Source organism: Tachypleus tridentatus, chromosome 6 (assembly GCF_004210375.1).
Source record: "Tachypleus tridentatus isolate NWPU-2018 chromosome 6, ASM421037v1, whole genome shotgun sequence".
Taxonomy (NCBI): Eukaryota; Metazoa; Arthropoda; class Merostomata; order Xiphosura; family Limulidae; genus Tachypleus; species Tachypleus tridentatus.
This window is the reverse complement of record NC_134830.1, coordinates 153053446-153190140: the sequence shown is the minus strand read 5'-3', so window position 1 is coordinate 153190140 and position 136695 is coordinate 153053446. Positions and strand designations below refer to the sequence as shown.

At 34.9% G+C, this 136695-nt stretch overlaps 2 protein-coding genes across 4 annotated transcripts; both read left to right on the top strand.

Annotated features, from left to right (window-relative positions):
* The first annotated feature begins 37917 nt into the window (after positions 1–37917).
* LOC143254110 (neprilysin-2-like) lies at positions 37918–129885 on the top strand. Of its 3 annotated transcripts, none has more exons than XM_076508898.1 (20): positions 37918–38149; positions 88331–88464; positions 94599–94715; positions 97545–97706; positions 99736–99819; positions 102111–102322; positions 103822–104001; positions 105821–106032; positions 108654–108876; positions 110182–110280; positions 110860–110937; positions 111827–111930; positions 113071–113135; positions 120818–120869; positions 122556–122623; positions 123124–123254; positions 124060–124125; positions 124535–124630; positions 127231–127307; positions 127440–129885. In XM_076508898.1, the coding sequence occupies exons 1-20, from the start codon at positions 38085–38087 to the stop codon at positions 127537–127539; spliced, it is 2325 nt and encodes a 774-aa protein (XP_076365013.1). In that variant the 5' UTR covers positions 37918–38084; the 3' UTR covers positions 127540–129885. The 3 variants fall into 3 exon arrangements, with proteins under 3 accessions (XP_076365013.1, XP_076365012.1, XP_076365014.1); XM_076508897.1 differs by lacking the exon at positions 37918–38149 and adding an exon at positions 82648–82932; XM_076508899.1 differs by lacking the exon at positions 37918–38149 and adding an exon at positions 87025–87165.
* A 4183-nt stretch (positions 129886–134068) lies between these two features.
* Positions 134069–136323, top strand: LOC143251790 (zinc finger MYM-type protein 1-like). The gene is made up of 3 exons (XM_076503034.1): positions 134069–134449; positions 134551–134940; positions 136276–136323. Exons 1-3 carry the CDS (start codon positions 134069–134071, stop codon positions 136321–136323), a joined length of 819 nt encoding a protein of 272 aa, XP_076359149.1.
* The last annotated feature ends 372 nt before the right edge of the window (positions 136324–136695 follow it).

The following is a 136695-nucleotide window of genomic DNA, read 5'->3' as shown; positions in this document are numbered from 1 at the left end:
CATTAACCATTACTTAGGTATCAAGTAAACTGTTATAGTTCCTTATAGAGTCATTAACCATTACTTAGGTATTAAGTAACTGTTATAGTTCTTATAGAGTCATTAACCATTACTTAGGTATCAAGTAACTTCCATGTTATAGTTCTTATTGAGTCATTAACCATTACTTAGGTATCAAGTAACTGTTATAGTTCTTATAGAGAACATTAACCATTACTTGGAAGGTATCAAGTTACTGTTATAGTTCTTATAGAGTCATTAACCATTACTTAGGTATCAAGTTACTGTTATAGTTCTTATAGAGTCATTAACCATTACTTAGGTATCAAGTTACTGTTATAGTTCTTATAGAGTCATTAACCATTACTTAGGTATGAAGTAACTGTTATAGTTCTTATAGAGTCATTAACCATTACTTAGTTATCAAGTAACTGTTATAGTTCTTATAGAGTCATTAAACATTACTTAGGTATCAAGTAACTGTTATAGTTCTTATAGAGTCATTAACCATTACTTAGGTATCAAGAAACTGTTATAGTTCTTATAGAGCCATTAACCATTACTTAGGTATGAAGTTACTGTTATAGTTCTTATAGAGTCATTAACCATTACTTAGGTATCAAGAAACTGTTATAGTTCTTATAGAGTCATTAACCATTACTTAGGTATCAAGAAACTGTTATAGTTCTTATAGAGTCATTAACCATTACTTAGTATCAAGAACTGTTATAAAGCCACTAACCAACTGTTATAGTTCTTATAGAGTCATTAACCATTACTTAGGTATCAAGTTACTGTTATAGTTCTTATAGAGTCATTAACTATTACTTAGGTATCAAGTAACTGTTATAGTTCTTATAGAGTCATTAACCATTACTTAGGTATCAAGTAACTGTTATAGTTCTTATAGAGCCATTAACCATTACTTAGATATCAAGTATAGGTTCTTATAAGCCATTAAACTGTTATAGTTCTTATAGAGTCATTAACCATTACTTAGGAGTTCCATAGATTTCAACCATCAAGGTATGAACTGTTATAGTTCTATAGAGGCATTAACCATTACTTAGGTATAGTCAAGAATACTGTTATAGTTCTTATAGAGTCATTAACCATTACTTAGGTATGAAACTAAGTTAACTGTTATAGTTCTTATAGAGTCATTAACCATTACTTAGGTATCAAGTAACTGTTATAGTTCTTATAGAGTCATTAACCATTACTTAGGTATCAAGTAATTAACAATAACTTATTGCTGTTATAGTTCTTATAGAGTCATTAACCATTACTTAGGTATGAAGTTACTGTTATAGTTCTTATCAGAGTCATTAAACCATTACTTAGGTATCAAGTAACTGTTATAGTTCTTACAGAGCCATTAACCATTACTTAGATATCAAGTAACTGTTATAGTTCTTATAGAGTCATTAACCATTACTTAGGTATGAAGTAACTGTTATAGTTAACCATTTATATGTAGTTACATTAACCATTACTTAGGTATCAAGAACTGTTAATTTATAGATCCATTAATCATTACTTAGGCATTATAGTTCTTATAGAGTCATTAACCATTACTTAGGTATCAAGTAACTGTTATAGTTCTTATAGAGTCATTAACCATTACTTAGGTATGAAGTTATTGTTATAGTTCTTATAGAGTCATTAACCATTACTTAGGTATCAAGAAAACTGTTATAGTTCTTATAGAGTCATTAACCATTACTTAGGTATCAAGAAACTGTTATAGTTCTTATAGAGTCATTAACCATTACTTAGGTATCAAGTAACTGTTATAGTTCTTATAGAGTCATTAACCATTACTTAGGTATGAAGTAACTGTTATAGTTCTTATAGAGTCATTAACCATTACTTAGGTATCAACTTTATAGTGTTATAGTTCTTAGATATCAAGAGACTGCATTAACCATTACTTAGGTATGAAGTTACTGTTATAGTTCTTATAGAAGTCATTAACCATTACTTAGATATGAAGTAACTGTTATAGTTCTTATAGAGTCATTAACCATTACTTAAGTATCAAGAAACTGTTATAGTTCAAATAGAGTCATTAACCATTACTTAGGTATGAAGTTACTGTTATAGTTCTTATAGAATCATTAACCATTACTTAGGTATCAAAACTGTTATAGTTCTTATAGAGTCATTAACCATTACTTAGGTATCAAGTAACTGTTATAGTTCTTATAGAGTCATTAACCATTACTTAGGTATCAAGAAACTGTTATAGTCCTTATAGAGCCTTTAACCATTACTTATGTATGAAGATACTTTTGTAGTTTTTATAGAGTCATTAACCATAACTTAGCTATGAAGTAAGTGTTATAGTTCTTATAGAGCCATTAACCATTACTTAGGTATTAAGAAACTGTTATAGTTCTTATAGAGTCATTAACCATTACTTAGGTATCAAGAAACTGTTATAGTTCTTATAGAGTCATTAACCATTACTTAGGTATCAAGTAACTGTTATAGTTCTAATATAGTCATTAACCATTATTTACGTATCAAGAAACTGTTATAGTTCTTATTGAGTCATTAACCATTACTTTGATATCAAGTAACAGTTATAGTTCTTATTGAGTCATTAACCATTACTTAGGTATGAAGTTACTGTTATAGTTTTTATAGAGTCTTTAACCATTACTTAGATATCAAGTTCCTGTTATAGTTCTCATCGAGTCATTAACCATTACTTAGGTATGGAGTTACTGTTATAGTTCTTATAGAGTCATTATCCATTACTTAGGTATCAAGAAACTGTTATATTTCTTATAAAGTCATTAACCATTACTTAGATATCAATGAACTGTATAGTTCTTATAGAGCCATTAACCATTACTTAGATATCAAGTAACTGTTATAGTTTTTATTGATTCATTAACCATTACATAGGTGTGAAGTTACTGTTATAGTTCTAAAAGAGTCATTAACCGTTACTTAGATATCAAGTAACTATTATAGTTCTTATAGAGCCATTAACCATTACTAAGATATCAAGTAACTGCATAAGTTCTTATTGAGTCATTAACCATTACTTAGGTATGAAGTAACTGTTATAGTTCTCATAAAGTCACTAACCATTACTTAGATATCAAGTAACTGTTATAGTTCTTATTGAGTCATTAACCATTACTTAAATATCAAGAAATTGTTATCGTTCTTATAGAGCTATCAAAACTCTTATAGTTTTTATAGAACCATGACTTAGGTATCAAGAAACTGTTATAGTCCTTATAAAGCAATTAACCATTACTTAGGTTTCAAGAAACTGTTATAGTTCTTATCGAGTCATTAACCATTTATTAGGTATGAAGATATTGTTATAGTTCTAATAGAGTCATTAACTATTACTTAGGTATGAAGTAACTGTTATAGTTCTCATAAAGACACTGACCATTACTTAGATATCAAGTAACTGTTATAAGTCTTATAGAGTCATAAACCATTACTTAACTATCAAATATCTGTTATAGATCTTTTAGAGTAATTAACCATTACATAGGTATGAAGTAACTGTTATAGTTCTTATAGAGTCATTAACCATTACTTAGGTATCAAGCTTCCATCAACCTTAGGTAAACTGTTATAGTTCTTATAGAGCCATTAACCATTACTTAGGTATCAAGAAACTGTTATAGTTCTTATAGAGTCATTAACCATTACTTAGGTATGAAATATACTGTTATAGTTCTTATAGAGTCATTAACCATTACTTAGGTATCAAGAAACTGTTATAGTTCTTTTAGAGCCATTTACCATAACTTATGTTTCACGAAACTGTTATAGTTCATATAGAGCCATTAACCATAACTTACGTTTCAAGAAACTGTTATAGTTCATATACAGCCATTAACCATTACTTAGGTATGAAGTTACTGTTATAATTCTTATAAAGTCATTAACCATTACTTAGGTATAACCATTAAATTAACTGTTATAGTTCTTTTAGAGCCATTAACCATTACTTAGGTATCAAGAAACTGTTATAGTTCTTATGAGCCATTAACCATTACTTAGGTATCAAGAAACTGTTATAGTTCTTATAGAGTCATTAACCATTACTTAGGTATGAAGTTACTGTTATAGTTCTTATAGAGTCATTAACCATTACTTAGGTATAAAAAGTAACTGTTATAGTTCTTATAGAGTCATTAACCATTACTTAGGTATCAAGAAACTGTTATAGTTCTTATAGAGCCATTAACCATTACTTAGGTATCAAGAAACTGTTATAGTTCTTATAGAGCCATTAACCATTACATAGATATCAAGTAACTGTTATACTTCTTATAGAGTCATTAACCATTACTTAGGTATGAAGTAACTGTTATAGTTCTTATAGAGTCATTAACCATTACTTAGATATCAAGATACTGTTATAGTTTTTATAGAGCCATTAACCATTACTTAAGTATGAAGTTACTGTTATAGTTTTTATAAGTCATTAACCATTACATAGGTATGAAGTAAATGTTACTGTTCTTATAGAGGCATTAAGCATTACTTAAGTATCAAGAAACTGTTATAGTTCAAATAGAGTTATTAACCATTACTTAGGTATGAAGTTACTGTTGTAGTTCTTATAGAGTCATTAACCTTTACTTAGGTGTCATGAAACTGTTATAGTTGTTTTAGAGCCATTAACCATTACTTATGTAAAAGTTAACTGTTATAGTTCTTATAGAGTCATTAACCATTACTTAGGTATCAAGAAACTGTTATAGTTCTTATAGAGTCATTAACCATTTCCTAAGTATGAAGTAACTGTTATAGTTCTTATAGAGTCATTAACCATTACTTAGTATGAAGTAACTGTTATAGTTCCTATTGGGCCATTAACCATTACTAACGTATGAAGTAACTGATATAGTTCTCATAAAGTTACTAACCATTACTTAGATATCAAGTAACTGTTATAGTTCTTATAGAGCCATTAACCATTACTTAGGTATTAAGAAACTTTAATAGTTCTGATATAGTCATTAACCATTATTTAGGTATCAAGAAACTGTTATAGAGCCTTTAACCATTACTTATCTATCAAATAACTGTTATACTTCTTATTGAGTCATAAACCATTACTTAGGTTGCACGAAACTGTTATAGTTATTATAGAGCCATTAACCATAACTTAGGTTTCACGAAACTGTTATAGTTCATATAGAGCCATTAACCATAACTTAGGTTTCACGAAACTGTTATAGTTCCTATACAGCCATTAACCATTACTTAGGTATGAAAATACTGTTATAGTTCTTATAGAGCAATTAACCATTACTTAGGCTTCAAAAACTCTTATATTTTTATAGAAACATGACTTAGGTATCAAGAAACTGTTATAGTTCTTATAAATCAATTAACCATTACTTAAGTATCAAGAAACTGTACTAGTTCTTATGAAGCCATTAACCATTACTTAGGTATCAAGTAACTGTTATAGTTCTCATAGAGCCATTAACCATTACTTAAGTATGAAGTTAATGTTATAATTCTTATCAAGTCATTAACCATTACTTAGGTATGAAGTAACTGTTATAGTTCTTATAGAGTCATTAACCATTACTTAGGTATAAATTAACTGTTATAGTACTTATAGATCCATTAACCATTCTTAGATATCAAGTAACTGTTATAGTTCTTTTAGAGCCATTAACCATAACTTTGGTTTCAAGAAACTGTTATAGTTCTTATAGAGCCATTATCCAGTACTTAAGTATCAAGAAACTGTTATAGTTCTTATAAAGTCATTAACCATTACTTAGGTATGAAGTTACTGTAATAGTTCTTAGCAAGTCATTAGACATTACTTAGGAATAAAAAAACTGTTATACGTTTTATGGAGCCATTAACCATTACTTAGATATCAAGAAATTATTATAGTTCTTATAGAACCGTTAACCATTACTTAGTTATGAAGAAACTGTTATAGTTCTTATAGATACATTATCCAGTACTTAGGTATCAAGAAACTGTTATACTTCTTAGAGAGCCATTAACCATTACTTAGGTATCAAGAAACTGATACAGTTTTTATAAAGTCATTGACCATTACTTAAGATTAAGTTACTGTTATAGTTCTTATAGAGCCATTAACCATTACTTAAATATCAAGAAACTGTTATAGTTCTTATAGAGTCATTAACCATTACTTAGATATCAAGATACTGTTAGAGTTCTTATAGAGGCATTAACCATTACTTAGGTATGAAGTTGCTGTTATAGTTTTTATAAAGTAATTAACAATTACATAGATATCAAGTAACTGTTACAGTTTTTATAGAGGCATTAACCATTACTTAAGTATCAAGAAACTGTTATAGTTCAAATAGAGCCATTAACCATTACTTAGGTATGACGTTAGTGTTATAGTTCTTATACAATCATTAACCATTACTTAGGTATCAAATAACTGTTATAGATCATGTAGAGTCATTAACCATTACTTAGGTATGAAGTTACTGTTGTAGTTCTTGTAGAGTCATTAACCTTTACTTAGGTGTCATGAAACTGTTATTGTTGTTTTAGAGCCATTAATCATTACTTATGTATAAAGTTAATGTTATAGTTCTTATAAAGACATTAAATATTACTTAGGTATCAACAAACTGTTATAGTTCTTATAGAGTCATTAACCATTACCTAAGTATGAAGTAACTGTTATAGTTCTTATTGAGCCATTAACCATTACTAAGGTATGAAGTAAGTGTTATACTTCTTATAGAGCCATTAACTATTATTTAGGTATTTAGAACCTTAAATAGTTCTAATATAGTCATTAACCATTATTTACGTATCAAGAAACTGTTATAGTTCTTATAGAGCCTTTAACCATTACTTATATATCAAATAACTGTTACACTTTTTATTGAGTCATAAACCATTATTTAGGTATAAAGTTACTGTTATGGATTTTATAGGATCATTAACCATTACTTAGATATCAAGTAACTGTTATAGTTCTCGTCGAGTTATTAACCATTACTTAGGTATGAAGTTACTGTTGTAGTTCTAATTAAGTTATTAAACATTACTTAGGTATCAAAAACTAATATAGTTTTATTCGGGCCATTAACCATTACTTAGGTATGGAGTTACTGTTATAGTTCCTATAGAGTCATTATCCATTAGTTAGGTATCAAGAAACTGTTATATTTCTTATAAAGTCATTAACCATTACTTAGATATCAAGGAACTGTTATAGTTTTTATTGATTTATTAACCATTAAATAGGTGTGAAGTTACTGTTATAGTTTTTATTGATTCATTAACCATTGAATAGGTGTGAAGTAACTGTTATAGTTCTAAAAGATTTATTAACCGTTACTTAGATATCAAGTAACTATTATAGTTCTTATACAGCCATTAACCATTACTTATATATCAAGTAACTGTATAAGTTCTTAAAGAGCCACTAACCATTACATTGCTATCAAGTAACTGTTATATTTCTTATAGAGCCATTAACCATTACTTAGCTATCAAATAACTGTTATTGTTCTTAAAAAGCTATTAACCATTACTTAGATAGCAAGCAACTATTATAGTTCTTATAGAGTCATTAACCATTACTAAGGTATAAAGTTACTGTTATAGTTTTTATAGTTTCATTAACCATTATTTAGGTATGAAGTAACTGTTATAATTCTCATAAAGTCACTAACCATTACTTAGATATCAAGTAACTGTTATAGTTCTTTTTGAGCCATTAACCCTTACTTAGGTATAAAGTAACTGTTATAGTTCTTATTGAGTCATTAACCATTACTTAGGTATGAAAATACTGATATAGTTCTTATAGAGCAATTAACCATTACTTAGGCGTCAAAAACTCTTATATTTTTATAGAAACATGACTTAGGTATCAAGAAACTGTTATAGTTCTTATAAATCAATTAACCATTACTTAAGTATCAAGAAACTGTACTAGTTCTTATGAAGCCATTAACCATTACTTAGGTATCAAGTAACTGTTATAGTTCTTATAGAGCCATTAACCATTACTTAAGTATGAAGTTAATGTTATAATTCTTATCAAGTCATTAACCATTACTTAGGTATGAAGTAACTGTTATAATTCCTATCAAGTCATTAACCATTACTTAGGTTTAAATTAACTGTTATAGTGCTTATAGATCCATTAACTATTCTTAGATATCAAGTAACTGTTATAGTTCTTTTAGAGCCATTAACCATAACTTTGGTTTCAAGAAACTGTTATAGTTCTTATAGAGCCATTATCGAGTACTTAAGTATCAAGAAACTGTTATAGTTCTTATAAACTCATTAACCATTACTTAGGTATGAAGTTACTGTAATAGTTCTTAGCAAGTCATTAGACATTACTTAGGAATAAAAAAACTGTTATACTTTTTATGGAGCCATTAACCATTACTTAGATATCAAGAAATTATTATAGTTCTTATAGAACCGTTAACAATTACTTAGTTATGAAGAAACTGTTATAGTTCTTATAGATACATTAACCAGTACTTAGGTATCAAGAAACTGTTATACTTCTTAGAGAGCCATTAACCATTACTTAGGTATCAAGAAACTGATACAGTTTTTATAAAGTCATTGACCATTACTTAAGATTAAGTTACTGTTATAGTTCTTATAGAGCCATTAACCATTACTTAGATATCAAGTAACTGTTATAGTTCTTTTTGAGCCATTAACCCTTACTTAGGTATAAAGTAACTGTTATAGTTCTTATTGAGTCATTAACCATTACTTAGGTTTCAAGAAACTGTTATCGTTCTTATAGAGCCATTAACCATTACTTATGTATGAAGTTACTGTTATAGTTTTTATAGAGTCATTAACCATAACTTAGGTATGAAGTAACTGTTATAGTTCTTATTGAGTCATTAACCATTACTTAGGTATGATGTTACTGTTATAGTTCTTAAAAAGCCATTAACCATTACTTAGCTATCAAATAACTGTTATAGTCCTTATAAAGCAATTAACCATTACTTAGGTATGACGTTAGTGTTATAGTTCTTATAGAATCATTAATCATTAATTAGGTATCAAGAAACTGTTATTGTTCTTATAAAGCCATTAACCATTACTTAGGTTTCAAGAAACTGTTATAGTTCTTATAGAGCCATTAACATTAATTAGGTATGAAGTAACTGTTATACTTCTCATAGAGTCACTAACCATTACTTAGGTATCAAGTAACTGTTATAGTTCTTATTGAGTCATTAACCATTACTTAGGTATCAAGAAACTGTTATAGTTCTTAGAGAGCCATTAATCATTACTTATGTATGAAGCTACTGTTGTAGTTTTTATAGATTCATTAACCATAACTTAGGTATGAAGTAACTATTGTAGTTCTTATTGAGTCACTAACCATTATTTAGGTATCAAGTAGCTGTTATCGTTCTTATAGAGCCATTAACCATTACTTATGTATGAAGTTACTGTTGTAGTTTTTATAGAGTCATTAACCATAACTTAGGTATGAAGTAACTATTGTAGTTCTTATTGAGTCATAAACAATTACTTAGGTATGATGTTACTGTTATAGTTCTTAAAGAGCCATTAACCATTACTTAGCTATCAAATAACTGTTATAGTTCATATAGAGTCATTAACCATTACTTAGGTATGAAGTTACTGTTATAGTTCTTATAGAGTCATTAACCATTACTTAGATATCAAGATACTGTTAGAGTTCTTATAGAGGCATTAACCATTACTTAGGTATGAAGTTGCTGTTATAGTTTTTATAAAGTAATTAACAATTACATAGATATGAAGGAACTGTTACTGTTTTTATAGAGGCATTAACCATTACTTAAGTATCAAGAAACTGTTATAGTTCAAATAGAGCCATTAACCATTACTTAGGTATGACGTTAGTGTTATAGTTCTTATAGAATCATTAACCATTACTTAAATATCAAGAAACTGTTACGTTCTTATAGAGCCATTAACCATTACTTAGGTATCAAGAAACTGTTATAGTCCTTATAAAGCAATTAACCATTACTTAGGTTTCAAGAAACTGTTATAGTTCTTATAGAGCCATTAACAATTAATTAGGTATGAAGTAACTGTTATACTTCTCATAGAGTCACTAACCATTACTTAGGATGAAGTAACTGTTATAGTTCTTATTGAGTCATTAACCATTAATTAGGTATCAAGAAACTGTTATCGTTCTTATAGAGCCATTAACCATTACTTATGTATGAAGCTACTGTTGTAGTTTTTATAGAGTCATTAACCATAACTTAGGTATGAAGTAACTGTTATAGTTCTTATTGAGTCATTAACCATTACTTAGGTATGATGTTACTGTTATAGTTCTTAAAGAGCAATTAACCATTACTTAGCTATCAAATAACTGTTATAGATCATATACAGTCATTAACCATTACTTAGGTATGAAGTTACTGTTGTAGTTCTTATAGAGTCATTAACCTTTACTTAGGTGTCATGAAACTGTTATAGTTGTTTTAGAGCCATTAATCATTACTTATGTAAAAAGTTAATGTTATAGTTCTTATAAAGACATTAAATATTACTTAGGTATCAACAAACTGTTATAGTTTTTATAGAGTCATTAACCATTTCCTAAGTATGAAGTAACTGTTATAGTTCTTATAGAGTCATTAACCATTACTTAGTTTGAAGTAACTGTTATAGTTCCTATTGGGCCATTAACCATTACTAAGGTATGAAGTAACTGTTATAGTTCTCATAAAGTTACTATCCATTACTTAGATATCAAGTAACTGTTATAGTTCTTATAGAGCCATTAACCATTACTTAGGTATTAAGAAACTTTAATAGTTCTGATATAGTCATTAACCATTATTTAGGTATCAAGAAACTGTAATAGAGCCTTTAACCATTACTTATCTATCAAATAACTGTTATACTTCTTATTGAGTCATAAACCATTACTTAGGTTGCACGAAACTGTTATAGTTATTATAGAGCCATTAACCATAACTTATGTATGAAGTTACTGTTGTAGTTTTTATAGAGTCATTCACCATAACTTAGTTATGAAGTTATTGTTATAGTTCTTATAAAGCCATTAACTGTTACTTAGGTATCTAGTAACTGTTATAGTTTTTAAAGAGACATTAACCATTACTTAGGTATCAAGAAACTGTTATCGTTCTTATAGTACCATTAACCATTATTTAGATATCAAGAAACTGTTATAGACCTTATAAAGCAATTAACCATTACATAGGTTTCAAGAAACTGTTATAGTTCTTATAGAGCCATTAACCAATAATTAGGTATGAAGTTATTGTTATAGTTCTTATAGAGTCATTAACCATTACTTAGGTATGAAGTAACTGTTATAGTACTCATAGAGTCACTAACCATTACTTAGTATCAAGTAACTGTTATAGTTCTTATAGAGCCATTAACCATTACTTATGTATGAAGTAACTGTTATAGTTTTTATAGAGTCATTAACCATTACTTAGGTATGAAGTAACTGTTATAGTTCTTATTGAGTCATAAACCATTACTTAGGTATGATGTTACTGTTATAGTTCTTAAAAAGTCATAAACCATTACTTAGCTATCAAATAACTGTTATAGATCATATAGAATCATTAACCATTACATAGATATGAAGTAACTGTTATAGTTCTTTTAGAGCCATTAACCATAACTTATGTTTCAAGAAACCGTTATAGTTCTTATTGAGTCATTGACCAATACTTAGGTATCAAAAAACTGTTATAGTTTTTATAGAACCATAACTTAGGTATCAAGACACTGTAATAGTTCCTATAGAGCCATTAACGATTACTTAGGTATGAAGTTACTGTTATAGTTCTTATCAAGTCATTAACCATTACTTAGGATTAAGTTACTGTTATAGTTCTTATAGAGCCATTAACCATTACTTAGGTATCAAGAAACTGTTATAGTTCTTATTGAGTCATTAACCATTACTTCGTTATGAAGTTACTGTTATAGTTCTTATCAAGTCATTAACCATTACTTAGGTATCAAAAAACTGTTATAGTTTTCAGAGCCATAACCATTACTTAGATATCAAGAATGTGTTATAGTTCTTATAGAGCCATTAACCATTACTAGGTATGAAGAAACTGTTATAGTTCTTATAAAGCCATTAACCATTACTTAGGTATCAAGAAACTGTTATAGTTCTTATAGAGTCATTGACCAATACTTAGGTATCAAAAAACTGTTATAGTTTTTATAGAACCATAACTCAGGTATCAAGACACTGTAATAGTTCCTATAGAGCCATTAACGATTACTTAGGTATGAAGTTACTGTTATAGTTCTTATAGAGTCATAAACCATCACTTAGGTATGAAGTAACTGTTATAATTCTTATAGAGTATTAACCATTACTTAGGTATCAAGTAACTGTTATAATACTTAGTGAGTCATTAACTATTACTTAGGTATCAAAAAACTGATATAGTTCTTATAGAGTCATTAACAATTACTTAGGTATGAAGTAACTGCTATAGTTCTTATAGAGTCATTATCCATTACTTAGATATCAAGATACTGTTAGTGTTCTTATAGAGGCATTAACCATTGCTTAGGTATGAAGTAACTGTTACTGTTTTTATAGAGGCATTAACCATTACTTAAGTATCAAGAAACTGTTATAGTTCAAATAGAGCCATTAACCATTATCTAGGTATGACGTTAGTGTTATAGTTCTTATAGAATCATTAACCATTACTCAGCTATCAAATAACTGTTATAGTCCTTATAAAGCAATTAACCATTACTTAGGTATCAAGAAACTGTTATCGTTCTTATAGAGCCATTAACCATTACTTATGTATGAAGTTACTGTTGTAGTTTTTATAGAGTCATTAACCATAACTTAGCTATGAAGTAACTGTTATAGTTTTTATTGAGTCATTAACCATTACTTAGGTATGATGTTACTGTTATAGTTCTTATAAGGACATTAAATATTACTTATCTATCAAAAAACTGTTATACTTCTTATTGGGTCATAAACCATTACTTTGATATCAAGTAACAGTTATAGTTCTTATTGAGTCATTAACCATTACTTAGGTATGAAGTTACTGTTATAGTTTTTATAGAGTCTTTAACCAGTACTTAGATATCAAGTTCCTGTTATAGTTCTCATCGAGTCATTAACCATTACTTAGGTATGAAGTTTCTGTTGTAGTTCTTATTAAGTTATTAACCATTACTTAGGTATCAAGAAACTGATATAGTTTTATTCGATACATTAACCATTACTTAGGTATGTAGTTACTGTTATAGTTCTTATAGAGTCATTATCCATTACTTAGGTATCAAGAAACTGTTATATTTCTTATAAAGTCATTAACCATGACTTAGGTATCAAGAAACTGTTATAGTCCTTATAAAGCAATTAACCATTACTTAGGTTTCAAGAAACTGTTATAGTTCTTATCGAGTCATTAACCATTTATTAGGTATGAAGTAACTGTTATAGTTCTTATAGAGACATTAACCAGTACTTAGGTATCAAGAAACTGTTATACTTCTTACAGAGCCATTAACCATTACTTAGGAATGAAGATATTGTTATAGTTCTTATAGAGTCATTGGTAATTACTTAGGTATGAAGTAACTGTTATAATTCTTATAGAGTATTAACCATTACTTAGGTATCAAGTAACTGTTATAGTAGTTATTGAGTCATAAACCATTACTTAGCTATGAAGTTACTATTATAGTTCTTATAGAGTCATTAACCATTACTTAGATATAAAGTAACTGTTATAGTACTTATAGAGTCATAAACCATAACTTAGGTTTCACGAAACTGTTATAGTTCTTATAGAGCCATTAACCATAACTTAGGTTTCACGAATTTGTTATAGTTCATATTGAGCCATTAACCATCACTTAGGTATGAAAATACTGTTTTAGTTCTTATAGAGTCATTAAACATTATTTAGGTATCAAAAACTCTTATAGTTTTTGTAGAACCATGACTTAGGTATCAAGAAACTGTTATAGTTCTTATAAAGCAATTAACCATTACTTGAGTTTCAAGAAACTGTTATAGTTCTTATAGTTCTTATAGAGTTATCTACTATTACTTAGGTATGAAGTTACTGTTATAATTCTTATCAAGTCATTAACCATTACTTAATTATAAAGTAACTGTTATAGTACTTATAGATCCATTAACCATTACTTAGATATCAAGTAACTGTTATAGTTCTTATTGTGTCATTAACCATTACTTAGGTATCAAGAAACTGTTATCGTTCTTATAGAGCCATTAACCATTACTTATGTATGAAGTTACTGTTGTAGTTTTTATAGAGTCATAAACCATTACTTAGGTATGAAGTAACTGTTATGGTTTTTATAGAGTCATTAACCATTATTTAGGTATGAAGTTACTGTTATAATTCTTATCAACTTATTAACCATTACTTAGGTATAAAGTAACTGTTATAGTACTTATAGATCCATTAACCATTACTTAGGTATCAAGAAACTGTTATAGTTCTTATAGAGGCATTAACCATTACTTATGTATCAAGAAACTGTTATAGTTCGTATAGAGCCATTAACCATTATATACGTATCAAGAATCTGTTAGCGTTCTTATAGAGCCATTAACCATTACTTAGGAATGAAGTTACTGTTGTTGTTTTTATAGAGTCATTAACCATTACTTAGGCATGAAGTATCTGTTATAGTTCTTATTGAGTCATTAACCATTACTTAGCTATCAAATAACTGTTATGATTCTTATTGATTAATTAACCATTACTTAGATATGAAGAAACTGTTATAGTTCTTATAGAGCCATTACCAATACTTAGGTATCTAGTAACTGTTATCGTTCTAATTGAGCCATTAACGATTACTTAGGTATCAAGAAACTGTTATACTTTTTATGGAGCCATTAACCATTACTTTGATATCAAGAAACTGTTATAGTTCTTATAAAGTCATTAACAATTACATAGATGTAAAATAACTGTTATAGTTCTTTTAGTGCCATTAACCATAACTTAGGTTTCACGAAACTGTTATAGTTCTTATAGAGCCATTAACCATTACTTAGGTGTCAAGAAACTGTTATAGTTCTTATAGAGTCACTAACCATTGCTTAGATATCAAGTAACTGTTATAGTTCTTATTGAGTCATTACCATTACTTAGGTATCAAGAAACTGTTATCGTTCTTATAGAGCCATTAACCATTACTTATGTATGAAGTTACTGTTGTAGTTTTTATATAGTCATTATCCATTACTTAGGTATCAAGTAACTGTTATAGTTCTTAAAGAGCCATTAACCATTACTTAGGTATGAAGTTATTGTTATAGTTCTTATAAAGACATTAACCATTACTTAAGTATCAAGAAACTGTAGTAGTTCTTATAGAACCATTACTTAGGTATGAAGTAACTGTTATAGTTCTTATAGAGTCATTAACCATTATTTAGGTATGAATTTACTGTTATAGTTCTTAAAAAGCCATTAACCATTACTTAGCTATCAAGTAACTGTTATTGTTCTTATAGAGCCATTAACCATTACTTAGCTATAAAGTAACTGTTATTGTTCTTATAGAGCCATTAACCATTACTTAGGTATGAAGTAACTGTTATTGTTCTTATAGAGCCATTAACCATTACTTAGGTATCAAAAAACTTTTATAGTTTTTATAGTGTGTGTGTTTTTCTTTTAGCAAAGCCACAAAGACTATATGCTCAGCCCACCGAGGGGAATCGAACCCCTGATTTTAGCGTTGTAAATCCGGAGGCAGTTTTTATAGAACATTACATAGGTGTCAAGAAATTGTTATAGTTTTTATAGAGTCATTAACCATTACTTAGGTATGAAGTTACTGTTATAGTTTTTATTGAGTCATAAACCATTACTTAGGTGTGAAGTTACTGTTATAGTTCTTATAAAGTCATTAACCGTTACTTATATATCAAGTAACTGTTATAGTTCTTATAGAGTCATTAACCATTAATTTGGTAGCTAGTAACTGTTATAGTTCTCATAGAGCCATTAACCATTACTTAGGTATGAAGCAACTTTTATAGTTTTTATGGAGTCAGTAACCATAACTAAGGTATCAAATATCTGTTGAAGTTCTTATAGAGTCATTAACCATTACTTAGCTATCAAATAACTCTTATGATTCTTATTGAGTCAATAACCATTATTTAGATATCAATTAACTGTTTTAGTTCTTACAAAGTCATTAACCATTTATGAGGTATGAAGCAAGTGTTATAGTTGTGATAGAGTTCTTAAACATTACTTAGGTATGAAGTAACTGTTTTAGTTCTTATAGAGTAATTAACCATTTCTTAGGCATGAAGTAGCTATCGTAGTTGTTATAAGCTATTAACCCTTATTTACGTATCAAGTAACCGTTATTATTCTTTTCAGTCATTACTCATTACTTAGACATGCTGGACATTGCTTGAACTGTAGTTGCACCTAGGATTAAAATTTTTAACTGAATTATTATTTACGAGACAAAGTTATTCCTATACATGAAACTTAGGTCAAAATTTTTTGTAATTAGGCCCGTAATCAGAACGTACCAAAAGCCAACACATATAGTGGAAAACACAATAAGTATGCTTATGTTACTATATCTGGCGCAAAGACCCTTCCCAGAAAATGTGATTAAAAATAAGGTGTTATTAGATTAACTCTAATGTAATTTTGCATGAAACATATTTGAAACAATTATAAGGTTATTCACATAAAATACACAGACCTCCTATGAAACGTCAACAAATCATCATTCGGGTTTAGCACTGTAGAGGGAGTTAGGCTTAAATAAGCATAAATATGTATTCGTTATTATAGTATGTTACTGTACTATCTGCGTGCAAAGTAGTCGTTAGTTGTTGAATTATATTACCAATTTAAATAACTTTGTACAGCAGTAGTGTACTAGCTACTCTAGTCATTAGCCACGAGTGAAATAATATGTTAGGATGCTCCATTCTGCTGGAGTGATTTTCCATAAATAACTTAATACTTTTTTTTAATGTTGATAACAGTGTCATAATGATTATGTATAAATGCTATAACATTCAGTCTCTCTCATGTTTGTGTATATTTCGGGTATTTGTTCAACTAGCGGACATCAAAAGCGAAACGTTCATATAAACATTATTTTAGCGGTAAAGAATTTCTGTTACAAAAATCTATTTGGTACACTGCATTTCGAGAAATATTCTAAAATTATTCTGGCGCGTCAAAAAATTATTATGTAGATCTAGACTGTGTTATTGTTAGTTTAACCAAATAGAGTGTAAAGTGTCGATTCTTAAAATGAAATTATCACAGACAGTCTTGTAATAACATAGCAGAGAAGAATAATTCGTCATCTCAGTTGTTGTATTGAATCAGACTGTGTGGACTTTGACGAAAAAAAGACAATTATATGAAGCTGTGGCTACAACTGTGATAATCAGCAGTGTAATGAATATTTATATTTATGTTTGACTTGTTTTAATACATCATATTAAAACAGGTAAACTGTTTCGTTTTTTGTTTATTTCTGAAATATATCGTTAACAAGTTACAAGTACAAATGCATCTCAAGATGGCTGGTATGGGTATTAACACTTTTATTAATAAATCAGAGAACAACGTTTCGACCTTCTTAGGTCATATTAAGGTTAACATCACGGCTTCGTTATCACGAAAACACAAGTACAAAACCTGACAGTATCAATACAGCTTCAAGCTTCCAGTGTAAACATAAGCCATTGCATGACACTATTTTTAGCCAAAACAATGCGAATGTTGTTCCACCAGGAAAATGTAAAGTGTGTCGAAAACCCCAAATACCATAACCAGCTGTACTATAATTATTCAATCATACTTATTTTTAACATCACAAAAAGAAGGGTTTCGGCCGAACCCCATCGATCCCCCCATACGTACTCTATGTGTTAGGATTATAATATTGATTCAAAACTTTCTAATTTAATATTCACGAGGTTTGTCATAGAACGTAAAACAGTTATATTAAAATATTTATACTTATCGATAGACAAAGAAACAACAATTTCAATGTGAAAAATCATTGTTTTTTTCTATTGCTTATGCATTATATGACCAGTGAAAGCTTCGTACAGTCTCTGTACACATTGAATCGAAGGTTGTTTTTATACCCTTTCTTCGACCTTTCAATATCAAAAGAGTACACAGTTGTCACTAGCTTATTACTCAGGATGTGACAAAACTTAAATTCTATTTTGTTCTTTTTGTTCTGTGTAAAGTAAAACACAAATATTACACCCAGTGATTTTGTTCGTTATCTTATTCGAATTCGTTAAATTCGTTTACTTTAATTATTACTTTTTCAAAACAGCAATAGATGACACCACGAGCACGTATTACAGACGATAAGATTGGGAAGAAGGTAAAGGTGGTATTATAAAAAAAACAACAACAATAGACGTGCTTGGAAAGAGATTCTCAAAGTTGAAGTACGAATCGTCACTGTTTACTTATTTGTTATTAAGCACAGCGTTATGCTAAACGCTGGTATCGAAACCCAGTTTTGAGGGTAAGAAACCAACAAAAACATGCTGCTGAACCATGGGAGTGGAGATGAGGGAGCCACTAGCCAGTGAGTGAAGAACAGTGTTTCACTTAATAACGAGAAACCCACTTGAAAAGGAATGTATCTCGGAACGGCTGGTATGGGTATTAACACTTTTATTGATAAGGAGAGAACAGCGTTTCTTAACCTAAAAATGACCTAGGAAGGTCAGAACGTTGTTCTCTCTCTATAAATAAAAGTGTTAATACCCATACCAGCCGTTCCGAGACACATTAGCATTTTACTTAGTTTGTACGTTTCACACTAGATGGCAGTATAACGAAAGTTTGATACATCGTCGGCAAAAGTGATACAACGCAGATTTTTGTTTAATGAAATAACAAAAACGTTTTTCTTGAAACATAACTTTAATTCTCTTCTAACAAGATATCACAGAACGGGTGACAAATAAGGCAAAACAAAGGATTATGCTTTGTAAAAGAAGATAAAAAAGAAATCCTACAAGTTCCTTGATTACGGGCTGCCTTTATTTATGATGTTGTCAGTTTCTAATTCATTAATAAACACCGTGTAGTTTATACACAAAAGTAACAACTTATTTCGTGTGCTATTAAAGATTTTTTTGATTTAAACAAGTGTCAACACCAGGCCAGTTTAATTTTCCATCTTTATTTATTCGAATATAATTTTGTATTTTCTAGATGAAAAGTCAACATTGTAGCTACTGTAATTAAACAGTAATTAATTTCTACTGAGATGTCGTAGTTGATTAATTTTTAAAAGTTATGGAAAAAAAATACTTTAACTTCCTGGATTTCATATATAATTAGATGCAAACAAATGCGTTGTCGTTGTTCATATTCTATGTTTTCTCTGTTTAATTATATGTGATTTGATACGTATCAAGTAGGATATTTGTTAAAAATTAAAAATGCAGGAGAATTTGCCAGGAGATATGATATGTAGCTCATTAATGTTTAGGAGAAGCGTTTTAGTTGCTTGCTTCTGTGTGTGTGTGTGTTGGCGAGTCACAACACGACTTTAACCTGTACTCAAGTGGGGTCTGACATGGCCAGGTGGTTAGGATATTCGACTCGTAATCTGAGAGTAGCGGGTTCAAGTCCCTGTCGCACGGAGCATGCTCGCCCTCTCAGCCGTGAGGGTGTTATAATGTGACGATCAATCCCACTATTCGTTGGTAAAAAAGTAGCCCAAAAGTTAGCAGTGGGTGGTGATGACCAGCTTGCTGTCTACCCTCTAGCCTCACACTCCTAAATTAGGGACGGTTAGCGAAGATAGCTCTCGTGTGGCTTTGCGCGAAATTTACTGTATGTCTCGCTTTTAATTTGTCAGTTCAAAATAGGGGCGGATATGCACATGGATGGTCTTTTATGTAGCTTTGCGTAAGATTCTAGAACAAAGAAACTCTGCTTTAAGGGCTGTTTCCCCCGCAGTAGCCTAAACTAGAAAAATGAATGAACGGAAATAATAGATATACCAATGTCTTAACACTATTCTTACCGTCTAAATTAAAAATAACAATTCGTATCTTTGTTAGATTACTGACTTCTTTTAAATATCATTTTCTGTATCGAAAACTATATTATTGACTAACGAGCAGGACTGCCCAAGGCTTGTGGGCCATCGTTGCTTTGAATACCTGGGTTCATGGGTACATCGTAAGAGTGACGTTCTATTTCGTTTGTCTGCTTAATTACATCATAATGTTTAATGGTTTGCGTCTCATTGTCACAAACTTTCGCTCCGCACTCTGGGACCATTGGTGCATTTCAAAAGTAATTATCAAATTTCATTATTCGATTAAAGTAACCCAAGAGTTGGCGGTTGGCGCTATTGACTAGTTGCCTTTCGTATGGTTTATCGATTTAAAATGAGGGAATGGTAGGTAGATAGCCCACGTGCAGCTAGCTATACGTGAACAGTTGCGAAACAAACAAAAACTGAGACACTATGTGTGCTTGTTTGTTGGAGTTAAACTTTTATTTAAATAGGGGTCAAATGCAATATGACAAGGTTTGACCTTTCTTATACAAACAGAAGACGTGATTGACATTCGATCAGTAAAGAGATCGATTATCTAGGTCACTACAAAATGTGTACGTTGGTTATACAGCCGAAATGTACGGCCTTCTTTTTCGCCTGTACATACATACTGTTATATTGTTTTTATTCTCGGATTTCAAGCTTAAATATGTTAATGGAATAGTGTGAAACCTAATAACTTTTCAAAAACATGCACAAAAAATGCTATTTATATTATAACATATCTAAACTAGCTGTAAATCTAATGTCTAGACAGGAAAGAAGCATTTCTTTGTTCGATTTGTTTGTTTGTTTCTCGAATTTCGCGCAAAGTTACACGTCGGCTATCTGCTCTAACCGCCCCTAATTTAGCAGTGTAAGACTAGAGGGAAGGCAGCTAGTCATCACCACCCACCGCCAACTCTTGGGCTACTCTTTTACCAACGAATAGTGAGATAGACCGTTACATTATAATGCCCCCACGGCTGAAAGGGCGAGCATGTTTGGCGTGAGGGGTTTCGAACCCTATGTTGCTAGACAAGCATCCTCTAACCACCTTGAACACGCCAGGATGTTCGATTTCACTTTGCATTTCACTTACATTCTTAGTTACTTACTGGTGTCTTTGTAATTGTTGTTGTGCCCATTTGTTTTGTTGTATCTAAAGAAAGAAGTATTTATAAGATTCTAACCCAGGGCTCAGTAGTAACTTTGAGCACTTAATACGGTAAAAATCGAGTTTTGATACTCGCGGTGAGCACAGCATAGATAGCCCATTTTATAATTTTGTGTTTAATAACAAACAAAAATTAACTGGATTTAAGTTTACGCAACCCTAATTTTTTCTTTTCGAAGCCCTTGGAGAAATTATTAAGAGACACATTTTCAATTCAGCGCGAAGTATTTTTCCTTTTCCGTTAGCTTTTGAACAACAACGACGAGTGGAAGGTTAAAGACAAGCTGCAAACAACAGAAGCAGAATAACCCTGCTCCAAACACACTCATAACTATACGTAATTATATTAGTAAGTATTAATTAATTTACATGACCGAACGATCTTTGCTACTATCTTTGAAGTTGACACAGCATTTCGTACGCCAAAGAATGAAGCTCAAGGTACCAGCCCATGTAATTAATTATTTAATTAACTGTGAAAGTTTAAGCCTAAACTTGATATTTTTTTCTTTAACACTGCACTGCGTGTTCATATAAAATTAACAGAAGCAGAAATTCATACTGAAGTTTCATTTGTAAATCACTGTTATAGCTCGTTTTGTTTGTTTGTTTGTTTGTTTTAAATTTCGCGCAAAGCTACACGAGGGCTATCTGCGCTAGCCGTCCCTAATTTAACAGTGTAAGACTGGAGGGAAAACAACTAGTCATAACCACCCACCGCCAACTCTTGGGCTACTCTTTTACCAACGAATAGTGGGATTGACTGTAACATTATAACACCCTCACGGCTGAAAGGGCTAGCATGTTTGGTGTGACAGGGATTCAAACCCGCGACCCTCGGATTACGAGTCGAGTGCCTTAATTACCTGGCCATGCCGGGCCTCATTCAAACAAACTGTCAGGTTATTAATGTTCGTTTTGTTAACCAGTTGACTGCCAAGTATTTCAGCTGCTACAATACAACTCTAATGCTTCTTCATTTTGTAACTTTTTTCGTGACGCCATTTTGGATCGAAAGTGAAACAGTTTGTAAGTAGGTCAAATGCATGTATGGTTCTGACATTTGGCGTTGAAGTTAGGTATTATTGAGAACGAATTAACTCGTCCGTGGCACTATATTACCGATCGGCTTGGACGAGTTATCTCGTCTACAGCACTGAACAGGTAAAGCATAATTTTTTTAATAAGCAAAAGATGATTTATTTTGTTTCACTGCAGGTTATAACAATAAAGAATAGTAAGCATTTTACATGGTTTAGGCGGCTATCAGTCGAAGTTCCAGTAAATTAACAAAAGTAACGAATCACAGAAATAGATATTTGGACTCTTATAATTTAACATTATGTAATTATTGATATTATAGACTTACAAACAGAATGAAAAACATGACAAATTTTGAGGCCTAAAGGACAAGAAGTCATAAAGTTGATATTTCGAAAAGTGAGACACATCCTCAGTTGAAATGGTTTTAACACTACAATAGGGTGGTTGGTCTGTGGTACAGACTGCCGTCTACAATGTTAAAGACTGAAACTTTACAGGAATATATAACAAAAAGACTGAAGCAAGTTTTATTTTTGCCGTAGAAGGTTTGGAGTCAGGATTTCTTTGATGAACCAAGAGGCCTCATAATTTGTATATATAGCGGAAACTGAAGAAAAATAAGACACTTGGAAAAGTTATACCATTACCAGAGCGAGAAATTTAAACGAAAAACATCATCAAAGTTTAGAATACAAAATAGTACAAAAAATAATTTTGTAGTTAAAATAGAAGAGAGGTTAAATGTGCCAAAACGAATATAACATCACAGAGGGCGTTCACTGCAGCACCAGAGGCTTGGCATATATGTTTTAGATGTATCTAGGCTAATTAATAAAGACTTGAGCTTAGTAAATCTAATAAACAGCTTTTCGATGTTTCTTTAGGGGTGTACTCCTTGATCTAGTACATACAAATATAAGTACAGCCAACTCCATCAAGATAGATTCTTCGTTGAAAGCAGTGTACTTGTGAAGACAAACCCAACTATCCCAAAATGTCGTTCCTGAGTTAGGCCTACCAAAGTATAATTTCAGTTTAAATTAAATTAAAATGTAAATAAATAAATAAAGTTATTTTATTGTTATTAACCTATATAATACACAAAATAAACCTACTATTTTGTCTTACAGCTTTTTCGTATCTCAATGCTACATGCCAAGACTAAAGAAGAAATTTTGAAAGTGTGTTATTATATATGCATGACTCGTGAAATGACTGGAAGTTAAAATTATTCGGGCTATTGACTGTCCATCATAGTAAAACAGTTTTCGTTTCTGACACTTATATATCACTCTGAGACGAGTACTGTGTGTATACATAGGTTATTTGTTCTTTAATGGAAATATTTATCTTAGTATTTTTATATCTTCATCGTATTAACCACCACTATCAAGAGAAAAGACTAAACATGTGGTCAGTAGACATGCTAATGTTTAGTGGGAAAATCAATGTATCTTTGTTTTATTGTATTGTGTACTTTAAGGTAGTAAAATGTTGAATGACATACACACTGTATTTTGTTATCTTGTTTACTTTAGGTAAGGTAATATTGAATGATATACACACTGTATTTTGTTATCTTGTTTACTTTAGGTAAGGTAATATTGAATGATATACATGACGTATTTTGTTATCTTGTTTACTTTAGGTAAGGTAATGTTGAATGATATACATGACGTATTTTATCTTGTTAAGTTTAAGTAAGGTAATGTTGAATGATATACACACTGTATTTTGCCATCTTGTTTACTTTAAGTAATGTTGTGTGAAAAAGTGATATAATTAGTTTCATATATTTTAAACTATAAAAATGTAGTTTTTCTGATTATTTCAGATCAGCTAGTTGTGTTAACCTATTCATGTATTTTATAATGATGTGATGTTATATACCTTAATAGGACGTAGGGATTGGTTTGTTCAGGCTCTTAACGTTTCGGGCTGTGTATAAGAAAGTCCAAGACTCGAGTCTGCAATATACCTCTGAACGCGTTCCACAATTTCACCTGCATTTAGTTTAAAGTTTCCAAGTGGGCGGCAGGCACTGCAGTCCGACTGGCTCCCTCTATTTAGTAGCTCTGAACTAGCGAAGATAATATTATTTCTCAGGTTGAAAACACCCATACCAACAACAGGTGTTGTTTATATAATATCGTGCCTGCTTGGTGTATCTATTGATTAGGAAACAAGTAAAGCAACGTGGAAGGAGATATGGTTGTCATGGTTACAGTAGAAACCCGAATCTGAAAGTCTGACAGAGCAGCTTCCTCTTACAAGATCAAATTGTTCGGCATGAATTGATCCTTGATTTTCCGCTAATTGTTATTATAATTTTCTTTCCTCTCGCTACTTTGTCTCCCTTTTTATTTAACTTTGCGCTACTCAGCTGTAATCGCAAATTAATTCTTTTCCACACTCCACACACTAATCAAATCTGTTTTTTACCTGTGTTTTAAATAAGTTGTGAAAATTCAGTTGGTACCGAACTTTCTCCGGTATTTATCTACTCTGAACAACTGGTTAATATCAGGAGGTTTATGATTACAAGTTTATCAAGACCCCTTGTGAGGTATCGTGGTGACGTAAAAACTAAATACAAATTGTGTATAAACGTCATTCAATAATTTAAAAATGGCCGGGGCGCTCGACTCGTAATCTGAGGGTCGAGGGTTCGAATCTTAATCACACTAAAACATGCTCGCTTTTTCATCCGGGGGGGGGGCATTATAAAGTGACGGTCAATTCCATTATTCGTTGGTAAAAGAGTAGCCCAAGAGATGGCGATGAGTGACGACAAGCTATACTCTTAATCTGCTTAAATTAGGGACGGCTAGAGCAGACAGCCCTCGTGTAGACTTGCGCGAAATTCAAAGACAAATAAACAAACAAACATTTTAAAATAATTATGAATATGCGTAAAAACCAAACGCATTAGTTAAAAGGATCAAACATATCTTTCACCAAAAAGGGTTTCCTTGTGTGATCGGAATCCTATTCAGGTCCATTTTAAAAAAAAATATGGTAAATTTTGATGACGAGGAAACCCGCTTTGGAAAGACAAAATTTCAAGCCATCTTTAAACTGTATAAATACAGTAAAACTCTGCTAATGTTGTTTAAAAGTAACTGGTGAACCCGGATGTTTGTTAAATTCAACTGTTGATTTTGTCTACTTTAGATCTTTAAACCACAATATAACGAGCGAAAACAGTTCTAAGTATTTATTGCTCCCTTAAGACTGTTATAGGAGTATTCGCTTTTTTTTTTTGACCAAAGAATTATAGCGGAGCACGAACCAATATATCTAACACTTTACGGAAGTTCATAACATCAACGCCACAAACACACATAAATATAGAAATCTGGTGTTTGCTGGCAAATGTCTTGAGGAATGGCCATAAATATTTCTCTTAATAAGACAACATTTCGTTTCGCAGCTGCGTGTGTCTGAATTTTAATGAAACTTTGAGGATAAATCCAAAACAAGTGGGTTGTTTTTCTAACCTTTGAAAAGTGATACACAATAATCTACGACTTTAGCAATTTATGGCAAGAGTGAAGTCTTAAAGACGGTATTATGTGTGCATGCTGTGTGGTTGGATAAATAATGTGTGAAATAATCGAACTTATTGGTGAAAAATACCGATACAGACTTTCGTCAGATGGGATTACTGATTGATATTATCCTAATGCCTTTCCTCTGATCATGTTTAATGCAAACTTATTTGTTGTAAGCACACTGTAAGCTATGGAATGGCGAAATATTATAATGGTAGAATTCACTTTGGTAGAAGATGGGTTTCCGAGTTTCAAAATGGGTGGAGATGAGCCCTTAAGGTACCAAATATTCTTTACGGAGCCCTTAAGGTACCAAATATTCTTTACGTACTGTTATTTAGGTCTTGGCCTTTTTTATCAGAAGAAAACACAAAACAAAACATATTTATCATATATTTTTGTGTTAAAACATATTGAAATAGTTACAATAACTTATTGACTCCCTGTGGTATTTCTGCTAGAAACCAGGTTTTGATACTCGAGGTGGGCAGAGCACAGATGACCTTTTGTGTAGCTTTGTGTTTAATAACAAACAACAAGGAATTATTGTGACACGTGTTGCGTAACGCTACCACTGTGGCTGATTTGCATATTATAAAAATATAGAAACACAAAAGAAATGTCTTACGGCCCTGATAACTTCTACAAACATGAATGGATGGATGTTCCTGAAATGGGTCCAGATTCTGATGGGATGTAAGGAATTTTCCTGTAAATGGGTCCAGACTCTAATGGGATATGAGGAATTAGTCTGAACTAAAGAAGAACTATGAAAATTAATTCAAGGTCAAATTATAAGTAATAAGTAAGCTACAGTGACGCGTTACTGGTCATTTAATAAAAACCAAACCTCTTACCGACTTTATCTTAGTAGACACTATAAACACACTGATAATGCGTATTTTTCCACTTAAAATGCCTTTCATTGTTCATTTTTAAAGGGTTTTTGTCTAACTAAGACTTGATTTTGAACAAAAAAGAAAATAAATTATGGCATATTTTGACATTTAAAAGGTATGTGTTACCTTGATATATGTATATGTGACTTTTATCAAAACAATTGGACAAAATCATCATCGTGGAAAATATACGTCATAGAGGTCAACAAAACATCTTTGTTTGTTTATCAGTTACATGTGTTTCAGGTTATGTAACTTTTCTACGACTCATTTAAATTATTAATATTGGTTTTGGGGTATTATCAACGACGATTTAAACCTTGAATCTTCCAACAAGAGAATAAATAGTTTATAAATAAAGTTAATTTTCTAAGATGAAAATAACGAAATTAAATTTCATAGAAATTTAAGTTAGTTTCTACAGAAATCTGTATGAACTGTGCCAGCGATAACTCGCTGTAGTGCAAGTTTAACTTGTCAGAAATATTAAGCGATAATTTCTGACGAGAAATGGTTTAGCAATAACCTCGTAAGAAAGCTTTGAATTTCATCTAATTATTTCAAGTTAAAAGACAAAACCAGGAAACACACATAAATATGTTGAATTTCGCTGCTTGGAGGCTGTATAAGTAATAACAACCATCTTTATTCTTGAATTAATAGACCAGAGGAAAGGCAACTAGTCAGCGCCACCTGCCGCCAACTCTTGCCAGGTAGATAAACGACATTATACAATACATATTTTAGTGCGGAAAGGAATTTATTTTATTTTTGGCGGTAACGAGACTCGAACCACAGAAGATCAGAGTTCAATGTCCGGCACGCCTACCACTAGTCCGCCAAGTGTGAGTAGCTCAGTTTATTTTAAGTTCAATCAAAATTTCTTCGTTAGAAGGATGGAACTCATTCCTGAGGTAAGTGGTAAATAAACAGTCACAAGAGACCAGATTGTTGGATGACGCTTACAGGAAAAACACGTTTTTGTAAATGTCAGCATATATTTGCATAAATTATGTGTACATGCTCAGACGCATATGTGCAAAAACAAACCTGCGTTTAAATTAATTCTTAGTGGGCTTGTATCATCCATTGCGTAAATATTAGATTGATAAATACAGAAACGGGTGTATCATGTGTGTGTTTTCTTGCAGCAAGGTCACATCGGAAATCGAACCCCTGATTCTAGCATTGTAAATCCTAAGACTTACCGCTATCCCACTGGGGGACCAGGTGTACTAACTGAGTAAAAGTGATTTTTTTGTTTTTTTTTTTTTTGGAATTTCGCACAAAGCTACTCGAGGGCTATCTGTGCTAGCCGTCCCTAATTTAGTAGTGTAAGACTAGAGGGAAGGCAGCTAGTCATCACCACCCACCGCCAACTCTTGGGCTACTCTTTTACCAACGAATAGTGGGATTGACTGTCACATTATACGCCCCCACGGCTGGGAGGGCGAGCATGTTTAGCGCGACGCGGGCGCGAACCCGCGTCCCTCGGATTACGGGTCGCACGCCTTACGCGCTTGGCCATGCCAGACCTAAAAGTGATAAACGTCATTCCCTTTGGTGGGTCGGCGATAAGTTAACGGACTTACAACGCTAAAGTATGGGATTTAACTCCTCGCGGTGGAAATAGTATCTAGCCACATGTAATATTGCTGTAAAACAACCAGTAAGGAAAGGGTGATTATCATGATTTAGAGTCTCGTTCCGTTTAACATTAATTTCTGATCAGCCATTTTTAAATAAAAAACCTTCCCCCTTCCCCCATCCATCAAGAGTAAATCCAAACACTAATTAATATAGCCAATTTAATATTCCACTATAACTTTTAATACTTAAAATGGATACCTTCAACTGAACATCGAAGCTGTTAGCGATGTTTTCGGCCGTAATCCTAATATGTAGTTTACCTCTTCTTACAGTATAAAGATTAAGATTCAAATTTCCCAAAACAAGATTAGCAATAAGTGAAAATATGTATAAAATAGAAGAAACGTTAAAAAATACAGGAACCATAAAGAAAACGTATCCTAAGAATAAATATCTTAAATTATCTTATCCGTCGAATTCACATAATACTTGTGGAAACTTTGACAGGTGATGAAAATATTTATTACGTTACCAAGTTTTTCTGGTTTTTTTCTGAGGGACTGTTTTTAAAATCCTGAATCCATTTTGTAATCCTGGAGATGTGCTTTTTTTACATAAAAGAAAAGGCACATTTAGCACCGTGGTTATCTGACATTTTTTTTATGATCGCTATTGTTAAATCACGAGTCGCAAAATATCTTGGAAGTAAGTGATTATTATTCGGTGTCGCGAATTCTTATGTTTCTGTATAAAAGAAGACTATAAATATTTTAAGTCCTTATAACACCACAGAGTTATCAAAAATTTATAGGGGAAAAATGTGAAGGCAAGGCCAGGTGGTTAAGGCAGTCGACTCGTAATCCGAGGGTCGCGGGTTCGAATCCCCGTCACACCAAGCATGCTCGCCCTTTCAGCCGTGGGGGCGTTATAATGTGACGGTCAATCCCACTATTCGTTGGTAAAAGAGTAGCCCAAGAGATGGCGGTGGATGGTGATGACTAGCTGCCTTCCCTCGAGTCTTACACTGCTAAATTAGGGACGGCTAGCGCAGACAGCCCTCGTGTAGCTTTGCACGAAATTCAAAACAAACCAAAGTGTGACAGTTAAATTACATACAAATTTTGTAATTTGTAGAATTTCGTGCAAAGTTACTCGAAGGCGAGCATGTTTGATGACAGGAATCGACCCCCCTACAGCACAGATTGTGAATCGATTGCCCTAACCACCAGGATTTGCCAAACCTTGGAACTTTCATTAAAAAAGAAGGGGGTAATGTAGGTTATGGATCGTTCCTATCATGAAGCCATATTTTGATATTCAATAAGGATATAGGCTTGAGATGGAATCAAGTCCAGCATCTGTTTAATATATAGTTAATCCAGAATGTCATTGAGTTTGCCTCTTTGAGTTACTGTAAGCGATTTAACATTTTACTCTTTACAACCGCCAATCATCCATGGGACCCGAAAATGGCCTTAATGGTCATGTATCGGATCGAACAATCTATCATCTCGAGTTCGAGACGTGGTGATACAAAACACACATCGTATTTTCTACAGATTTGGGTGCATTATAAACAGTGACTGTCAGTTGCACTATTCGATTGGGATAGCCGCTTACCATTCTTTTCGTTCGCAGTTCAAAATTAGGGGTGGTTATATTTTAAGCCTAAGGGGTCGTTGGCTTGGTCGTTTAGCCTATTTGTACACTAGATATCGCCAGGTGAACAAACGAATGTTTAAAAGTTTATGTACGTTACTTTGTAATCATTATTTAATGGAAATATTATAACAAAACGGAACATCAGTTGTAAATCTAAGTTGTATAACTCCGAATACAATTTACCTTATAGCGAGTCATAACTCCGTTTCTTAGGGTTAGCAAAAATTAGTCATAGTTAAGAGCATAAAATTATTAACAAGTAATGGATTACGTATTCATGAACTTAAACATTCAAACGGTACCGAGAAGCAGTCACAGCGTCCCAAACTTACACGCCACTTTCGATACCCGTGGTGGGCAGAGCATAGACAGCCTATTGTGCGGTTTTGTGCTCAAGTAACAAACAATAACTCGTGTGCCACAACAGAAATTTGGCTAAGAAACATAGTTTTCTGTGAGCCACCGGTGTGTTACGTTCCCCATAACTAAAAGTCGGCCGTGACACAGCAGTGGAACACATAGTGCCAAGTGTTTTGTCTTCGAATTTTTGCCCAAAACTACAATAGGGCAATTTTCGAGTGATAAACTAGAGTGAAGGGTGTTACAGTAACTCCTACCAAATTTTGAACTACTCTAATTTGAATCTTCTCCTGTAGCCCCTTATTCCGCTGGCTCAGGGGTAAACTCGAGTGCTTATAACGTTAAATATCGAGTTTCTATACCTGCGGTGAGTGAAATAGAATAGTCCATTGTGTACTTTGCGCTTAAGAACAAATAAACATACCCTAGTATACCCAGAGTTTAGAGCAATTTATAAACGAACTTAAGAACAAATAAACATACCCTAGTATACCCACAGTTTAGAGCAATTTATAAACGAACTTAAGAACAAATAAACATACCCTAGTATACCCACAGTTTAGAGCAATTTATAAACGAACTTAAGAACAAATACACATACCCTAGTATACCCACAGTTTAGAGCAATTTATAAACGAACTTAAGAACAAATAAACATACCCTAGTATACCCAGAGTTTAGAGCAATTTATAAACGAACTTAAGAACAAATAAACATACCCTAGTATACCCAGAGTTTAGAGCAATTTATAAACGAACTTAAGAACAAATAAACATACCCTAGTATACCCAGAGTTTAGAGCAATTTATAACGAATTTTTGTTTTACAATTGTTCGCATTTCATCTGGGTTTTCGTATGCAATGAAGATTTTTTTTAGAACTTTTTTTATGACGAAAGACTAGTTTCTAATAATCCACTCTTGGAATTCTAAATGCTTTCAAGGTTTCACCTTCAAAAGACGACACAAGGTCATCTACCTTGATTATTACCGACCAGTTGAACAACTAGGGTTAAACGGGTAAACAAGCCAGTCTCTGTAAGTTATAAACTTTAAGATAAAAACTCGTTAGAGGTCGCTGAGCCCTTATTCTGTAAGTGAAGGTTGATTATTTTTCTTTGAATTTGCTCAGATATTTTGTATGAGTACATATAGCTTTATATTTCGTTATATGAATGCGAATCAGGTTTAGGACCATCAAAAGCACTGTATCTCAGAAGGGCTGTTATGGATTTTTACACTTTTATTGACAAGCAGAGACCAACGTTTCGACCTTCAGGTGGGTTTCTCGTCATCAAGAATACATCAAAAGCACTGTAACTTCATGTAATAACCAGTCAGTGTACCAATTTATCGAATGGGGAAAATATAGGGACCCATGGGGGTGATACATACAACTGGTGAATTGGTTGTTACCAAGCTCAGACGAACTATATACTAAGCCGACTGTTACCAAACTTGGCATGCACCCTTTGGACCTAAGGGTATGACTTCGGAAGGGGGAGTTAAATCCGTACACCAGCACTTATATCACTCCATGGGGGCTCATTTTAACATACTCCCCCTCCACACCCCCATGGTTCAACCATATACTTTAGAGCCTGTGGTGCGAAACATTAATCTTTCGTTGTTTTAATACAATAATAAAAGTCGAGTGCGCGTTGAAAATAAGTCCATTGTTAAGCGTAAAACTACATAATGGGATATCCGAGCTGTGTCTGGTGTGGGAATCGAACTCGTAAAACTACATAATGGGATATCCGAGCTGTGTCGAATCGAACTGTAAAACTACATAATGGGATATCCGAGCTATGTCTGTGTGGGAATCGAACTCGTAAAACTACATAATGGGATATATCCGAGCTATGTCTGGTGTGGGAATCGAACTCGTAAAACTACATAATGGGATATCCGAGCTGTGTCTGGTGTGGGAATCGAACTCGTAAAACTACATAATGGGATATCCGAGCTGTGTCTGGTGTGGGAATCGAACTCGTAAAACTACATAATGGGATATCCGAGCTGTGTCTGGTGTGGGAATCGAACTCGTAAAACTACATAATGGGATATCCGAGCTGTGTCTGGTGTGGGAATCGAACTCGTTTCTTCGTTATTTGCTCTCAAGCACATATTTTGAGTCATTCGGGGAAGGAGGGGGGAAGAAGTTAATATTTAAAAAAAAAATCTTCATCCTATAAAACTCCTACAGTAACTTTACAAAAGATAATGTTTTTAGTGCGAATTATGACGTAGGTTTGTTTGTGGTTCAAACAATATTTTTTCAACGCTTATTTTCCTGTTTTGTACCTCCTGTGCGGCAAATAGACTGCAAATGCAATCCGTGGTAAACTTGTGCTGAAAACATAGACTGCAAATACAACCTATGGCAAACTTGTGTTGAAAACATAAACTACAAATACAACCTATGGCAAACTGTGTTGAAAACACAGACTGCAGTTGCAAACTTGTCTTGAAAACATTAATTACAAATACAACCTATGGCAAACTTGTGTTGAAAACATAAAGTACAAATACAACCTATGGCAAACTTGTGTTGAAAACACAGACTGCAAATACAACCTATGGCAAACTTGTCTTGAAAACATTAATTGCAAATACAACCTATGGCAAACTTGTGTTGAAAACATAGACTTCAAATATAATCCGTGGCAAATTTGTGTCTTCTTCACAGATTTTAGTGTTTTTTGGTCCTCCTTAGCCCAGAATTGCCATATATTAGTGATATTCCGAAAAATATTGAAATACTAATTCGTTGTTCGTTTTGGAAATTCTAGGTCACTAGCGATAAAACAAAACCTGAACAGTATATCTTTGTTCTCACAATAAATAACAACAACCTCTTCGTGACAAAAACTGATTCAACTGTTGTGTGAAAATCGTACCCCGGAAGGGACCACAGGGGTCTTAATCTCTATGTTGTTGGCGGATGAACAAAAGGTTTCCAAGCGGTCATTACGTCTACTTGCTCCAGCTGTTACTCGTTGTCTGGGAAACGGAACAAATAGCACGGCACGTGCCTGAACGGAAATCACCCCATGTATACACAGCTGGAGAGAGAGATACAGAGAAATGAGAATTCAACAGCGCCGGACAGGTATCCGTCTTTAGAACGATAATGAATTGTTCTAAGTCAGTAACCTTTATTATATAACAATTCTCGGTATAAAATAAAGTTAGAATGAGAAAACAGTTCTGTTGTTTTCCAGAATGTGTAGTGCACACTGAAGAGATATAGACATTTTGGCCAGATAATAATTAAAAAAAATTGATTTCAGCTAACGTTTCGCTGTTGCGGCTTCATTAGAGCTGGTGGTACAGGAACTATTGGATGTTCCTTGTTCTACGAGATGACCGGAACTTCCGGAACCTGGGATAAGTGATTTAACTCCATATATTTGATTGATTATGGTGCAGTCTAAAAGTGATAAAGTCCGGTTAATCCAGCAGTGTTTTTAATTACAAGGACAACACGTGGAACACATTCTATAAAATTCGTTTTAGCCTGTGTCTCCAATATGTCGGGACACCCTGTATTACCCCTGATGAAGCCGCAGAAACGTAACATTGGCTGAAATAATTCATTTATCATTATCATTATCCGGTGAGTGGTGATAAAAATGTGAAAATTACCTAAGCCCAGAATGCTTGGTTGTAGTTAATTACGAAGTCACGCAAGTGGCTATCTGTGTTGTAGACGGGTATCGAAACCCGGTTTCTAGCGTTACGAGCCTTCAAACTTAACGATGATTTATTATGGCCCCAGTGGACACATACACAGTTTTAATGCCTTTTTAATACGTTTTGGTGACCCTGAGATACAAGTTCTTACTCACGCGCATGAGAAATTATTTTATAGCCAAGAAATTTATAATTAGAAAATGAATTATTTCAGTCATCTTGTATTTTATTAATGTGCTTTCGTTTATTATTAACCGCAAAGACACACAAAACGCTATCTGTGCTCTGCTCGCTGCAGTTATCAAAAACCGAATTTTAACTTTACAAGCCCCGCGGGCCCGGCATGACCAAGCGTGTTCAGACGTTCGACTCATAATCCGAGGGTCGCGGGTTCGAATCCCGGTCGCACCAAACATGATCGCCCTTTCAGCCGTGGGGGCGTTATAATGTGACGGTCAATCCCATTATTCGTTGGTAAAAGAGTAGCCCAAGAGTCGGCGGTGGGTGCCTTCCCTCTAGTCTTACACTGCTAAATTTGGGACGGCTAGCGCAGATAGCCCTCGAGTAGCTTTGCGCGAAATTCTAAAAAACTAAACTAAACTAAACTACAAGCCCTGTACTTATACCGATGAGCCATCAGGGTACGTTTTACGTTGTTTTGTTAATATTTGCTGGAATCTTTCATGTTTTATTACCTTCTTCTTTATTTTTAGGCGTAGCATTGGTGCAACTGGAACGAAATAACTATATATAGATTTTGGTTTATTAGAAAATCAAGGCGAACGGTGGGATTGGTCCTTTTTCGTCAGTGTTAGATGTTATCGATTTGCTTGTCACTAGAACTTATTACGTGTTATACGTTTCTTTGTCGGAAGCTTTTGAGAAAACCTCGTGGTACGAGGGGTAATTCAAAGAAGATTTTATTACGTCTTTAGAATGTTATTAAATTTCTGCCAACTGTGTTGGATTCTTATAGTAACTAATTTGTTCTAACAGTTATTGCTCACTGTGATATGACATTTATGTCCCTCTACCGGTAGCGACACCAGTTACTCGCCTGGCGTACAACAACAGCTGTGCTTGCCGTAATACGAACAGTAGCAATGGTTTCAGATCCTGTCTTTATCGAAAAGTTTAGGGCAAAATAATAATTTGCGACTCCTTTCTTTATTAACGTGTCAACAACAACGACTAAAAAATCCACTTCCATGATGTAATTACAACCAGTGTAACAATATGGTCATACAGTAAATTCTGCATTCACTTCTGCTTCCACGTGATATAACTGAGACATTAATATTAATATTATATAGGGCCTGGCATGGCCTAGCGCGTTAAGGCGTGCGCTTCGTAATCTGAGGGTCGCGGGTTCGCGCCCGAGTCGCGCCAAAACATGCTCCCCCTCCCAACCGTGGGGGCGTTATAATGTTACGGTTAATCCTACTATTCGTTAGTATAAGAGTAGCCCAAGAGTTGACGGTGGGTGGTGATGACTAGCTGCCTTCCCTCTAGTCTTACACTGCAAAATTAGGGACGGCTAGCACAGATAGCCCTCGAGTAGCTTTGTGCGAAATTCAAAAACCAAACCAAGCTTCCACGTGGCTCGAGATAAAACACAATAATATCTGTTATCTCTTGTATTATCCATTTATATGGCAAAAACGCTTTCAGCTGGTTCTGGAAAACCCGAAAATTAAAGTCTAATATACAGGGTTTTAATTTTGTTTAGCGATGACGAATCGTCTCTCTGGTCGGACAACGAGCAACAGTTACAGGGTTTTTAACACTGTTTAGCGATAACGAATCCTCTCACTGGTCAGACAACGGGCAACAGTTACAGGGTTGTTAATACTGTTTAGCGATGACGAATCCTCTCTCTGGTCAGACAACGGGCAACAGTTACAGGGTTTTTAACACTGTTTAGCGATGATGAACCCTCTCTCTGGTCAGACAACGGGCAACAGTTACAGGATTTCTAATACAGTTTACCGTTGATGAACCCTGTATCTGGTCAGAGTAACATTATATTGCACCACATAATCTTTTTTTAATTCAAGTAACGTTCTAGAACATTAATGTAATAGTCTAGATCCAGGCCAATAATCTTCAGGAGGTTTTAAAGCCATTTTCATAATCTGTTCATATGATGTTCATCTTCATTTCACCTACTGGTATGAAGTGCGTGAATTTACATTAAGGAACATAAACGCCATCTAGTGTGGTATGTTGGCAATTGGGGCTTAGCATGACCTGGTGATCAGAAAACTTGACTAGCAATCTACGAGTGGCGGATTCGAATCTCATCACCAAATATTTTTGCCCTTTCAGTTGCTAGGGCGTTGCATGTGACGGCCAGTCCCACCATCCCTCGGTGATAGGCTTTTCCAAGATTTGGCGGCTGGTGGTATTGATTTAGTGCCTTCTCTCTAGCCTATCACTTCCAAATTACGGACGGCCAGCGCAGATAGCCTTCGGGTAGCCATGCGCGAATTTCGGCAAAACAAACAAACTGTTTCAAAGAAGAAAATTAGGTTGCGACTAAATTTACAACTGCTGTAAATTTTCTAATTATTTTTTAAGACGATGCAAACGTACTGTGGTTAAATAACAAACGTACTGGTGTAAAATAACAAATGTACTGTGGTTAAATAACAAATGTACTGTGGTTAAACAACAAACGTACTGTGGTTAAATAACAGTCGTACTGTGGTTAAACAACAAACGTACTGTGGTTAAATAACAATCGTACAGTGGTTAAACAACAAACGTACTGTGGTTAAAGAACTGCTGTATTTTTAACGTTACCTTCACGCTCTTATGTTTGTTTGTTTTCAGTTAAAACTTCCATACGTAAGGTGGTTTTAGTATGATGTTGATTCGTTTGTTTCACCCCTTCCTTCCAGTGGCAGAGTCTGTGGATTTACACCGCTAGAAACACGTTTCGTTTGTTTTTGAATTTCGCGCAAAGCTACACTACGGTTGTCTATGCAAATCCGTTTCGATACCCGTGGTGGACAGAACACAAGTAGCCAATTGTGTAGCTTTGAACTTAATTACAAACAAACACAAAAATCTTTTATTTCTTGAGAATTAGGGTTAGCTTCTATATCCTCACTAGTGCCATCTATCTTACAAAAATATATCTGTTAAGGAATAATAATTTTTATAGATAAATTATTGCTTTTTTTACGTTTATCACTTTTTGGGCTTATTGCTTTCATTACAACATTTACACGCTCACTATAAAACGAACAACACAGCAACACTGTGCCATTTCCTCTTTCTGTGATACTCGAGTGTAATACTTGACTACGTAAATCTGTATATAAATATTGGATAAACCTTTGAAACTAGTAATTCCCAAGACGTTTAATGTTATTGCGATGTATAGAATGAAATTTGTATTACGTGCACGAGGTTTATTCTTATAGAACAAAGCCGCATTGGGTTATTTACTGCTGCGGGGATTGAACCTCGAATTGTGGTTCCGTGGACTTCCTGCCGTCCCATCTGGAGATTTACGAAATTGAAAACAAATCATTACTATGTCTGATATTTTCTGTGTTGTCGCAGGTGACTGTTCACAATCTGAACGAAATTCGCTGAATTTTAAACGCACGCACACACACATACACCTAGATGTCAGGTGATACAACATTTTAATATTGTTGCTGTCGAACATGTAACCTAGCAGTTGGATGATTTTTTTGCATGCTTCGCTACTTGTTTCTGCCGTAACCAATCGTATTCGTCTCAGCACGAGGGCGGAGCCACGGGACCATCACAAAGTAGGCTGCATGATGCCTGATCGAACAGAGACATCGCGAAGGAGAGAGAGAGAGAGAGATCGGTCGTGATACAGCTGCACCCTGAGACTACGAGCTGCTAGTAGTCCCCTCGAGCGTAAAACTCAAATCCCACCTGGACATCAACAGTTGCAACAACACGACAGACACACAACGCTTCTGCAGATATGCCGGTTAACGTCACGCAGAGTCAGCTCACGCTCACGAGCACAGCTGAGACGGAGAAGTTCAGGTGAGAAACTGTTGCTAATGCACATTATCGAGCAAACTTGTTTCTGTTAATGTTTCCAGCACATTAACCACATCAGGGATTAGGGGGGGTAGATATACTGCTTAGCATTCAGGCAATTCTTAAAACACAACAGACGAAACAGTTAAATGTGCAAAAATATATCTAAAAACTTTATTTCATCTTTTGTTCATGTTTAAATTGACGAGTAGCTGGTGTATATGCTTCAAGAGGACGAGAGCTTACACTTGGAAATTCATGAACGGTCCCTTGATGTTTTTTTCAACAAACTGCTTCCGAATGAACACACTCTTGTGAAGTTAATATTTATAAAAACAAATAATAGAAATATTAAAAGGGGCCAATCTAAAGATAAAACAAACAAGAATGTGTACTGGAATAACTGATGCCTTGAATACAATAGTTTTTATGTTTCATCTTCGAAAAGATCTGCCTGAATAACCGTCCTAATGTGCTGTGACGTCACCGTGTTTAACCTAGTAACGAATACAGATAGTTTAATATACCCTGCTTACATTCTGACTTGGAATAATGCATTGTTTCGTCAGTCGAGTACGATAGATGTTAGTAATATTTTCGGACATAATCCCAGTAATACCTTGTAGGATTCAGTCAGCTATGGATAATTATATTTGCTTTCTAATTAAAGAGACTTATGTTAACCTTAAATCTATATCAAGGTACCAATGCAGAATTAAAAAAACAACAAAACAAAAGCTTTATATAATAAAACTAAAATAATAAATATGGATATATACATATATATATGAAATATTATAGCAGAAAATGTTCATGAAAGTAGCATAAAAGAGAGAGAAAATAGTGCTTAACCTGTTTAACTAATATATAATAAACTAGTATCACAGAATGCATCAGTCTTCTTTCTTTTTTGAATGGCACGTTACTTTTTAATAAATTCACTCTTTCGAACCACATATACTAGACGTTAAAAAATCCTAATTAGCTATAGTGACAGTTACTTGAAACAAAAGACAGCAAATTTAACTGTCAAAATTCTCTCACTGTGAGCGGCTGTTTACTCACTTTTTATTCAGCCCGGCATGGCCTGGTGGTTAAGGCACTCGACTCGTAATCTTAAGGTCAATGGTTCGAATCCCCGTCACACTAAACATGCTCGCCCTTTCAGCGGGGGTGGGTGAAATAATTTCACGGTCAATCCCACTATCCGTTGGTAAAAGAGTAGCCCAAGAATTGGCGGTGGGTGGTGATGGCTAGTTGTCTTCCCTCTATACTTACACTGCTGAATTAGGGACGGCTACCGCAGATAGCCCTCGTGTAGCTTTGCGTGAAATTCTGAAACAAACAAATAATCCGATCTCACTTTTCCTCGTTTATCAGTAAGTCTCTGAACTCTTGATGTTAAAAGTAGGGTTTCGATACCAGTGATGGCCACAACAATTTCGTTTCTTTGTGCTGAAGAACAAAGAAATGTGACAGTACCTAGAAAGAGGTTTAGAGATGTAAAAAAAAACATTTTTCTTAACACTAAAAACCCCTATTAAAAATGTAGACAATTTTCGAGAAGCCGAGCTCAAACACAGTTGGAAATCTCTAAAACTGCAGATAAATTATAAAATGGGCTAACGATATAACGTTTGTACACTGTTGAAAATAATTTATTAAGCTCGCAAACTCTCAAAAGGAAGCTAAAAAGTAGTGATATAACAACGTCTGGTGGCGTTGGTTTGATGTAGTTGAGTTTCTGTTTTCTTTTTCGTTGGAGAGTGGGTGGGGGTTTGGAGAAAAGGCGTAAGATGCTTTAAGGAAGAAAGAAGAAATTACCTATTTTGTTTAGATTGTTTGTTTGTTTTGGAATTTCGCACAAAGCTACTCGAGGGCTATCTGTGCTAGCCGTCCCTAATTTAGCAGTGTAAGACTAGAGGGAAGGCAGCTAGTTATCACCACCCACCGCCAACTCTTGGGCTACTCTTTTACCAACGAATAGTGAGATTGACCGTCACATTATAACGCCCCCACGGCTGGGAGGGCGAGCATGTTTAGCGCGACGCGAGCGCGAACCCGCGACCCTCGGATTACGAGTCGCACGCCTTACGCGCTAGGCCATGCCGGGCCATTTTTTAATTTTTTTTTCGTTTAGAAAGCTCGCTCTCTCCAAACATTTCACTCTGAGTTGGTTTGTACTGTTGTAGCTTTTCACTCGGTATTAGTTTCTACCATCATAATTTTCCCCTTGGAATTAGTTTGTGCTGTTCTGTTTTTTGTTTGTTTTGAATTTCGCGCAAAGCTACACGAGGGCTATTTGCTCTCGCCGTCTCTAATTTAGCAGTATAAGACTAGAGGGAAGGCAGCTACTCATCACCGCCAACTCTTGGGCTACTCATTTACCAAAGAACAGTGGGATTGAGCTTCACATTATAACGTCCCCACCGCTGAAAGGGCGAGCATGTTTGGTGATTTTTTTTAGTGATTTTTTTTCCATCATTTCATGAGAAAATTATTTTCAACTATGAGGAGATTTAAAGGAACCGTCTTGACGTTGATGGAAATGTCTCAGAAGATAATCAAGGCTAGAATAATTGAGGTACTTATTGTGTTTGGAATCTGGAGTTGTCTCGAAAATGTCCGTCGTAGTTAAAGACATTCTGTTATTCAGTTCTTTTGAAATTACAGCCTCGCATGTCTTGATGGTTAAAGGGCGCTCCACTTGTAATCTTCATATCGCAAGTTCCAATTTCAACCTGACACGGCCTAGTGGTTAGAGGGCGCTCGACTCGTAATCTTCATGTCGCGAGTTCCATTCCCAGCTTGACATGATCTGGTTGTTAGAGGGCGCTCGTCTCGCACTTCGTGTTGCGAATTTCAATCCCATCACCGATCACGTTCGCTCTTAACGATCAACTCTGTTATTCAAATAGAGTCACCCAAGAGTTGGCGGTAGGCGATATTCAATAGCAGTCTTATCTCTGTAGGCTCTCTATTCAAAGTTAAGAACGACTAATGCAGATAGCCCTCGAGTAACTTTTGTACAAAATCCAGCAGACAAAATTGAAATTACAGGTGAACTCGAAAAACCAAGAAATCGGTTATCTTGCTTTCTAATAAACTAAAGTGATACTTTATTACAATATCCATATAGAAGCCACGTTATGCGTAGGCCATAGAATAACATTAATGCATGATACAGTTACATGAAACGTTTAATACCAAGAGATGACATAAACATACAAGTTATTCTTATTTTAATACATACAGAAAAGAAAAGAGGGGAAATACAATAGCGAAACATAAATATCCTATTCAGCGATAAAAATACAAATATTAACTAATATTAAACTACAAGAAAACGCAGGCACGTGTAACAGCGTAGCTTACTCAACGTGCCTCGTGCACCACAACTAAAATGTACAATTACTTTACGGTTTGCCATAGATCACTTGTTCGCCTTCACTGCAGTGCATGATGAATAATTGACGTCGAGCCCGCGGTCTTAGTGGGGCTTCTTTCCAGCGTTCAAGAAATAAATCACTCGGCTTGAAGCTGGTAAGCTTTAAAATTAGATTCTATAACCGAGAGAGATTAAAATGCTCCGAGATTAATCGCAATGGTCAGACATACAAACCGGCGAGGACTCTACAGAAAAGATGGAAAACTGATTCGTTTGTCATGCAAATCAAAACGCACGTGATCAGAAATTTGTAAACTTGTGGCTAGATTCTAAACTATGAGTAGAAAAAAAATTCTTTCTTTTTAATATGGATAAAAAATAACAGTCGTATAACGTGCAGTGGTGAATTTGATATATACGTATGAAATGCCGTAAAGTAAACTTCAAACTAGCAGAGGTGAGAGAAATATAATCTAAGTCTTGGTAAATGCATAGTTTACTTCTACAGGTTTTGAATACCTCCAGGGGACCAACAGTGAATTTAACCTTATCAAGATAATGTAATGTTCTCGTTAATAAAGAAATATCGAGAACTCGGAGGTCTGATTTTGTAAAAATATTTTATTTGGTGTTGGATATCTTTTGCTCTAAAACATGAATTAATGTAGTCTGAGAATATTGCTTCTAATCTGAGTTCTTTGTTTATCACTTAGTGCAGAGTTTCAAAATGGGTTATCTGCGCTGCTCTTACTGTAGGGACCAGACCTCACATTTTAGGGTTGTAAGCCCACGATCTTTCAACAGATTCTTAGGGAGGCACTTTAACTTCCGTTATTCGAGACCGTTTACAAAGTACTAACAGTCTTGAGATCTTTCGAGAACATTCGAGCTCTTTCTCAGTTTTTCGTAATATGAAGGTCGCGGGTTCAAATCCCCGTCGCACCAGGCATGCTCGCCCTTTCAGCCGTGGGGGCGTTATAATGTTACGGTCAATCCCACTATTCGTTGGTAAAAGAGTAGCCCCAGATTTGGCGATGGGTGGTGATGACAAGTTGCCTTCCCTCTGGTCTTACATTGCTGAATTTGGAACGGCGAACGCAGATAGCCCTCGTGTAGCTTTGCGCGAAATTAAAACAAAATTTTTCAATTTTACTAAACCTAAGAATCAACTTAATTAAACTTCCAACAACTTCCAGAACTGGTTTTCTTGGATGTTGTTTTGCACAAAGCTACAAGAGTTTCTGACATTACGAGCCTTCAGACCAACCGATTAACCAGAACTGGAAATATTTGTCTGTAGCAGAGGTAAATAATTACGAAATACAAATTTCTTATTTCTTCAATAAAGGATTTTCTTTTCTGAGACCCGCAGGCCTAAAAAATATAAACAAACGTTACAGTTAGCCAGTTTCATTACCAGGCTCTGCTGATTATATGAAGTTTACCTTTTGAATTTTCTGGTAATTACTGAGGTTTTTTTTGTCACTTTGTAATGTCTATTGATCACGCCTCCGCGAACTCTGTAATAAGTCTCAGGGCTTATAATGTTACGCTAAAAACGGAGTTTCGATACCTGCAGTGAATGCTTTTAGAAATTTATGTCGAACGAACTTGATCCGTTCTGTTAACCATAAAAATGTCATGACGTCATTTTGTGTATGTTGTTGTGGGGATGAGGGCGCTGTAGTCTTTAGACAACGCTTCAGGATACAAAATGTAATTACCTACTATAATGTCCAGAATAAACAAAGTTATTATGTCATCTGAAAAATTCTGTAGCGTATCACTCTTAAGGTTCTTCCACGCGCGCGTGAAAATGTAATCAAAAACCAGAGCACCTCCCCCCCCCTCCATTCGTGGCAGTATTAGTGTTTGTGTGGTGAATAAATGTATCAGGCCACGTATATATTTGTTTAGCTTGTTTTATGCGATTTTCTAATGAGTCACTGAAATGACCAACAATAACAGAAATACGTCCGTCTTTTGTCACCTGGTAGATTTATAGCTTTTCAACATATAGCGATTCAGGGATTACGAAACTTTGAGTCATATTATTGCAGTTTAAATAGTTCGTCATATTTCACTAGCAATCTCTAATTATGCATTCTAAAGAATGGTTGGATCGGGTGTGTCCTATTGGTCAACGTATCCGAACTGTGGGTTCTAAGATCTTCGTTTCATGATTCGATTTCCTGAAAACGACCTCCGTACTTTGGCAGCCATTATAAAACTGACGGTCAGGTCCCTAATGTTCGATAGGACAAGAATAGGTCAAAAGTTGACGGAAGGCTTGTTGACTAGCTATATTCCCTCTTACATTTTCAGTTCAAACGTAATGTGCGGACAGCCCTCGAGTTGGTTTTGCGCGGACTTTAAAAACGAACCAAACACCTGGTGAGTGTAGTGAAGCACAAAGCTGCACAATGAGCTGTGCTTTACACACTGCGGGTATCGAAAGCCGATTTTTAGCATTGTAAGCCTTCAGATTTACTGCTGTGTTACTGTGAGCCACCTGAAGGAAGATTATAAGGGGATCCGTCCGAGTAGTCCAACATCGTGGCTTCCATGACAACCTTCCCAACGTGCACAGATATAATTTGCATAGAAACCTGTCTCTTTCTAGGTACGTACTCTAATTCATGTATGTCCCACAAAAAGAAGGGAAAAAAAAAGAATAAATTACCCGCATATCTATGTGGATGCTTTGTTACACTTCCAAGTGTCTGGTACATACGTACTCGAAGCTTTTATGTACCTTGTCGTATTTTGATCGTGTAGCAATTCTACTACCTGTCTAACATAGTATATAAAAAATTACTTGAAAGTAGAACAAACCATTTAATGATTGTATATGAACCGTGAGTGTTTCGTGCCGAGGTTTTAGCTAACGTACAGATAAATGTGAATATAACAGGTCTTTTAAAATTTAAAATATAATTCGAAACTTTCTCACATAAAGTGACGTAATTAACACTGAAGCAAAGCGATAAAAATTAGAGATTATTTGGCTTGAATTTCGCGAATAGCTGCAGGAGGGCTATCTACGCTAGCCGTCCCTGATTTAGCAGTGTAAGACTAGAGGGAAGGCAGATAGTCATCACCACCCACCGCCAACTCTTGAGCTACTCTTTTACCAGCTAATTTTTTTTTTACAAACGAATAAGGTGATTGACTGTCACATTATAGCGCCCCATCGGCTGAAAGGACGAGCATGTTTAGTGGAACGGCGGTTCGAACCCGCGACCCTCATATTGCCTGGCGATTATTTGAAGTACAAACTTTTGAATAACATTTCATGCTGAAGTGAACAAGAGAACAAACTCACGTGGAACTTCGCGGGAACAACGTTACTGTGCTTTGGTTTCTTTGAAATTAAGCACAAAACTTAACAATGGGCCATCTGTGCTTTTTCCACCACGGGTATCAAAACCCATTTTTTTGCGTTGTGACTACGCAGACATACCGTTGTGCCAATGAAGGGGGAGGTAGGCAGCAACGTTCTTAAATCTTTGTTTATTTCCGAACTTCGTACAGGGCTAACCGAGATATAGCTCTCTATACTTTGTACTGGTAGAGTAGACAGTTAATCAGCAGCACCCACTTCTTACTCTTCAGCTGCTCTTATCTTATCGAATAATAAGGCTTAGTCATTTCTCCTATAACACATCTGTTTGTAGTGACAGGTCACAAACCATAAATCTTCGGATTCAGTATGTAGGGACGCCACACCCAACATACGCTGATAACTCAAACCGTTTTGTGCTGAGAAGGTGCGCAGACGAACTATACCATCCTTATTTTACTGCAGTTAGGCACAAAGCTGTTTGTCTGTTTGGGCTGTTTGTCTCATGGTCACCACGGGTATCGAAACCCTGATCTTAGTATTGCAATTATTCAGAATTATAACTGAGTCACAGGGGGTGGGGCCTAGACACAGTATTTCAGTGTTAATTGAGTGCTGTCTACATATTATTCTCATTACTCTATAGCACATGAGTTATGAGGGGTGTGAACAAATAACCCACCTTCGTATCGTTTGCGAAGAATTATTGTTGCTCACTGTAAACAAGTTCTATAACAACGTTTTAGGCGATGACCTCAGACTAATTGTTATTATGTATAAAAGTCATAATAACCATAAACGCTGTACATGACTGTTCATCATGCTAATAACCAGAAACTTAAGGTTTTATTTTAGACTGAATCTCATTCAGTTTATTCACTATGCTGAACCCAGCGGGTCTTTCAAAACAAGAACATTCCACATCTTAATTGAGGACCCACCAAATTAATTTGTAAATACCAAGTACCTAAACAGTAGTGTATATTTTGTATCTCCCCGACACTTTCCTAATTTGGGAACCCCTGAATTAGTCATCTTCAGTCTTAACCAATCATTCCTCTTACAAATAAACCTTGACCAATCATTCCTCTCATAAATCAACCTTACCCAATCAGTCCTCATAAACTAGCTTCGACCAATTATTCCTCTTCATAAACTGGCCCTGACAAATCATTCCTCTTAAAAATAAAATTTGACCAATCATTCCTCTCATAAATTGGCCATCAGCAATCATTCCTCTCATAAATCAACTTTAATCAATCAGTCCTCATAAACCAGCTTCGATCAATTATTCCTCTCATAAATTGGTTTTGACCAATCATTACTCTTTACAAATAAACTTTGACCAATCATTCTTTTTATAAATCAGCCTTGTTCGATCATTTATTTCGTAAATGTCTCAATGCAGATGCATACAATTGAACTAAGCACAATTATATTTTTAAAGAAAGTTAACATTATATATTTCTGTTTGTTTGTTTGTTGAATTTTTCTCAAAGCTACAAAAGGGTTATCTGCTCATAGCCGTCCTATCACCAATTCTTGGACTGCTGTTGCCAGATCAAATACTGGGATATAACTATCACTCTTATGACGCACCACACTGAGTTGCACTTAGCCTGACGTTATAAATAAAACAGTACATTTTGTTATATATATATATATACACATATGTATACATTTATTTATTAAGTATGATATACACGTATCTAATACGCAAGGAAATATATCAACACATAACGTGTAGGTCAACGTTAAGATAGGTTAAGTAATGTGTAACATGGAGGTTAGGTCTAAGCTAGTGAATGCTAGGCCTTGTGTGTGTGTGTTTTTTCTTATAGCAAAGCCACATCGGGCTATCTTCTGAGCCCACCGAGGGGAATCAAACCCCTGATTTTAGAGTTGTAAATCCGTAGACTTTTCGCTGTACTAGCGGGGGGTTAGGCCTTGAAGAAACTCATGACAAAATATTATATTTTAAGCCTAAACCTGGCTGATGTAGTCACGAAGAACATTGTTAATGAATTAATTTTTGTCAACGTTATTTCATGTCAAAATTATTGATTCCAATTATCTTTAATATTGTTTACTTGAGTGGTTCCTAATGCGACGCAATAACTAAAAGACAAGATGTAAGGTTCGAAAGTTTAGGTATAACCATCCCTAACTTAGAACTGGCAATCAGAGAAATAAAAACCAATGAGCAGCGCAATCCGCCTCTAAGGGTACTCTTAATCGAATAGCAGGGATGGCCATTGTCTCCACAGTCTTAACATCGAAGCATGTTCAGCGGCACATTGAGGCTCTAACCTAGGACCTTTTATCCAAAGCTTTATACGCTAACTACTAAAGCTTCAAGCTTTTCTTATGACATATTTCACTTACTCTGTCTTAAAGATGTAAACCTTAAGCTACTAAAAATACTGCCATCTCAAAATCGTGCTGTTTATTTAATATAAATCATTAGATTAGATTTTAAATTAATAACTAAATAATCTAATATGTAAGATAATTCGTTTATCATACCAAGAGGAAATAAAAGTGTGATTCAATCATTACGAACCTCCACGCGAGATTCCATTATATATTTATATCGTTCTAAAACACTTGAAACTGGAAGTCGTACAGATAGGCTTGTGTAAATGAAGTAAGTGCTGCAGGTTACTGACCTGAGATCTAGAGAGACACGTTTATCAAATTTGTTCCTCATCTTTAAAAGAGAACAAAAAATCAAAATATCGTTACTGTGACATAAGTCACCTTAGTGGTCATATGTTTCGGAAATTATATATATATATATATATATATATATATATATATATATACCAGATTCTTATTGTTTTATGTAACCCTAAAAAAAGGTCCAAAAGAACTAAGTTGGTTGTGTAATGACAGCTGATGCGCGACGTACATGGAAGCATAGCGAATTAATCAGTAAATGGGCCACTGTCCACGCAGTTATTTGAAATAGGAGTTTTTAGGTCATTATCGGCTCTGCTTTTTACAAAACCCAGTTACTAAGTTCGGACCAGTACTTCCTTCGTGTGGAGCACTTGAAAAGCGTGTTTGCTTGAAGCCATGCTGCTTAGCACGTGCATTTTTCAGCAACGTTTAAAACTGTCGGCTTAATATCAGGCTCGTGGCGATGGGTGCCATTTTGTCTCTCTGGTCAATAGTTCAAAATTAGGACTCTCTACCTGACTTCTAGAGGTCTCTGACCTGACAGTTTAGTCGTCCAATCAAAATTATCGTTTATTTTGAGTTCTCGTAGCACTGGTACGTTCAAAATAACTTCCTTGTTTAAAGTTTCTGCTCGGACAACAACAATAACAAACATAACTGTTGTTAAGATATCCCCAAAATAATATTAGACAAAAAAATAAACATATCGAATGAAAATAATAACTATGATAAAAATCACTAATAATATCAGTCATATCAGCTAAGCCTAAAACACTTGTGTATAGCGTCATTCTATATAAGCTAGCTGAACTAAGGAATAAGGCCCAGTATGGCCGGGGCGGTTGAGGCACTCGACTAGTCAGTCATCCGAGGTTCGTGGATTCGAATCCCCGTCGCACCAAACATGCTCGCCCTTTCAGCCGTAAGGTGTTATAAGTAACGGTCAATCTCACTATTCGTTGGTAAAAGAGTAGCCCAAGAGTTGGCGGTGGGTGGTGATGACTAGCTGCATTCCCTATAGTCCTACAGTGTTAAATTATCGACGGCTAGCGCAGATAGCCCTCGTGTAGCTTTGCGAGAAATTCAAAAACAAACAAACTTACTTAGAACCTGAACTGAGGAAAAAGTTATAGAAATACAGCAAACAGTGCATACATTCGGTATCGGCAAAATGCCTCGAATTCAAAATAAACGCCAAGAAGGAAGTGCAGCAGAAATAAGACAGAAAATCATAATAGTGAAGAATTTTCCAAAATCAAAACAAGTATTTAATAACAATGATAAACAATATTTTGTTTCATCAGATATAAAAGCAAAACACGTTTATTTCAAAGATGTTTTATCTCACAAGTGTTATAGTAAATTGTCACACTTTTATTGAAAATGCTTTGTTACATCACAAGTGTTTTAGAAAATTATCTTACGTATATTACAAGTACGGTTTTATGTCATAAATGTTTTAGTTAAATTTCGTCCCAAACAGCTCGTCTCAGCTCTGTGTCACAACAGATGATTCATAATGCGTTAAAATTATTTGAATTCCAGTACGGATAATGACCTTGTAGGTTTAATGAACATGCTTTATTATGAGTTCCTATTTGCCATCTGATTGGTATTAACGCACTTACAACTTCAATAGTGGTTATTACACATCCTGTCGGCTTACAAGATTTATGAAGTTCGTGAAGCATCCATTTCGGAGTGGAAATCAGTCATGATAGGTACACCAGGACTGGTTATCGTTTAATAATACTATAACTTCTGTTCGTTTTTCATGACTGCCTTATCGATGTTCTTTACGTCCTCTGATAGCTAGTGTCATTTTTAGCAGGCACAAGTAAACTGACGGGAAATAGACGTGATTGTGGGCAAGTAAGCTTTAGCAAAGCGACCTCTGTGGAATTTGAGATAAGAGTTGATAATCCGATGAAATTGAAAGTTAAATGAAAACACTAGAATATTACGTAGTAAGCATGACGAAGATCGTTTGACCTTATATTTCAGGTTGTAGAGGTCACAGAAACATAACACTATCTTTGTTTTTATTATCTCTTTTTTTTCTATCATCTGTTTAACACGTTAAACGGAGGTTAACACGGCAACAACTAGAAATGCACACTGCTTCTTTGAAGGCGGTTTGTTGCTTAGCTCATAACATTTGCACAAGGTTCTCTGCTCTCCGCTAGGTTTGTTTGTTTTAATTTCTCACAAATCTGCATGATGTCTGTGTGCACTAGACGCCCCTAATTCAGTAGTTTAACACTAGAGGGAAGACAGCAAGTCATCACCATTCACCGACAATTCTTAAAATACTCTTTTACCAACGAATAGTGGGATTGACCGTTATGTTTTAACACCACCACGGCTGAAAATGCGAGCATATTTTGTGTGAGGGGATTCGAACTCGCGACCCTCAGGTTATGAGTTGAGCGCTCTAACCACCTGTCCATTCTAAGCCTACCTACCTTCGGCAGTTTACGGAGTTAAAACGCTATAATCCGTGATCAGATTTCCCACAACAGACAGCCCAATCTGGCTTTGTTCTACGATAACCAGCCAACATCTCTTGATCATCGGTTCGTGTCTTTTATTGATTTAACACTAATGTTTACCATCTCTACTAAACCTTGATTTTTCTTATATTTCTGACGCTTCTTTATTTTCGGACCCCAGCTGGCACAGAGGTAAGTCTACGGACTTACAACGCTCAAATCAGGGGTTCAATTCCCCTCAGTGGACACAGCAGGTAGCCCGATGAGGCTATGTTATAAGAAAACACACACTGTTCATTTTAAGAGTAGAGAAACATACCAGTACATATGTCTTATCTTAAAAAGGTGTTATCACTGCCATTGTACATATCTGTTATTTTCTTTACCTGGTTCTTGAAACGTTTATATATCTGGTTTAATATTTAGTGGTATAGAGAAAGATGTATGTCTCATTAAACCTTATAAAAGACCCAGAACTAAGAGCAAATATTAACTTCACGCGTCATTCACTAGGCGTAAATTTCTAACTACCTACAACGAAAGCTAACAACGCACTGTCGTACCACGCCGAAGGAGTGTATATACTGAGTACTATACGTATGTATGCGTATTACCTTATTTTAAAATTTATTCTAGATTTCAGTAGTTCGAATGTTAATTTTTTTAGTTGTAAAATAGCAATTTAGTTTTTTCTTCTGACAAGTACGATTCATAAGCACAGAAAATATGAAATACCAAATTTTCTACTTTGTTAAGCCTGACTTCTTAACCCTTACCTTAGGCTTACTGTCCAAGAAACCAGGTTGTACCATTACGAAAGATAAGAAAAATCTCTTATTTTCTTCATGTCAAGCAACGTTAATCTGCGTATGTAGTTTTGTGTGTTTTATTACAGCAAAACCACATCGGGCTATTTGCTGAGCCCATCGAAGGAAATCGAACCCATGATTTGAGAGCTGTAAATCCGTAGACTTACCGCTGTACTAGCAGGAGAGCTTGTGTGAGTAAATCTTACAGTGTTTGTTTTGTTTTTGAATTTCGCGCAAAGTTACACGAGGGCTATCTGCGCTAGCCGTTACTAATTCAGCAGTGTAAGACTAGAGGAAAGGCAGCTAGTCATCACCACCCACCGCCAACTCTTGGGCTACTCTTTTACCAGTGTATAGTATAGTTTACCGTAACATTATAACGTTCCCACGGCTGAAAGAACGAGCATGTTTGGTGGAACGGGTTTTCTAACCTGCGCCCTTAGACCGCGAGTCGAGCGCCTCCTAACAAGCTGGTGATGCCAGATCCATTGCAATAGGTTCTAAACGGAATTACTGAATTGCTATAATTTCCAACTAGAAATTTAAAGAAACGTTGTTATTTTGCTAATAGGTACGTAGGTCCTGCATTATTATATGTTCAAAAATCACGCCGTTATGCAGTAGTATTTGGAAGAAAAGATCGAATTTTCAACTTTCCCGGAATGTCATCTAATGCAGGCTTAGATGTTTTCAACCAAGAATGTCATACTTCAGTGAGAACTGTGTTAAAACTCAAACAAAAAGACTGCACACACTGTGTTCTCAGAAATGTTAGGATTATTGGAATCAGAGTGTACTGAAGACGGTGGCCTCGTGCCAACTGAGCCATAGATGGGCACGACTCCACTGGCGGATGATTTTAATACACTGTTTTAATTGTCCCATCTGATTAAATAAGCGTATTCGTCTGTATCGGAAACTGGGGGAGGGAGGGAGGAGTACTGTGGTTGCTATGGTAATTCTTGATGTTTTTTGTGCGCAAATCTGTAGAAGAAAAAAAAATTTCTCTTTCTGAAGAAAAATAAAATAAAACGACGCTTCTATCATCCAATCTTCCAAGGTCAGTCTTCCTTTAAAAATTCAAGTCACGGGTTTCTTTTTCTTTTTTGTATCGTTACGTCAGGAAGATCCGAGGAAACTAATCTTTCAGGCAATAATGATTTGGAATAAACCGGAAAACAAACCTTCAGGCAATTTATCAAGAGTGAACGGGAACAGTTCGTGAATGTATATGGTAGCTTCAATTATTTTTCAACCTATGGAATGTTCACGGTGTCACGAACAAGATAATTTAATATCATTAGAGGTCGCTTCTTTGTTTGTCTTAGAGTGTTAGGCATCTCACGATTCCGACATTCGATAGAATTTTACTCGATGGCAGAAGAGAAATGAGGAAATAACATAAACAAACAAACAAACAAAACGTTCGACTGATTGATTCCTATTCTACACGGATATAAAACGCAGACACACACACACACACACACCAAAAGGCCACGCATGGCCAGGTGGTTAGGGTGCTTGACTAGTAATCTGAGGGTCGAGAGTTCGAGTCCCCGTCACATCAAACATGTTCGTCCTTTCAGCTGTGGGAACGTTATAATATAGTCGATTCCACTATTCGTTGGTAAAAGAGTAACCTAAGAGTTGGCGGTGGGTGGTGTTGCACCATTTTATACCTTCCCTCTAGCGTTACAATGCTAAATTAGGGACTGTTCGTGCAGACAACCTTCGTGTAACTTTGCGCGAAATTCAAAAAACAAACAAACAAACCAGGCTCTCTACCGTTTCAGAAACAAATCAGTTTGTAATGTATTCATCTGGAAGGGCCTGTTCGAGATTCTGGTAACATAATTTTATTTCTGAGTGGGCTATAAAGATAGAAGCAGTTTTTTTTTTTATTAAACACAAGGCTACACAATGGGCACTCTGTGCTCTGCCAATCATGGCTATCGAAACCCGGTTTCTAGCGTTGTAAGTCCGCAGACATGCTGCTGTACTACTGGGGGGGGGGTGAACGGATAAGGATTTAAATCATCTGAGAGAAAAACGTCGCTGCTGAAGTATCCGGAAAGAGAAGTTAAGACTGTGTTGATCAGCTAGAATGCTAGATGGTCTCCCCCCCCACCGAATATATAACGCTAAAATTCACGTTCCGATTCCCACCAGTGGTAACAACAAATAGCCCCATGTGGCTTTGCGCTGAAACAGATAAACATATGACTTAGGTGTCAGTATTGCTTTGTAACATTGTCTTCTAAATAGGCTTTTTACAGTCGAAGGCTAACTATATGTGCAGCTCGTGATTTCTTGACGTAGATGTAATGTCACGTGTTACGACTACCGACCGATGTTGCTAGTGGCAACTTAAGCAATTCCCTGTTGACGTTATTAGTATGCAAACAGCGACATTTCTTATTTTGTTTTTGGAGCTGTGCGCGCTGGAAAAATCTCAATTCGAAGCTGAGCATTAACATTTTTTTTTTCTCTATGCTATTTTCTTTACTTTTTACACACTTTGCTGTCAGGCTTTGCTTGTTTAAGCAAAACCGATCAAAGCAATGGACCATACCCTGATAATGACAGACCTGGTTTGTCGATCCAGGTTTGTTATGTTTCCTAATTCTTTATTGGTGTGTGTATCACTACTATACAGGTATGTTGTTATCTCTTACGAATGTGCACAAATACTTCTTTAAAACTCTGAAATGTTTGTGACTCGGGGATCGAATTCCGAATTTATAGCGCTTTTAGCTTACCACTGAACCACTAGTTACATTGCACCCTTTTATTACACGTATATTTTTTTTCCATTGCTTTCATACTAGTTTCCGATTGCAGGAGCTTCTGTATAATTTATCGGACCAAATCTTGACGCAGTTTTAGAATGCAGGGCGTCCGAAAATTTCTGGAAACACAAGCACTTCAATGAATCTTACAGAATGTGTTCCATGTGCTGTTATTGTAATTCGAAAGAGGTTAGGATTAACAGCAGGATAAACTCGATTTTCTGAAGCTTAGACAGTTCTATAACCTGAAAGGGCCCGGCATGGCCAGGCGTGTTAAGACGTGCGACTCGTAATCCGAGTAATTCCACCGGCGGAAATGGACATACCAATACTATATGTTGTTGTTGTTGTTCAGTATATTCATTCAGTCAGAACCATTATAACATGTCCTTGGTACATGTATATGGGAATTCTAAAGACTGATAACTGTTCTCACTCTGGTTCATTCAACTGTCAACAGAGGTCAGTAAAACATTACCGTAGTGTTGTCATTTACATTCTGTAATGTCATGGAGGAACTAGTTCCATAAAATGGGAAGCATGACAGAATATTTTTATGTTCCAAAACGCCTCCCAGTAGCACAGCTGTATGTCTGCGGATTTATACTGATATAAACCGGGTTTCGATACCCATGATGGGCAGAGCACATGCAGCCCATTGTGTAGTCTTGAGCTCAATTACAAACGAATGAGTGTGTTCCAAAATGTCCAATAATAAATGAGTGTGTTCCAAAATGTCCAATAATAAATGAGTGTGTACCAAAATGTCCAATAATAAATGAGTGTGTTCCAAAGCGTCCAATAATTTATGGATGTATTTCACAACGTCCAGTAATAAGTGAGTGTATTCCACAACGTCCAATAGTTAATGGATGTATTTCAAAACATCCAATAATTGATGAATCTATTTCACAACTCCCAGCTCATGCTAACACAGAAATCACCTTTCCAGAACTTGTATCCAGGTTGAGACACCTGGCTGAGCAAGTAATATCTGAAAACAAAAACAATATTCTAGTTACGAAAGAATAGGGTTTAGCATGGCCAGGTGGTTAAGACACTCGATTCGTAATCTGACGGTCACTGGTTCGAATCCCTGTCACAACAAACATGTTCCCCCCTTTCAGCAGAGGGGCATTATAATGTGGTAGTTAATGCCACTATTCATTTGTAAAGGAGTAGCCCAAGATTTGGCGGGGTTTGGTGATGACTAGCTGTCTTCCCTCTAGCCTTACACTGCCAAATTACGGACGGCTAGCGCATACAGCCCTCGTGTAGCTTTGCGCGAAATTCGAAAACAAATAAATACGAAAGGGTAAAATTTAACCATTTTCAAGTGTCACAATGATGTGACTCGCTTACAGCACTGGTATAATTTTCAAAAAATATGTGGAGAATAAAATAAATAACTTTTTACTTAATACAAAGTGTTGGCGATCAACACCCAACAAAATCTGGTTTTCTGATTGAACAATAAAACAGGTAATTTGCAGTGTACGCAAAATTCTGTTTGATGGCCTACTTTCTGAGGTGAATGTATACGTCGTACATATTTAGAAATAACTACTTCTGTTGAAACTATAATAGACCCAATTTCTAAACGGCAAATAGTTGTTTATTTAGCATTTCTATTAAAAAACAAAACAATAACAACAAACAAACGTGCAAACATGAATCAAAAATATTTTTTCTGGTATTCCTTGCGAGTCTATGGAAAAGACGACGACGATACGACACGACAGAACTAAATTATTTGTATTTAATGACGACCTAAAACAATAGTCAAAAACCGATTTTTCTGGTGTCGTACTCAGTCAACTTCGATGTGCGTAACGTTGCCAGTTCGTTATAAGCAAGTGCACTCTTCCTAACTTGAAAACTGAACGATTACGATTAATCAACCAAACCGAATCTTTCTATTCCTCGTTATTTGTGAGATATGCACACGGTATGCACAATTTGCTCCCCTCATTCCCACATTTTAGTCCAAAATCTCGGCTACGCACACACTCATACATACATATATGTTTAGGAGTATATCATTTATTTCACATTAAATTTACAGCACCATCCAGGTTTAGCCTATTTCTCTAAATTTACAGCACTATCTAAGTTTAGCCTATTTCTCTAAATTTACAGCACTATCCAAGTTTAGCCTATTTCTCTAAATTTACAGCACTATCCAAGTTAAGCCTATTTCTCTAAATTTACAACACTATCCAAGTTAAGCCTATTCCCCTAAGTTTAAAGTACTGTCCAAGTTAAATTTCCCCTAAATTTACAACACTATCCAAGTTAAGCATCTTCCCCTAAATTTACAACACTATCCAAGTTAAGCATCTCCCCTAAATTTACAACACTATCCAAGTTAAGCCTATTTCCTTAAATTTAAAGCACTGTCCAAGTTAAGCTTCCTCTAAATCGAAAGCACTGTCTAAGTTAAGTCTGTACCCCTAAATTGAAAACACTGTTCAAGTTAAGCCTATTCTCCTAAATTTAAAGCGCTATCCATGTCAAACCTATTCTCCGTTTCCGTTAGACTATATTTTGACCAGATTTTCCTCACTAGCACTAAATCACATAATTACAAGTTTTGTAACATAAAAACATTGGTTTGACTTAAGCTGATTTTTAATTAGGTATCATCACTGGTAATTTGTCGTAACGATGGACAAAGTTTTGTAAAACATCTGTTTTGCTAGAATAAATCTTGTGTACTGTGAAAACTGTTGGATTTTACTGCTGTGTAAATAAAACATCACACTTGGGTATAATCAGTTGAGTTTTTTGTTCCGTATGTAAGTGAACTACGTGTCAAAAGTTGAAAACTTTCAGAAGTTCACCTCACACTAAAATTATATATCACAGTGTTGCTTTCATAGAGCATATTTCTGTCGTGTTTAGGCTTAAGTACTTTTACTCCCTTGGGTTTTTAGTCATGTTTAATTTGAGGAGGAGTACAAGGATCTGCGCATGCGTAAGTTAAGAGAAGCTGGAAGTTAATCCCACTATGAATATGTAAAATGAAAATGATTGGTAAATTAGGTAATGTGGAATTATTTAATATTGCTCTAGGTTCTTTGAGCTAACTGAAAAGCGTGGAGAAGACAAAAGCTATTCTGCCTTTTTTACGCTCAAAAATCTCTTGCATGTCTAGTAGCCAGAGAAATAGCAGTTCTGTTTAGAAGCGAGTGATCATTCTTGCAGAGTCAAAATGTTTCACTTCTGTACAGTAAAGATTTTGTTTCTTCTTTGACACAAACATATGAGCTCTTCCTGTATTCGTTTCGTTCTCTTCCAAACAAATACTTTCGAACCTCCTGTTATTATGGTGCTCCTATGTAGATGTTGAGGATTAGTGAACCTGAACACTCAAGTAGTCATCGTACTGGAATTAGTTTGATTATAATCTGACGCTCTACAGTAAGTCAGACACAAGTAAAACAACCCAGTTTCAAACCCTGTTCAGCAATGTGGCTGCAGTGAACAAACTAAAACTGCATCTTGGTGCCGGAGATGAAAACACACTACAAATGATAACCTGGAGGGGACTGGTTCCTAGAAGAGGATCCGGATTACAAAGGATATCACTTTGTAATCATATAATTGTAAAACAATTATATACGTAACCGAAGAAGAGACTTGGTGGTCTTCTACAAATGAAGGAATTGCATCTCCAACCAAACCAACGACCTGATGTTCAAGAATAGTAATGTAATTACATATACAACCAAAAGAAGAGATCTATAGTGGTAATACAATGTTATAGATTCAAAATGTTCTAAGTTACGCCAAATAGACGTTTCGCTCTAGTTCTACAAACCCGAACATGAATCGACACACTGGCAGAGCCAAAGGTCATGGAATAGAGTTTCACATGATCATAGCAATGAAAACACCAAATAGTTTTTATTCACGTGGTTTAATATTTCAAGAATGGGGGTATACAAGTGATCAAGCTTGTCATTGATTTAAATGTTGAAGATGTTTTTTCGAAATGTGGAACTACGTTACTCTGGCCGAGTTGTTTGAGTTGGCCTACTATGTGAGGGGATGACACATATTTCTAGATAAAATCAGTTGTATGAGGAATCAGTATAAATTTGCAGGTTTCTTAAGCCTAATGCAGTAAATCTCCACGAGGTTATATATTTTTGTAGTACATTTTGGTTTGGTTTTGAATAACAATAAAAGTTATTCGAAGACTTATCTGCTCTAGTCGACCCTAACTTAGCAGTGACAGACTAGAGAGAAAGCTGCTATTCAACATCAGCTATCGTCAACTTTAGGACTACTCTTTTACCAAACGAATAGTGAGATTGACCGATACATTACAAAGTCCCCTAACTACCAGGTCATGAGAGGCTTATAGCTTCTTTTAAACATTACAGGATTCTGAAGTGTTTTAAAGTAATTATGGTTACATTGGTGTCACATACACTTCCGTAACTGTTGTATTGTTTGGTACTTCTGCCTTTGTACTATGTGTAAGTGTTAACACTAGGTGGAGTATGGATTAATTTCTATTTTTTTCCTATTTCATTTTATTTATGATGAATTATTGTGACTGTTGCTATTTAACTTGGTATTTTAAAATTTTTAAACCGAACAAAACTTTATTTGGTTCTCAGGACTGGACGCGTCCAGTCATCGTTTTTTTTTTTTTGGAGGGGGAACATTTTTATGTTCTTCTCTGCATTATTACTTGGAAGGTTTAAACTCCATACAGTTCACTAACTATTTTATTTAAGTTGTATGACCAGCCAGAGATATCTCTCCAGGAAGCTCATGCTATCGCGACTAGTGTATTCCATTAACTGTTACAGTTATAACGCCTCTGCAACTGAAAGTGAGGAGCATGTTTAACGCCTGTCGAGGCTCGAACGTTTGCTTTTCATATCCGTAGCCCGAAACGTCAAGCCCTTTACCATGCCTTGCCTTGTTGTTTAATACCCCAACCCTGCAAACGTATAACAAATTATGATTTTTATGAGGTTATTCTTTCTGGCAATTAAAAAAACAAACAAACAATAAAAACATACTAGTTTTCCATATTGGCAATATGATTTTATTAACCGCTTGGAGAATTAGCTTGAGTAGGCCAGAGCGAAATTTGAAGACGAACGGCCCATCCCAGCGTCCCCCTAGCGCCATACGTGATCTATTTAACTAGGTGAGTGCGTAACGACATATTTAACGTGAGGGATTGACCTAAAATACTAAAATATCTGCTGAGACTTTAATTTTATAATCATTCGTATCTTGTGAACAATAAAAATGCTCTATATTTATTTATTTTTAATTCGATCATAGATGGCACTATCGTTACTTATCCATTCAACAACAACAGCTTCGAAAGTATTGTAGTTTATACAGGTGTTCGGAAAGTCACTGTGCACTTATATATTTATTGCGATGTGGAACAGGTGTATCTGGGAATTATTCAGTAAATCGCTGTCGCACCACATCTGTGTATCTACCAACTGCTCGGAATAAGTGTTCGACGAGCCACACACGTTCTTCAGTTGTTAAAACCATATTAAGATCAAAATCTGAAATATGATATGATTACAAAACTACACAGTGACTTTCCGAACACCCTGTATATTCCTAAGCCTTTTTTTTTTAAACCAATATCAGAACTATGTAACGAATGTGATTTAATAAATGCCTTTATTGAATTGTGTAGAAAATTTAACATAAGGTTTATTAAAGACCTGAGATGAGATACTACGCAATAAATCTGGGTTCATAATGTAGCTATGCTGAAAGTCGAAAGTTTAAACATGGCCGATTAATCATTTGTGGATACTTTTCGACTCATGTACAAATTATCTTCGAATTTTATCGTTGATGGAGAAATTCAACATCAGATTTTGTTCCCTTTTTCGAAATATAAATGTAAATGAGTTGATCTATAGACGTGTCTTGTGGCTAAAATTCAGGTTTCGATACCCGTGGTGGACAAATAACAAATTATTACACAAGTGTGCATAAAAAATGCACGCGCAGTATAACGTTTAGTGTGAAGAAGTGTTTATATATCAATAATTATTTAAGTTTTTAAATAACTCCTCAGTATTACTGTGAGTTAAAGACTTCGTACTTCAGTTGTCCTCTAAAAACTGTTACAGCGACTCAGAATTCTCTTTCAAATCCAACCAGAGCAGCTTTCATCAAACTTTAATTTTTACTTCAAGAAGGCTTTTCATATCGGCACACGTTTATGCTTCAAACATGTCAACCTCGGTTTTGCATTTTTCTTCGCTCTTTTATTTTATTTTAAATCACAAGTACAATATTTAATACTTGATAAGGCAGGTGACGTTGTGACTAGTTTTGCCATTTAAACCCCCCTAAAATCATGTTTGGTTGTTGTTTTGTTTTTGTTAAATTTCGCCCATATTTACTCGAAGATTTCGCGAGTGATGGACCAAAGAGAAGTCAAACACTCACTGCCAACAAAAAGTGGGTTTGACCGTTACATTCTAATCCCCCACAGCTGAAAAGACGAGTTTGTGGAGACGAGATTCGAATCCGCAGCCTGTAAGTTGTGAGTAGAATGCCCTAACCACTACATCATGCCAGGCTTAATTAATGTTATTATCTCTACGAACAGAGTGAAGAATCAACGACGTCAGATCTAGAGTTGCCAGTCGAGTGCCCTAACCATACCCTTAGAATAAGGAGCCTCTCTGTTGCTGTTTGATTATTTTCAATATTTTAGTTCAGTTGATACTAAGGTTTGAACAAAATGTATCTTAGGCTAAACAAACGAGGTTTTGTTTTAACTATTGAATTTGGAACGGTTGCATAAACCACGTAACAGATGACGACCCTAGTAATGAAGTGACTTCCGTTATATGGATGTTACAAGATAATGTTTGCTAACAGAGCACCATGACATAAATACATTCGTGGTTTGGTTCTATTGTCTAATGTAGGTCGCTTAACGTTAAACGTACAACAACCGCATATGAACTTTGTTTATTTATTCGTTTAACGAAAAAGCTACACAATGAGATATCTGCGCTCTTTCCACCGGGAACAGTTAAGCCACGAATTTTAACATTGTTAGGTTCGTCATCTTAACTCTGAACCACCGGAGATTAGTATAAACAAGGATCGAGAATGAGGCACTGGTAAAGGTACTCGACTCGTAATCCGAGGGTCGCGGGTTCGAATCCCCGTCACACCAAACATGCTCGCCCTTTCAGCCATGTAGGCGTTATAAAGTAACGATCAGTTCCACTATTCGTTGGTAAAAAAGTAGCCCAAGAGTTGGCAGTGGGTAGTGATGACTAGCTGCCTTCCCTCTAGTCTTACACTGCTGGATTAGGGACGGCTAGCGCAGATAGCCTTCTTGCAGCTTTGAGCGAAATTCAGAAAACAAACAAACGATTCATTGACCATAGCCTTTTGGCGCCATCTATCAATGAACTTTTCCCGTGTGTAGACGTTTTATTGTACCGTGCCCAATACGAGTATGGAAATCCAGTTTTTAGTGTTATACGTCATCAAACATACTGCTGTACCATTTGGAGTCCTAGTTAATTGTTTCGTTTTAAAATCAACATAATCAGTTTCTTAAAAACAAAGAAAACAAGTACCTCCTGCTACACGTTGCAAAAATGATTGTTACTGGTCGTTTAACAGCAAAATCACATTGAGTTTTCTGCTGTGTCCATCACGGAAAATCGAACCTCAGATTTTAGTATGCCCGTAGATTTCTCATTGTGCCACCAGAAGATAAAAAATAATGATAACATTATCACTCAAGTGTGCAAAAACGGAGGGGGGAGAGTTGAAAGTTGAACCAGTAAGTTATTACAACCAACTCACAATTATTTAAACAAAAGCTGTTCATTCTTGAACTTGGATATTTAATGTATTCAATAATTGTGTGCTTAGCGTCATCTAGTGGTTAGCGTACTGCACTGTGAATTCAGAAGAAGCAAGGCTCGAACCGCGATACTCCACTGAAAATAGTCTGTACTCTCAATTATGAGGGTGTTATAAATACAACAGTCACTTTCGCTGTTGATTTAAGATAAAACCACGTTGATAAGACGGAGAATGCTATCGACTGATAGTCCTTCATGTGGTCCTATCTCGGTAAATCAGAGATAAATTTACGGATTTACAGCCCTAACGTGCTGGATTCGATTTCTCGCGGTGAACAGAGCGCGGATATTCCATTGTATATTTATGCAACAAAACAACAACAGCCAATCATGTGTCCAGTAATTATGGATGGATATGTCTGAATCTTGGAGAATGAAGATCTCTGACCTGTTCTTTTGACTCATGTTTCGTGTATGGTGCAGATTACACAAAATTCCAATCCAAATATTATAAAATATTAAACTTTAAGTAAATGGTGCAAATTTGGATATTGGGGTGTATTTATGAGTACTGTCTTTTTCTTAGGTTTCAAGTTAGAACGTTTCTCGTGATGTCACACAGGCGATTTTCTTTTCTTTCTTTTTAATATAACTACTGGACGTATTGAATAACTACACAATCTTAACTACAAAGGTATGTTGTTATTTTTTGTTCTTTTTTAAGGGCCATAAAACGTATCCTCAATTTTCAGTACAAGTTTCCAGCATAGTTTACAAAGACATTTAAAGTTAGGCTTTGCGTAGGTTTGTCGATCGAGATTTCATCTTACATATTTCTGTGTTGAGCGAGATGACGCTAAAACTGAGTTTTGATACTTCTGGTGAGCACAGAACCGATGTTTGATTGTGTAGTTTTGCGCTGAACAATTAAAACAACAGGAACAACCATATAAGGCAAGTGTTATCCACAGTTAAACGATTATCTTATAAAAAATACTTTAAAGAACCAATCTGTTTTTGACAGTGTGATTTTATTTTAATTTTATACGTAGAAGGACGGAAATGTGGCAGATCAATTTGTTTCAAAAGAACGTAATTTATGTACTGTTTTTTACGTAAGCCAACTTTAAGTATTTTTGTATAAGTTATAATTAAGATTCATATCTTTCAAACAGCTGGTTGACAGGTTGACACTTCAGCCATCTGTTATCAGCATTGCGTATTTTTGACCTTGGGTGAATAATTAAAGCTAAGATTACGAGAACGGACTTCTTTTTTTTTTTTAAATTACTTGTGTTTACTAGACCATGTGTTCATAAACTGTGGGTTGCAACCTCTGAAGTGGGGGTGGAGCGAATGTTAGGTTATGTCTTTAGAACTGTATTATCCTATTAAGTGGTATGTTGGCAAGAAATACAGTCAATTTATCATTTTGTGGATGTCTGATAAATGGGGGTCGCGAGCTGTTCAGGTCTCTGAAAATGTCTGTCTGTCTGAAGCTGCTCTGACATCATTCTTTACACACAGCGCGCTATTATTAATGATTTCAAAAGGTTAGAGTTTATATCACATTTCTGACATGACGATCGTGTAGAGGAAGGGCACCCTTTTTTTGCTTATATCAATTTACAGAGTGACGCTAAGGTTAGATTGCAATGGAGACCGCAAAGTGAGCATTGGCGCCAAATACAGCAAGGAGTTCCATTTGGGTTAGGATATCCATCATTCTAGCGTCAAGAAAAATATGAAGGGGAAACGTTAGTACAGTTTAACTTGTTTACTATAGGGGAGGGGGGTAAATGAATATGGAAGGCTTGAAATTAGTTTTAAAACACCTACGCAATTTGTATTTAAAGTCCGATCTAATATGGCGCTGTTGTATGGGAGATCGCGTGAAGAACCAGTCGATCATTTGTCTTAACAAACGCTTGATGTTGGAAAACATTTGTACATAGTAATACTAGGTTCGAAGAAGTCTGACTAATTTAGTACAATGTCGAGTCCTGGTCTGACACGTACATGCCACACCTCTGACTAATTTAGTACAATGTCGAGTCCTGGTCTGACACGTACATGCCACACCTCTGACTAATTTAGTACAATGTCGAGTCCTGGTCTGACACGTACATGCCACACCTCTGACTAATTTAGTACAATGTCGAGTCCTGGTCTGACACGTACATGCCACACCTCTGACTAATTTAGTACAATGTCGAGTCCTGGTCTGACACGTACATGTCACACCTCTGACTAATTTAGTACAATGTCGAGTCCTGGTCTGACACGTACATGTAACAAGTCTGACTAATTTAGTACAATGTCGAGTCCTGGTCTGACACGTACATGTAACAAGTCTGACTAATTTAGTACAATGTCGAGTCCTGGTCTGACACGTACGTGTAACAAGTCTGACTAATTTAGTACAATGTTGAGTTCTGGTCTAACTCGAATATATACGTCTGACTAGTTTATCACAGTCTGATGTTATATCCAGATCCTGTTTGCTAGCTCTGAAAGTCTACTGTGTAATTTGGAACAGGAGATCAACCTGTTTCCTGTATACACCCCTCCACCCCATCTATTACTTCTACCAGAGTAAAGGCGTTTTTTTCTTACTATTTCTTTGTTCTGCGTGCCCTGTTGTTGTTGTTGCTGTGCACGTTTTTGCATTTTAGCTCGTTTTATTCCACATTTGTTGCAAGTTTCGGCCATGCTTTTGATAAAATTTTCTTTATTAACCACACGTTATTTTTTTTGTGAATATTTGAAATACTGTTGTACATTAAACGGCACATAACGCATGCGCGCCTTCGAATCACCTGTAACATATTTTTTTATTAAGACAAACTCATATATTTTTTAACCCTTTTACCTACCCGTGGGTCGTAAGAAAATAATGAATATGAAAGGTCTTTTAATAAATGTGTGAAAGACTGAGCACTCCAATAGACATGAATTGCAAATGTTCAACCGAATGGCGGTATACGCACAAGTGGACTGAAAAGCTAGGTCAGAGACCTCTAGCTTTCAGGAATAGCGTCTGTAATTTTAAACTACTCAATAGAGGAGAAACAAGCACTCAGCCAGCCTGTAGCATCCACATTAAGATATTTCAATCGAATACGGGATTGACTGTCATTTTTATAACGCGCTTGCAGCTGAAAGTGCAAAGCCTTGTTCATGGCATCAGTATCGAACCCCAGACCCTAATGTTACAACCCGACACATGAGGCCACGCTATACTTTGTTGGTATGACAAATAATGTAAAAGATTTGTAAAAAACCACGTAAAACAATATATAAATATATGATATATCAAGTTATTTAAAGACTAGCTACGTATTTAATGTAAATGTTCTTTATATTTGGTATTCTGAGCTCATTGGGCACTTTGAGACAACAACTCCTCGAGCTGAAGTCACGTGACTTCATTAAAACGACAGGTGCTAAGTTCGGCGATGTTGAGAAAACCCACTTGTAGAGAAATATATAAAAACGGCTCGTTTGGGTTGAGAATTTTTTTTGCGTAGAGAACGAACAACGTGCTTAGTTCGTTTCTTTTGGACGCCAGTATGAACGTTTCATTTCAAACATAACGTTACCTCTAATGAGCGTGGCGCGCTGTACGCGTTCTCAACTGGCACGTAGAGTGCATTGAGCTGCGTGTACACAGACGACGATACAAGATTCATCCACAAACACGAAAACGTAACATTTTTGCCTCCGTGGAGAATATACAGTTGTCTACACCACACGACACAGTTCAAAGGTGGAAGATTCGAGAAGGAATTTTGGCAAAACTAAAAATATGTATGTGATTAACTGGCTGTTACGAATTCCTGCTGGCGGAACGTTGGGAAGTAGAGTATCAGATATTCAAATTATCAACGACTGTAATACAATAAGAATGTCATATGAAGATCGTGTTTATTCAGTAACATAGTTCATGCTGACGCAGTTCGCCACTAGACAAAATATTCGATGGACGCATTAGTCGTTTGTGGTATTCATTCACGCTATAGATATCAGTTATCTGCTTAGAAGCTCAGTGCAACACAAGTGTTAGGCGTGTTAGGTTCTTCAAATGTATCTCGTGACATGTTTTAAACAATGTTATTAAACACTTTTTCAACGTGCTTGCAACTGCAAGTGTAAAATATTTTTCGTGACATCAGTTTCGAACCCTTTTTTAACGATACGTCATAAGGTAACATCATTGACGTCACGAAGAACTCCACTTGCCACGTGAAACATTCACCACGAAAGTTTCAGTTTCTTCCAATTCGTTTTCCTTACATAAAACCGCCTTCTTTTTTTTTCTCTCTCAAGTACAGCAGTGACTACAAAATTAGTTAAAATTCGTAAGAAAATGCCCTTCAGTTACTCAGCGATATCGCTGAACTTATGACACTAAAACTGAGCTTCGATAGCAGTAAGGCACAGCACAAATAACCCACTGTGGTTAAAAACAAACGTGAGTAATAGCACGAAAGTTGTCATATAAAAAGTGTTTTCTTTTGTGTTATTGCTGTTGGCTTTCGAGATCCCGTTGACCGATATAACTCTTTACGGTTTGGATATCTTATTCTGCTTCTTTTGTGAACATAATAACAGTAATATAAGTAAATATGTCAACTGGAACCACGCAAGAACCCGGGAAGTCTTTTCTGGCGAAAGTTCTGTTTAGTGTGTATAATCGAATAGACCTTTAAACGTGAATTCTGTTTGTATTATTCTTACGAGTGTAACCTGTCATTTCTTTTGAACATTCGCCACAAAGTCACACATGTATAACTCTGCTTCCGTCCAGTTACAATTAGTATTCCCACACACCCCTTGTCACAATTTGACGTATTTCAACGTAGAAAAAATTAAGCAGTCACTTTTCTATACGTTGCACTTATCACGTAAGCAGTCTGTGGGGATCTACTTATCACGTAAGCAGTCTGTGGGGATCTGCTTATCACGTAAGTAGTTTTTGAGAAACGTAATTTGCACACAACCAGTCTTTGAGAAACCTATTTTTTACGTAACCAGTCTCTGGGGGACCTACTTTTCACATGTAGGATATAGAAAAGTATTTTCATTAAGATATAGAATGATGTTAATCTTAGTGGATATTAAGTTTGTACGTAGAATTGCCTCTGGCTCAGTGGTAAATCTGTAGGCTTATGACGTTTAAAAGCGAGTTTCGATACCTGTGGTAGGCAGTTAACCAGCCAAGTACTTTAATGTTATTTTCGTTTGCTTAGAAAGTTTTCTTGTCCGATTTTTCAAGAAGTTATTTATAGTAATTTTTTAACACACAACAAATAAAGGCATGAAAAAACGTCTCTTAGCAACCCATAAATGCAAATGTTTCTTAGCAATTCGTAAATGCAACATGTCTCTTAGTAACTCTGATTAATGTGCTGTTTCTAAGCATATTTGCTGGAAATTTATTGGGAACACCGATCATCCGCCAAGATATATAGCACTCTAATACAACGAGAGTGATTGTAGCCTCCATGTTTTAAAACATACATCTGCCTAGTATAAAGTAGGTGTCTCTAAGCAGCCCAGCTATGTGAAGCGTTTCTGAACAACTTTGAAACATGAATTGATTCTATAAATAACCTTAATAATATAATACTCTTTAAGAAACCTAATACAGTAAAACCTGTATAAGCCGGAAATAGTTAATTTTAAAAGTTTTTTTTTCTATAAATTGGGAAAATGATTAAATACATTAATAACAGATATTTAATATTTTCTAATATATACAATAAAACCTGTCTAAGCTGGAAACCTGTACAAGCCGGAAATATCAAAACTTTGAATCATTATCTTAAAGTTTATTTCTCTTATAAAGCGCCCTCTATATGGTGGAGCCTGCGTAACGCGGACGGAAAACTATCTTCACCTTCCTCATTTATCAACAAGTAGGATTAAAACCTGAATAAGGCGGAAAAATTGTTTCTGATTAAATATTAATTTATTATTTAATTAAAATTTCTCTAAATATTACTAAACTAATTAATAAAGACACGGAATTATATTTAATGCTTCCTGTTGGGAAACAAATGATGTTGACAAACATGCAGTGGGAAACTATTTTCATTGCAATTCAAAGGATATTACAAATGCATACGAAACAGCCCTGTTTTTCAGAGCTCTTCCCAATAAAACGTTGCAGATTAAAGGAGAAAACTATTCTGGAGTTCGCTATTCGATAGAACGATTGACTATTTCCGGTCGCATTTGCCGATGGAAAACTAGAGAAACCATGGGTAAAAGTGAAAATCCGCGCGGTTTCAAATGTTTAAAGAAAAATCAACTTCCTGTAGAATGGAAAGCGAATAATAAAGTGTTGATGACAAGTGTTATATTCGAGGAATTTTTGAACAAATTAAACAAAAGAATGGAACAAGAATATAGGAATATTCTACTTTTCTTAGATAGTGCAACTTGTCACCCAAAAGTTCAGCTTTCAAATGTTTGTTTAGTCTTTCTACCTCCATGTACGTTAGTTCTACAGCCACTAGATAATGGAATTGTATAGTATATAAAATTGAAATACAGAAAACTGATGCTTCAGTATATTATTACAAACATGGACGACTGTAAGAAAGCATCTGAAATAACCATGAAAATTGACGTGTTAGGTGCAATTGTATTTTCAAGCCATTCAAACAAATGTGTAATAAAGTGCTTTCTAAACTGTGGATTTATTCTTGATAAATCAACAAAAGGTTGTTTGTCATGACGATTCTAGTGAAATCCAAATTGATTTACAATCTATAATAGAGTCGCAAGATAGTAACAGTGTAAGAGATTCAGAAGATGAACAAAATGGAAAAGATAGCGAGGAAATAGAAATTCCTACTTCATCACAAGTGTTAAGTTATATTAACGGTATCAAAATGTATGCTAAAATGAAGGGGGAAATGAACTTCATGAAAAGGCCGTAGAATTGGCATTATTTTTAACCACATTAGAAATCCCATTAAAAAACGAAACAGTTGAAATTGGATACTTTCTTCAAATAAATTTGATTAAGATTTTATGTACTTATGTATATTTTGAATTTTTGTTTTCGTTCTTATTCTAATAAATATAACATAAACAGTATAATAACTTTATTCACAAATGTCTTACTTCCCTTGAGTCAAGCAATTATAAAGTTCTGCTCACAAATTATATATAATTAAGGAAATGCATGTTCACTGTGTCTAAGCCGGGAAAACCTGCTTAAGCTGGAAATTTCACTCAGTCCCGTGCGATTTCGCCTTAGACAGGTTTTTCTGCATTAAACAAATAAATAGATAACTAAAAACATCCCTGTATTTTCAAAACGGCTGATATGGGTATTAGAACTTTAATTAAAATAAAGTACAGAACAACGTTTCGACCTTCTTAAGTGATCATCAGATTTCTCGTCATCACGGATTAAAAACAACCCCTGTATGTTGGACTATTTTGTAGATCGGAGATTAGAAGGACCGTCAAATTACCTGCAAAATTATAAGTAATATGTTTGTTTACTTGGGGTCACAGTTCACCAACCTTATAAATGGAGACTTTATAAACTTCATTGTTCTTTTAAAATGTACACAAAAATCTAATTCGGTTTTAAGTACAAAATCTTGTAAACCATAGTGGGACAGATACGTGGCAAATTTGGCACAAACTGTTCATGTCTGAAAGAAAGCATAAGAGTTGATAGTTTAGGGTTTTCGTGTGTATTGATATCAAATATTAACCTGGACAAAATAGCAAGAATTGTGAACCAGGGTTTTAATGAGTGTGTGTGATTTTACATGCTGAAAATAGAAGGAGACGACAACAAGATTTATGATTCAGGGGTTTCTTTCACGCTGACAATTTGAAGGGAAAATTATCTTAAGTTGTGATTCTGAGAGTTCCTAGCTTGGTTTTTGAACCCAAGACTACCAAGTTAGTACTCTAAACCAACTAAACCTGCTGGTAAGGCAACTTTTAACAACTTAAATTATAAACAGCTATTTGGCGTTAATACTGCAGTTAATGCCACAACGACCACAGATCTGATCATGTTGTGACTAGTGTTTTATAATCTACAATCAAAGTTACATTAGACCCGATGATGTTGTGACTAGTGTTTTATAATCTACAATCAACGTTACATTAGACCCGATGATGTTGTGACTAGTGTTTTATAATCTACAATCAACGTTACATTAGACCCGATGATGTTGTGACTAGTGTTTTATAATCTACAATCAACGTTACATTAGACCCGATGATGTTGTGATTAGTGTTTTATAATCTACAATCAACGTTACATTAGACCCGATGATGTTGTGATTAGTGTTTTATAATCTACAATCAACGTTACATTAGACCCGATGATGTTGTGATTAGTGTTTTATAATCTACAATCAACGTTACATTAGACCCGATGATGTTGTGACTAGTGTTTTATAATCTACAATCAACGTTACATTAGACCCGATGATGTTGTGACTAGTGTTTTATAATCTATAATGAACGTTACATTAGACCAGATGATGTCCTGACTAGTGTTTTATAATTTAAATCAAAGTTACATTAGACTCGATGTCAGTCGCATATCTGCCCTGTTATTCCTAATGGTAAGTATATTGCAAACATAGCTAGACCATCATCTGATCTTCAACTTAGGAAAGTCAACGTTTCTCTATCTTTTAACATTGATTTGTAGGTCTAAGTGAGAATATTTACTCTTGCACCCAGTGTGATGAAACTGGGTAATCCGAATTCTTTGGATATATAATACACTGTTAGAAATACGAAATTTATTACAATTAAGCCTTGTTTGTTTGGTTTAGAGCAAAGCGACATTGTGTTATTTGCTATATCCATCATAAGGAAGCAAATTCCGGATTTTAGCATTACAAGTCCGTAAACTTATTGCTGTCCCATTGGGGACAATATAATTAAGGGAATCTTCTGCGAATATCAGTTGCGGTGGACTTCAAGATGAACCTTCAGTTGCACAACTGACATCTTCATATTTCTTCTTGTCCATTGAGGTTTTCCATATAACGGATTCTCTTGTTCATTAACGTTTCCCGTTTCGATCATACCAGTCCTCTGCACACTTTGGACAAGTTCTAGAAGAACCATTTTTACGCAACGCTTTGCCAAGACTCTTATCTATTCAGTCCAGGTGAATTGGGATTTAAGATTATTTTACTAATCTGTTTAAATTATCAGGTAATGTCAGTAGCAACGTAATGTTTACATAAAACACGAGTGTTTGGCATCAGTCATGTACGTATATTCAAATGGATCTTCTTATTCTTCATCTGAAGATGTCATTGAAAAAAACTTAAATACAGTTTCTGTTCGTTAGTTGAAAGTGTAAGTTCATTTTACAAACTGAAATCCAGTTTATATCTGCCTGAAAAGAACTACATCTTACTGCGGATGGATCCCAAATTCGTAAGTCATTTAAAATAAGAACTTATTTTTCTAAAACCAATGCAGAGCTGGCTCATTTGAGATGGACGACGTGGTCATCTGCACCTGGAACCCAATCCAAGGAGTCCAAAATGATGTTGCAGTTAGCAGTTCTAGTGAACTTTACAAAGGCATGGACCACAATTTTGCTTAGGGCAGATTCTGAACCACTAGTTATTCTTATTACTTTGAATTAATTATGTAGAGATCAAGATGTGTTCGAGACATTGACATCCATGACCTTCTAATATTTTTTTTTTTGTGGTTAATAAACTCGCTCGTTCAGGACAAGTTTACTCATAGGGTTTATATAAAAGACAAGGTCAAATATGAAGGGGAATGAACGAAATGGAAGTTTCCAGAAGGTGAACAAGATTTAAGCCTTAACCAGAATTTAAGTTTACTGCCCTCTGTCGGCGAACGAACTTCAGTTCGATAAGTGTTGATACATCAGTTTGGTTTACTTTTTTAATCTTAAGGCATTAGTTACGTATTTCAGTATAAGAATTCTTCGAAAAAAATTTATTACATTATTTTTTCACTAATGACACGAAGTGGCAGGCAAAAACTTTGCTTTTTTAATATGTCCATTGAAGCGTAAATGTTCCACTGAAATAATTATACACCATTTCTTGTACACTGTCAAGGAAGTCAAGTTTATAGGAGCACTTTTCCATTGCACTACAACAGAGTGGGCAACTCCATGGCCAATGGCTACATGTGGCCAGTTGATAGCACAATTGTGGCCAACTCAAGTTTAGGAATCAACTTTTTCCATTATTTATTTTTTATCTGACTTTTGGTAATCAGCAACTGCACTGCTTCACGTCATCGCTTATGTCGCACGCTTCATCACTGCCACAGACTCCGCCCATTTTGTAACGTCAGTCTGGCTTAGATGTTTGTTATCGAGTGTGCTTTGTTTTGCATGCGCTTGCAAACATATTTTGATTGTGTAACTTTCAAGTGTTTAAATGTATCTTGTTTTTAATTCCATAATATGGATAATTAAAAAACAAAATAATCCAGATGATGGTGAACACTCAGAAAATAAAGACAGTTTAATTTATTCTCTCATTACTGGCGTAAACAGAATGGCGCGTGACTGGAAAAACGTGAAACGAGAATTTAATTAAAGTTGGAAGTTGAAATTTGTAGTGATTGAAGTAAATAATAAACCAGTGTGTCTTTTGTGTAACAAAGTTTTTAGGAATAATAATGTATACAACCTTAAGCAACACTTTAACAACTTTCACAACGAATTTAATGTAAAATTTCCAGTTAATAGCAAAAATCGTATGAACGAAATCAGCCGTCTGAAAGCATAACTTCATGAACAAAAGAGAAGCCCAAAAGGATTTGTATCATCAATACAACTAGTTACGTTAGCTAGTTATTAAGTCGCTTGGATTCTAGCTAAAAAAGAAGAAACCATTTTCTGAAGCTGAACTAGTAAAAGAACTATTGATTGTGGTCATTGAAAATCTGTTGGAAAAATATGATTTGAAAATAGAAGATGATATTCTTCAAAATGTAAATAATTTGTAATTAAGTAGAAGAACAATTGTCCGCAAAATGCTAGAGTTAGCGAAATACATAGAAAATCAGTTGCTCGAACAACTAAAAGTCTTCGTATTTTTCTTTAGCACTAGATAAGTCAACAGATGTTAGTAACACCGCACAGTTGATATTTTTAGTTCGACATGTAACTTTAGAAGTGAGGGAAAAAATGCTTGACCTTTGTGGATTACGAGATCGAACATGGGGAAAAACATATTTGAAACATTTTTTTAAATGTGAAAAAAATTCAATTTGAGTTTTAAAAAACTGGTTTATGACACAACAGACGGTGTTCCCGCCATGACTGGGACAAAATTAGGATTAGTTTCTCTTTTGTAGCAGCATTTAATTGAAAATAATGTGAAGTCCACGCTGCCATCGTTCCATTACATTTTGTATCAGGAAATTTATGTGCTCAAATGTCTAAAAGTAATGAATTGAAAAATTTGATAGATACTGTTGTAAAAATTGTGAATTATATTAGAAGTGGAATCTCTCTCATCCATCAACAGTTTGTTGAGTCTTTGAAGAAATGACTGTACTTTTGATGATCTTACTGATGTTGTAAATGTAAGATGGTTAAGTAGAAGAAAAGTCTTGGAACGATTTACTTCCTTATTTCCTCAAATAAAAGAGAATCTTGTTGAAAAAGGTAAGATTGAAAATTTCCTTGAAATTGAAACTTTGTCATAACAGTGTGATTTGTACTTTATGTTCCACATGATGGTTCACTTGAATAATTTGAATACGAATCTTCAGAGAAAAGGTAAAATAATAAGCGAACAATCAAAGTATATTCATGAATTTTAATTAAAGCTAAACCTTCTTGCGAAACAATTACAAACGAATGATTTGAAAAATTTTGCAAAGTTGAATAGTTGTCGAGAAAATAATAAAGACTATGATTTCTCTGATGCTAAAGATGGTCTCTATGTAAACTGGATCAAAACACTAGATCAAAAATTTGAATCACGTTTCTCCGAATTTAAAATTTGAAATTGATATTTGAATTTTTGCATGATCCATTTCAATTTCAGTAAGAAAATTATATCTTTTTTGCTTTTGAATAAGTGTGGATTTGTGCTTACCCTGCAAAGTGTAGAACACATAAAAGGTAAACAAAAATGTTCTATCAGAGAGATGTGGCTCACAATTTTGATAAATGAGAGGCCTCCAAATTTAAAGATAGCAATTTCAAAATTATTTTCCATATTTTGATCCACATTGTTGTGTGAGTCAACATTTTCTACACTAGATTTTCTCAAGTCTAGATACAGATCTCGACTGACTGACATAAATTTAGAGGAAGAGCTGAGATGCTCATTAGCATAGATATTAAGCCAAATTTCACGAAACTTGTTGATAAAAAACCCCATCAATTTTCACATTGAAGGTCAGTTCAAATGGAATTATTTTGATTAAACTAACATTTTTTTTGTAATAATGTGGCCAACGTTGTTTTCATTAGCCACAGTTGCAGCCACTATGAATTTCGAATCAGATGAATTAATTTGTCAGAGGCTAAAAAAACAACAACAACAAACACCGAAATGTAACAATACAACCTGCTTTCTAGCAGAACGGTCGTGCTTGACCAATATTATTCACTTGGATTAGATATCCTAGAACATCAGTATAAAAAAAAAAAGCCGACCATTCTAATCGACATTGTCGAATCAATTGTGTCCAACAACAGAACGTCAGCGAGTTGCGTCACGAATAACCATGTACGCTTGCGCAGATAAGAAACAAGTTTTATAGTTAGTACAACAGATAACTAGAGTTATCGGGATGACACAGTGAACAGGCTGGTATTACTTAAGGCATGAAGCGTTCTTACCACAAACAAATATCGAAATTTCAAATACAAACAGCAAAGCGTTGTATAGCCTAAAATAATTCTAGTACGAAACATGGACTGCAACTAAATGACCAAGTTGAAAAACGAAACGAATAAACGTACACACGATTTAGTTTCAACTAAATACCACATAACATGACAGATAAAGTTAACTAAACACCACCTAACTGTACAGGTAATGTTAATGGCCTGCTACTTCATATAAATAGTAAGTCGAAACTGGGTCATGTATGTACGTTGTGAAACAGATCCTTAAAAATACGTCCCTAGTCCCTGAAGTACTTGAACTTTTGTTAATTAATTTCATGTCAGTATGTTGCTTGAAATTCGCGCAAAGTTACACGAGGGCTATCTGCGTTAGACGTCCCTAATTTAGTAGCGTAAGACTAGAGGGAAGGAAAGTAGTCATTACCACCCACCGCCAATTCTTGGACTTCTGTTCTACCAACGCATAATGGGATTCACCGCCACGTTATAACGTACCCACGGCTGAAAGGGCGAACATGTTTGGTACGACAGGGATTTGAACTCGCGACCCTCAGAATACGACTCAGGTGCCTTAACCATCTGGCCACGATGTATTGTTGTTAGCGTATAGGTTTTATAACAGTCGTAACTTGTTACCATTCAGATCAGTAGGCGTGGCAGTTTGAGACCAAAACTCAAAAATTTTGACGTTTATTTACTCAAATAAGAGTCGTTTCGTTTGTTATCAAGCGCAGAGCTACACTATAGACCGACCATCTGTGCTGTGTCACCACGGGTAGCGAAACCCGATTTTTAGCCTACAGATTAAGGTTTTATTTCGTGTTACTACTCATTTTTAATGTTGCATGTTATGTTGTTGGGTAACATTTCCATCTAGGCTTCTTAGCAACTGATTTTTTACGTACAGAGTTCTATCAAGCTGAATGATTGGATATATATTGTACACACTCATCAAATGGCCTTAAATAGAACGATCCTAAACAATAAACCAAAAGCTACAAATGATTAAAAGAAACGAAACGCTACACTGTTTTGATCTCTCATGATGCTGGGTTAACCACTGTTTCGATCTCTGATGATGCATATTTCTTTTATAAATTCCTTTGACTTCCTGGAACCTGCTGATGCCAGAAGTATTGGAATCGACGTCACTTGGTTTTCCACACCAACATAATATTCGTGAGGCTTATCGGCGTGGTCGTGTTTTTTAAATCAAAACTGTCTCCTTACGGACAGGCACGACATCGCCAGGTGGGTTAAGGCACTCGACTCGTAATCTGAGGGTCGCGGGTTCGAATCCCTGTCGCACCAAACATGCTCGCTCTTTCAACCGTGGGGACATAATAATGTTACGGTCAATCCCACTATTCGTTAGTAAAAAGAGTAGCCCAAGAGTTGGCGGTGGGTGGTGATGACTAGCTGTCTTCCCTCTGGTTTTACACTGCTAAATTAAGGATGGCTAGCGCAGATAGCCCTCGTGTATCTTTGCGCGAAATTCAAAATAAACAAACCTTACGGACAAAAAAGTGTCCAAATATATACAAAATATAAGCAACCTTAATGTAGCAGTGCTGTTCCCAACTTAGGGATCGAACTCCCAACTTCAGAGTTTTAAACCATAAAGTCTACTGCTGTTGTAACTGCTTTAAGCACGTAAAGTTTTTGAATAATTAAATTTTGGGGAATATATTACAAACTTTGCCTCAAAACACCATTTATACCTGGTGGTTATAACAAGATGAACTAACGGTAAATGGTGGTTCCAACAATAACACATCATTAATTAAGACAGTGAATGGGAGGGTACTTTTACGCTGTTACTTAAGTTACGTCATACGTGACCAACCACATTCAACCGTACACAGCGCACGTTCATTCGTTTTATTTACCGGAAGTATGTTCAACAAAAAGAAACAATTTGACCCTTGTTAACGTTCATCTAGTCATCATTAGCTGGCTGCTGATTGAAATGTACTAACAAATCACAAGAAATAACTTACAAAATAACGTCATAATGACGTTAATATCTCAAGGGGGATGAGACAGATGGCGGGGCTTAAAAACTTTCTGTGATTATCAGAAGACCTTTACCACGAACTATAACACAGTTTTAGACTTTAATCAGTTTTCAGACATACACTACACAAGATATAATCCACTACGAAACGTGAAGCGTTTTTGAAATTCTGAACACTTTATTAATATTCAAAAAAATGTTGTTGTTTTTCCGAAAAATGTAAGGATTTTTCTTACTGCATCATTGTGCATAAATTTCTGAATTTAGTGAGACATAATATTTTCCCTCCATATTTTAATGTACTTTAATGACATGGAGATGGTACTACAAAGATACAATTTTGCTGAGAGTTTCTGATAACTATTTTTAATTGTTTATAAGATCGTTTAAACAACTCGGCACTACTTTATGCGGATGAACACCTTACCACATATGTAGGCTTGTTTAGAGTCTGAAATTGGTAGTTACAATGGGCATAATGACAGGTAGTTGGGTGTTATAATAGTCAGTTTAGATAACTGGTTGGGACACTTTATAGTAGTATAATTGGTTGCTGTGCTACTAAATAGTGATTTTACCACCATAATGGGGTTCGGAATGTCAACTTCGGAAGATAAGTTTATCTTGATTTCCCTATATTTCTTCTTCTTTTTTCTTTGTAGAGCGGTCATCTTTCCACACCTCTCTGCAGGCAGTAAATAGTGAGATATATATGTGACGTTATGGGCTTGACGTTATGCCCACATCACGCTCTCTTAACTTCAATTTCTTTTTATTGTGTTATTATTGTTTAATCTCTATTTTATTATTATTATTTATTTTTATGAACTTCTTCATGTGAGGCTGGCGAACAAAGGTTAAGACTGATAGTCGGTGTATCCCCACCGTGTTATAGGTCCAACTTATTCACTCACCTCCAAAACCTAAGGTACATTTTACATTCCAAATTATAGCTTATACCCTGGGAATTATTTTGATTAGTCCAGCGTTTGTGATTTTTGTTTGGGTTTATATTTGTTTATTAGAAAATATATATCATAAGTGAGATAGTATTTATAGTATGGATAGGCCTGACTGTTAATTGAAATGGTATTTTCTCTATCTCTTCAACAGCTCTTCACAACACTATAACAGTTTCCTTTTATAACAATATCTATACAATGACTGACTCACAAGTTCTGTAAATGTCTATAAATAACATTGTAATAACTTTGAACTTCCTGCTATTTTTATTAGGTGATAACTGATGAATCAAAACAATAGTATCAAGTAATTACACTGTGCTGACAGTTTCAAACAGACTATTCACTTTTATAACTGTTATCGTGAACACGTTAAACAGACGATAAACTCGCTAGCTTGGACTTATTTATGATTAAAGATGAATGTAGGTTGGTAGATACACTGATGAGTAACAAAATCAAATCCGAGATACAAGCGTGGAGCGCGTGCATTGCTGGTACACAAAAACGTGGCTAAAAATTAAACGGCGATTTTTCGAGAAAGAAAATAAATGTAGTATATGTATCATCCTCACACAACAGCAGATAAAAGAATCAACACTTGTACGTGTGTGTGACTCGCCTTATATAGCAGATAATCGTTATGCAATAATTGTTTTGTTCGCGAACTTAAAACGCTCGAAGCCTGCTTTCGATTCCTTTTGTGCCTAATTTCAAAGAAAAAATATTGTTTTCTTTTAAGACGTTGTTGAAAAATAACCTATTAGACAGTATCGATGCATATTAATTTAAATATTTAATTATTAATACACGCAAAATTACGTGAATATATAAACTAATATTTTTTCATTCCTTTAATGATACAAATATATAAACTCTTTGTTAAGACCAAGCGTGTTAAGGCACTCGACTCATAATCTGAGGGTTGCTGGTTCGCATCCCCGTCGCGCCAAACATGTTCGCCCTTTCAGCCGTGGAGGCGTTATAATGTGACGGTCAATCTCACTATTCGTTGGTAAAAGAGTAGCCCAAGAGTTGGCGGTGGGTGGTGATGACTAACTGCCTTCCCTTTAGTCTTACACTGCTAAATTAGGGACGGCTAGCACAGATAGCCCTCGAGTAGCTTTGTGCAAAATTAAAAAACAAACTTTGTTAAGTGGTAACATTCGAACTAATTTTAATACATTTTCTATCAGCATATTTTTAGTTCAATTCGCTAATGAAAATCATATTACTTAAAAAGATCAATCATTTTCGTAGTAACACATAATTGTAACTGAAGTGGATAACCTTTTGGATTTGAGTCGACTTACGACAATTAACCATTCGGATATTTTATAGAATAAACTGGTTTGGTGTTGTATTCGAACCTGTGACACTCGGATTACGCGCCAGAGTAAACTTTATAAACGAGATTGATTGCCCCTCCCCCAGTGGATCAGCGGTATGTTTGCGTACTTACAACGCTAAAAGCAAGGTTTCGATACCCGTGGTGGGCAGAGCACTGATAGCCCATTGTGTAACTTTGTGCTTAATTCAAAACAACAACTACAACAATTTAAACACTTTAATTTTAATTGCAGCTTTGAACTCAGAAAATCAAATCCTTTCCATTGATTATGCCCAAAGTCTGTAGATTAATTTATTCTAATCTAATCTAAAAGAATTTCATGTTAAGTAACTGAATATCCTGTTTAGAAAGTAACATTTTTTAAAAGTTCATATAATAAAAACATGTCACATAGATGGCCTAATTTGAATCTATAACAATGTTTTCAATGTTTTGGTTTCTCCAAGAAGTCTTTTCCAGAACATTTTATTTACCAGTCTCAAAATACACATTTAGAACTTGCTTTTAATACCTGTTTAAAGGTGAAATAAAAGAAAAACATACGTTGGCCACGAGTTTTTTCCTGCTTTGAAATATTTGTTCGCAATCGGTAAATCTATAATCGACAGCTAAATTTATTTTAGAATTTTCACTCAAAGTCACATGACGATTATCTGCGCATAGCAGTTCGTAATTTTAAGCTTTATAAAAAAACGAGAGAATTGTTTTCGTTTATTTTTGAATTTCGCGCAAAGCTACTCGAGGGCTATCTGCGCTGTCCGTTCATAATTTAGCAGCGTAAGATTAAGGGGAAGGCAGCTAGTCATCACCACCCACCGCCAACTCTTGAGCTACTCCTTTACCAACGAATAGTGGGTTTGACCGTTATATTATAACATACCCACGGCTGAAAGGACATGTTTGGTGCGACTGAGATTCGAACCCGCGACCCTCAAATTACGAGTCGAACGCCTTAACCCACCTGGTCATGCTAGGCCAAAACGAGAGAAAGCAGCCAGTTAACAAGCGCCCAGCACCAACTGTTGGGCTACTCTTGTCTGATCAAATAGTGGCATTGGACTCACTTTTTTATCACACTCATGCTCTAAGGTACGGAGCGCGTTTCTGTGGAAATGAGTTGTGTACTCTACATATAAAATCAGGACATGTTAAAAGAGTTAAAAACAACAAAAAATCTGAAGCATGAGAAAGCGATTCATCTATATACTTACGACTACTTTTCGAATTTATTTGGGAACTGGACGTCATTACATAGTTTTCACTATAACTATAGTTGCATCTAATGACGTCACTGTAACTATAGTTGCATCTATTGACGTCACTGTAACAATAGTTACATCTAATGACGGTGCTCACCACCGTCGACCACATACATACAGCTCGACAGACTTTCCACAGACTCTCTCTCCAACTTGTGTGGACGTCGGTTTAAGAGGTAACATTCAAGTAGACCAAAGATACGAAAGTCCATTGGATCTTCTTGGAAGAATGACCAGATATGAGGTCATCTAAAGTTGCTGTAATTCCAGGTCCTTCGGCCATCTTTTTTGATAAAAAGAACTGTTCGTGTCGTGCTGTGGCCAGAAGTATGTGGTTTTAGAGCCTCAGACAACTCAAAACTGTCTGTTGTTTTATTAACCAGAAGAAATGCTTTTATTTGCTGTGATAGTTTCTGAGACGAGGTTCTATGTCGTGACATTAATTTCCACTCGCTTCAGGTTACCTGAGATGTGGTTTCGGAGTCTGTTGTCGCTGTACAAGTCTTTTCACTTTCAAAGTTCCATCACAAAAGGCTTTCAACAAAGGAACCTTCGGCGTTCTACAGCTGTAAATATTTCTGGTGGCAATTTACTGTCGAACAGTTGGGTGTGTGTGTGTTTTCTTATAGCGAAGCCACATCGGCCTATCCGCCAATGGGTATCGAACCCCTGATTTTAGCGTTGTAAATTCGTAGACTTACAGCTGTATCAGCGAGGGAGTCGTCTATGTATTGAAAAATAAAACGATACTTGTCTGTATATGGTGATTGTGATATCAATATACGGTCATAATAAATCAATATATATTATGAATATATGGCCATAATAAATCAGTATATATTATATATATATATATATTAGCCACGTTCATTGATCAATATATATATATATATATATATTAGCTACTTTCATTGATCAATATATATATATATATATATATATTAGCTACTTTCATTGATCAATATATATATGTATTAGCTACTTTCATTGATTAATATATATATGTATTAGCTACTTTCATTGATCAATATATATATGTATTAGCTACTTTCATTGATTAATATATATATGTATTAGCTACTTTCATTGATCAATATATATATGTATTAGCTACTTTCATTGATTAATATATATATGTATTAGCTACTTTCATTGATCAATATATATATATTAGCTACTTTAATTGTTGGAACGGTTGGAAATAAACCTGGTGGTTAGGGCGTTCGACTCGTAATCTGAGGGTCGTTGGTTCAAATCCCCGTCACACCAAACATGCTCACCTTTTCAGGCCTGGGGACGTTATAATGCCACGGTTAATCGTACTATTCGTTAATAAAGAGTAGCCCAAGACTTTGCAGTAAGTGTTGATGACTAGCTGCCTTCCCTCCAGTCTTACACTGTTAAATTACGGACGGTTTGCTCAGATAACCCTCGTGTAGCTTTGCGGAAATTCAAAACCAAACAAACTTTATAATATTTTTACAAGAACTTTACTCCATTCGACCAGCCAGTAAAAACAAAACAAAACAAATCTATAAACAAATTAATTTTCAACATACTATATTTAAGTGTTAGTAACCAGCTTTCAGTTGGTACAAGCTACATGCGAGAACTTGGAGAGACTTGTCGTAAGATTTGTGAATTTTTGTTCCTCGCCCTCTATGGTTAGGAAAACATATCATACTTGCATATTAAAATATTTTTCACATTATAGAGACTTCTGACCTCGTATTAATATTGTGTACGTTAAGAGGTCGTTACGGTTGCACACATAGGTTACAGTAATGGAAGGGCTCGGTATGGCCACGTGATTATGGCACTCGACTCGTAATGTGTGGGTCGCGGGTTCGAATCCACGTCGTACTAAATATCTGAATGATTAATTGTCGTAAGTCGACTCAAATCCAAAAGGTTATCCACTTCAGTTACAATTATGTGTTACTACGAAAATGATAGATCATTTTAAGTAATACGATTTTCGTTAGTGAATTGAACTGGAAATATGCTGATAGAAAATGCATTAAAATTAGTTCATGTAAAATATCATAGATGGCAGCCAACTCGAAATTATTAGGCTGTCAATTACAACAATGGCGTCCGAATTTTACCTCTTAACAAAGTTTGTTTGTTTTTTAATTTCGCACAAAGCTACTCGAGGGCTATCTGCTCTAACCGTCCTTAATTTAGCAGCGTAAGACCAGAGGGAAGGCAGCTGGTCATCAACATCAACCGCCAACTCTTGGGCTACTCTTTTACCTACGAATAGTGGGATTGACCGCACATTATAGCGACCACCGCTTTCTTTGTAATGTCGTCTAAATCTTTATGATCCTATAAACCGTTTCAAATTTCTTTCAACTGACCACTAACTTAGCTGATGTCCCTTAATGGATCAGCAGTAATTTTATGGACTTGCAAGATAAAAATGTGGGGTTCGATTCCTCGCGGTGGGAAGAATATAGGTTGTCTATTAGTTTGCTGTTGTTCTAAGAAGACAACGTTCGAGTTGATATCTTGAAACGATGTACTATTAATAACTATTATTCTCGAATTGCAAGCGAACACGTTTTTAAAGAGCTGCTGAAATCATACGTCAACATAACGTAACGTCAGATGGCGTTATTTACTATTGTCTCGTAAGGTGACTTACAGCAAGTGCTGGTTATATAAAATCATGTGGCACAAAACGACCAATAGAGGGACTAGTCAGGCAAGGTAAAATAAAGGCCAAAGATGACGTTTGTAATACACGTGAAAAGTGTCATGGCGACAACAATTAATGGATGTTCGTATCTAACCTAAAGATTTCCGACACGTTTTATATGTATTGCTTGATATTAGTATACTGTTTTATGTTATTCTGTTCATGGTGGCGGTAGGCTCAATGATGCTTTTTGTGGAGACCAGAAAAGCAAAATGCTCGTTTTTGGACGACGATGAGGAAGTCCCGTTTATTAGTAGAAGGACTGCACAAAACCAGTGAGATACTGTTATCTGTAGTTAACACTAACCGCCTGGTAGTTCTATTGTGAAGTACTGTTAGCTATAGTTAACACTAACCGCCTGGTAGTTCTATTGTGAAGTACTGTTAGCTATAGTTAACACTGATCGTCTGACAGTTCTACTGTGAAGTACTATTAGCTATAGTTAATACTAACCGCCTGGTAGTTCTATTGTGAAGTGCTGTTAGCTATAGTTAACACTAACCGCCTGGTAGGTCTATTGTGAAGTACTGTTAGCTATAGTTAACACTAACCGCCTGGTAGTTCTATTGTGAAGTACTGTTAGCTATAGTTAACACTGATCGTCTGACAGTTCTACTGTGAAGTACTATTAGCTATAGTTAATACTAACCGCCTGGTAGTTCTATTGTGAAGTGCTGTTAGCTATAGTTAACACTAACCGTCTGGTAGGTCTATTGTGAAGTACTGTTAGCTATAGTTAACACTGATCGTCTGACAGTTAACTGTGAAGTACTGCTATAGTTAACACTGATCGTCTGACAGTTCTACTGTGAAGTACTGTTAGCTATAGTTAATACTAACCGCCTGATAGTTCTATTGTGAAGTACTGTTAGCTATAGTTAACACTAACCGCCTGGTAGTTCTATTGTGAAGTACTGTTAGCTATAGTTAACACTGATCGTCTGACAGTTCTACTGTGAAGTACTGTTAGCTATAGTTAACACTGATCGTCTGACAGTTCTACTGTGAAGTACTGTTAGCTATAGTTAACACTGATCGTCTGACAGTTCTACTGTGAAGTACTGTTAGCTATAGTTAACACTGATCGTCTGACAGTTCTACTGTGAAGTACTGTTAGCTATAGTTAATACTAACCGCCTGGTAGTTCTATTGTGAAGTACTGTTAGCTATAGTTAACACTGATCGTCTGACAGTTCTATTGTGAAGTACTGTTAGCTATAGTTAATACTAACCGCCTTATAGTTCTATTGTGAAGTACTGTTAGCTATAGTTAACACTAACCGCCTGGTAGTTCTATTGTGAAGTACTGTTAGCTATAGTTAACACTGATCGTCTGACAGTTCTATTGTGAAGTACTGTTAGCTATAGTTAACACTGATCGTCTGACAGTTCTACTGTGAAGTACTGTTAGCTATAGTTAATACTGATCGTCTGACAGTTCTACTGTGAAGTACTGTTAGCTATAGTTAATACTAACCGCCTGATAGTTCTATTGTGAAGTACTGTTAGCTATAGTTAACACTAACCGCCTGATAGTTCTATTGTGAAGTACTGTTAGCTATAGTTAACACTAACCGCCTGATAGTTCTATTGTGAAGTACTGTTAGCTATAGTTAACACTAACCGCCTGATAATTCTATTGTGAAGTACTGTTAGCTATAGTTAACACTAACCGCCTGATAGTTCTATTGTGAAGTACTGTTAGCTATAGTTAACACTAACCGCCTGATAGTTCTATTGTGAAGTACTGTTAGCTGTAGTTAACACTAACCGCCTGATAATTCTATTGTGAAGTACTGTTAGCTATAGTTAACACTAACCGCCTGATAGTTCTATTGTGATGTACTGTCGTCTATAGTTCTGATGGTTCTACTTAGCACAAATCACATAATAGTTCTACTGTTATGTATATGTTAAATAAGAAATTCTCATAAAACCAAAATACGAACTTATGTTTCCAAAATTAGACTTCTTGTGTGAAAAAAAAGTTTATTTAATTTTTTTTTATATAAACTACAACTTTTAAAAAGTTGTGTCTGTAACGAACATTTAAACCTACTTCCTTACCATTGTATTAAAAACTATAAGCTAAATCACTGCCAGCTTACAAAATGAAGTACTTTCACCTTAAGTAAGTAAAGAAAGAAATGTATAGAACGTGTACAGTTTTGATAATTAAAACGTATTTACTGGAGATAGCACTAGTCTTATTCTGTATATATTTGGCTATAAAATGACCACTTTAGTGATTCAAACAAATCTTTTAATTACAAATCTTTTGTATAAATTACAACAACCAGAACTTTCATAAATTACCTTAATAAGGTGTTCTTTTTCTTGTTTTTCTTTGCTGTTAAGCATAACGTTAACCAACGGGTTATCTATGCTGTGCCCACTGCGGGCATCGAAACCCGAATGTTATTATTATAACAGACTTATTACTGAGTCACTAGGGGCGGGTGGGTCAGGTTTTAATTGAGAGATTAAGAATCGTGACGTAGCATTGCTGGATAATATAAAAATAACACGTGCATGTTACAGTAACTTAGGATCAAAACATGGCGCCTACGTGGGTCAGAATTATGAGTTATCTTAATAAGTAATTTTATGAAATAGAAGATTTTATAATAGTTAGAATGTACTCTATTTGTTTACCTTCACTGTTGTTAGTAATTTCGGCCATAATTCCAGTAATAACTTACGGTTAGTTTAAGAGATTTAGCTGGGCTTTAATCTATGTAATGAACAGAATGTGTAAAATATTTCTCAAAAATTAACTTTCAGTGACGAATATGATAAACTTTAAAGACACATAACAATCAATGTGTCGCGGGTTCGAATTCTGTCACCGAATAATACTCGCCCTTTCTTCCATGAAGATGGATGGTATAAGTGACGATCAATCCCACTATTCTTTGGTAAAGAGTATCCCAAGAGTTGGCGGTGGGTGTTGTTGTTGACTAGCTGCATATTCTTATTCTGTCACTTCTAAGTTAGGTTAACATAACTTACAGTACAGTATCTGTCTTTGAATGGTGATGTTTTAGTTAATTCGCACTAAATAATCAACGATTATTGACACATTTCGTATTTCATAATTCTTGTTTCCGGAAGAAGTGTACTGTAAAAACGCATTTCCGTTTACGGGCTGTTTCCGTTTCTGAAAACATATAGACACGTGTACTGTATAAACAGACAGACAAGCATGTTTCCTAGTCACTCAAACTTACCGTCTTGGCAGCCATTTTTAATTTGTGGTTTTAGCAAGCGTATGAGCTACTGTGAAACTCTTGTTAAATAGGGATCGAACCTATATATCAGAGTACAATGTGAATCAGAACCGGTTTGTAAAATGGGAAAGCCGTGATAATAAAACTTAACTCATTCAAAGAATGAAACAAGTTGTTACGTCAAATATCAGTCAAATGTTATTTGAACACACCTGACTGTCTTTAAAACCACTTGGTAATGCATCTGATTATACAATCTTGATACAAGTTTCAAGTGTTAGGTTACGGTTCAGATAACATTAAGATAGAGGACAAAATATTACACCTGTAGTAACGTATTGCACATGTCATTTTTAATAAAAGACCTAGATATATGAATACTTGTGAAAGGAAAATATTTCAAATCGGTTATTAATTGTCAACACATGACTTCTACAGACTGACAACACACATTACGTGTGATCGCATCATACATACAGGGTGGCCCGTAAGTCCCTACCCATCCATATATCTTATGTATCCAGTGTATCTGTGTGCTGTCCCTCACTCTCGCTGCATAATATTATGCGACGCCATGTTCTGTAAGACATTTTCATGTGTAAATGGGCTTACATCGGCCATAATTCTCTGAAAAAAAGAAACAAATTTATAATACATGCGTAATTGAATAGAACATAATAACATATGGATGGGTAGGGACTAACGGGCCACCCTGTACAATAGTGTGAAAAAACATGGAACATTTTAAGAAACGTATTTTGAATAATAAATAATGGTTTGTTTGTATAATATTAAAGCTATTTTATCACCATAACTTCAACAATATTATCTTTTGTTTTTTAATACGTCATTATTTAACAGTCATTTTAGATGTAATTTAAAAATTGTAGATGTGCAAAAAGAATGTAACAGAACAAAAGTTTAACTGTGATCATGTTTGTACGAAATTTCCCGCCTGTTTTTGAACACACCTGCGACTTTTATTCCTGGATATTATATTTTTCGTATTAATATACGAAATACTATGAAGAATGGTATACGTCAAGACGTCTTCAATTATTTGGTACTTTATTCTGACATTAGTAAAGAGACAGAAACGATAAATGTTGAAAACATTATATCGATTGTAGTGGAACGCAAAAAGGCGCTCGAATAGATATTGCTACGTCACATGCAGACTGCATCTGGCAAGAATACATGACACGTAAAGACAGCTGTGAGTTTGAAGGAGACAGTAATGTTTATAGCCAGTAACACTCTCAAATGTTCACGTGAGGGTAGGGAAGTTGTCGTATTTCGCTATTTTAAATCTGTTTCTACTGTTTTCTTAATGTAACGTCAACCATATTTATCTTGCCTTACTTAGAGCAGCTTACATCAGTTATTTATTCGTTTAAATTTTTGTTCTCTCCGTGGTCGCCGCTATTTTAATCAGAGGTACCCTTACTAAACTCGTCGGTTTCATTTTGTTATGCTTTTCCATTCAGGTTAAGGCACTCGACTCGCCACCTGCTGGACTCGGGTTCGTTTCATGTCACCGAACATCATCACTCTTTCGATTTTGGGAGTATTATAACGTAACAATCAATCCCACTTTTTCGTTGGTAAAAGAGTAACCCAACGGTTGGCGGTGGGTGGTGTTGACTAGCTACCTTTTCATCTGGTCTATCACTTCCAAGTTACGGACGGATACAGCAGACAACTTCCGAATAGGTGGGCGAGAAATTCAACAAACAAGCAAGTATTATTATTCCTTCCAACCCTCGTTTTCAAAATGCAGCGTAGAAAGAAAAAAATACAGCTAATCGTGTGTTTTCCACAAAAGTGGAAGTTAAAGATTTGGAACACTAACACGTAAGGGAAGGTATTCAGCCCTATAGTGCAACTATGTTCTGGTTAAACTAAGAGGACGGCTGGTGCACACAACTCTTCAGTAAAACAAATTAATTCGTGATTTTTGTTTTTCGCAGCAATAAATAATCCAGTCTATGATTCATAATTAACAGTTTTTATTCGCTTTCCCCTTTACAAATGTTGTAATGAAGTTATTTTCTTCGTATTAATTCATCCGTCTGAGTTCTCGTCCATACATAATACATAAGCTTGTTTTGAATTTCGCGCGAAGTTGCACGAGGGCTATCTGCGCTAGTCGTCAATAATTTAGGACTGTAAGATCAGAGGGAAGGCAGCTAGTCATCATCGCCCACTGTCACATCTTGGTCTACTTTTTTTTTCACCAATGAACAGTGGAATTGATCGTAACTATATAACGTTCCCATGGCTAAATGGGCGATAATGTTTGATGTGACAGGGATTCGAATCAGCGACCTTCAGATTACGAGTCGAGCGCCCTAACCACCTTACAAAGCTGGGCAAGTTTGTAGGTTACCAAGACCACGTAAGTTAACCTTCGCACCCCTTTCTTTTTCTGATTTTTCACAGAAATCCTCCTTGGTGGAACAGACGAAGTCGTCTGGAAAGGACACTGTGTGGAGTGACATCAGTATCTCTCGTCATGTTTCTCGCTATGGCTGTAGCTCTGGCTGTTGTTGGTTTCCAGTACCAAAGAAACGTGGGTAAGTTCATTTAATTATCAACTTAGTTTAGCAGGAAATTGTTATTGGTAGTTGTGGAGCTTTGGTAAGTTTGTTTGGCAGGGAATGGCTATTGGTAGTAGTGGAGTTTTGGTAAGTTTGTTTGGCAGGGAATGGCTATTGGTAGTAGTGGAGTTTTGGTAAGTTTGTTTGGCAGGGAATGGCTATTGGTAGTAGTGGAGTTTTGGTAAGTTAGTTTGGCAGGGAATGGCTATTGGTAGTAGTGGAGTTTTGGTAAGTTGGTTTGTCAGGGAATGGCTATTGGTAGTTGTGGAGTTTTGGTAAGTTGGTTTGTCAGGGAATGGCTATTGGTAGTTGTGGAGTTTTGGTAAGTTGGTTTGGCAGGGAATGGCTATTGGTAGTAGTGGAGTTTTGGTAAGTTGGTTTGGCAGGGAATGGCTATTGGTAGTAGTGGAGTTTTGGCAAGTTGGTTTGGCAGGGAATGGTTTGACTCGCAATCTGCGGGTTCGAATCCCCGTCCCACGAAACATGCTCGCCATTTCAGCTGTGAGGGCATTATAACATGACAGTTATTAGTCCAAGAGGTTTTAACTACCCGTCTTCCTCTACTCTCTGACTGCTAAGTTATGGATGGTTAACCCAGAAAGCTCTAGTGTAGCATTCAGCGAAATTCAAACCTTATACTCTTCTACTTTGCTAACCCACCCATCATCCATTTGGGTAACCTATCCTTTCAAACTTCTTGTCTGGTTATTTCTATATAACGTTTAGATATTATTTATACTTGCATGTGTTTTAACAAAATATTCAAACAGTACGAACAATTATCTTTTGTTTTCTTGAAGTTTAGAAATACGAATAGTATCTAACAACTTTTGAGTCACAATATATTATCTCATTTCCGCCTGGTGGCTTTTGTATCTGATGTTTAACATTATTCGTTTGAATAGCAACTAACATTACGGTTTTATCTTTCGCTGCACTTCTGTGTTAATTAATAACGACTGTTATCGTCTTAATCAGACCATTACAATTTGTAATTTCTAAAGAAAGTATTCGTTTTGAATAAAGCTGTTTGTAGGACAGCAGAGAGAGAGTTTGTGTGGAAAAGTGTAGTTGGTTTAATTTTTTCTTTATTTAAGATTCAAAAGACTTAAATTGTTCTCATTGTTAAGATCTTAATGGATATTAAACATTGGCTAAGATGAAATAAATGGAAAATAAGAAGGTGAAAACAAAGATTAGCAACAAAGCATATTTTACACGTATTAAACACAAGGGACTGAGCTTAAGCCTAGAAATTAGGCCTAGCTAAACTTATAGAAACAATTTAAACCTAATATAATCAAGATTGTTCTGGCTGGAATCTCAACATTTCAATTTCTAAATTCTAAATGAAATATTATTTTCGGAGAAATAAAAAACAAAGTGTATTAAATAAATATGATAAGAAATAATCACGATTAATTATGATTAATTCTGCTATATATATGGCAGTACAAAAGATGCCCCCTCCCGCATAAAAAGTAATTTGGCCTCCTACGTTTATTTCCTTATAATTGTAGTTACGATTCAGACTCTCTTATCCCGCGTCGCGTCAAACATGCTCACCCTTTCAGCCGTGGGGGCGTTATAATGTGACGGTCAATCCCACTATTTGTTGGTAAAAGAGTAGCCCAAGAGTTGGCGGTGGGTGGTGATGACTTCCCTCTAGTCTTACACTACTAAATTAGGGATGGCTAGCACAGATAGCCTTCAAGTAGCTTTGTGCAAAATTCAAAAAACAAAAAACAAAACAACTCTCTTATCGCTAGTCCCTCGTACACACATACAATTGTGGAGACATACCTATATCACTGGTGAAGTACTTTTGAAAGGACGATAGCTGAGAGCAATGATTTCTACTTCTGAAGGATTCGGTTTGTTTTGAATTTCATGCAAAGCTACACGAGGGCTATGTGTGCTAGCTGTCTCTAATTTTGCAGTATAAGACTAGAGGGAAGGCAGCTAGTCATCACCACCCATTGCCAACTCTTGGGCTACTCTTTTACCAATGAATAGTGGGATTGACCGTACCATTATAATGCCCCCACGGTGTTTGGTGTGACAGGGATTCGAACCTGTAATCTTCGGATTACTACTGAAGGGCGATAATTGGTTGGCTTTTTTTTTGAACGAAAATAATTTTACTAAAAGTTGGTTTTCATTTTCATTTTTTGTCTCAATAAGCTCCATCCTCAAAACACCTAATTATGAAATTTCAGAGCTGGGACTGGTGACATGAGAAAGTTTGTATGTTATTGGTTTTATTTGTTTGTTTTGAATTTTGCTTATCATGGTTGGACTACAACTTGCTACAAGTCTTTTTAGCATATTCTTGGTACCCCAGATTAATCCATATTCCTTTATTTTGTTTGTTTGTTTGTTTGTTTTGAATTTCGCACAAAGATTCACGAGGGATATCTGCCTTAGTCTTCCCTAATTTAATAGCGAAAGACTAGAGACAAGGCAGCTAGTCACCACAATCCACTGCCAACTCCTGTGCTTGTTTGTAACCAATGAATAATGGGAAAGACCGTTACATTATAACACTCCCACGACTAAAAGGGCGAACAAGTTTGATGGAACGGGCATTCGAACCCTCGACCCGCATATTGCGTGTCAAGCGCTCTAACTACCTGACCTTTTTTAAAACTATGCTACCTGTTAAATCTAAATACCAGAATTAGAATAACAGTGGGACCCAACAAATCTTCATGTCTACACCCTGCGAAGTATTTACCTGGATCTACAGCAGGCAGTACTGCTATATTTATATAGATGGCGCCAGTGCATTAGATCAGCCTGACACGTATTCATGACGTCATAACTGCACCCTGAAAAAGAAGAGAAATAAAGTTCTTCGTGACGGGAAACGGAGGCAAATCGGGAAAATCATGACCCCTATTGCAAATCTACACGTACACAAAATAAAAATTTTGCAAAGTTATGGGTTGCACATTGTGTAATAAAAAAGTTTTTACAGTATCATGTAAGCAAGTGTTCTATTATAGTATGATACCTTTACATACAAAACTGCATTCAACGAGTTTTTTCGACCGAATATGTCTAAGATATAGTGAATGAATACATCAGGTTCTTATTGTGCCCCCAAAGCTTGGTTTTTACCGCCTCTCGAATACCATTTCGAGTTTGACATATTAGTAACATTATTATGTTGTTGCTAACACTTACATGTAAACAAAGTTTTTAATAAGTGATGTTTACCCACTACAGGCACATCTAAAGGCTTAAGACACTAAAACTCTAATTTCTATGTTCGTAGTTGACAGGGCAGAGATATAGCCCATTTTGTAACTTTGTGCTTAGTAACAAACAAGCATAAATTATACAGGAAAATGTTGAGATAACCTATGAGAATATTGGGTGCACGCGACTCGAGCACAAGGCATTCTTGTGGTCATAAGTATAAAATTGTTTGTGTTTTTGGTTCTGATTAATTTATATTTCTTAGAATTGATCATATTAGGGGTGTGTCACGATGAAGCTTTTCCAATTTTGTTTGGTTCTGCTACGTGTTTTTATACGAATGGCTACTTCCAAAATTGTATGAACGGGTCAAATTGCATAATGTGCGATAATACGTTTACCCGCGTTTACAGTTTATTAAATTTTAAAGTTCGTGGATGACGCAGAGTACTAAAGTTGAGAGAAGGAGGAATGGTAGTTTCTCCGTGAAGTTACATTAATATAAATTTATTATAATGTTTTTCAGATTTTTTTATACAAACGGAGTACATGTTGTCAGATAAACATCGTATGTGCCATTTGTTGCTGTGATTTTCCACCATCATTTCATACATAATTCACAGTTTAAGTATACAGAGAATGTAAGTGAAACTTGACTGTGAAGTTTTATATCAAATTCATTATTTCTTTGCTACAGTAAGTCCAAAGCAGCATATAAAACACATGGTTAAGTCGTGCTATCTTGAACTGGACTTGTGGACCGCTAGTTTCCAGCGTCTAGTTGATAGGTATAGGAGGATCCACTCTGTTTTTGGGCATAAACTGTATAAATAACGGAGCTTCGTGGCTTGTAACACGTATAGAATATTTGGGTCCTCATAGTAGAGCAATAAAGGTAACAATTCAACCTGGTTTATCAACCTATGTGTAAACACCAAACATTGGCTTGTCTGGATATGTGCGAGAAGATCGCAAATTCATTTTGAAAATAACCGTACAATAATGAAACTCTTGCTTATATGATACTGGAGAAAACCTTTTTCGTTACACGATGTGCAACCTCTAACTTCGCGAATTTTGTATCCTGCTTGCATGTAGATTTGCAATACGCTTCACGATTTTCCTGTGTCGCCTCCATTTCCTGTCACGGATAACTTTATTTTTCTCCATTGAAGTGTGCAGAAAAAATCGAGCAGCCGAATTTTCTGCGTGCAGTGGACCAAAACGAAAAGGTAACACGCAGATTCGACGTCTATTGGATTATAAAGTGATGAATAGTGTCAGAAACAGTTTTGCATACTCTGTGTTCCTAGTTTCTATCGAGTATTTAAGCTAAAACTGTCATTGTGTACAACCACACAAGTTGCAGATATTACGTCATGAATATGTCATACGCGTATTTACTATATTTGTTTTTCACGAATTACAGAGTTACAAAAAGATGAATATCAGAAACAGATTTGTATTATCTGGTTTTCATGCATTAATTCATTTTTCGAGTGAAAAATTTGCGACCAAAAATTTTGCTTTTAAGTTTACAAACACGCATGATGCCGCGTATGACGTCATGAAACGTCGTTTCCGGTTCTCTGGTAGGGCGTTTTTAGATTCGTAAAAACGGTTGAATTACCGAATACGATTTTTCTCAAAAACTCAAACCAACCTATTTATTCACATTTATTTACTTTGTAGACGTAGTTGATAGTTTATAGTTTCGAACGTAAACACCAACAGTTTTTTGTAAAGTTGAAGACAGCTTGAAACAATAACAGTACAACATTCTTTCAAGACTGTTTTCTGAAAGAGGACTATTTCTTTAATGACAAGTGCATTATTGTTATTACCTTCATTTTGCTGCTCTGTTTATACGTGATTCTAAAGAGTTTATAAAATCACCTTTCCTGCTCATGTATATTTCTTGGTTATTTTTTTTTTGAATTTCGCACAAAGCTACTCGAGGGCTATCTGCGCTAGCCGTCCCTAAATTAGAAGTATAAGACTAGAGGGAAGGCAGCTAGTCATCACCACCCACCGCCAACGTTACACTTTCTGTCAATCATTTTGTTGTCATGGGAACCTCAACCTCAAGATCTGTCAGATGAATGCGGAAACAGCATTCCTTTTGAGATCTGAATAAGACAAGAAAATCAGAAGTAGTGTATTTCTTTATACGTGCATACAATACACAAGCACATTCCAGTGACTAGAAGACTCGTAACACTCAAAATCGGTGTCCGATACCTGTGATGAAAATAGCTTTGCGATTAAACATTAATAACTCAAACATGAGAGATATTAGTAAGGATTTATGCTAATTACCTAGGGCTTTAGTTGATTTTTCACTTTGTCTTTAAATATTGTTGTTAGTTACGTTTTGTTTCGGTTGATTTTTCACACTGTGTTGGAATATTGTTGCTAATTACCTTTTGTTTAAATTGAATTTTCACACTGTGTTTGAATATTGTTGCTAATTACCTTTTGTTTCAGTTGATTTTTCACTCAGTGTTTGAATACTGTTGCTAATTACCTTTTGTTTGAGTTTAATTTTCACTCAGTGTTTGAATGTTGTTGCTAATTACGTTTTGTTTAAGTTGAATTTTCACACTGTTTGAATGTTGTTGCTAATTACCTTTTGTTTGAGTTGAATTTTCACTCAGTGTTTGAATGTTGTTGCTAATTACGTTTTGTTTAAGTTGAATTTTCACACTGTTTGAATTTTGTAGACTGTTGACAGCACACAATATTTTGCTATTACGATTATTTCAAAGCTTTTACATAAATAAATATGGTTTCAGTTGGAAAATTTAAAGTATTTCAGTGTGAGAAAAAAGGACAATGTATAGTTTACGTCTATATTTATTTAGATGCTGTAAGTATGCAATATATTCACGTTGTTTCTTTTCCAGACGAGAGAGTGACAGTTCGACTTCCCTCTAAAGCTGATAGGTTGGTCGAAGAACGACAACAAGCTAACGAGAACGAAAAAAGAGAAATCTGTGAAAGAAGAGGCTGTGTTATTGCAGGTATTGCAAGAACTGTTACACTACATTTTGTAGTAATTGTACCAGATGTAACATTTTAGAGAGTGTCCTGTTATTAGTATTCAATGCATCGCTTTGTGTTTCCTTTGTTACGTCATTCGCTCTAATTGATCGATTAAAAACAGGTTATGCTCCTAGTATAACCTACTTGTCTAGGTGATGCACATTTCCCTATGCTTATTATTGTTATCGTATTATTTAATAGTAGTAATATTCGTGCCTTAGTTGTTAAAACGTTTTCTATTTTTAAATATGTAGTTTCAAATATGTTCCTAAAGTTATAGTTGCGGACTCCCACTTGGTCTTCCACCCCCGTATATGGATGCGGTCTACGGTTATAGAGAACTATTATTTGCGCACGCGTGCGCACACACAGATATATCTGTGTGTGTGTATGTGTGTTCTCTATATAGCAGTATAATGGACACACAAGTCTCCTGTAGAGCAGTGTAATGAACACACATGTCTCCTGTAGAGCAGTGTAATGGACACACACATGTCTCCTGTAGAGCAGTTTAATGAACACACGTCTCCTGTAGAGCAGTATAATGAACACACATGTCTCCTGTAGAGCAGTGTAATGGACACACGTGTCTCCTGTAGAGCAGTATAATGAACACACATGTCTCCTGTAGAGCAGTGTAATGAACACACATGTCTCCTGTAGAGCAGTGTAATGAACACACATGTCTCCTGTAGAGCAGTGTAATGGACACACGTCTCCTGTAGAGCAGTTTAATGAACACACGTCTCCTGTAGAGCAGTATAATGAACACACATGTCTCCTGTAGAGCAGTATAATGAACACACACACGTCTCCTGTAGAGCAGTATAATGAACACACGTCTCCTGTAGAGCAGTATAATGGACACACATGTCTCCTGTAGAGCAGTATAATGGACACACATGTCTCCTGTAGAGCAGTATAATGAACACACATGTCTCCTGTAGAGCAGTATAATGGACACACATGTCTCCTGTAGAGCAGTGTAATGAACACACGTCTCCTGTAGAGCAGTGTAATGGACACACACATGTCTCCTGTAGAGCAGTTTAATGAACACACGTCTCCTGTAGAGCAGTATAATGAACACACGTGTCTCCTGTAGAGCAGTGTAATGGACACACGTGTCTCCTGTAGAGCAGTGTAATGGACACACGTGTCTCCTGTAGAGCAGTGTAATGAACACACATGTCTCCTGTAGAGCAGTGTAATGAACACACATGTCTCCTGTAGAGCAGTGTAATGGACACACATGTCTCCTGTAGAGCAGTTTAATGAACACACGTCTCCTGTAGAGCAGTATAATGAACACACATGTCTCCTGTAGAGCAGTATAATGAACACACACACGTCTCCTGTAGAGCAGTATAATGAACACACGTCTCCTGTAGAGCAGTATAATGGACACACACGTCTCCTGTAGAGCAGTATAATGGACACACACGTCTCCTGTAGAGCAGTATAATGAACACACACGTCTCCTGTAGAGCAGTATAATGGACACACATGTCTCCTGTAGAGCAGTATAATGAACACACATGTCTCCTGTAGAGCAGTGTAATGGACACACGTCTCCTGTAGAGCAGTTTAATGAACACACGTCTCCTGTAGAGCAGTATAATGAACACACATGTCTCCTGTAGAGCAGTATAATGAACACACATGTCTCCTGTAGAGCAGTATAATGAACACACATGTCTCCTGTAGAGCAGTATAATGAACACACATGTCTCCTGTAGAGCAGTATAATGGACACACATGTCTCCTGTAGAGCAGTATAATGAACACACATGTCTCCTGTAGAGCAGTATAATGGACACACATGTCTCCTGTAGAGCAGTATAATGAACACACGTCTCCTGTAGAGCAGTATAATGAACACACGTCTCCTGTACAGCAGTGTAATGGACACACACACGTCTCCTGTAGAGCAGTGTAATGGACACACGTCTCCTGTAGAGCAGTATAATGAACACACGTCTCCTGTAGAGCAGTATAATGAACACACATGTCTCCTTTAGAGCAGTGTAATGAACACACACGTGTCTCCTGTAGAGCAGTGTAATGAACACACGTCTCCTGTAGAGCAGTGTAATGGACACACACGTGTCTCCTGTAGAGCAGTGTAATGGACACACACACGTCTCCTGTAGAGCAGTATAATGAACACACGTCTCCTGTAGAGCAGTGTAATGAACACACGTCTCCTGTAGAGCAGTATAATGAACACACGTCTCCTGTAGAGCAGTGTAATGGACACACATATACGTCCATTTCTGTAGCATTGCCACATAGTTTTTAAGTTTTGTACCACCATGAAAAAAGAGGATTCTGCTTTAAACTTCCCAGAGTTGACTAATTTGAAACAAGTAATTAAATATTCCAATGTGTACGTATGATATATATATAATATTCCAATGTGTAGGTATGATATATATATAATATTCCAATGTGTACGTATGATATTTTTATGTTGTGTACTTAAACTTGTAACCGCAAGGGTTGCTTATCTTTTAACATGGAAACGATTTAGTGAATAACATTGGCATCTGTGAGAAAAAAGGTTCAAATCTTTTAATTGAATCTGGACTTACAAGTTGCAAGCTATTTGAGACGTTGCCTAAACAATGAAGGATTGTAATTAATACAAATTTGACGGACTTCAGCTACCCATCTTGTGCTTATTTGGATACGATGTTTCCATCAGCTACATTAATAAGATTGTTTGGTATCGCGTGTGATAACATTGTTCGATTAGTTTCCGGTAAAAATCATTACCAGAGTAATGATGGTTCTCTTTCTTATAGCGGCAAACCTGCTTCAGAACATCGACGAATCGGTAAATCCTTGCGAGGACTTTTATCACTTCTCTTGTGGTGGATGGATCGAACGGCAAGTGATCCCAGACGATAAGTCTGCACTGTCTGTGTTTTCACTGCTTCAAGACGAACTGGATAAGAAACTTAGAGGTAATAACTGGTATTCACGTTGTTAACGGAAGATGTTTCTATGAAGTTGGATGGATAAATGGGTGAATGGATAGATGAGTGGATGAAATATGGATTAATGTGTGATTGGATTTATAGGCGAGTAGATAGATGGATGAAAGATGGACTGATAGATGAGTGAATAGATGGATGGATGAAAGAAGGACTGATAGGTGAGGGGATAGATGGATGGATGAAAGATGGACTGACAGGTGAGTGGACAGATGGATGGACGAAAGATGGACTAATAGGTGAGTGGACAGATGGATGGCAGAAAGATGGACTGGTAGGTGAATGGATAGATGGATGAATGAAAGATGGACTAATAGGTGAGTGTACAGATGGATGGAAGAAAGATGGACTAATAGGTGAGTAAACAGATGGATGGACGAAAGATGGACAAATAGGTGAGTGGACAGATGGATGGACGAAAGATGGACTAATAGGTGAGTGGACAGATGGATGGACGAAAGATGGACTGGTAGGTGAGTGGACAGATGGATGGACGAAAGATGGACTGGTAGGTGAGTGGATAGATGGATGGATGAAAAATCGACTGATAGGTGAGTGGATAGATGGGCATACATAGATACCGATTTCTATATTTCCCTAAATTTAGAATACTACCAATACCATTAAAGTTCTGTGGAAAGTAATACAACTACTGAAGTGTATAGTTTTTTATTTATAAGAAAATCGATTTAATGTGAAACTAAGAAAAGCCCATCGCTTGTCTTCCTTCACGTGCTAAACTTATAATTAATTTACCAATAACTTTAAATCAACTAATTTCTAATTACTTTACGGTTAGAACGTAATTTTCGCCAGAAAGACAAAATGCTCGCTTGAGTAAGTTAAAATTCAGTTTGTCATACGAACTTCCTCACCCAAAGAGAGTGTACAGAATGTGTGGTTCCTTGTTCCTTTGTCTTTGTGTAAAATTCGGTTTCAAAGCATGTGATTTAACTACCAACTCTATAGCCTTGAGATGTGTTTTAAAAATAAATAAATCCAAGTTGCTTTTATATCTTAACCGCAAGAATATAGAGTCCAGAAATTTTAGTAACTCCACAAGGTGGACATAGTGCAGATAGATCATTCTGTTACATAATACTGAAACATTGGTTTTAGGAAATATTTATTGGTAGTAATAAGAACTTGTGGGTGACAGTAATTGACAGATGAAAACGTTGGTATGTGGTGAAACTTCAAAGTAATTAAGGGAAACAAGCTAACTGTACATTTCACAAACACGTCATTTATTGCGACCATGTACCTGAATATGGCCTTATTCAGCTTGCTTTTCCCGAATTCTGTAATATAAAAATGATGCATAATAATACGTCAATCACGAGATCTAAGTTGTATCCAGTGCCGACTAGGCCTTTCATCAATGCAAGTTCTACTCTAGCCGACTGGAATAATACATACTTATAAATGATTGAGTCAATGTTTATATTAGTAGATTTCTTAGTAAATGTTATGGTATGAACCGGATTGAGTTGGTGCACTTCAGTGTTTATTTATGTTTTCAATTTTAATTGGTAACGCATCAGAATTAGGGTAAGGATTATTAAACACTAAACTATTTATATTTATTAATTATTCAGAAAAAACCCTGATAAAGCTGTTCTTTAAGTAAAGTTACAATGATAATATGTTTTGTGTCTATAGAGAAAAGTGATCTTTAACTCAGATTTGTAATTATATTTATAATAAACAGAAAAATAAATTATGTATGTGAAAATGGCTGGTATGGATAAAGAAAGCACTATCTAGAGGAGCGAACAACGTTTCGACCTTCTTCGGTCATCGTTAACCTGACGCTCCTCTAGATAGTGCTTTCTCTACCCATACCAGCCGTTTTAACATATATTTTTTCTCTATAAGTGAGTTTTCTTGTCATTACGGAGAAAAATAAATTAAATATCCTCTCGATGACGTCATTTGGTCTTACCTTCTTCTGTCTCTTTGTGTTTGTTCAATTTCTTTTCATTTCGTCATTTCATAGTTCTGGTCGAGAGAAACCTGACAGGAACAGAACCTGACTATATCACAAAGATGAAGGACATGTACAACACGTGCATGGAAACGAGTAAGTAGAATTATGGAGTTAAACAGGTCCATCTTCATCTAATAACACTGCAAATTGCCATGTCATCAGATTAGGTCAGAAACTATTGTAAACGCCGTCACAAAGACTGGACGTGAAACTGCAGAAATCGAAAATGCGTTTTATGATAAAAAAGAATGACGTTAAACAACTTATCGCCTTATAAATTTGAGCCTAAAACGCTTCCCTTGTGTATAAATACTACTTGAAATTATAAAAAAGAATGTCGTTAAACAACTTATCGCCTTATAAATTTGAGCCTAAAACGCTTCCCTTGTGTATAAATACTACTTAAAATTATAAAAAAGAATGTCTTTAAACAACTTATCGCCTTATAAATTTGAGCCTAAAACACTTCCCTTGTGTATAAATACTACTTGAAATTATAAAAAAGAATGTCTTTAAACAACTTATCGCCTTATAAATTTGAGCCTAAAACACTTCCCTTGTGTATAAATAGTACTTGAAATTATAAAAACGAATGTCGTTAAACAACTTATCGCCTTATAAATTTGAGCCTAAAACACTTCCCTTGTGTATAAATAGTACTTGAAATTATAAAAAAGAATGACGTTAAACAACTTATCGCCTTATAAATTTGAGCCTAAAACACTTCCCTTGTGTATAAATACTACTTGAAATTATAAAAAAGAATGTCTTTAAACAACTTATCGCCTTATAAATTTGAGCCTAAAACACTTCCCTTGTGTATAAATACTACTTGAAATTATAAAAAGAATGACGTTAAACAACTTATCGCCTTATAAATTTGAGCCTAAAACACTTCCCTTGTGTATAAATACTACTTGAAATTATAAAAAGAATGACGTTAAACAACTTATCGCCTTATAAATTTGAGCCTAAAACACTTCCCTTGTGTATAAATACTACTTGAAATTATAAAAAAGAATGACGTTAAACAACTTATCGCCTTATAAATTTGAGCCTAAAACACTTCCCTTGTGTATAAATACTACTTGAAATTATAAAAAAGAATGTCGTTAAACAACTTATCGCCTTATAAATTTGAGCCTAAAACACTTCCCTTGTGTATAAATACTGCTTGAAATTATAAAAAAGAATGACGTTAAACAACTTATTGCCTTATAAATTTGAGCCTAAAACACTTCCCTTGTGTATAAATACTACTTGAAATTATAAAAAAGAATGACGTTAAACAACTTATCGCGTTATAAATTTGAGCCCAAAACACTTCCCTTGTGTATAAATACTACTTGAAATTATAAAAAAGAATGACGTTAAACAACTTATCGCCTTATAAATTTGAGCCTAAAACACTTCCCTTGTGTATAAATACTACTTGAAATTATAAAAAAGAATGACGTTAAACAACTTATCGCCTTATAAATTTGAGCCTAAAACACTTCCCTTGTGTATAAATACTACTTGAAATTATAAAAACGAATGTCGTTAAACAACTTATCGCCTTATAAATTTGAGCCTAAAACACTTCCCTTGTGTATAAATACTGCTTGAAATTATAAAAAAGAATGACGTTAAACAACTTATCGCCTTATAAATTTGAGCCTAAAACACTTCCCTTGTGTATAAATAGTACTTGAAATTATAAAAAAGAATGACGTTAAACAACTTATCGCGTTATAAATTTGAGCCCAAAACACTTCCCTTGTGTATAAATACTACTTGAAATTATAAAAAAGAATGACGTTAAACAACTTATCGCCTTATAAATTTGAGCCTAAAACACTTCCCTTGTGTATAAATACTACTTGAAATTATAAAAAAAGAATGACGTTAAACAACTTATCGCCTTATAAATTTGAGCCTAAAACACTTCCCTTGTGTATAAATACTACTTGAAATTATCTTTAGCTCTACGTGTGAAACATTTAAGAAGTGTTTTATAGACGAAATTAAGTATATTTTGTGGTTATAAACGCCTTTCTCAGTGTCACCTGCCACCTCTCCTTAGATTTTTTAAATTGTGAATAAATACAAAGATTCACGTATACTCCAATGGCTCATCAGGCAAGTCTGACGGCTTTTAACACTAAAAATCGACTGGGTACAGCACGGACGGCCTATTGTGTTGATTTTCACTTAAATAAAAAATATGTAGTGGAGATAACACTGAAAAACTGCTGTAAAACTTGTTTCTGTAATTGATTTAGAAATGAATTAATCAGCGGGAATGTTGTAGGTAGCAGTATCAGTTGATGATGGTCACTGTTTAAGGGTTAAGTGATGATTCTTTCTTTCTCCGTTGTATATTTTCCTCTTTTATTTTCAAGAAACGATTGACAAAAAGGGATCCGAGCCCTTACAGAAGGTCCTTTCCGAAATGGGAGGTTGGCCCGTTGTGGAAGGAGAATTATGGGATGGATCGAACTTCGACTGGTTGGAGACACTCTTCAAGTTCCGTAAACATGGATACAGCCACGACATTATGCTGGACTTGTCTGTCACTCCTGACTATAGGAACAACAGCCATCATATCGTTGACGTAAGTGTCACTATGCCATTTCTTCGAATTTGATTTCTTAAAAAAAACAACTGATTTTTGAATAACGAATAAAATATTGCTAATCTCAATTTGTACGTCAAAAAGTTGTGTTTGAATGCCTCGTCCGGTATTGTATCACTTAATGGTTAGTGTCTCGGGCTACTTATCGAAAAGTCTGAAGCTCGAGTGGTAATAACCTGATGAATATGTTCCACACTTCAAATTATGAGGCTGTTATATAACTGTGAGAGCCAATCTCACTATCTGGTTGAGAGTAGCTGCATAAGCGGAAAGCGCTGCTGACTGGTTTTCATCCATCTGGTCAGCAGTTCCAAATTATAATGGTCGTCTCTGAACTTAGAATCTGTGACTTGTTCTTTTAAGTTGCAAGACCTAACAATATCGAAAATGTACAGTTATTTTTATTACATTAGGATCTCCTCATTTCATTGGGCAACGATAAGCTTATAGCTTTACAGTGCTAAAATCTGGGGTTCGATTCAGTGCTCCCTCTGAGCTGCGTAGCCGTATAACAACCACTTAAGTTCCGCGCACTTCATTCAGTCTTAACACGTTGACGGCCTTAATGATCCTGGCAGTCGATAGGCCTAAACCTTGAATAACCAACTGCCAGCAGCATTCCAGAGTGGTCTAAAAATCATTATGGTCAATGGTTTAAAAAAAATTCCCCACCACCAAAGAAAGCAATTAAAAAAAAAAAACTGGTAGCGCACATTGTCTTTAATACTGGTGCACATGAAATAAATTATTCTGCACATTGATTGAAAAAAGTATAAGGAACATTGGTTCGATTCCCTATGGTGGACAGAGGAGATAACCCATTGTGGCTTTGCTCTAAAATAAATAAACGTTAAATCAGAGTAGATGTTTGTTAGATACAATTGAAGGTGATTTGTTTAGTATAAGCGAAGAAAACACAAAAAAAACAGTACTTAAATATAAGTAATTACCAGCTATACTTGAACTGATGTATCAACTAATGTCGTACAAGTTACGTAAAGGTATAAATACTAATACCTGAAATTTTCTTGTTTAATTTTTGCAAACGACATGTACTCTTATTATAAATTATTTTACATAACACTAAATGGTTAAGTGCTACTGTAAGGCAACTTTGTTTTGTGGAAAATTATATTTAGAGCACGACTTGTTTTTCTCTAAGACAAAATGCGTCATTTTCACTGGCACATGATTAATATTTGTGTATAGTTTGATTCCTTGGGGGAAGCTATGTTGACTGATGGCATCGTTCGGGCCAGATGACGCCCTTCTAGTTTTATGAATAGTTCTTGTTTCAGAAGCTTCATGAGTGATGAAAAACCACGTGCCCTAATAATTGATCTCTCAATTTTTAGAAGCGTGTGGATCATTTCCGTTCCAGGAATCCGTCTCGGAGTTTGTTTAAAATCAGTGCGAGAACGAAAGAATTTTGCCAATGAAAGAAAATAACATTTTTTTTTTTTTTTTTGCCGTTTCAGTTGGACCAGCCTGTTCTAGGAATGCCGGACAGAAGTTACCTGATAAAAGGTCTCAATGACTCAGGAGTTGCCGCCTACTACAAGTTAATGGTCGACAGTGCTGTCCTCTTAGGAGCAACTCGGGAAGCTGCCGAGGAACAAATGTTGACGTCTCTTAACTTTGAGATCACTTTAGCGAACGTAAATATATCAGCTATTCAGTTACTTTCCTGTATAATGTTTAAAGAAATTACATTTAATAGTTTAGTCACGAAAAACTTGTCGATTCTGTTGCATAATTGATTCAAAATTTCTAAAGATACAGAACGACAGAATTACGCGCAAAGCTACACGAGGGCTGTCTGCGCTAGCCAACTCTTGGGCTACTCTTTTAACAACAAATAATAGGATTGACCGTCACATTATAACACCCTCTCGGCTGAAAGGGCGTGCATGTTTGGTGCGACGGGGATTCGAACCCGCGACCCTCGGATTATGAGTCGAGTGCCTTAACCACCTGGCCATGCCGGGGCCTTATCAGAAGGGAGGGAATCCCCTATAATTCTTCCAAATTTAATTGATTCCTCAACTTTCCAAATATGAGGTTAGTGTAAACTTAATTTGAGAGAAAATAGCCAGAAATTCTTGCAAGAAGCTTGTCCACCCACGTCCCTGGGTGACCAAGTGGTAAGATTGAGGGCTTTCAATGCAAAACAAAATTGGGTTTCGATATCTTTGATTGGCAAGCATTGTTTTGGTTTACGCTTAATAACAAACGAAACATATAAGTAATAATAAAATTGCCACGTGTTTTATAGAGTTAGGGTTACGAAAGGCAAAAATCGTTTTTGTTTACCTGCTACACCCACGAACGAAACATTAAAACACGTGACATCTACTTAATGATCAAAGTCCACTGAAATGCTGTTTAAACAGTGTTTAAAGGTGAGAATCTAATCTAGAATCACGCGTTCATCTTCCTTTAGCAGTTATTTACACTTGAAATCTGACAACCGGAAACCACGTGATTCCAGTGAATTACACGTTAAAGTGCTTTGCCACTTTTTAAATTAACTGTTAAATTTTTTAAGGGGTTGACCGCCATGTGTCTCACTAGTAGGTTACAAACGAATTTTATTTGCGGACTGCGTGAAATCCCAGTGAGTCACAAATAGCAATGTTTAAGAGTGAAATTTCTGTTGTGACTTCCGGGTTTAAGACACTGTGACTGTCCATTGGCACGACTTGGGTGTTTCATATTTATGTGTTCCTAGTTTATTACGTGACAACCAACGTGCTGATGAGATCGAATTGTGAAATAATTTATCGATAAAATTAATGCAAGTATGTGATCATCAGTACGTGTTATATAGCCCTTTTCTTCAGTGGTGTAACTACAAAAGAATACCCCCCTCTATTTGCATAAAGAGTAATTGAGGCCCCTTATTTATTTCCATGCAGTTCTAATTACGATTCTGCCTTACGATTCCCGCAACTTCAGGAGTGTATTTACTTTCCTGGTTTTCGTGGTGGGCCCAGTTTATCTGTAAGTTGTAAGAAAGTAAAATAAAGTTTCATTGCTGGGTTTACGTCCCGTTGACGTAAGATCACGCCTCGTGTTTTGGATTTCGTTATATTTAATGGTAACAACCCTACTATTCGGTTTGCTATAAGGCTCTACATGACCTTGGGGTTAGAGAGCTCGACTCGTGATCTAATGGTCGCGTGTTCGAATCCCCGTCACACCAAACATGCTCACCCTTTCAGCCATGGGGGCATTACAATGTTACGGTCAATCCCACTATTTGTTGGTTAAAAGGTAGCCCAATAGTTAGCAGTGGGTGGTGATGACTAGCTGCCTTCCCTCTGGTCTTACGCTGCTAAATTAGGGGCGGCTAGCGCAGATAGCCCTCGTGTAGCTTTGCGCAAATTTCAAAAACAAACAAACAAATGGTTCGTTATATTTAGTGGTAACAACCATACTTTCTGGTTTTACGATGTTATCTCTCTGTTATTATAGTTTTCGCTACCGAGGGAAGAGAGACGGAATATCAGTAAGCTTTATAACAAGATGAATATAACCCAGATCTACAAACTTGCACCGGACGTCAACTGGAGAGAATTCTTCAATAAACTGTTGGTTGACCCTATCCCAGACTCGGAACCTATCATCGTCAACGTTCCCGAGTTTGTCACGAAATTTAACAATCTGATTACCACCACTGACAAGAGGTATGCACTACCGACGGTCCTGTAGTACAACGTTACAAAAACGTTTGTGTTCTATCAAGTGTCACCCCAGCGAGTCTAAGGATTTCCAATGCTGACATCTGGGGTTAAATTCCCCGCGGTGGACAGGGTCAGATTATTTATTAGTCTAGGGCCTGCAAAAATTTGAAGGCCTACAAAAATTTTGGGTCCATAAAATTTTTCCTTAAAAGTTAATCTATGGTTTAATTCATATGGCTAATTGGTCTTACGAATAGAAGGTGCCCATGCACCATGATCATTTTGATTCGGCACTGGCGGTGGATACAGAAAACAGCTAAAAGTGGATTTGATCTGTAGAAACAAACAAAAACAAATCGTATAGTTATCTCGTTTGTGTAACACGGAAAGTTTACTTACTTTAAAACACTCTCGAAACACTTTTCCTATTGTAAATCTCAGATACTAACAAAAATAAAATATCTGTTTTCTACGTCTTAGTATAAGGGCAATTCATTACAGACGCGTGTGTTTATATTAGCTTGTAAAGAAACTACTAAACACATTAGTGTTTGTTTTATAAATTGGATTGGCATGGCCTGATTATTAGGGAAATTCATTTACATTCTGTGGGTCGCAAGTTCGAAACTTGTCACTAGAGACGTACTCCCTTTGGGCTGTCAGCTCCACCCACTGTTCGTCGGTGAAGAGTAGCCTAAAAGTAAGAGTTGGAGGTGGTGGTTGAGTAACTGCCTTTCTTCTGGCACAGCGAAATATCTGCTGACTTGCACTACTAGAAATCGGGGTTTAACACTCGTGGTTGGCAGAGCATGGACAGCCCATTACGTAGCTTCGTGCTTAATTCTAACAGATCTATCACTTCAAAATTAGAGTCGGTTTGCGCATATGGCTTCAAAGGGCGAGCATGTTTGGTGCGACGGGGATTCGAACCCGCGACCCTCAGATTATGAGTCGAACGCCTTAACCTCGGGCCGAAAAAGAACTGTTACTGTAGCGTGACGTAACGGGCAGCTTCGCACACAGTGTAAAAGTTAACTAAATAACATTTCTGAACCCCAATCCATATTCAGTGACATGTATTATTTAAAAGTACTCTAAAATGAAAAACAACAACAGTTAAATTAATATTAACTAGATGTAATTGCGCAGAGTCCCCGAAAGTGTTCAACAGTGACATTTGTCTTTCTTGCTTTTCAAGATCATACGTCATGCTGTGTTGTATCATACAGAGTGAATAATTCTTCTCACGATTCATGGCATGCGCACCTTTTACTGACGTAACTAAAAACAAATTTCAACTACAAATGTCCCTTATGTGACGTCATTTAAATGTCTTTAAAGTGTGATTAAAACGGGTAACCCCCTCCAAGCGGTCTTCGGTCTCATCTCAGGAAAATTATTGTAAGTTTAGGAAATTTTGATGCGTGTATGCCTTTTAAAGGTAAATAAATTACATTATTTCTTAATAAATTGACAAACACCGATTTATTACTATAATGGAGAGGTTTATTTCAGGTATGATCTTTAGGGTTTATATAAAAGTACAAAGACAAGGGTTTAATGTAAAGAAAATTGTCACCTAGTAACAGGATTATGAATTAAAACAGCGCAAAGTATGTGAGCGGTGAATGAACTCGGCCAAATAAGTATGCTGCTGCTAAAAAGGCTGTCCAATGTAATATGGAAACATGCATGTTCGTCAAAAATAAAGCATTCCATTAGTCCAATGTAATGTGGAAACATACATGTTCGTCTAAAAATAAAGCATTCCATTAGTCCAATGTAATATGGAAACATGCATGTTCGTCTAAAAATAAAGCATTCCATTAGTCCAATGTAATATGGAAACATGCATGTTCGTCTAAAAATAAAGCATTCCATTAGTCCAATGTAATATGGAAACATGCATGTTCGTCAAAAATAAAGCATTCCATTAGTCCAATGTAATATGGAAACATGCATGTTCGTCAAAAATAAAGCATTCCATTAGTCCAATGTAATATGGAAACATGCATGTTCGTCTAAAAATAAAGCATTCCATTAGTCCAATGTAATATGGAAACATGCATGTTCGTCAAAAATAAAGCATTCCATTAGTCCAATGTAATATGGAAACATGCATGTTCGTCTAAAAATAAAGCATTCCATTAGTCCAATGTAATATGGAAACATGCATGTTCGTCTAAAAATAAAGCATTCCATCAGTCCAATGTAATATGGAAACATGCATGTTCGTCAAAAATAAAACATTCCATTAGTCCAATGTAATGTGGAAACATACATGTTCGTCAAAAATAAAGCATTCCATTAGTCCAATGTAATATGGAAACATGCATGTTCGTCTAAAAATAAAGCATTCCATTAGTCCAATGTAATGTGGAAACATGCATGTTCGTCTAAAAATAAAGCATTCCATTAGTCCAATGTAATGTGGAAACATGCATGTTCGTCTAAAAATAAAGCATTCCATTAGTCCAATGTAATGTGGAAACATGCATGTTCGTCTAGAAATAAAGAATTCCATTTTGTTTGTCTCTTTATTATCATATATGTTTAATGTTCATCCACAGTCAAATGCTTTATTTATTATTTTACTAAGCCTAATTTCTTACTCTGTAACACAGGGTGCTTGCAAACTATATGCTATGGCGAGTCGTGTTACAGTCATTTGCCATGTTAAGTAAACCGTGGAGAGATCTGGTGCAGGACTACAACGCCGTTATCACTGGTAAAACCAGGGAATCGCCTCGTTGGGAAAAGTGTATGGGGACGTTAACTGGTAGTTTGGGAGTGGCACTAGCGTCGTTGTACGTTCGTAACCATTTTCAAGAAGAAAGCAAGGAATCGGTAGGTGGCGCAACTGAAATTTTCTCTTGACTTGTGAATGAACTAAAGATAAGACGCATGAATTATTTCTAGCTTTAACTTCATTTTTTTTTCCCTTGAAGGGAGGGGTCAGTATCAGTGGTGGGCACAGTACGAATAGCCAATTGTGTAGCTTTGTGCCTAGTGGCGAGATTAGGGTTTTCACTCGAAAAAGTTTTAGAGAGGACAATAAATAAAAAAAAAAGTGAAATTGATCTAAATTTTTAATGAAATTGTTACTGAAACAAATCGAATTAAACGATGCAAAACGAGTTTATATAAAAGCTGAAAAATAGTGTGATCAATATGCCTAAATTTTTTCAGGGAGGGTCTGGCCCCCTTGGGTCCCCCAGCTACACCTCTGTTTGTGCTTAACAAAAAAACAAACAGAAGAGCTTAATATTGAGAAGTCGGGTTGAGAAATAAGTGTTAGAGATTTGGTTTTACTGTGAGTCATCATTAAAAAAGTCAGGTTGAGACATCTGCTCGAGTCTCCTGCTGGTACGGCAATAAGTCTACGGATTTACAACACTAAAATCAGGGGTTCGATTCCCCTCGGTGGACTCAGTAGATAGTCTAATGTGGCTTTGCTATACGAAATCACACACTCAACACACCTGCACGAAAGTGTTAAATAAGCTCAGGGTGTCTGTCATATGTAAGTCAGATTGAGACACCTGTAGGAAAGTCTTAAACAAGCTTAGGGAGTTATAAGTAAGTCAGGGTTAAACGCTTGCAAGTAAGTTTTAACTCATCTTAGGACGTCATAAATGAGCCAGGTTGAGACGCCTACAAATAAGTTTTAATTCAGCTTAGGGTGTCATAAATGAGTCAAGTTGAGACGCCTGCAGGGAAGTTTTAACTTAAATTGGGGCGTCATCAGCAAGTTAGAATGAGACTTCTGTATTAAAGATTTGTGTTAATATAAAGCGTCATGACGGGTCAAGCTGAGATACTACGGTTTTGTTTTTTTTTGACATGTTAATGGACCTGATCGTGTAGAAGGCTTGATGACATAATAGAATCAAAGCTGTATATAGTTGGGTATATTTATATATATAGCGAACTTTAATACAAACACATGTTTCATACAGCTAAACCGTTCCGAGACAGGACAACGGAAAGCTCACGGAGTTCAAACAGCGGATAGCCTATGTGCCTTTGTTCTAAAACAAATAACTCTACTTGCCGTTTCATCACTGGTGTATCTTGCTATAAAATGCTTATTTAAGATAACTAAAAAAAATATATCGCTATTATTGTTAAACTTTTATAATTCATTTACAGTCACTTGAAATGGTCAACTATATTCACAAGGAATTTGTGAAGATTTTGGGTGAAGTTGACTGGATGGACGAGAAGACAAGAGAAAGAGCCAAAGAAAAGGTAACAACCAATCAAATTTGAGAGAGTTATATATTGGCTAGAAAATGGAACACGAGCAAATAACGTCATTAATGACTGAATTAATAATGCTGCTAGCAGTTTATAAAACGTTAGAAATGATATTAGACTAAATTAAGTTTGAACTTATGTTACTTTTAGCGTCTTGACGACTCAGCCGTAAATCTAGGAGCCTTTAACGCTAACAATCGGGTTTTGATACCCGTGATGGGCAGAGAGCCGAAAGGTTTAACAAGCTGTTAATTTTGATGATAAATACTCTGTTGGAACGTAAGCGACATCTATTGACAAGGGTAATGAACAACATCGATACAGATCACATAGTAACAAAATATTTCCGAGTGCATTAACTAACAACACGTACATTGATATTGCCAGATTTTGTTCTTCGCTGTGGTAGCCTCAGATATTATTTCGTTTGAAAAACCTCTAAAAATATTTGTTGTGTTAAGATGTTTGTTAATAGAGGTCGCTTTAATGCCGCGAAAGTTTTCTCACTTATTTTTTTTCTCCCTAAAATTTGTATTTGTCTATGTAATAACATATATATTTCTATTGTAGGCTGGTACCATTCAACCGTATATCGGCTATCCTGATGAACTACTAGAAGTAGATAAGGTTGCAGAGATTTACGAAAACGTAAGTTATTTTCACCTTTTTATGATCCTAACTCAGGACGTTCTTAAATAATTGATAATTTTCGTATTTTCATTCGTTCCTGTGTCCGGTTCTACACCATTATATTAGCTTAAGCTATTTAAACAGGAACCGATATTACAATTATTTTCATTTCGATTATCCCATCCTTTAATATTTTTTTTTTAATAACCATCTAATTGCTTAAAATAGGCTAGAAATAAACTCCAGTATTCTCACAAGTAGTTCGTTCAGTTAGTTCTAAACTGACAAAATATGATTAACTGTACTTATCATGAAATATTGGTGTTAATGCTGTCATGTTTTGAACACCATATTCTTAGTATTCGGACTCTTGGGGTTTTCAGAAAGAAAAGATTCGCGCTAAGAATATAACAGGCCTAATATTTTATTCAGTCTATACCTCAACGTGTCCCGCCGCACGCATTCGAGGCGTAACTTAGTGCTTGTATTTTCTATATCAGTTATTGAGTTTAGAAACAATTACACAATTGAATATGTTTATCTGTCTATTTTTATCGATATATCCACATCTATTTTACAGTTATTTAAAGTTTATGGAAACTGTTATTAGTTCAAGTGTTAGTTTGTGTTCCCTGAATCCTCGTGTAAGAAAACGACAACATTAAAAATTTAAGTAAACAATCTAGAAGTTAAAAAGTCATTGATTTTTTTATACTTTCATACAAATGGTTAATACGCAGTTTTGTAACTTGTTTCTTGTTGTGTTTTCATTCTAATTGCTACTAAATGTTATTCCTGTGACATGTTTACATAGAAGGGCCATTGTTATCTCTTTACTTCATTTTTAATGTTTTATTTTTTGTTCTATCATGTCTCTAAGCTGAACTGTGAAGTTTTATCGTTTTAGTTAACCCTAACGTCAGACGATTATTTCCAAAACATCCAGAATCTAAGAGTCTGGTCCACAGATTATGCTTTTGGTCAGCTCCGGAAACCTAACAAGAAAGGAGAGTGAGTAAATTACTAACTAGAAAAAAACATGAAATAAATCAATCAGAGATAATCAACATAGAAGGAAACTTTAATTAATCTTATGTAGATTAGTTCGTTTGTCTTTAGAAACGCTAGACTGTTCTAAATTTAAAATATCAATAAGTGACTACGAGCAACCAAAAAGATACTGTACTCGGTCTGTAAATCCAAGGGTACAATGTATACGTCCCGTTGCTTAAAAAAATGGTGTTTCGTATTTTGGGACATAATGATGCATAATAATAGTGACAGTCAATTCCCACTACTCGATGAGAATAGCCGAAGGGTTGGAAGTCGGTGTTGTTGACCAGCTGCCTTCCCTCTAGCGAAACAGTTTATGCGCAGATAGCCCTTGTGTAGAAGACTATATATATATATATATATATATAAAGACAAAAACCGAATTCCGCTGCATAATCGAACGGGCTGCATGGCCATTAAAAACCTAACAAAGCGTGTTTACACCGCAGGTAACGTTCATTTAATATAAGACTCGTTCTGTTTACAGAAACCGTGTCTGTCGTGCTCTGACGAAATTGCCATTTTTGTGCTCAGCTATTATAATTTCCAGTACAGAATGAGCACAAGCTGCCCACGATACCTGAAGGCAAAACAAAACTACGAACACTAAGAACCAAATAGACTATGACCGTTAAAACATATGTTTGTATTGAACATTACAACATTATTGTTTAATAATATTTTCGCGCTACATTCAGGATTCTGTTACTACAGTGATCGGTAGGGTGTTAATCTACTAAGGGGTCGTTCACAAATATCACCTTTTGTGTGTGACTCCACCTCCACCCTCTGAAAGCGTATACATAAAATAAAATGTTTTATTTTTTTAAACAGTCATTATGTGGAATTGATCGTTATAAGTGGGATACTGGCAGCAGATAGTTTTTAATAAATTTTTTTTTTTCAAAACTGGTGCTTTCCAGGGTACGTTTTGTGCGCTCGTGAAAATGGCGAACCGACCCTTGAAGAAGCCACAAGGATACGTAAAAAGATTCTCATAAAACATATTCTGTGTTTCCTTTCTATGAAATTCTATCACGTGTTTATGAACAGCTTTTTGTTAAGCCTAAATTTGATTTCGTTTCCTTTCTTTAACAGTTGGAAGAAACACGCTCGTGCAGCCGTTGTGAACGCTTACTACAATTCCCTGGAGAATAGCATTGGTACGTTACAGTATAAATCGTACAAATTAACGTGTTCAGAATACGTATATTATACATATATTATCCTATTATTGTCAGTACCATTTTTATACCTACCATTGTTATTGTTATCATATTGTTTTTTTAAGAGCCCTCTTTAGTGATGAATTAGAATGATATATTGGGCTTATTTTTAGTAAAAGTTTATTTAGTTTTCTAAGCAACCGGAAAAAGGGTACGTAAGCATATTGTAAATATTTCTCTAAAACCCTGAATTACAGTATGGAAGATTATTACGAAACAGTCTTTCGATGCTGATAGGACACAACACATAATACGAATTTGTGGCCCGTCATTGCCTGGTGGGTAAGGTCGCTTGACTCGTAATCTGAGGGTCGTAGGTTTCGATCCTCGTCACTCTAAACATGATCGCTTTTTCAGCCGTGGTGGCGTTATGTTACGATCAGTCCCAGTATTCGTTGCTAATAGAGTAGCCCAAGAACTGGTGGTGGTGACCAGCTGCCTTCCTTCCCTTTACTTTGTCCCCCGCTGGTACAGCAGTAAATCTACGGATTTACAACGCTAAAATCAGAGGTTCGATTCCCCTCGGTGGACACAGCAGATAGTCCAATGTGGCTTTATTATAAGAAGAACACACACACACACACACACACCTTTAGTTTTTTTATTTCTAAATACAAAAGGACAGGGTAAGTAACCCTCGTGTAACTTTGCGCGAAATTCGGAATGAATAAACAAGACCAGTTATATTTGGGTTAAAAAACAATTGAATATATTTACCAACAATAATAATGAAATATTATTATTACCGTTTTAATGCAAAAATCTAGCAGATTAATCGATACTAATAGTACCCCGACATGGCAAGGTAGTTAGGGCACTCGACTAGTAATTTGAGGATCATGGGTTCGAAGCCCCGTCACACCAAACATGTTCGCTCTTTCGCCCGTGGGGACGTTATAATATGACGGTCAATCTCACTCTTAGTTGGTAAGAGAGTAGCTCAAGAGTTGACGATGGGTGGTGATGACTAGCTGCCTTCCCTCTAGTCTTACACTGCTAAATTAGGGACGGCTAGCGCAGATAGCCCTTGTGTAGCTTTGCGCGAAATTCCAAAAAAACAAAGAAACAAAGATGAAACCTGAATTACGCATACCTCCATTACCGGTATAACATAACCTGTATAGTGGACATAATGATCAAGTTATTCATGGTTATTTATATTTTATTGTTTTATAGTCCTGTATAGTGGACATAATGATTAAGTTATTCATGGTTATTTATATTTTATTGTTTTATAGTCCTGTATAGTGGACATAATGATCAAGTTATTCATGGTTATTTATATTTTATTGTTTTATAGTCCTGTATAGTAGACATAATGATCAAGTTATTCATGGTTATTTATATTTTATTGTTTTATAGTCCTGTATAGTGGACATAATGATCAAGTTATTCATGGTTATTTATATTTTATTGTTTTATAGTCCTGTATAGTGGACATAATGATCAAGTTATTCATGGTTATTTATATTTTATTGTTTTATAGTCCTGTATAGTGGACATAATGATCAAGTTATTCATGGTTATTTATATTTTATTGTTTTATAGTCCTGTATAGTAGACATAATGATCAAGTTATTCATGGTTATTTATATTTTATTGTTTTATAGTCCTGTATAGTGGACATAATGATCAAGTTATTCATGGTTATTTATATTTTATTGTTTTATAGTCCTGTATAGTGGACATAATGATCAAGTTATTCATGGTTATTTATATTTTATTGTTTTATAGTCCTGTATAGTGGACATAATGATCAAGTTATTCATGGTTATTTATATTTTATTGTTTTATAGTCCTGTATAGTGGACATAATGATCAAGTTATTCATGGTTATTTATATTTTATTGTTTTATAGTCCTGTATAGTGGACATAATATCAAGTTATTCATGGTTATTTATATTTTATTGTTTTATAGTCCTGTATAGTGGACATAATGATCAAGTTATTCATGGTTATTTATATTTTATTGTTTTATAGTCCTGTATAGTGGACATAATGATCAAGTTATTCATGGTTATTTATATTTTATTGTTTTATAGTCCTTTAGTATAATGAGTCCTGTTTTATAGTCCTGTATAGTGGACATAATGATCAAGTTATTCATGGTTATTTATATTTTATTGTTTTATAGTCCTGTATAGTGGACATAATGATCAAGTTATTCATGGTTATTTATATTTTATTGTTTTATAGTCCTGTATAGTGGACATAATGATCAAGTTATTCATGGTTATTTATATTTTATTGTTTTATAGTCCTGTATAGTGGACATAATGATCAAGTTATTCATGGTTATTTATATTTTATTGTTTTATAGTCCTGTATAGTGGACATAATGATCAAGTTATTCATGGTTATTTATATTTTATTGTTTTATAGTCCTGTATAGTGGACATAATGATCAAGTTATTCATGGTTATTTATATTTTATTGTTTTATAGTCCTGTATAGTGGACATAATGATCAAGTTATTCATGGTTATTTATATTTTATTGTTTTATAGTCCTGTATAGTGGACATAATGATCAAGTTATTCATGGTTATTTATATTTTATTGTTTTATAGTCCTGTATAGTGGACATAATGATCAAGTTATTCATGGTTATTTATATTTTATTGTTTTATAGTCCTGTATAGTGGACATAATGATCAAGTTATTCATGGTTATTTATATTTTATTGTTTTATAGTCCTGTATAGTGGACATAATGATCAAGTTATTCATGGTTATTTATATTTTATTGTTTTATAGTCCTGTATAGTGGACATAATGATCAAGTTATTCATGGTTATTTATATTTTATTGTTTTATAGTCCTGTATAGTGGACATAATGATCAAGTTATTCATGGTTATTTATATTTTATTGTTTTATAGTCCTGTATAGTGGACATAATGATCAAGTTATTCATGGTTATTTATATTTTATTGTTTTATAGTCCTGTATAGTGGACATAATGATCAAGTTATTCATGGTTATTTATATTTTATTGTTTTATAGTCCTGTATAGTGGACATAATGATCAAGTTATTCATGGTTATTTATATTTTATTGTTTTATAGTCCTGTATAGTGGACATAATGATCAAGTTATTCATGGTTATTTATATTTTATTGTTTTATAGTCCTGTATAGTGGACATAATGATCAAGTTATTCATGGTTATTTATATTTTATTGTTTTATAGTCCTGTATAGTGGACATAATGATCAAGTTATTCATGGTTATTTATATTTTATTGTTTTATAGTCCTGTATAGTGGACATAATGATCAAGTTATTCATGGTTATTTATATTTTATTGTTTTATAGTCCTGTATAGTGGACATAATGATCAAGTTATTCATGGTTATTTATATTTTATTGTTTTATAGTCCTGTATAGTGGACATAATGATCAAGTTATTCATGGTTATTTATATTTTATTGTTTTATAGTCCTGTATAGTGGACATAATGATCAAGTTATTCATGGTTATTTATATTTTATTGTTTTATAGTCCTGTATAGTGGACATAATGATCAAGTTATTCATGGTTATTTATATTTTATTGTTTTATAGTCCTGTATAGTGGACATAATGATCAAGTTATTCATGGTTATTTATATTTTATTGTTTTATAGTCCTGTATAGTGGACATAATGATCAAGTTATTCATGGTTATTTATATTTTATTGTTTTATAGTCCTGTATAGTGGACATAATGATCAAGTTATTCATGGTTATTTATATTTTATTGTTTTATAGTCCTGTATAGTGGACATAATGATCAAGTTATTCATGGTTATTTATATTTTATTGTTTTATAGTCCTGTATAGTGGACATAATGATCAAGTTATTCATGGTTATTTATATTTTATTGTTTTATAGTCCTGTATAGTGGACATAATGATCAAGTTATTCATGGTTATTTATATTTTATTGTTTTATAGTCCTGTATAGTGGACATAATGATCAAGTTATTCATGGTTATTTATATTTTATTGTTTTATAGTCCTGTATAGTGGACATAATGATCAAGTTATTCATGGTTATTTATATTTTATTGTTTTATAGTCCTGTATAGTGGACATAATGATCAAGTTATTCATGGTTATTTATATTTTATTGTTTTATAGTCCTGTATAGTGGACATAATGATCAAGTTATTCATGGTTATTTATATTTTATTGTTTTATAGTCCTGTATAGTGGACATAATGAGTGGACAAGTTATTCATGGTTATTTATATTTTATTGTTTTATAGTCCTGTATAGTGGACATAATGATCAAGTTATTCATGGTTATTTATATTTTATTGTTTTATAGTCCTGTATAGTGGACATAATGTATAGTCAAGTTATTCATGGTTATTTATATTTTATTGTTTTATAGTCCTGTATAGTGGACATAATGATCAAGTTATTCATGGTTATTTATATTTTATTGTTTTATAGTCCTGTATAGTGGACATAATGATCAAGTTATTCATGGTTATTTATATTTTATTGTTTTATAGTCCTGTATAGTGGACATAATGATCAAGTTATTCATGGTTATTTATATTTTATTGTTTTATAGTCCTGTATAGTGGACATAATGATCAAGTTATTCATGGTTATTTATATTTTATTGTTTTATAGTCCTGTATAGTGGACATAATGATCAAGTTATTCATGGTTATTTATATTTTATTGTTTTATAGTCCTGTATAGTGGACATAATGATCAAGTTATTCATGGTTATTTATATTTTATTGTTTTATAGTCCTGTATAGTGGACATAATGATCAAGTTATTCATGGTTATTTATATTTTATTGTTTTATAGTCCTGTATAGTGGACATAATGATCAAGTTATTCATGGTTATTTATATTTTATTGTTTTATAGTCCTGTATAGTGGACATAATGATCAAGTTATTCATGGTTATTTATATTTTATTGTTTTATAGTCCTGTATAGTGGACATAATGATCAAGTTATTCATGGTTATTTATATTTTATTGTTTTATAGTCCTGTATAGTGGACATAATGATCAAGTTATTCATGGTTATTTATATTTTATTGTTTTATAGTCCTGTATAGTGGACATAATGATCAAGTTATTCATGGTTATTTATATTTTATTGTTTTATAGTCCTGTATAGTGGACATAATGATCAAGTTATTCATGGTTATTTATATTTTATTGTTTTATAGTCCTGTATAGTGGACATAATGATCAAGTTATTCATGGTTATTTATATTTTATTGTTTTATAGTCCTGTATAGTGGACATAATGATCAAGTTATTCATGGTTATTTATATTTTATTGTTTTATAGTCCTGTATAGTGGACATAATGATCAAGTTATTCATGGTTATTTATATTTTATTGTTTTATAGTCCTGTATAGTGGACATAATGATCAAGTTATTCATGGTTATTTATATTTTATTGTTTTATAGTCCTGTATAGTGGACATAATGATCAAGTTATTCATGGTTATTTATATTTTATTGTTTTATAGTCCTGTATAGTGGACATAATGATCAAGTTATTCATGGTTATTTATATTTTATTGTTTTATAGTCCTGTATAGTGGACATAATGATCAAGTTATTCATGGTTATTTATATTTTATTGTTTTATAGTCCTGTATAGTGGACATAATGATCAAGTTATTCATGGTTATTTATATTTTATTGTTTTATAGTCCTGTATAGTGGACATAATGATCAAGTTATTCATGGTTATTTATATTTTATTGTTTTATAGTCCTGTATAGTGGACATAATGATCAAGTTATTCATGGTTATTTATATTTTATTGTTTTATAGTCCTGTATAGTGGACATAATGATCAAGTTATTCATGGTTATTTATATTTTATTGTTTTATAGTCCTGTATAGTGGACATAATGATCAAGTTATTCATGGTTATTTATATTTTATTGTTTTATAGTCCTGTATAGTGGACATAATGATCAAGTTATTCATGGTTATTTATATTTTATTGTTTTATAGTCCTGTATAGTGGACATAATGATCAAGTTATTCATGGTTATTTATATTTTATTGTTTTATAGTCCTGTATAGTGGACATAATGATCAAGTTATTCATGGTTATTTATATTTTATTGTTTTATAGTCCTGTATAGTGGACATAATGATCAAGTTATTCATGGTTATTTATATTTTATTGTTTTATAGTCCTGTATAGTGGACATAATGATCAAGTTATTCATGGTTATTTATATTTTATTGTTTTATAGTCCTGTATAGTGGACATAATGATCAAGTTATTCATGGTTATTTATATTTTATTGTTTTATAGTCCTGTATAGTATAGTCCTGTGGACATAATGATCAAGTTATTCATGGTTATTTATATTTTATTGTTTTATAGTCCTGTATAGTGGACATAATGATCAAGTTATTCATGGTTATTTATATTTTATTGTTTTATAGTCCTGTATAGTGGACATAATGATCAAGTTATTCATGGTTATTTATATTTTATTGTTTTATAGTCCTGTATAGTGGACATAATGATCAAGTTATTCATGGTTATTTATATTTTATTGTTTTATAGTCCTGTATAGTGGACATAATGATCAAGTTATTCATGGTTATTTATATTTTATTGTTTTATAGTCCTGTATAGTGGACATAATGATCAAGTTATTCATGGTTATTTATATTTTATTGTTTTATAGTCCTGTATAGTGGACATAATGATCAAGTTATTCATGGTTATTTATATTTTATTGTTTTATAGTCCTGTATAGTGGACATAATGATCAAGTTATTCATGGTTATTTATATTTTATTGTTTTATAGTCCTGTATAGTGGACATAATGATTAAGTTATTCATGGTTATTTATATTTTATTGTTTTATAGTCCTGTATAGACATAATGGATTCATGGTTATTTATATTTTATTGTTTTATAGTCCTGTATAGTGGACAAGTTATTCATGGTTATTTATATTTTATTGTTTTATAGTCCTGTATAGTGGACATAATGATCAAGTTATTCATGGTTATTTATATTTTATTGTTTTATAGTCCTGTATAGTGGACATAATGATCAAGTTATTCATGGTTATTTATATTTTATTGTTTTATAGTCCTGTATAGTGGACATAATGATCAAGTTATTCATGGTTATTTATATTTTATTGTTTTATAGTCCTGTATAGTGGACATAATGATCAAGTTATTCATGGTTATTTATATTTTATTGTTTTATAGTCCTGTATAGTAGACATAATGATCAAGTTATTCATGGTTATTTATATTTTATTGTTTTATAGTCCTGTATAGTGGACATAATGATCAAGTTATTCATGGTTATTTATATTTTATTGTTTTATAGTCCTGTATAGTAGACATAATGATCAAGTTATTCATGGTTATTTATATTTTATTGTTTTATAGTCCTGTATAGTGGACATAATGATCAAGTTATTCATGGTTATTTATATTTTATTGTTTTATAGTCCTGTATAGTGGACATAATGATCAAGTTATTCATGGTTATTTATATTTTATTGTTTTATAGTCCTGTATAGTGGACATAATGATGTAGCAAATATAGTGTGGTTGACGTATTGTTATGGTATATAATTCCTAAGCCTAAAATTTATTCACAGAATTTCCTGCTGGAATCTTGCAAGGAGCATTTTATGAAAAAGACAGACCAAAGTAAGATGCACAGTTTATCCGTAAATAAGTTCATAAACGTACTTTTTTTCAGACATCACGTACACCTATCCAAGCGTATTCTCAATGTCTCATTCATTTATTAAGACATCCATATTTAAAATGGCGTTCTGACAGGAAAAAAAAAAGCTAACATTTTTACAGCAGCGGTTATCTTTGAAGTCCAATAACAAATTAATGGTGAAACTTTTTGTCTTTGAAATGCAACGATTTACTTTTTTATTAACACAATTAAGGTAGTTTAAAGGCAGAGGTCGAACTGCAGAAAGAAAGATAAAAAAAGGGGATACAACTACTCAAATCTATTCGCAGGTGAATGTCCTTACAATCGGGCATTTGATTATTAGAGTTTCGTGTTGCTGTTCTTTTTACTTTCAGCAAGGATAAGCTTGAACTGTAAAACAGAAACAACAGGGGGCGGAGATTTACAACGAGAATTCCTGAAACTTAGCGACAGGTGAATGTTCCTACAATCAGGCATTTGACTGTCAAACAATTTTGTTTCTTATTTTAAATTCTGTCAGTAAGGAAATGGTATTTTTCTTCCTCACTTCGTTTACAAGGTACCTCCTAGTGGCACAAGTAGAACTCTTCGTGTCGCTCTATGTTTAACTTAAAACAGTCGTTAACACAAGGCGTTCCTTCTCAATTCAGGTACTAATTAAAATCCCACCTAAACGCTTAGCATCAGGGTGTAGTCTCGCAGATTCTCAAGAGGGCATCGACTCTATCTCCCCCTCCCCAATTTATGCCCAGGGTGAGGGGGCATCGAATCTGTAATTCAAGTGTAGTTTATTTTTATACATTAGAATGTAAATCAATAGTTTGTGATGTGAACGATTCCTATAAAATTAAATAGTTCATTATTAGCTGAAAGTTCTTTGACCCCTACATACACGGGTTCTTTCCCATAATATTCTGTATTTCTAGCTAATTAATAAACACGAATAACCAGTTGGTTAAAATTTGCAGTTTTGTAGCAGAGTGTAAGATAGCTTAAGGCGACCTCTGATTTTTAAATTTAGCACTAAATCACGGCTTTGTAGTTTTAGGTAAATTCTGTTTCTAAGCTACAGTGTAGCGTATGGGAAAATCATAATACTTGAAAAAGAGGCGCGGAAAGAAATCTCAAAATTTGTATATATAACGTATTTTTGGTGACCTTATAATAATTTTTGGAATGGCACGTAGCTAATTAACATAACTCATTTCGTTATGAAGTTAATCTCTCTTTTTATTTATTTTTTTCCGTTTTTCTGAAAGAAAAAAAACAACCTCATTTCTTTTCAAAAATGTTTACAACAGCAGACTTCGTGGCTATATTCCCGTCGGACAACTGTTTATTTCGTGAAATATCTTATTAAATAAATGAGATATTTTGATTATTTTAAGAGTTTTCCTATCCACCTCCAGGGGGTGTTGTAGGTGTATATAAGTATCAAGAAATTTTTTTAATTATAAATTTAAGACCATTTTTAACAACTTACTGAGGGTCACGTCGTTTGATTACAGTTTGAAAAAAGACATTTTTTTGTAAATTTTAACTTTCTCCTGTACATAAAAAGGGTTAATATTCCGAGATATTAAGTACACCTTATGCTGTTTTAATTATAAAGAAATTCCAAATAGTGTCTATAATATATTAATTTCATGTTATCTTATTTTTAGTTATTTGAACTACGGAGCGATTGGCTTTGTTATTGGTCATGAAATAACTCACGGGTTCGACGATAGAGGTCAGTGTATTTTTCTATCTTGTGCTCTGATTAATTTTGTTTTTGTAATACTAACAACGTTTACGGTGCTTGTTTGTCCATCTTTGTACATACGAGCGCGTGACGTGTTTGGTTATTTAATGCTCTATATTAAACTGTAGGTTGAAATAACTTCTAGAGAAACATCGTGTCAAAATTATTTAAATTTCATACTGGTTTATGAAAAGCCTGGTTAAGATATCACGTGTCCGCATTCTATGTAAATCTTTTAGATTTACACTACTTTAGGTAGTGGTTAATCTTCCCGTTTAAAGTGGGGACGTGTATAAAACTGGCCAGTTCATCCCATCAGAAAGGCTTGAAATATAATATCCTTTTTTTTTTTTTCGCCCTCTGCAAACGTTAATAACAAGTGAATTACTTTCACTCGGGATACAGTTCCTTTATAATAATAAGCTTATTTGTTAAAAGGCACGGTCTTGGATAAGCTGACATTTATTGAAACGCGCGTTTTTACGTAGGTCGTCAGTTCGATAAAGATGGGAACAACGTGAACTGGTGGGAACCCGAAACGGATTTCAAGTTCCGGTCCAAAGCCAAGTGTATAATCGACCAGTACGGGAACTACACGGTTCCGGAGAACGGACTACAGGTAACGAAATACGAGAACGTTATTTACGTGAGATTTATAGCAATTTGTTCCGTACATAATGCAATGGTTCTTTTTAAACATATTTTTAAAATATCCGAGACCAAAATATAAGAACTTGAATTCTTTTCCTTCTGATACTTAATGCTTTAAAAGAATCAGAGAAATGTGTATGCGTAACAGATTTGAAGAAATAAAAGAACTGATTAGTGTACTAGTGCCATGTTTAAACGTCTCGGAAAATTAAAAAAAACTGAGCAATGTTTTAGTGTCGAGTTTAAACGTCTCGGAGAGTTAAAAGAACTGACTAGTGTGATTGAGTTTAAACATCTCCGAGAGTTAAAGGAACTGGTTTGTGTTCTAGTGTCATGTTTAAACGTCTCGGAGATTTAAAAGAACTGGTTTGTGTTCTAGTGTCATGTTTAAACGTCTCGGAGAGTTAAAAGAACTGAGCAGTGTTTTAGTGTCGATAGTGTTATAGAGTTTAAACATCTCGGAGAGTTAAAAGAACTGGTTAGTGTTCTAGTGTCATGTTTTCCAATTTTTGGATATCCTTAAGAGACTGAATGCAGAATACAGTGTGAAAACGTGTAGTAGGCCTAACACTAATACCTAATGATAAGTAAGTCGTATTTCACCAGCTTGGACAATGTGTTTAATGTGTATAGCAGTGATATACACTGCTGGTTTTGTTGCTGGCTTTTATTGTCGCCTCACCCTCTCTCAACAATTCCTGTCCAATTTCTATTCAAGCTGCATTCGCGATATAGACACTATCTTACTATGCACTTGAAAATCTCTTCCACAGATTAATGGCATTAACACCCAAGGTGAAAACATTGCAGACAATGGAGGACTGAAGGAAGCCTATAAGGTAGGTTTCAGTTTTGGTACGAACTGTTTAAGTGCATACTGTAGTCAATATAAGTTTAGTTCTGGGTAACAGCGGTAAATATGCCACAGAAATCTTTTTTCTTATACCAATATTATAAGCCTAATTAAGAAAAAAACATGAGTTATTTCAAATATAAGTTCAGTGCTGGTTACCAGTGATGGAAAAACAATATAGTCCATTTTTTATAGTGACCTTCTAAACCTAACTAAGAAAAAAAACCAAAAAACAACCAAACGTAGTAGCTTAATGCGTTAATCCTTTTAGCGTCAGAGACGAAACGGAAAAGAATAGTAAGTGTTCTGAACAGTTAAGTTGATTTATCGTGTTTACTGATAAAGAAATACACAACATTGTGTTACACTTTGCCATGTTGTATTTGTGCATTTAGGCTTACAGATCCTGGGTCAAAGATCATGGACCTGAGCTCCACTTGCCCGGTCTGAAGTATACACCTGAACAGCTCTTTTGGATTAGTGCAGCAAATGTAAGAGGTCTAACTTTGTTTCTACAAATTTTGATTTTTGTTCTTGCTGTATTTGGGTAAGTGCCACCGACCTCCATTTTTATGGCCGGATTAAGTACTTTAGAATTTAAGTATGTTGCAGTCTAGTAGATAGTGCCGCACTGTGAAACCGAGGATTCATATTTTTGTCCTCTTGGCGCAAAGTTGCGCTCCTAATATTTTTGGAAGAGGGTGTAGGTGCGCTATACGAATGAGGGTCAAATTCTACTATTTGATTATAGTACTTCAAGAGTAGGCAGAGGGCGTTGTTGACCAGCAGGATTCTCACTAGTCTGTCAAGATGGGATGGGATATGCACAGGTAGTCCTTTTATAGCTCTGAGCAAATATTTGAATTAAACAAACTTTCGAATTTTATAAGAAAAAAAATATAATTCAACTCTCGTTTTTCTAAAATAATGACAAAACATAATAAGAACAAGAGCTGTTATTACATACATGGCCCCCCCAGTGGCACAGTGGTATGTCTGCGGACTTACACACTAAAACCAGGTTTCGATACCTGTGGTGGGCAGAGCACAGATAGCCCATTGTGTAGCTTTGTGCTTAATTCAAAACAAACAAACATATTACGTACATGATATGTATACTGTTATTACATAGATGATATGTATGCTGTTATTACATACATGATATGCATTCTGTCAAGGTTTTACCCCGTCATGCTAAAAATGCTCGCCCTTTAAGCCGTGGAGGCGTTATAATGTAGCGGATAATCCCACTATTCGTTGGTAAAAGAGTAGCCCATGAGTTGGCGGTGGGTGGTGGTGACTAGCTGTCTTTCCTCTGGTCTTACACTGCTAAATTCAGGAAGGCTAGCGCAGATAGTTCTCGTGTAGCTTTATGCGAAATTCAAAATCAAGCAAACAAGGTTTTACCTGCAGTGTTCATGACGTAATGTTTTATGCAATGGGCAGAGATCTGTACTCGTAAGTGAGGAGGGGGACCATGTAAAAAAAATATTAGGTGACGTTATTATTATAAAAAAAGTGTTCACGGAGATCAGCAGAGGGACAGAGGGGCGTAATCATGACAGCTATGTTGTATATATTTCAGGAATTTTTTAAAGTGGGGGAATTTTACTACTTACATTGGCGGTGGTCTCAACAGATGTGGTTTTACTACTTACATTGGCGGTGGTCTCAACAGATGTGGCTTTGTTGTAAGAAAAACACACACACTCACACTGGTAGTGTGTTGTCTGCCAGTCAGTCAGTGGAGACTAAAATGCCGCTCCATAAAGGATGTTTAACGTTGCAGTTTCTACTGTCGTAATGTCAGTAAAACCTGCGCATGCCATGAATAACGAGAAGAATTATTCACTCTGTAGGTCACAACATAAACATGATACATAAACTTCAAAAGCAAGAAAAATATTTATTATTCTTAATTTTGGTTTTATTTACTTTTGAAAAACAATCCTTTACGGAAGTACATCTGATGTCTAGAATTTAGATTAATTTAAGTAAACCATCGAACTTGGATCAATCGGATAGGTCTTAATGACATCTTGTAATAGGCAATGGTCAAGGATTCCTTTTGGACCTTTTTATATTTTAACTGAGAAGTTCTAGTGGACAGTGCTGCGTCGATCCTGTGGTTTCTCTTTCTCTGAAGTTTAAGTAATTACGTGATTTCAATAATACGAGAACCTACTTTGTATAGGGTATGAAAACTGAAAGGACTGTTTCTCACAACAACCTATCGAATAGTTTAGTATAATAACAATAAAGTTGAACCTATTGTTTCGTGGTTGGGGTAGAAAATTGTCTCTTAGTGGGTGTAATGTCATATTGGAACATAAAAAAAGTCTTGTTCTTATTGGATCTTAGGGGTGTATAGGAAAATATTAGGCTCATAGGTTGTAATGTTGTCTTGGGGAAGGGAGGTAAGATATAACGCTATTATTAAAAGTAATGCTCTCTTGAGGGTGTAAAGAATAAAAAAATGTCTCTGATAGGCGTGATGCTATTTTGAGACGTAGAAAGTGTTACTCTTATTGGGTGTAATATTATATTAAGTTTGTCTCACAAGACAGAAGGACTCAGGTTGACTCTGAGAATGGTATAGCTCTGAATTTCGGAACTCTCATAGTTCATTCGATACCACTAATAATTTCACACAATTTAAGCTGTGGTATGTTATAAGAGTGACAACCGGTCCATTAGTGTGAATAGTTGGTGTTATGGTAATGTTTCCTGGCTGCCTTCATTCTGGTTAGTAGCCCAAGATTAGACGCAGTGGCAGTAAGACTTTGTAGCTTCCCATACATACAAAATAGAGATGCGATAACCAATGCGACAGTTAGTAGTTGACAGATATTGGTCGAAACGTTACAATCTTTAAGTCACAAAAGTGAACCGGGACGTATTAATTTCTAATTCACTAGATTGAATCGGCCACATCACGTTTTAATTCATCAGATTGAATTGAATACATTACATTTCAATTCACTAGATTAATTCGGGTATATTATGTTCTAATCCAACAGAGTGATCCGTATATATTACGTTTTACATGTGTCTAGCAATACATTAATAGTTAGTTGTTAATGGATTTCAGGTGTGGTGTGGAAAATATCGACCAGAGGTTCTTAAGTTGAGGATATTGTCAGGATCTCATAGTCCAAGCCAGTTCAGGTATAGGTGAACTTTCAGCATTATTTAACATAACTTTAAATGTAACCTTACTTTCTATATCAAGAAGATAAAAATGTAAGTTTTAACTTGTGTGTGTGTATATATAAATATTTGTTTTTCCACCTTTTATAGAGTGATTGGAACTTTCTCTAACCTCCCTGAATTTTCCGAGAGTTTTAACTGTCCGGTCGATTCCCCCATGAATCCCCAGAAGAGATGTTCCGTTTGGTGATACTCCCATTGAAAACGTCGATTCAGTTTCACTTTGATGAAATTCACTTTACCTGCTACAGAAATTTCGCTAAGCGGACAACTGGCGTCCCATTGAGTCCACATAATGAGACTAAAACTTTAAACAAACCAGACAATGGTGTAATTATTTTAATTTAATACACAACAAAGTTATTGATGATAATATATTACTGTTGACACCCACCTGAAGACTGGTATTCGAATCTCATAACATTTCCAGTGGTTAATGCTTAGTGAACTTTCTGTATAAACTATTCATTTCTCTATGGCTCTTATCGTAGTTAAGAAACTCGTTCTTACTGGGATTTTGATTTTTTTTTTAATTGTAAGAGAGTGGGTATAATAAACACAAACAACATTTTGTGGAAATAACGAAGATTTTAAACATTAATGTAATACTGTGTTCCAGAGAATGGTTTGTTTGAACTCGAATGTATCAGTGTTCCAGAAAAAGCTTCTGTTACGAGAAGAGTGAGCTTGTGAATGATTTATTTTGTGCGTGTTTGTGTTTCTAAGCCCGTTTTGGAATAAAGAGCGAGAGAGATTAACTAACCCTAATAATGTGCAGTTATAAGAAACCTACGTGTTTTATATGAAATTTACATTGTTTATATCGATTACGTGTACTTCTTTCATATTTTAAACTTCAATATATTTCTGATTTTTATCAATATTCTAAAAGTTTATTTAAAAATGTTTTTTTTCTATTTTATTTCAACTTTTTTGCGATGTTAGTAGCACATTATTTGATCTTTTAAATTCGAAGCTGTAAAGCCTTATCGTACATATACGATCGTCGTTAAGTATTTCAATTTTTGATAGTTTTTCAGTGATCGTTGCACCGTCTAGCGTACAAACATATTTTTTTTATCATTGAGGGTTTTGTGTTTCTGTTTTTAATAATTGAAATAAGATGCTTTTGTACAGAAAATTATATGATGTGGCACAAAAACTACAAACAATAAATTTACTATTAAATCTGCCTGTATAATTGATGTTGACTGTATCAGAAAAAAGTGAAAATATATGAGTATAAGTGGATCCAACAGAGAAAAACGACATGGTTTCAAATAAAATGGCCACTGAAAGGACTTGTTGTGATTTTTGTGTAGTTTTATAGTATTTCAAGGATTTCATATAAATGTTAACAGATACAAATGTTATGAGCATTTAAGATATTGAAATGTTATCTTGTTAGTTTTGTTTCATCTAGAGAATAAAAAAAGAAATGTCGTTGTTCCTGCTGTTAACTAAAGTGGTTTAAAAAAATACCTTCATGGCGTCGTTCGTTATCGCTTGCTTTCGTGTTACTAGAGTACGGAGGCGTTCTTGTACCAGTGTGTTTGACCTGTAAACAAATATAGTATATAATGTTAAATCTCGATGGTCTGTAGCTAATATATAAAGTTCAAGGTCACTCAGTAAAATAAAATGTGTTCATAACCAAAATTAGTTTGTTTTTTTGAGTAATTAAATAATCTGTTACACTCCGATAAAACTATTAAATAATTCGGCGAATTTGCTTCGCATTCGTTTTAAAATATGTTTTTAGCCCTATTATTGGGGACTTTGATAGTAAAAACTGTACACAATCGAAAGTTGCAAGTTTGAAAGCTTTTGAAATAATAATAATAAAATAAAGAAAAAATGTGAAGGAAATTCATTAAGTTGGTTATTTAACCCTCTACTGCATGCTTTCTAAAAATATGGTGAAAAATGTTTACCTTGAATACTTTACTTTAATACGTCTATATTACACTAAAATATATCCAACCTAAGTATTTGTTTGTAAATTGTAAATGGGTATGTTACATAGAGATAACAGTTTAATTGAGAAACAAACTAAAATAACTCTATAGTTTATTTAAACTGTTAGGTGAAAATGAAACTATTTAGCTACTAAAACGAAGTGTTTATATGTGTAGTAAGTATCAGAGATAGGTGTTTTTTACCAGTACCTTACAATGTGGAATGTAGGGTTAATATATACTTTTTCGTAGGGCTCCATAGGTTTGAATATACACGAGGGTTAATGTCATTTATAAGCTACAAGTTTTTTTTTAAAGTGGTGTTTTGTAAGCTTATTTGAATTACAAAAGAAATAGAATAAGCTCACAAACAGTACAGGTGACTTGACTAAAAGAAAATAATGTCGAGTTGTGTGGTTTACCGTCAAATGTTATGGTCAGCTATGTGCAACTATAATGTGAAACGTGAACTCTTCGAAATGCTTGTTAAGAAAAACTTTTGAACATTTATGTATATTTTGTGTATGTGTATTTTGTAAGGTTGGAGATTAAATAAAAGGGTTAAATACACATTAAAATATGATCTGGTTTTTTTTTTTTTTAAATAAATAATTACAGCATTTATGGAATGAAACTTTATTTTCTACACACTTTTACTGTTGTAGGTGGCGCTTGATGTTCTCCGTCATCTGTGTAACGTACAGGCTGTTATTTTCTGGCTAATGGCGAAAAAGTTAAAAATTAAATCTTTCGACATCAAGTTTACAAGAATGTAATAGTTATATGTATATAAAACCCCTGAATATGTCTTTTTCTAAACTTATTTAAACTGTGTCACTATTTGAACAGAAGCCTAATCAACTTTTTTCCCCCTTTTTGCTGTCAAATTTCAAATCTAACACCTCGTTCTTTGGAATAATCCTAATGAAAGAGATGTTTAAAAATAAATTAATAGATATATAAAGTGAAGAATAGTCATTTTTGTTTTTACTCAACTGAGAAAAATATTTAAACATTTCTTCGTGAGAAGTGCACCTAAAGTTGACATCAAGCTCAAAATAAAACTTTTTAAACCCAAATAAATCACTATTGCCGAATTTTATTTCATAATTTAAGAATCGGAAATAAAAGTCTCGAATTTAGTTTAGAAAATTTCCACTGGATGATGCGACGTTCTTAAAGCTTCTAATCTTGCAGAAGATAAAGTATTATTTAATTTATTTCATTATTTTTAAGCCCTCGACTTGTAATCCTCGAGTTCGAAACCCCGTCACACCAAACGTGCTCGCCCTTTCAGCCTTGGGGGCATTATAATATGACGGTCAATCCCACTATTCGTTGGTAAAAGAGTAGCCCAAGAATTGGCGTTGAGTGGTGATGACCAGCTGCCTTTTTTCTAGGCTTACACTGCTAAATTAGGGAGGGCTAGCGCAGAGAGCCCTCTTGTAGCTTTGTGCGAAATTCAAACCAAATCATGATTTTATAAATTTATTTTCACTAAGGGCATAATTAATAAAACAAATTGCAACTTCATGTGGAAGAAAATAAATGATCAACCTAATAAACACTTAGTTGTAATCTTATATATTATGTTTAGTAAAATATTGCGACAGTAGTCGTCTAAAGCATAATTTTTCAAACTATGCTCCGCAGAGCCCTTGGTCTCCGCTGGAAAATTTTAGAATGTTAATATATTTTCCTAAAACTATAAAATTGAATCAGAATACGTTGCACAAAATATATCTTTAATATAACACGTTTATTACGTATTGGGCCTTTTAATTTTATTTAGCTCAGGAAAAGTTCGCGCGGTGAAAATGTTAATTAATACAATCTCAATTAACTTCGACAATGGCACCACTGATTGCTAGTAAATATGGCACCATCTCAAGATTGCATGCATCATTAGAGATGCAGGTTAACCTAGTAGTTTCCGTATGAAACATCGGTCAACTGTCTTTTAAAAGCCGGATCTGGATTAGCGGGTAAATCTCGAACGAAGTGAAACAGAATGAAACATGACGTCATAGCTGAAACTTGTTCAAATTTGAAACATTGTGAAGCAATTGCATGGAGTATCAATTGTTTCAATTTCAAAGTATATTTATATGAAGTATATATATGAAGTATAATTATATTGATGACAATTATAATTGGTAATTATAAGATTAGGCTAGATTCGTTGTAGATTAATTAGACAAACTTGGAACCAATGAGCTCTATGACGTCATGTTTCTATTCGTTCGCACGTCAGATCTGGCTTAATATTTTGTTATTTGTCGTAAAACTTTCTGTTAAAAACAAAAAAATCTCAAAAATTAACACAATGTAACAAAATTTTTACTTTTTCTTGTTCCTAGGAAGAAAGTGTTATTTCTCAATTGCTTACGTCTAAAGTAAATGGAAAAGACCCATTTTTCTCTTCAAACTTTGCTTTTGTGACCTGTGAGCGTGTAACGAAAACATGATGAGAGACTATATTTGGGGGCCCGGCATGGCCAAGAGTGTTAAGGCGTTCGACTCATAATCCGAGGGCCTCGGGTTCAAATCCCGATCGCACCAAACATGCCCGCCCTTTCAGCCGTGGGGGCGTTATAATGTGACTATCAATCCCACAATTCGTTGGTATAAGAGTAGGCCCAATAGTTGGTGGTGGGTGGTGATGACTAGTTGCCTTTCCTCTAGTCTTACATTGCTAAATTAGGGACGGCTAGCGCAGATAGCCCTCGAGTAGCTTTGCGCGAATTTCAAAACAAACAAACAAAACTATATTTGGTGGCTGATACGTGGAAGTGATTTACATTACAGTCGCAAATCTCGAAAAACTACTCACATCTAAACATTTTTGTTCGTTTCTGTATAACTTTAGTATAAATACATGTAAATTTTGATTCATATGTTGTTTTATTCAGACCTTATGTATATGAAAATGCGCAAATTTGCCCGTTTTTACATAGAAAATAGGTTAATTTTTAAATTTCATTATCCAGGTCACAAAAGCAAAGTTCGAAGGGAATAATCGCCACTTTCTGTACTTTTACAACATAAGCAATTAAGAAATAACACATACTGTTAAGAAACAAAATACTACTATTCTAGAGGCCTAGTCTTTTACCCCACAAATCTTTATTTCTGACTTCGTTATGTCAACACTGATCTTACGTCAACATGTCATTGTATGATAATAAAACTCAAGTGCTTGAACTAGTTTTCATTTTATGTCCGTGAAAATACTTTTGAAGTGCCAAAGATATAAAAATGCGTTTTTAGAGAAATTGATAATTAATTGTCTTGTTTGTTTGTTTGTTTGTTTGTTGTTGAATTTTGCACAAAACTACTCGAGGGTTAGCTGTGCTAGCCGTTCCTAATTTAGCAGTGTAAGACTAGAGGGTAGGCAACTAGACATCACCACCCACCGCCAACTCTTGGGCTACTCTTTTACAGTTAGTTGTCACCATCATAATGGTTAAGTAGCTGAATATCAGTAATAAATATGATACGAGTAAATACCTTCTTAGGCCTATGCCACCTATGCCGAACGAAAAATATATGTATAACAATACAAATACAAGAGCCACCTTTACTGGACAAAAAATATAAGTAATAATACTACAAAAGCCACCTATGCTGAACAAAACACATATATATATATAATAAAAATACAAGAGCCACCTATACTGGAAAAAAATATAAGTATAGTGATACAACACCACCTATACGGAACAAAAATTATCAATAATAATAATACATTAGCCACCTATACCTATATCTTTATTCCCCTCAAGAAGAATAGTGAACTATTTACACTAGAGTTTTGAGTCTTTTCTGAAAAGCATTCCAACTTTGGCGTGTGATTCTGTGGCCTGTCTTCTTTATTGGGATTAATAGTAATTCAAAATATATGTATATGTATAATAATAATGTAAAAATTAAACGTTTTGTTACTTAATAGAATCTGATTGTTTAAATTCTCGACTTATCAGCCAACCAATATCACCATTAAGGTGTTGACATATTTTAAACAACGTCTGTCATATCTCAGCCTAACTGAAAAGACCTGGTATTAGACAGATTGTATCTCTCGAATTATACAGCAGAGCAGTAATTTATACCTACTGATAACAAGAAGTTATCAGATTTAACGCCTTGGGATGTATATCCTTTCAAGTTGCGACAGGTATGTCTTGAAGAAAACAACGACATACATGTCCGTGCAAGAAACAAACGTTATACAACAAGACAATACTGTGCAAATAATATAGTGAACAAGCGATCATGATTGTAGTATATAACAGTCAGAACTTTAATAAAACAATGAGCTCTTGTCAGTTTGTGCACTGCCTCTTGGAAATTAAAACTAGAAAAATATAATATTAGATAAAAATGTTTCCCACTTAAATGTAAAACAGTCAACAGTCGTCTTTTCAGTCACACACACTTCAGCAAAACTGAGAAGTCCTTCACCCATGAAGGCTTCCAGACCTGGAATAAGGCGACCACATCACTGAAGTCCCATGATAACTTTGCAGAGCATAAGTTTGCCATGCAAGCTTGGGCAAAGTTTAAATTGCAGAAAACAAAGGGTGCAAGGATCCAGCATGCTCTTGATGCAAACCATGCTAAAACTGTGGAGGGAAACCGACATTACATAAGAGCCGTGATAGATGCACTGCTTACGCAGCCTGCCAGAATGAAGCCCAGAGAGGTCACAGGGAAGGTAGTCAGTCAGATAACAGGGGCAATTTCCTGGAACTTTTTGACATGATTTCCAGATATGATGAAATCGTAAAGAAGAAGCTGAGTGGTCCTGGCAATGCCAAGTACACGCAACTGCTTGACATCATAGCCGGAATGATCAGGAAGGATATCAGCAAAGAGGTCATGGAAGCTGAGCATTTTGCTCTAATGGTGAATGAAACAAAGAATGTGAGCAAACAAGAACAGCTGTCCATTGTGATAAGGTACCTCCACCAACAGAGCCTTCACGAGGAGTTCCTGAACTTCACAGCTGCTGAGGGTCTGGATCCAGATTCATTGCTCAAGAAAATCATGGAGACTCTGACTAAATGTGGTATTGATCAGAATGCCTGCATTGGCCAGTGCTATGACGGAGCTGCGGTCATGTCAGAGCACATCAGTGGCGTACAGGAGAGGTTCAGGAGACAGGTGTCTCAGGCTGTGTGTGTTCACTACTGGACCACAGGCTCAACCTTGTGCTAGTTGATTGTGTGCACAACGTCCAGGCTGCAGCAGAGTTCTTTGTGACAATTCAGAAGCTGTACAAATTTTTCTCTCTATCGGTTGTGCATGAAGAATTTCTGAAGGTTCAGAAGGAGCTTGAACCCGTGAACCAGTACAAAGAGTTGAAGCGACTGTCAGACACAAAATGGGCCTGCCAACGTGCTGATTGTCTAGCTGTGAAAAGAACCTTCCCTGCCAATGTGACAACCCTAAAGCGTCTTGCGGAGGGGGACAATGTCCACAGAGCCATTGAATCAAAGGGCCTGTGCATCCTCCTAGATCAGCAGTTCGTAACCAGTCTAGTGGCCATAGAAAAACTACTGCTGATGACAAAACAGCTATCAGACCACTTCCAGTCACCTGACCTGCAGCTGGCCTCTGCAGAGAACCTAGTACAATATGTTATCTCTGGTCTCTCAGAAATGAGAACTGAAGCAGCATGGAAAGACTTGGAAGAGTCTGCTGAGGATATATGTAAGAAAGTGGGAATATGCACTGAGACGGTGCGTCAAGGTGGACAGCAATCTCCCCCCAGACACCCGGACGAATTCATAATCACATCTAGTACTGGCCAAAGAGATGAATCAACACCAGATGCCAGGAAACACAACTTCTATGCCATCAGAGACAGGATGCTCAACGAGCTGAAGAGAAAATTCTCTTCTGATGCCTGCAGTGTTCTGATGGATGCAACTGCATTGAACCCCAAACACTCCACATTTTTGGACAAGCAAGCACTTTTAGGAATGGTAGCAAACTATGGTGTGGCAGAGGATGACCTCGCAGTGAAGGTCCACCAGTTGAACAGGCTAATTGCCAGGAAGAAAGACAAGGAGCAGGAAGTATCCACACCATTGGAGCTTGCAACCATACTGGAGCCATACAAGGATGCCTTCATGGATCTCCACAAACTTATATGCATCGCTGTGACCCTGCCCGCTACTCCAGCTGCTTGTGAGAGAAGTTTCTCATGTCTGAAGCTTCTCAAGACATACTTGCGCAACAACAGTGGTAACAACATCACCAGCAACCTTGCTGTCATATCAGCAAACTCCAGGAGGGCAAAACAACTCCATATTGATACTGTTATAGAAACATTTGCTGCCAATCACCAGAACAGGCGTATTGATTTGAAGTAATATTGACTATAAACACAACATGATGAAAGATAGCCTGATAGTGACCTTGCTTTTCCTCAGAGTGTATTAACTTCACATGGGATAATTCGTTTCTGCTATGTAAACTATGTCTTCATGTTATATTTCTTTTGATTTGTAGTTTTACTGTTAATGGTATATTAAATGTTCAATCTCAGCTAATCTTGATTTTCTTTATTATTATGCATTACCTTAGGTGGAATTTAGGTGAGCTTCCTCTTTTACATATACGCATATTTTCATAAACATATTATTTCTAATTTGAAATAATGAATTATTAATCAGAGTATGAGTTTCCAATGAACTCTGCTTTGAAAACGCAGTTCAAAATAGCACACCTTTCTGAAATGTACCTTGGTATTTACATTATTATAATTTACCATCTATACTTTATATTAATGGCATTTTGGGAAGCCCCCCACAGTTTACCTCAACCCCCCCGTCACCACTGACAGTCAAGTAAAATCTCGCTAATTTTTTTGTGAAATCCTAGCCCTTGTTTGAATTTCCCTATCCATAACTACTCTACCTTAAAAGCATTTCTGTGAGTGCTATACTGTTTACATATAGCGACGAGACAAAATACCTCAACAGCCTGTTAGGAGGCACTTACTCTAAGAGAAAAATTAAAGTGAAACAGCCTAAACTGAATTTACGCTAAAAGGCTTTTTACACGATAACTCAAGTTACACAAAAATAATGAATTGTAAGCTACCAATAAATATCATCTCTTTAACATACAAAATAATCATAAAATAATAATAAAATTGGATTTTGTTAGTTCACCTAACTAGAGGGAGGTGCAGACTAAGGATGTTACTGTCTGTAGCTATTGGATTCACTGACAAGAATAGTTTAACTTCTTCATTAAATGCTATACCATTCTTGAAGGAAAAGCAAGACATCTCCAAAATACATAGATAAAATTTGATGGCCCCTTACAGAAAGCTAAAGTTTATAATATACTTCAGCGCCTCACTGCGTCTGAAA

Excerpts from the sequence above, each read along its gene's own strand:
- LOC143254110 (XM_076508897.1), top strand. The coding sequence starts at position 82,820 with ATGGTGGCGGTAGGCTCAATGATGCTTTTTGTGGAGACCAGAAAAGCA. Across the intron at positions 111,931-113,070 it reads AAACCTAACAAGAAAGGAGA|TTGGAAGAAACACGCTCGTG; the intron begins GTGAGTAAATTA and ends TTTCTTTAACAG. Across the intron at positions 123,255-124,059 it reads TTCCGGAGAACGGACTACAG|ATTAATGGCATTAACACCCA; the intron begins GTAACGAAATAC and ends TCTCTTCCACAG.
- LOC143251790 (XM_076503034.1), top strand. The coding sequence starts at position 134,069 with ATGATTTCCAGATATGATGAAATCGTAAAGAAGAAGCTGAGTGGTCCT. Across the intron at positions 134,450-134,550 it reads TGTCAGAGCACATCAGTGGC|GCTGCAGCAGAGTTCTTTGT; the intron begins GTACAGGAGAGG and ends CACAACGTCCAG. Across the intron at positions 134,941-136,275 it reads TGGCCTCTGCAGAGAACCTA|CGACGAGACAAAATACCTCA; the intron begins GTACAATATGTT and ends GTTTACATATAG.